Source organism: Molossus molossus, unplaced genomic scaffold, assembly GCF_014108415.1.
Source record: "Molossus molossus isolate mMolMol1 unplaced genomic scaffold, mMolMol1.p scaffold_m16_p_3, whole genome shotgun sequence".
Lineage (NCBI taxonomy): Eukaryota > Metazoa > Chordata > Mammalia > Chiroptera > Molossidae > Molossus > Molossus molossus.
Window position 1 is genome coordinate 40,113,839 of NW_023425366.1, and position 121,896 is coordinate 40,235,734.

The following is a 121,896-nucleotide window of genomic DNA, read 5'->3' on the forward strand; positions in this document are numbered from 1 at the left end:
TTTAGGCAAGAACTAGGTTGCTTTTTCCTTGTGCACCACGGAGCCTAGTCGGGAAAAATACTGCAATAGGCATGAGAGATGTTCTCCCCTGGGTTCCCGTATTGTGCCACTAGTACTGATTAGAACTGTGTGTTTGTGTGTGAGTGTGTGTTGTGTGCAAGTCAGCCCCACCTCCTCCCCCATGATGTGGGCAAGGACTTCATTTTGCTCGTCTCTGGATCCCCACACCAGGTGCCTGGCACATCGAAGGTATTCCATAAATGCTTGGGAATGAAGCAGTCAGTCAATATCATGAAAAACTTGCTGAGGGTTTAACACACTAAATTTAGAACTACAAATGATATGGTTCCTGTCCTCAGGTAAAATAGATGAAAAATGTAAGACCTGAACTGTGAACCATGACCCGGTCTTAGATGGGTCATTATCAAAGAAAAACAACTCTGCAACCAAGAAGTAATTTCAAAACAACAAATTCTCTTTTTCCATTTCTCAAACATTGTGAAGGGGAAGCTTAGTCCTCAGCAACAATGCATAAAGCCCTCTTCTCTTCATATGGTCACTTCACATCACTCCAGCTCTTTCCATGTACCCTCTCCTGTAGATTCTCCCACTAAAGCACCTCTTCCAGACCCAGTCCTCAGTCTCAGTCCTTCTAGTCCTCCTTGTCCCTTGATTCTGCATCACAAAAGCCCAAAAGAACTGCTCTGGCAATATTAAACCATGCATGAACTGTAGACAGAAAAAAAAAATGAATAAGCAAGACCAGAATCATTCTTTGTAAGCAGTGAAAGAAGTTTGTCTCACAATTATCGTACACAAATTACAGCCTGTTCATATACAGGTACAATTTAAGGATGCCAAAGTAACTCTCTGGTCCATGGGCTGACACTCTAACTGCTGAGCCAAACCAGCCAGGCCGCTTAAATTTTTTAAGCATCCATAATGTTTAAAAGACTTATGATAGACATTCTGCCACCTAATATTAAACTATACTATAATCCTATAGTAATCAGAAGAGCATGGTACTGGAATAAAAAACAGACAAATAAATCGATGGACTAGAGAACCCAGAAATAAAACTACACCTATATGGTCAATTAATCTATGGCAAAGGAGGCAAGAATATACAATAGGGTAAAGACAGTCTCTTCAGTAAATGGTGCGGAGAAAATTGGATAGACACATGCAGAAAAGTAAAACTGATTACTTTCTTACACTATATATATGAGTAAACTCAAAGGAATCAAAGACTTAAATGTAAGGCTCGAAACCATAGAACTCCTAGAACAAAACATAGGCATAAACTCTTTGACATCACTCTTAGTAATATTTTTGGACATGCCTACCTGGGCAAGGGGAAAAAAAAAAATAAACAAATATAACTATATCAAACTAGAGAGTTTTTTCACAGTGAAGGAAACCATCAACAAAATGAAAAAGCAACCTGCAGAATGGGAGAAGATATTCACCAATGATACTCTTGAGGAGGGGTTAACGTCCAAAATATATAAGAAACTCATATAACTTAAAACAAACAAACAAACAAACAAACAATTTGATTTCAAAATGGGCACAAAACCTAAACAGACATTTCTCCAAAGAGGACATACAGATGGCCAATAGACATATGAAAACCTGCTCAACATCACTCATCAGTAGGTAAACACAAATTGAAACCACAATGAGATATCACTTCACACCTGTCAGAGTGGCTATCATCAATAAATCAATAAATAAGTTTATTATTTACAATATCCAAAAGATGGAAGCAACCTAAGTCCATCAATAGACAAATGGATAAATAATATGTAGTACATATATACAATGGAATATAACTCAGTCATAAAAATAAATGAAATCTTCCCATTTGCAACAACTTGAGTGAACCTAAAGGGTTATATGCTAAGTAAAATAAGTCAGACAGAGAAAAACAAATACCATATGATTTTGCTTATATATAAAATCTAAAAAACAAAATAAGTGAAAAGATAAAACAGAAACATCATAGATACAGAGAACAGACTGATGGTTGCCAGATAGGAGGGGGCTTTGCATCATGGGTAAAAATGAGAAGGAATTAAGAATTACAAATTGCCAGTTATAAAAACAGTCACAGGGATGTAAATTACCTCATAGGGAATATAGTCAATAATATTATAATAACTATGTATGATGTCAGATGGGTAGCAGAATTTTCAAGGTGATCATTTCATAAGTTATATAAATGTCTAATCACTATGTTGTACACTTGAAACTAATATAATATTGTCTCTCAACTGTAATTAAAAAATAAAAAATATATATTTTTAAAAAGCAACGAGACAATCATAATATATTTATTGAGCACCTACTGTAAGAATTGTTTTAGAAAGGATACTGTGTCAGGATACCCACGACCACCACCACATTTGGATATTCTCTAGAAGAGCTCACGGAACTAACATTCCAGTTGTCTTTGCAGCTAAGATTTCTCACAGCAATGTAATAAAGATGCACAACTAGATCATGAGGGAGAAGTCTAGAGGATTCCATATATAGACTCCTGATGCTTTCTCTCTCTCCTGAGAGATCACTCAGAGAACACATCCTCCAGTAACAAAAATGCAGCAACAGGTAGGTGATGAATGAGCCTCGTGAAGCCCCTTAGAGACTCAGTGCTCAAGGATTATATTGGGAGTTGGTATATAGGCACTCTCTGCCTGGATCATAAAAAATGTTAAACTCCCAGAGGGAAGCAAATGTTCAAGAATAAACTATATTGCTTGCACAAAACTCTAGGCACAGTGAACCACGCTTATCAGTTACCTGTTGACTGAGAGCACTCTAAGAACCAAATTCCTAAATGTCAGCCAAGGGCCAACCTTGCTAACTGGACTTTCTAAGGGTGGCAGCTTCAGGCCTGCTATGTTAACTCTTTTCTGAACAAAGATCAACGTCTTACCCTGGAGACAATTAAATGTAAAGAAATAAAATGTATACAGAAAACATGCAATGCATACAGTCAGTATACCCTGCTGGTTAACACTAAATCAACATTTCCCAAAATACCCTCTAGACAGACTTTATCAGAATCACCAGGGGGGTTTGTCAACCTACTGGCTACAACTCAAAGCATCCTAAGAAGTAGAAGAATTGGGCATCAGGCAAAGACACATGTTCCGTGGAGATTATAGAAGACCTTGAATACCATAATGAAGAATTCTAATTTGATTGCCTATTGATGGGAAACCAGTGAAGGTTTTCTTTTTTTCTTCACCAGCTAATAATAAGATCAAAACAGTACTGTATATAGATGACTCCGACCAGCTTACTAGACCATATAAGGTAAAAATAGAAGGCCAGGAAACCTGAACCTCGGGGGAAAATGATCATAACTAACACCCAGAGACCACTCACTGGGACTTAGGCACTACTGTCCAACGTGATTTACACGATTCTTATGTCAACCTTCTAAAGCAGGTGCTCCTGTCCCATTTATTGAAAAGCTTGCCCAAAGTCACACAAAGAATTCAAACCTCGATAGTGTGTTTCCAGAACTCATGTACTTATTCGCTGTTCAACAGACCTGCGAAATAGAAAGTCGGAACAGTAGAAAAAGAAACAAGCGGTAGGCCAGTGCCTGTGGAAAGGAGAAGGAACTGGGGTAACTCCCACACTATTTGTCTTTCCTCCCTGTACGCACTTTATTCTAAGATGACCGGCAGAAAATCATATTCCAAACATGGTCGAAGATCAGAACAGAGAACAAAACCCAGAAATTGTCCATTTTTTCTGAATGAGATAAGAGAGGTGAAGAATAAATAGGAGTCACAGCTTCTGCTTGACCCAGATAGAGAGTAAGGAAAAAGCACCATGCTGCATCTCAATTTAAAGAGAGGAATGGATAACTGATGGCATCCTTTTACCTTTAGTATCTCAGAAATTTATACTATTAATAATCGTCCTTCCTGTGTATTTCCCTCTGACATAATACAACCCAAAAATCGCTTAATAATTGAGCTACTCTTGCGACTGTAATTCTTAAGACAGCTAAAGTTAACAGTCCAGAATCATCACAGATAATGTTTATTGATCACTAGTTTGCATAAGAAATTTTGGAGATGTTAGAGTAAGACAATAAACCTGAGGGCTTTAGAGGACACAGCACAGTAATTTGCTCAACTAATAAATACCTATCTTGGTACTTCATAAACCCCAGAATTAAGATCTGGCAAACCACTATTTACAGGGCATCAATCTGTTGCCTCAATGGGCATTAAGCAGGAGGCCAAAGGCCATTAAAACAAGTTGAAATTAATGTAGAATATAACTTCATCCTAGGGTGCTGATCTTATTATGTAAAAAATGACTCTGAAATATTAGCCATTAACATAACCTGTAAGCGATCTGTCTATATCTCTCCTACTCAAAAAACCCTGTCAGCCAATTCAAGCACTCAGAAGTATGGCCAAGAAATGACAAAGAGGAACAACTTGAACAAAATCTTCAAAACCTTTGACACTACACGGATGGCCTGTGGAATGTACCCTGTTAATGGGGAAACTTCATTCGGATTCAAATATCCAGCTGAGTTACAGCTTGCTTGGGAATTCTTTTCCCCTAAGAGGTAATGTCAGTAAAGTTATTTGCTCTTTTATGGTTACAGCACTCTGACCTGGGATAAAAAAAAAAATGAAAGGAAACCTGTCTTCCAGAAATCTCATGAGAAAGATGAAACAGACAGATAAAAATAATATGAATACACGCAGATAAATATTTATGAATGGTGGTAAACCTTTGCATCGTGGACGTCGAATGGCCAAGGTTTGAACCCTGGCTCCACCAGTCACCATCTTCAGCAAGCTTTACAACCCTCTCTAAGCCTCAGTTTCCCCTTCTGAAAACTGAGTTAATAATAAAACCCACCTCTTAGGTTGTTGTGAAGAGTTAGTAACGTAATGAGCATAGAATGTTTAGCACACAAAAGTTCAATAAATGTGAGCTGCTATTGTTTTCCTAAAATTACATTCTGTTTCCAGTACTATTACTACAGCCCCTACCATCTCTGTTTTGCCCATACCTTGAAGACAAGGAGGCTCCTCCCAGGCTGCATGAAGGGGTCCTGTGCAGATGGAATAATTCCTCTCAGCAGGGAAGTTAAGAGTCTCATGGTTTGTTAGAAATGTCAAAGAAGAACATTTCAGATGGAGGAGATGGCTGTTAAAGGGAGGAAGCGCAGCCTAGATAAAGCAGATAATTCCGTTTGCTCTAAACAGCTTCCTGAGCTGAGGAAGCGCACATGTTCACAGGTCATATGATTTTCAGAGTTGGAAAGTGCCTTAGAAATCCTTAAGTTAGGCAAAAAAAAAAAAAAAAAAAAGGGAAAAAGCCCCCAAAACGGTATTTGTGGCATTTTGGATAGCCACAAAAATCGTATGCCTTCCTCTAGTGTTTTTTGATACTGAAATAAATTCAGTATCAAGGGGAAAAAACAGATGGATGCAATGGTATTTTTGGAAAAAATAATTTATATTTGATCTTGAAAGATACATATTTCCTCCTTCGATCATGTGGCAACAATGTGAGCACAGAATCTGCTTGCTCACCAGCAGCTTTTCATTTCTAAGTCCTGGGGAAAGCAGAGCCCGGTGCATATTCCTCTCAATGTCAAACTCATCTGCTGCTTCATCTTCAAATGTCCTAGGACACCATCACCCCAACCCTGGTACTCCCCTCATGGGATCAGGACAAAGGGATCCTAAGACGCAAGTGACTGGTTTTTTTTTTTTTAATCCTCACCCGAGGACATTTTTGCATTTATCTTCAAATAGAGCGGGGGGGGGGGGGGCGGGGGGCATCGACGTGAGAGAGACACATCGACTGGTTGCCACCCACACGATCCCAACCGGGCCGGGGATAAACTGCAACAGAGGTACATGCCCTTAGCGGGAACCGAACCCAGGTCTCTCTGGTTCACAGGCCGACGCTCGAACCACTGAGCCAAACAGGCCAGGGCAAGTGACTGCTCTTAGACGTAGGACTAGTTGGCAAAGAAAAGAAACAAGTCCTGCTGATGAAGAGGAAATTCAGAGGAGGAAACAGAAATGACAGCAAGGGCCTAGAATAACGTGCTACGGAAAATCAAATGATGTGGGCAGCTGATTAGGTTTGAGCAAGAAAGCGACTTAAGCAAAATGATTTTTTAGGAAAAACGTTCTTGCTGCTGTATACAGAGCACGGTAAATGAACCGTGTCAGAGTCCTTATCTCCACGGGACCTAGAACGGAAAATCAACAAAATATATTTAAAGGGAAAATCCAGTTGTAAATGTTTTCATTTGAGGAAGTTTTTCTATTTACAATCCATGCTTAACCCATTTTAGAAATGAAGTTAAAATGGTTTTTGTTTTTCTCAGTTGAATATAACACACTTAAAGGCTAAGTGGCCAAAATTCTGTTTTCTTTTTTTTTTTTTTTAAAGACAAACTAAGCAAGCAGAGGTTCAGACTTTTGGGGGGCATTTCCCAAGTCAAAAGTCGGGTTTTAGTCCTGCTTCCCCTAGAAACATCCTTGTGCTCGGGCAACCTGAGGGTACTGCATTCCCCTCAGCTCAGATTTTCAATCTAGGGAACTGGAGTCAGAGCATTTTCCCCAGAGTCCTCATATTTTGAATCTTTCTTTCCTTCCCAGGGCAACTGTGTGCATATTGACCTAGTACAGACCTGTGTTACTGGTAGAGTCTCAGCAAATGTTTAATGATGACCCTGGCCTTCAAGCCTCAGCCACCACCCTTAGCTTTCATAGCCTTTTCTCAAAGGGGATACAATGAAAAAAGAACTTTAACACTAGAGTTAATTCTCCTTAGCCACTGCCCCTACTAGTCATCAAAGACTTTGCCCGTGGGAATACTCCTAGAGGGCAACATAAACACACCCATGTTTGAGTTGCCATCAGAAACTGAAGTCAAATAACTTAGAGCATTCCACGCGCTGATGAATGGATTGCAGTGTTTTCTCCGAAGGGAGGATGTCCCTTTGGTCTTGGAGATGTGGGAAACAGGCAGAGATTAGAGCAGGAAGCGACCCAGGAGAGGAACCTAGGGGACTTGGCTTAAAGCTGTGTTTGCAAGCACCCTGCTAATATGTGCAAAGTTGGCTTATTGGACAACTTCTTGGGTTTTATCAGGAAAGGAGCTTTAGCTGATGGAGCTGATGGTTAAGACCCTACATCCAAGACATCCCCTGGCCTCCCACTGGCGGGTGAATGAAGAGGTGAAAGGCCAGAGTGGGGAAAATCTTGGCAAATGAAAATCTGCCTTCAGTGCATCTACTCTGGTATTAGTCTCTGATGTCTCTCAAGCTGTTTCATTCCTGGGACGCTAACCCACCCAGGCAGTTTAGTAGTTCAGAGCCCTTATTGGGGTGATATGAGCAAATCCTTCCATACCCATCATCAGCACATTTTACCTGACTCATGTCCTGTGTTGGGTTTGACAAAAAAATAAATTATTTTTTTGAAGAGATCATACCATAAATGGTACAAAATTCAAAAGGTATCTAAGAAAATACTGTGAAATAGAGCATCCGTCCCCAGCTCTATCACTCAGCTACTGAACAACTGTTGTAGTTGCTTTGAATATATTTCCAAAGCTGTTCTCTACATATATATATACAAGCATACACATACATGTATTTTTTTTTTTTTATCCTCATCCGAGGACATTTTTCCATTTTTTGTACAGATAGAGTGGGAGGGAGAGAGAGGAAGAGAGAGAGAGGGAAACATCGATGTGAAAGGGACACATCGAGTGGCTGCCACCCACACGACCAACCAGGGCCGGGGACAAACCGCAACCGAGATACATGCCCTTAGCGGGAACCGAACCCGGGTCTCTCCGGACCGCAGGCGGAGGCTCTAACCGCTGAGCCAAACTGGCCAGGGCCACATCCATGTATTTTTATGGAAAATTTACATGGGACATATATAGAAGACTGGTTTTCAAATGTTTTCACGGTGATCCACAAAAAGAAGGTCTTTCTCTTCCGCTCCATTGATGCAGTGATCTGCGCCCCCATAACGGAGTGCTTTCATCATTTACATTTGTAATGTGTGTTCAGCAGAGCATTTGTGCTTCTCATTGCTCTTCTGGTTCGAGATATTTCCTGGCAATTCTTGCTCTTTCGTTTTTTCCATATAAACTTCAGAATCAGCTTCTCTGGGCAGATATGGTCCTTTTTTGCTTTTATTTTGGTGCCAATTGTTATTGTCTTCTAAATATTCTCCAATTTCAGAAAGTGGAACATCTGTAATACTTTCAACAATAAAGATTTTTAAAAAATAAAATAATTATTTAAAGAATGTAAGTTCCAGGAGGTAAGGCTTTTTTTCTATCTTTATTTTTAATTTCTGATTTTATTGCATTGTCATCAGAGTATTCTGTCTACTTTTATTGGGGAGAATCTGTTGCAGTTTTCTCCGTGGTTTAATATAGTTAATTTGTGTGACTGCTCCACTGTTACTTACAAGGAAAGAGTAATGTTTTGAGAGCATGAAGTTTTAGAGATGCCTTATCAATTGTGTCATTGAGACAGTCTATATCCTGCCTTGCTTTCTTTTTTTTTTTTTTTTAATCCTCACCTGAGGGCATTTTTCCATTTTTTGTACAGATAGAATGGGAGGTAGAGAGAGGAAGGGAGAGAGAGAGAGAAACATCGATGTGAAGGGACACATCGAGTGGCTGCCACCCGCACGACCAACCAGGGCCGGGGACAAACTGCAACCGAAGTACGTGCCCTTAGCGGGAACCGAACCCGGGCCTCTCCGGACCGCAGGTCGACGCTCTAACCGCTGAGCAAAACCGGTCAGGGCACTACCTTGCTTTCTTTTTAACTTTGTGTGTCAGTAGTTAAGAGACAAAAATTAAAGTTTTCTGTTATTAAAGCATTTCTGTCCATTCCTATGTTTCCTGTAATTTTGACACCATTTTCCATGAGAATTTATTCATCACATTAAATTACACCATCAGTCACGTCCTTTACTGTTATCCAGTGCCCGTGTCACGTAAGTTAATGCTTTTTGTTCTGAATACAACAGCAGAGAGGGAGGGAGCAGTAATCCTCTCTCTCTCTCTCTCTCTCTCTCTCTCTCTCTCTCTCGCTTTGCAGTCTATGTCAGTGAACTTAAGCTGCCCTAGCAAATACCATAAACTGGGTGGCTTACACAACAAAAATTAATGTTCTCACAGTTCCAGAGGCTGGAAACTGCAAGGTGCCAGCTTGCCCAGGTTCTGGTGAGCGCCCCCTTTCGGACTTGCAGAAGGCCACCTTCTCCGTGTCCTCACGTGGCAAAGAGGAAGGTCTAGTGTCTCTTCCTCTTCTTGTAAGGACACAGTTCTATCCAATCAGGGCCCCGCCTTCATGACTTCATTTAATCTTAGTCACCTGAACCTGTCTCCAATACAGGATCACACGGGGGGACTTGGGGTTCCAGCCATGAATGGGAGCGGTGCCCAGCTCAGCCTATAGCCATGTCTTGGCCCAACTCTCTTTTCAGCCTTTCTGGGCTTCATTGTTTTAAATGCTCCTCAGATATGACACATAATTGGACTTCACTCTCTTCATAAGCTTGAGAGTCTTTTTTCATAGGTGAGTTAGACAGTTTTAATGTGTTGCTATGTATGTTTGATTAAAACTCGGTACTCACATTTTATGTTCTGACTCTCTTACTTTCAATATTCCACCATGTATTCTGCTTATTTAGGATGCCAGCTTGATTTCTTTTAACTTGTAATCGTTTGATTTTTGTTTGGATAGAACAATTTTTCTTTGTCTTTGAGGACCAGTGATTTTACTCGGCTGCATGTCAGCGTTGATCATTTTGTACCAGGTTTTCATGCCTGCCCTTTCCATTTGTCAATTCAGTGTTATTTTAGTCTCTAAAGCATGTTACTGAAAAATATCCCCAAGGCTTCTTCTTACAGGAAATAAATATAGTATATGTTGCCATTCTTTTGTCTTCCAAATTGTGCCCATTCTCTGTCATTTGTTCTGACTTTGTTCATTTCTCGTTTATTCTGCTTGCTGTTCTTAGTCCTGCCATTCCTCGCGGATGTCAGTGGCGTCTGTGCTCCTTGTGTCTGTTCCACGGAGCCTGCATTTCCATGGTGACTCTTTCTCTTCTGCTTCCTTCCTGGGATCTAGAGGTTCTTGTAGCCTCTCCTGTGGCATTCCCATTCCTTTCTCCATCGTCCCCTGAGCCTCTGTACTGTTTCACTAATTGTTTCTATTAGTCCGTCACCATTTATTTGGTCATCATTTTCAACAGCTTGGTGGCACTTGTTACTGTGAGCATTCCTTTCTGCCACATATACCCCGTCCCTTCCTCTTCTGTCATGGACTCTCCTTGCGCAGAACCTGTGCGGGATGCCCGTAAGTTCTTTTCTGTGAGCGAAATGCACTCTTCCTGGGCTTTGGAGGTGGTTGGTGTACGAAGAGGGTGGTGAGCAGAGCGAGGCCAGCAGGAACTGTCCTGGTTCAGGGAGAAACCCACTGTGACAAGGCCATGCATGTGCCTTATTTTAGCTTTTTCTGCTCTCCAGCCAACAGACACTGGCACGGGACTCAATTCAACTCTATCCTCCACCTGCCTCACCAGGGGACAGAACAAACGTGACATTACTCTATGTATTTTTTTTTAATTCCGCTCTGTTTTCTCCATTTTTCTGTGGAGTCTAATAGGGTCCAGGGATTCTCCAGCAACCAACCCCCTTCTACACACACACACACACACACACATATACTATTCCTATGATTGCAAAGAAAGGATCATTGATTGTATCCCTCAGGGTGTCTTCTATGTAAGAAAATGGTTTCCTGCCAGCTTCATTGAGATCCGTACCCTCAAACACCCCCTCTGAGACTCTCAGCACCCACAGATGGCCTTTACTGCATCGGCATCCCTCCCCAAATATTATCTTTTGGGTATTAGTCTTTAAGTTTTATGAAAGGTGAAATTCATATTTCTGTTCTTTTTTATTCTGACAAATTCTGAGAAGAATGAAAAACATTTCTTTAATCTGTCCTTTTAAAAGGAAACCCCAGTATTTACAAAAGGTAAAAGAAAGTGTAAAAGAAACTTAAAGAGATATCTTAAAGGGGGGGGGGGTGTCCTGGCAGGGGACACATATCCTGAGGACTGAACACGGTAGGCAGGGGAGCAACGACATACCAGCGCCTCGGAGCCTCCGTGGGGACCAGAAGACCAACGTGTCAACTATGTGTATTCTGGCCCCTCCCTAGAACGCTGCCCCTGCACCCACTGCTCTGCCTTATCCTCTCCCTTTAGAGTCCTTGGCATCCAATATGTGGTCCATGGACCTGAAGCGTCAGCACCACGTGGAGCTGATTAGCGATGCAGAATCGCAGGCCCCTCCCCAGACCCCAGACCCAGAACAGGAATCTGCACTTTAACAAGATCCCCAGGTGAGTCCAATGCCTACTTGGGCAGCACCACTGTACAGTGAGCCCTCACTCAGCATTGTCAGTAGGTTCTTGGAAACTGCGACCTTAAGTGAAACGACATATATGGAAACCAATTCTACCACAGGCTAATTCACATAAGCAAAAACTATGTTCCTACAGCATATTTCTGGTTACAAAAACATCACCCAAACTTCTAAATAAACACCCAAACTCCTCTAATATTAGACATTGAAATAAATGGGAGCTATATACACATTTAAGAAAATGAATTAAAACAACTAAGAGAATGTGTTTCCAACCTGCTTATTCCAGTTCAAGGTCACAGGTGGTTGGAGCCCATCCTGGCAGCTCAGGGCACAACGAGCCCCCCACCCCACCCCACCCCCAGGACCCTTTCCATTGCAGGGCCACTCACACCCACCCACCCACACCCACTCGTGTCCGAACAGTGTAGACAAGCCAATGCATTTCACGTGCACCTTTGGGGTGTGGGAGGAAACCACAGTCCCCAGAGAAAACCCACGCAGACGTGGAAAACACGTGAAAACTCCACACTGCCAGTGGCCTCGGCTGAGAATTGATTTTTTTTCTCATCAACATTGTAAGAAAACCACATTTTTAAAGGCTCTGCTATAGATCTCAGCTCAAGCATCACTTCCCTTTGCTAACCCTGTCACCTCGAGCTTCTTTGTAAACACTCATAAAATGTGCCTTTTCTTTGGAACTCTCACTCTGTAATTACACATTAGGACAATACTTTTCATTCTCCAGTATCGCCCCAACTAAACTAATGCCAGGGTCCGTGACTCTCCAACAACCAGTCAGTACATATTTGCTGCATGAGCAAATGAACGGGCACGATATTATATTTGTGTCTCAGAGAATGTTTAGTCCCAGTTGGCTGACACCTGCCCATTCGGCCGCCAGCGGCCTCCCTGCACCGAACTCATCCACCGTGCATTGAGCTCCTCTACCCCTGCATCAGCCTGCAGCTCCTCAAGCCAACCCGCCGACTGGCCCAGCGCAGGCCCCCGGCGTGGCTCTGGAGGAGGCCCCGCCAGAGGAGTGAGTGAGGAAAGCGAGGAATAAACAGCATTGCTGAAAAAATCCAAGAAACCCCGGTACGCAGAGCCCGGTTCCCCAACATGGTACCTACTTGTAAATGGGACAGAGAGATCCTGCTACCTGAGTGTTATTTTGGAAAATCTGATCCCCATATCTGTGTGGGACGGGAAGCCAGTCCCCACCCTTCGGAGCAGACACCAGCCCCACTGCTCCGCCCACAGAGGGTGTGTGCAGCAGCAAGGTCCCAGGGGACAGGGGTGGGCGGATGCGGGGACAGGCGTCCCCTGCGGCTGGGCTCACACCGAACTCCAGCAGCCCAACGGAACGTTTTCTCTACGTTTTCTGTCCGTTGCTCTCACCAGGTGGAGCTGAAATTGCCATCTCAGCTGCGGGGGCTGTTTTGATGAGCAAGGAATGAAAGGTGACAGCTTGAAACAAGTTTCCCTACTTGGATAATTAAACCTTCACTAAATATAGTAGGTTTAAATGAATGATCACAACATTGAAACAGAACATGTAATTCTAAAAATATAGACTCCCTTGCTGCTCGAGTCCTCTCGGGAAAAGCGGACACCGAAGCAGAACGATGATTTCATCCCTCCTGCCCACCACCCAATCCAGTGAGCCAGTTTCTTCCAGGACCAGGTCACCACAAGGCAGGGAGAAGCCAGGGCTGTTACCAGACATTCCAGGAAACTGATGGTAGAAAGTCAAGGGAGGAAAGATTATAGGGCTGAATTGCTCTCTTTGTGGGATACTGCCTGGCACCAAGTCAAGCCAAGCAGCGCTTGTTTTATATATATATATATATACACACACACACACACACACACACACACACACACTCAGTGTATGCAAAACTCAAGTTCCTGGTGGAAGGAATTTTCATTAGGTTGCTTTGCATTGTACTCTAAAGTCCTTTGTTAGCAAAGAGAGACATTCAAATGAGAGATTTCCTTTGAAGATAGTATAAATTTTCGAGGAAGCTGCTTTCCTGAATAATTAAATAAAAAATTACCTTGACTCTCCATGGCCTCAAAAGCAATCACACTCAGCTCAAAGAAGGCTGTTCCCAGGTGGTAAACTTCTCCTTCAAAATTCACCTGGTATAATAAATGATCAATAAAGCTCCTTGGGAAAGTTGAATTCACTTGGTCTCCACTTCTAAGCCTGTTTTCTTTTGAACACACTCCAACCACGGAAAAGGTTTGTACTAAAGTCATTATGTCCCTCGTGTTTCTCAATCCAGTGGTCAGTCCCCAGTCACGTGAGCAGCATGTGACATGACCGCTCACTCCCTTCTTAAAAATCTTACGTTTCATTCATTTGGCTCTCAGCCCACCATTTACCTTGGTTCTCCTAGGACCTCAGTGAGGACATCTTAGCTGGAACAGAAATTCAGATTCTTATGTGTGACCTCATCCCCAGTACCCATGCATTCTATTTTTAAAAGGCTTGAAATATCAGTTATCTTTATAGCAAAACTGTGTACGTGGATATGACAGAATAACAGCCTCTTTTCTCCCAAGATGACATGTGCATCTTCAATCCTTTGTACAGGCAAGGGCTCTTTTCCCTTCATTTTCTAAAAATAGTCATTATCCCTGAGATGTTTGTTGCTGTAAGATATTCTCTAAAGCATTTTCTCTTAAGTTTCTTTTTTTCAAAGAAAATAAAATATGGTCCCATTCATGGCTTTTGAAAAACAAAAGAAAATCATGGCTCCATGAAAGGCCCTTTAGTAGGTTCAGACATCACAGCAAACCCCTCACCTGGTCTCCTGGGACATCCTCCTCTGTCCAGCACCCAAGTACACCAACACCAACATGACTAACTGATGGCAGAGTGTTTACATAAACTTCTCCATCTTCTGGCTACGAGTTATACATAACAAGCAATAGATTCTATAGAGCTGAAACCCTCAAACTCCCTTTTTTGGCTCTTAACTGATTCTTCTTTAGTGAATATGGAAACCTCTGGACCAGATGCAAATACACATAAATTATACCTATAATTCAGTGTAGGACAAAGGTTACATGGTGAAATATGTGACTGCTCTTGAGTTTTAAAGATCTTAGGACTTGAAGAAGGACCTAAGCCAATGTCCTGAGTTTTAATGGGAGAATGAAGGCTCAGCGAGGTACATGATTTTGCCCAAGGGCTCAGTGGTCAGTGCAGGGCCAGACCAGATTCTCCCATCAGTGGGACTGAGCTCTTTCCTCTGATCCTCCTCTCCGACAGGCAACTTGCCGAGGCTTTACAGAGTTCTGTCGACCTCCGGGGAATGCACTGCACAGAGCCCCCCACTATTCTGCTCTTGGTCTCTTGGTGTTGGAATGACATTTGCAGATAATTCTTAAACACCATAGTCTCTGTTTTACATCTGGTTCATTGGCTCTCTCTCTATCTGTGCTCCTGCCTAGACTTCTCCAAAAGCAATCTGTTCATTAACAAAACTTTCAGGGGAAAAAAAAATGTCTCTGGGATTTTTAGAAGTGTATAATTAAATCTAAAGGTGGGGGGGGGGTTGACATGGAGGCTTGAAGAATAGTGTGGGTTGTTGAATTGTGTGAGCTGTTAAATTTATTTTTTTCATTTGAAGAGAATCAGAGAATTATTTATTCCATCTTCCTGGGAAAGACTGGCATTCATTTGTTTCTCTAGCATAGAGCATTTTAACGCTCTCAACCAGTATCAGTTGATTCCGGGTATGAACTACAGATCTGACTTTCCTCAAAGAAGACCTCAAGATTTCTGATTTCACTTTCTTCCTGAGGTAATTTATATGTTTTTCTTCAAGTTATGATCTCCTGTTTTTTTCTCAGAGTAATATGTTAGCAAATCCTGTGAGCTTCAGAAGATCAGTCTCATCTGTATCTAAGTCTCCATATCTTCATGAAAAATAATCTTGCTCACTCCTTGCCTACTAACTGCTTTTTACATGACAGTGTTTTATAACGAGGAAACTATATTACAGATTAACACATATAAGACTTCTGTCCATTTCCTTCCGATTCCCTGGGCCTAAACATGCCCCCCCACCCCCGAAACATGACCAAACACTGGTGTCATTTGTACTGCTTTTGAAGCTGGACCTCCCAACCCCAGCCCTGGCCACATCCATCATACAAACGTTTTAATGGTGTTATTAATACATTATAGATTTAATTTGTAAGTTCTTTAGATTTTTCCTGCTTTCTCAAGGGCAGATATCACATTTGCCCCTCATACTCATAGTTCCTAGCAGGTAGTACCTTCCTGACTAACAGAGTAGTTAGTAAGAATTTACTATGTTAAATTGTTGACTTTTTTTTAACTCTGTAGAACTTAATCTTCTGGCCCAAGAGGGAATCTGACTGGTTCTTGCCTTGGTTATATGTGTGAAGTAGATAAAGGGAGAAGGCAGGATCTACTATTTATGCTTTTAAAACAAATGCAATGGGTATGGATTGGTCCACAACCCCAGGTCTACAAAATGCCACATTTGTTTACCTTCCCAAATCTAATTCTAACTGGATGGCCTTCCACTAGGATGGAGAGAAAAATCCAATCTCAGTCATGTTCAACTCGCCATGTATCTTACCCACCAACATGAGAATGCTGGGGCCTTTGTGATCCATTTGGGGAAGGGCCTCTGGTCTGCTCCTCTGACTATCTTGGTGGCAGAATTTTGAAGCATATTGTCCAACTCAAGTGGCTCATGGTGGCATCTCTGTTATTGACAGGATCCACCCCACCGCTGGAATCCTTGGCTTGCTTCTGAAAGCCACAGTGCCCCTTATTCAGTTAGCAGGCACCACCTCCAGGTTCCTCCGCATGCCAACACCCTCGGGGTTCAGCCTCTCCTCTGAACTTCCTAGTCTTGCCTCAGCATCAACACAAGTGCAACAGCTCCAGGAGCTTAACTCCCTCTGGAGAAAGGGACACTCAGACTTCCACACACACCTTCTAGCCACCCTCAGCTAATAGCAATGGAAAATGAGGATAGGGGAAAACATTAGAAAAGACCGATATTTTCTCAATCATTTCATTCCACCATAACATAAGTTATCTGCAGTTTATCACATCGCATCGTGCTTAAAGATTTGATAAATACAACTATAAAATAATTCCAGAAGAAAAGATAGGAAGGGGGTTTTTTGTTTTCTTTTTAAAGAATTGGGGGCAGCCCAGGCTGGTTTGGCTCAGCAGTTAGAGCATCAGCCTGCAGTCCAGAGAGACCTGGGTTTGGTTCCCACTAAGGGCATGGACCTTGGTTGCAGTTTGTCCCCAGCCCTGGTTGGGTCGTGTGGGTGGCAACCACTTGATGTGTCCCTTTCACATGTCTGTCTCTCTGTCTCTCTGTCTCTCTGTCTCTCTGTCTCTCTCTCTCTCTCTCTCCCCCTCCCACTCTATCGGAACAAGAAATGGAAAAATGTCCTCAGGTGAGGATTAAAAAAAAAAAAGAAAAGAATTGGGGGCAAGTGATGAGGGAGATGTGGGGTCAGGAAAATTCTGTTTCAGAAGTAAGAAAGACTTGTCTGCTTCTCCTACTCCACAGTAATCAAAATAACATAAGCTATCATTTATTTTAAATGGTAAAAGGCAATGTTCATAATAAGCTCACTTCGTTTCCTCCTGTATCTGCATTTGTTATATCTTAACTTCTCTTCCAACTCAACATAATCAAACCAGACTGATTGGGAAATTTGAATAATTTGGCATACTCTGAAAAGTCTTCCTGAGTGATATTTAAAGATTTCAGATATATTACTCAGGGAGTTAGACTTGAAAGGAGGAAACTGGTTGTTTCAAGAAGCCTTTCACCTTGGTGTGTGAATTCTTTAATCTCCCAATTGTTCTGCTGCCATCTCCAATGACAAGAACTCATTTATAATCTACAAGTTTATATAACTCAGGAATGTTTTTAGCATAAGTTACATAAAGCACATTCTTAACGTCTAAAATGCGATGGGTGTTCTATGCTTTGTTTGCTTTTTCCATGGGAGCCGAGAAAGAACCCTGGCGAGTCTGACACTTCTCAGAGTAGTGCTGCTTCTCTGCTCTGCATCCGACTCAGAAGTCGAGCATTCAAGAGAACATGCTTAAAAGGAAGTGGTTACGATGTATATCTACGCCACAGATAATAACATTTATAATATGTGCAGTATATTATATATAAATATATAATTTATAATTGCTAGAATTTAATTACTTGGTAAACTTTCAAATAGGCAGCTATATTTGGGATCTATTTATTTATTAAAAGGTGGAAAAAGAGTTGCAAGATATTGTATTTGTTTTTTTTTTTTTTTTACTCCCCCTTTAAAGCAGAATGTCAGCTCTTTGTTCATTGTTTTAGAGAAAAGGTAAACTGAGGCAGGAAGCAGATGCAGCCTATGGAATTTCCTAGCATTGATTCCTGAGGAGGAGTGTGAGAATTAAACCCGTAAGGCTAAGAAAAGAAATTACAAAGTGTCTGAGACAAACAAGAAAGGAAAATAATTTCCCGCCTCACCCTTCCACCAGCTCAGAAGAAAAAGGTCTCCCTGGCCTAGAGGAGAGCGGAGGCTAGGAAAAGGGATGCCCTACAGAGAGGATCCCTGGCTAACAGGTGTCAAGGAACAGTGGCTGCCCCTGTGCAGGGATTCCGGCTCCCCCAGCTGTGATGCCACAGCGCCTTGAAGCACAGCACGCAGTGGGATGAGCCATCAGAAGTGAACGTGCTGTGCAGACAGGTACCAAGCATGACTCGACAGCAACCCACGAGGCCCAAGGACCCAGGATTACGTAGGAGCACAGTCACAAACAACTGCGTAGGACCTGCTGAGTCATCTCCAACATTAGCAACTTGGCCTAGAACCTGGGCTCCAAGTGCACAGCGAGAGGAACGGTGGCCTCAGGCCTGGCCAAGATTGTTTGCACTGCACTAGTATGCTAATGGGGATTGTTAACAGGAATTAAGGTGGGTTGTAGGAAAAACACCGATATCTGTAGACTGAGATTCATACCCACTATGAGGGTAATATTTAATCTTCTATATAGTAAGCTTTTCAACTAAGCAGAGAGACATTTATGATCTTCATTGCATTGAGTTTAATCTGTTTTTATTGCATTATAAAACAGTGCATTGTGAGGAAGTTTAAAATCTACAAATGTTTCTGTAATCATAGTGCCCTCCACTTGGAGGTCAGGAGGAAAAGTTTATTATGTTGTAGATAAAAACACCAAGACATAAAAATAAAAACAGAGCAGGTTAACGATAGAACTGAATGTAGTTTTGTTTCTTTTTTTTTTTTTATCCTCACCCGAGGACATTTTTTCCATTTTTTGTTCAAATAGAGTGGGAGGAAGAAAGAGAGAGAGAGAAACATCAACATGAAAGGGACACATCGAGTGTCTCCCACCCGCATGACCCAGTCAGGGCCGGGGACAAACTGCAACCGAGGTATGTGCCTTTAGCGGGAACTGAACCCGGGTCCCTCTGGACCGCAGGCCAACACTCTAACTGCTGAGCCAAACCGGCCAGGGCTTTGTTTCATTTTTTTAATGGATTCTGCGGTCCTCAGAAAGTATTCTATCCACTAAACCATAATGTTAATAAGACATCATATGTTAATAATACATCATAATGGCAAAATAAGTATTATTTAACCATACAGTATCAGAAAGCCCAGAGACAGTTGCTTCCTTATCCTAGCCTCAGGGCTGATATTGGTAAAATTCCAACACAAAATTTAACAGTGCCAGTTGTTAAATATTCAACATCAGATGAATTCACAAGCTCACCAAGTTTCTCAGGTGAAAGTAAGAGTACTAATTTGGAAATAATGGAGCCCTAAAATGTGGAATGAGGACATCTGGTTGTATTGAAACGAATGAGGCTGACAATCCTGAAACCCCAAAGTCACCCCAAATCTTCCTCACCCTGGGGAGTAGTCTGAGGACACTAGCCTTTCTTTGATAACATCACCTAGGAAAGGAGATGACCATTATTCTCAAGACCCACCACGACTACAACCACTTCTGTGGCTACCTGCCCCATAACTAGGGCTAATTCTCAGCACGCTCTACAGAGTCACACACACACTACAGTGTAGAAGGAAGTAGCTCACTCTCAAAAAGTATTGCCAGATTTGCTAAATATATTGGCATGAACCTGGGGAATTATGCGGAAGTAGATTCTAAGGATGATAGAATAAGGACGGAATATAATATTCGACTGGGCCAAATTCATTGATATGAGTATACTTACTAGACACTCTGGATTTAACATGTTAGATTGTGCAGCAAGAAGTGGCTCTAACAATTTATGTGGATCATTGACTGAAACTTAGTCTCAACAGTGGTCTACATTTAATGAGGCTGAGATGTCAGGAAATACAAACACTTAGGGAAATTGGAGTATTGGAAACAATTTATTATGTATGACCTGCACACCCACATCCCAATTTTATTCTCCAAGAAGGTCCAGAATATACTCCCTTCACTGCGGCATTGATACATACATAATTGGGCGGAGCACCTGTAACCTTGAAAAGCTCTGTGGTTGCTCACTTGGTAAGTCAAGTATGACCATGAAAGGAGTTTCCATTGAAATGTGACCCCTGATTTCAATGGGATGATGGGATTCCAGAGGAACAAAAGCCATGGGACAGCAATTTATCACCAAAGACAACCAGATGGACACATTTACCATGAAGGACACCAGGGATGTAATGGTGATCTGAAAATAGGATTTAATAGGAAAGGGAACTCTAGGTCAGTGGCCAAATGTATTTACTTAAGTTGTAACAAAGAATGGGAAGAGGTATTTGATAGAATTCTTGGAATGAACATTATAGAGATATTTGTGTTGAATGTGAATGCTTACCAAAGAGCATCCACTACAGAAGAGGCTCTTTAAAATCATGTTTTCTCTCTTTTTTTTTTAAATATGTTTTTATTGATTTTTAGGGAGAGAGAGAATGAGCGAGCGAGCGAGAGACATCGATGTGAAAGAAACATCAATCGGCTGCCTCCTACATACCCTCTACTGGAGATCCAGCCCCCAGCTTGGGCATGTGTCCTGACCAGGAATTAAACCAGCAACTTCTTGGTGCATAGGACAACGCTCAAACAACTGAGCCACACCAGCCAGGGCTAACATCATGTTTTCTGATGTCAGTCATACTCTTTCCCCAGCTACTCCCATGCTACACAAAGGAACAATGAGTAAAGTGGCCAGAGAGTCAGGATAGAGGCTCTCATAGGCTCAACAAAACAGATTCGTCCTTAATGAGGCTTTCCTGGCTATCACTGCGGCTGACTTTCTAATTGGCCAACAGCAGACACCAACTTCGAGTCTGTGACATGGCACCATTTACCAGGGGAGCTAGCTAGCGCCTGGTAGTTTGATTACGCTGGCCCTCTTCCATTACAGAGGGGATGGCAATTTGTCTTCACTGTACTACACACAATCTCTAGTTGCAGATTAGTCTTTCTGCCCATAATGCTTCTGTCAGAACCACCATTAAGGGACTCAAAGAATGCCTCATCCACCATCATGGTATTTCACAGAGAATTGATTTCACAGCAAATGAAGTACAGCAATGAGCTTATGCTCAACTAATTAACTGATTTTATCATGTCTCACCCAGAAGCAACTGGGCTGATTGAAATGTTGAATGACTAACTAGAAAGTCAGTTACAGCACCAGTAGAGAGATGATACTCTGAAAGGATGGGGTTCTATTTTATGGAATAGAATAAGTATATGCCTCGAATCAGAGATTTTATATGGTGCTATCTCCCCCACAGCCAGAAAATATGGATCTGGGAGTCAAAGGATGGAAATAAAAGTGGCTCATCCTGGCCAGTTGGGCTCAGCGGTTAGAGCATCAGCCTGCGGACCAGAGAGTCCCAGGTTCGGTTCCCACTAAAGGCATGTACCTTGGATGCGGTTTGTCCCTGGCCCTGGTTGGGGTCATGTGGGTGGCAGCCACTCGATGTGTTTCTCTCCCATGGATGTTTCTCTCTCTTTTCCTCCCTTTCTCCCTTCCACTCTATCTGAAGATAAATGCAAAAAAATGTCCTCAGGTAAGGATTAAAAAAAAAAAAAAGTGGTTCTTCTTACTATACAGGGTGAGTACAAAAAACACAGTTTATTCTTGCATTATTATTTATAATTATTGGATTATTTTCCATATGAACAACTGTAAACCTACTTTGTTCTATGCTGTATAAATAATAATCCATTTGGAGAATTTTTGCTTCCCTTCCCAGCAACGTTGACCTCTGCTGGTTCAGAAGTCTAGGTTATCAAGGGGGCCATGCTTCCACCAAGGGACACAAGAATGATTCCACTGAGCCCTGGCCGAGTGGCTCAGTTGATTGGTGTGTCGTCCCATACACCAAAAGGTTGTGGGTTCGATTCCCAGACAGGATTTGATCCCTGGTTGGGGCGAGTATGGGAGGCAACCAATCCATGTCTCTCTCACATAGATGTTCTCTCTCTCTCTCTCTCTCTCTCTCACACACTCTCTCTCTCTCTCTCCCTCTCTCTCTTGCCCTCCCTTTCTCTCCCTCTAAAAATATCAATAAAAACATATCCTCGGTGAGATTTTTTTTTTTTTTGCTTAAAGAATGGTTACATTGCCCAGCTGGTGTGGCTCAGTGGATTGAGCATCGTCCCATGGACTGAGAGGTCCAGGTTTGATTCCCAGTCAGACCACACGCCCAAGTTGTGGGCTCAGTCCCAGTGGGGGGCGTGCAGGAGGCAGCACAGTCGATGTTTCTCTCTCACACTGATGTTTCTACCTCTCTCTCCCTCCCTCTTTCTCTTAAAAAAAAAATAAAAACACTTTAAAAATTAAATTAAATTTAAAAAATCAATAAAAACATATATTTTAAGAAAAGAATGATTCCATTGAATTGTGGAATGAGAACGCCACCAGGCCATTTTGCTCTCCTTATGCCACTGAACCAACAGATAGAAAAGAGTAACTCTCCTGGCTGGAGTGATTGAGTCTGGTAACCAGGGGAAATGAGGGTGCAGCTACCCAGTGGAGGAAGGAAGGCTGGGTCTGCAGTGCAGGGGACTCTCTGGAGGCACCAACAGCAGATGTTAATGGAAATGGGGATTCTCAAAAAATTAAAAGTAGAACTACCAGATGATCCAGCAATTCTTCTTCTGGATATTTACTCAAAAAATATGAAAACACTTATTTGTAAAGTTCCATGTACCCTTATTTATGTTCATTGCAGCATTATTAACAAGAGCCAAGACATGGAAACACCCTTAGTGCCCACTGGCAGATAACTGGATAAAGAAGATGTAGATACAGTGGAGTCGCTTTGGAAAATAGTGTAGCACTCAGTTCCTCAAAATGGTAAACATATGATCCAGCAATTCCAGGGAAATAAAAACATATGCCACATAAAACCTTGTTCACGAATGTTTGTAGCAGCATTATTCTTAATAGCCAAAAAGTGGAAACCATCCAAAATATTCATCAACTGATCAATGGATAATAAAATGTGATAGATGTATACAATGGAATATTTAGCCATAAAAGGGAATGATGTGTTTCTATATGCTATAACATAGATGAACCTTGACAGTGTTATCCTAAGTGAAGGAAACCAGAGTCAGTCATAAAAGACCACATATGGTATGATTCCATTTGTATGAAATGTCTAGAACAGACAGATCTATACAGACAGAGAGTTCATTATTGGATGCCTTGGGCTGGGGCTAGGGGAATGGGCAGGAATGGAGAATGACTGCTAATAGAAATGGGATTTCTTTGGGGGTTGATGAAAATGTTCTAAAATTAGATTGTAGTGGCCCTGGCCCTGGCCGGTTTGGCTCAGCAATTAGAGCGTCGGCCTGCGGTCCAGAGAGACCCGGGTTCGGTTCCCGCTAAGGGCATGTACCTCGGTTGCAGTTTGTCCCCGGCCCTGGTTGGGTCGTGCGGGTGGCAGCCACTCTGTGTGTCCCTTTCACATCGATGTTTCTCCCTCTCTCCCCCTTTCTCTCTCTCCCTCTCACTCTATCTGAACAAAGAAATGGGAAAAAAAAAATAGATTGTGGTGATATTTACACAGCTCCGTGAATATGATAAAAACAGTGAACTATACACTTTAAGTAGATAAATTTAAATGTATATGAATTATATCTTAATAAAGCTGTTTTGAAAATTTCTTTTTAAATGTGGCTTTAGTTCTGCCACTATAGTTCATGAAATATATCAAAGTGAGGCTACAATAAAACCAAGAATTAAACCCAGTAAATCACAAAATTTTTACTTTAAGAAGTTTATCTGGCTCTTTCTTGCTGTTTCATTTTATTTGCTTTCAATAAAAATTGTTTTGAGAACCATCTGAGAGGATAGTGGACGATTTTTCTCAGATGTTTTATAATAGGCTGTTTCATCAGACTGCCTGAAGGGTATGCTTTTTGTGTGTGATTTAAAGTAACACGATTCTAAATTGATGTTAAAGACCAGCTCATAAGAGATAATAAGCAGGAAAGTGTAGTGGGAAATGCCAGGGGGTGTCCTTCTAGTTTCACCTCTACAAACAGAAGCTGAAGATTCTAAAGGAGCCTTCAGCTCTGTGGGCCTCTCTTCTAATGTGTAAAACGAGGGTGTTGGAAAGAGATGGTCACTGAGGATCTCTCTGTCTCTCATTTCTGTGGGTCTGAGATTCTGCTCTGTACATTTCATGTTCTTTTATCAATGAGAGAAGGCAAAGGTAGGTGTGGGTGAGATCTAAGCAAATTTTGCAAATGGAAGTAACATTTTTATGTTAAATTCCGAAGAGTGATGGTCAACACGACCATCAAATTTGCCTAGAAACAGTCTGTCCGAAGTCATCATGTTTCTTTAGGGAATGGAACTGAAAATCAGAGACTAGAATGGGATAAAAAATTAACCTGACTCTTCACAATGAGGACCTTTGAATGAGATTAGAAAGTTATTTATTATGGTTATTTGCTATATTTATTGCCATTTTCCTTAGGAAAAGTAATCATTTCTTCTTTTTTAAAAAAAATTATAGTTTCTGTAGTTATTCCTGATTGAAAAATAAAATTGGGCAATTTTGAAATAATTAAATCCTCTCTATAGTTTCCTTTCACATTATTAATCTATCCTCCTGCTCTCTGAGGATCTTGCAAAGCAATGCACCTCAGGAAAAATACAGGAAAATGCAATTCCTTTTTTTTTTCTTGTATTTTTTTGTGTGTGTGTGCAATAAAACAGTCCCCATAAGATCGTTTCATCATAACATCAAATGTACAAGTTAAATCTAATTCTAATTGCTACTTACATGAGCTAATCTCAGTTTAAATCATGTTGATGACATTTTATCAAGGCTTTGAAAACAGCTTAAGCAATTTCTGTTTACTTGAATGAATTATAAGCTAGATGTTGCTCAAGGATTTTTAAAATTTAATTTTACTCCCTCAAATTTTACCTCATTTAATTTACTAAGTATGTAGAATGGTCAGATATTCAGTGAATGAGACTCTTCTACCCACAAAATACAAAGAAAACTACAGACTTAGCCTCTACTAAGTGATATAAAATATAAATTAATATGAAGTAAACAAAATTATAAAATATAAATGTCCTTATAAAAATATGAAATGAGTATAGAATATATAGAATATTGATACAGAATACTATGTACTATTAAGAGCATATACAGTATTAGATACAAAGTATATATTTAAAATAAAAAAATTATAACAATTTATAAGCTTTTAAAAATAATAAAGATCACAAATGTTACAAAATCTAGAAAAAAAAATTTTTATTTATTAGCTGCCTAACACATTTGTAGAATACTTTTATCTCTACAATGTTAGCTGAATACTCTCTGGTTGTCTTGTCATATGAAAAAATTTTTTTTAATATCTAATGAAGAAGCATCTCTTTTGTCCATTGTATGTTCTGTTTGGTTCTCTGTAAATATTATGAGATCATGATTCTGAAAAAGTTATTAAACACTGTTAAAAAAATATTGCTTAAGTAACAAGTGATAACAAAAGATGTCTATTTATCTAAATCAATGACCTAGTCATAATGCAGCCATTCCTGACCTTTGAGTCCTTCTGTTGACTGTACAAATTGAGTTTTTCTTTACTGTCATTTTCATCTTCCTTCTGCTTTTTCACTTCCTGCTTTAGAAGGTCCTGGCTCTCATGAACATCATTATGTCTTCTGTCTTCATTTTTATTAACCGTGATTCTTGGTTACCTTGATTCTTTCCCTTAGCTTCATGATTTTGAGCATTAGAGCGGCATTTGTTTGTATTATCACACAATGAGGGTTTTTAATGTGTTTGAAACTTCTGCTAGCCTTCTTTCTTTTGATCTTGTTTTCTATTTCCCCTAGGGATACTTCTTTCATATTCATATTTTTGTGTAGTGAATAATTCTTCAATAACTCATACAATATATAATTACATGCAATATGTCATATATAATTTACACAACATAATTTATCTGACATCGAGGCATACACAAGGGTAGAAGCTGGCAAATTTTTTGGTAAAGGGTCAGATGTAAATACTTGTGGTATTGGGGGACTTACAGTCTGTCTCAACTATAGAACTCTGCTTCTATAGCACTAAAATAGCTGTGGGCAATATGTAAATAAATGGGAATGACTGCATTTCAGTAAAACTTATTTACAAATAATAGGTAGCTGGATTTGGTCCCCAGGCCAGAGTTTGCCAACCCTGCCCAAGAACAATTCAAATATGTTTTCAAAGTGCTGCAGGAGTAGAGTAAGCTACACAATTACTCATGCTACTTGCTCTTATAACAACTTTTATACTACATCCATTAATTTATTAGTGACTGTTAGGAGCTCAGCCACTTGAACCTGTCCTTCTTCGGGCCGTTTTCCCAGACGAACTTCCGGTTCTCTACACTTCAAACCTTCCTACACGACATCCATGCTTCCGTTGCTAGACACCATGTGATGCACTCAGATCTTGACAAATCCCTGTCCCCGCTCTGCTGGGGGACTGACACAGTGGGCAGCAGGAATACTCCCGGAAGCCATCCCAACAGCAGCAGAGCCAGCAATAACTCTGCTATCTGCATTTGCTTCCTGTGGCTGCCGTAACAAAGACCAGACACTTGGTGGCTTAAAACAAGACACCTTTACTCTCTTCCAGTCCTGGAGATCGGAAATGTGGCATCAGTTTCACTGGGCTGAAATCAAGATGTCAGCAGGGCCCCTTCCCTCTGGAGGCCACAGAGGAGAAACCGTTTCCTTGGTTTTGTCAGCAGGGACCTCTCCTCGTCGCCGAAGCCAGCAACGTGGCATCTTGCTCCAGTGGTCACTTTGCGCTCTTTTTTGAGTCAAATCTCCCTGTGTCTCCCTCTTATTAAGATACTTCTGATAAATTTAAGGAATATGCAGATAATCTAGGATAATCTCCCCATCACAAGATTCTTATTAATAATATATGCAGTCTCCATGGCCACATAAGGAGACATTCACAGGTTCCAGGGACTAGGACCTGGGTATCAGTGGGGACCATTATACAGCCTATCACAGTATCTCAGTTATAAATAGAACCTAAACTAAATGTATGTCCCACTTACCCCAACCCCACTCCCGCCATCAGCTGGATTCCACAAATGCCTGTGGCCACTTTACCACCATAGCCCAAAGGGAAAAAGACACAGAAGTCAGAGTGGAATGAGCAGTCTTAACTAACTGAAGTTAGAATATATTACTTTTGTAAATTTTACAAAATCTAGGACTCTGCTATATTAACTCAATTGATCCTCACAACTCTATTAGGTATTACGGATGAAGTACCTTAGTTGCAAAGTCATTGCAAGGGCCCCCAAAATTAACTTAAAATGGGGTCATGCATATGAGGAACCTTCCAACTAAAACTTTGCTAGTTTCAGGCAAATCCTTCTCTAACCCATTACTTACTTCTCGTAGGGTTTTTGTTTTCATTTGCTTTGTAGTAAATGGGAAAGACTGACTTTGTGGTCAAAGGCTTCTCTACACAGACTTTCAGTACTATTGCCTTTGGTTTGTTTTGTTTTTGTTAATTGAGGTCAATTCACACAACCATCATTCAACAGGCGGCCTTTTGTGTTTGTTTTTTCACTTAGCACATATTCAAGTTTCATCCCTGTTGTTGCAGGTAGCAGTGCCTCGTTCCTTTTCATGGCTGAATAATATTCCATTGTGTGGATATAACACTTTTTGTTTATCCATTTATCAGACTTGATTTTGGAAAACAGATTATTGTACCAAACAACTCCCCCAAAATATTTGAGTGAAGTTGCACCAACCAGACAAAGTCCTTGCTTGTAGTTGGTGGTACTGGGACAGACTGCACTGGCCTATGTGTAACACAGTGAACCCTCGATTTTGCAGACCTTGGTTTAATGGACTTCGGATTTCATGGACAAATTTCTGGTCAACATCTCATATGTGAAAATTAACCCCTAGTTAATTTTAAAATGCTTTTAACCAAGATTTGTTTATAATTAAATTAACAGGTTATTTTCTGTTATTAATTCACTATTATTTTTAACAAATTTTAGCAAATAGGCCATATGTTGGAAAAAACATCGTCATAATTTCGCAAACATAAATAAGTATTGCATATCTACAACTGTAGTCTCCATTTTTAAATCCAAGAGTCACCACTCCTAAACAATGTTCAACAAATGGTCAGCACGTAGTGGTAACTGGTTCTGTCATCTCCTGGCTGACTTCCTGCAGCAGTTTCAACACCAGCGGATGTTCTGACCTGCGCTAAGCCATGCCCCAGCCATTTTCTCGCAGTGACTGGTGAATGCATGCATTTACTAGACCTATGCAGTATAAATTTAAATTTATTGTAATATATAGGAAACTTTTCTGTGAAATTAAACTTTTTATACATACTTAATTTTAATTACACATTAAGTCAAAACAGGTAAACTAATTTGTCAATACATAATTTAACATATGCATTTGGAACACCTATTTTATTATATAATGGACTCTTTGCTTTAATGTACACACCCTCACCTGAATTACACTTCAAACTGACTTATAATAAAAAAAATAATACACATCAAAACTCATTGAATGCTACTAAAGCTGTGCTTAGAGGACAATTTATAGACTCATGCATATATTAGAAAAGACAAAATTCTGATAATCAATAATCTAAGTTTTCATCTCACACAAAGTTCAAAGAAAAACAGCAAATTAAAGTCAAAGAAATAGAATGAAGAACATAAGGTAAGGGAACAGAAAATAGATATACAGGAGAGAAGTCAACAGCTGAGGATTCGTTCATCACAGAGGATACATAATTTGCCCAAAGGTCAGGGCTGAGATAACCCAAAGCTCTTTGGCTCCCTAAACCAAACTCAGGCTGCGGCCTAAAACGCTACTCATAACCTACACCTGGTCCAGAGGCTCCTGAGGTGCATAATCTTAATAAAAGCAACCATTTATGGAAGACAGGACCAAAGTGTAAACAAAGTCTGCTTTTACAAATGGATTTCAACAGTGAAATCGTTTTTGGTGTTGTAACATATTTGCAAAGTTTTTTTGAAGCCCACATCTTTTCTATTTTAAAAAAACTCTCTCAAATTATTTTGTAGTGAAAAAGCCTGAAAAAAAAAAAGGTCAATTGCTGCTTATGTGAAATAATTTTGCATTCATATATTGAACAAGAAACTATTAGATTATTATTTCAAACAAAAGGGGGGCATTTAAATAACATTCTCTATGGGATTATCCAATTACTTAGAAAACCAAGACGCTGTTTTGTTTTATAGTTAATATTAAGATCCTAGGTAGCAGGAATGGTATACACTTACCTAAAACAGTTCCCAAATGCCTCACATAATACTCTGCACTCTGTGATATTTAACAAATATTAATTCAACATCTCACTGCACCAGTTTCTCTATTTTATTTAGGGTGTTTATATACCTGTTGCAGCTAAAAATCCCAGTGGCTCTGGACATGGTCACGGCACCAGCAGCATCTGGGAACTGGTTAGATATGCAAATTCTCAGGCTACATCTCACACCGTCCTCTCGAAATGGAGCCCAGAAAGCTGTGACTTAACAAGCCCTCCAGGCGGTTGTAATACACACTGAAGTCTGGGAACCACTGCTCTGCGGTAAGTTGAGAAACTCTTCCAGAAGCATCTCAAAATGTCATCTGCAGGCAGCTACAGGGAGCTGCCAGGGCTCTGCACATCCACACGTGTGGGCAGCTAGTGCAGTTGCCAAGGGCTCTGAGTAAGACAGGAGACTAATCATCGAAGAGGAGCGTCCATGGCTCTCATAGAAGACAGGCTCTAACTGCAAGAAAAGACAAGTTTAATGAGCTTACAAAACCAAGTCACACCAGCCTGAACATTTGATCATTCACCGGGGTACAGTTGTCCCTCCCCTAAAAAGAACATTTATAGGAAAATAGAAGTGAATGAGCAAAAGGAACAAAATAGCCAATTAGAAAATGGCCTGATAGAATAAAAATGACGCATCAGCACTTTATCACCAATTATCTTCAGGTGACAATGACCATATTTACTCATCTGTACTTCCCTTTGCCTTATTCCTCCCTATGTTTTGAGAAGGAAAATGTGTCCTCTCCGCTTCCCTAGGCTCACACTTTTTTAACTAACAGTGGGCGCACAGCCTGGAGAGGCTCCTAGAGAGTTTCTCTTAACAAAGCAGAGCGGGCACTTGCCTTAGCAGCTTTGTTTTTTGTTGCTGTCGTTTTGTTTTGATCACTTTGAGAGCACTTTCTCCTTTCCAAATCAGACAAGAGATTAAACTGAAGATCTGAGTGGAGCTCTAGTGATGATTGACCAGAGAAAAGGAACGTATGCACATTTCATTACAATTTCTTTTTCCGTTTTACCTGATTTCTCCCACCAACTCAGTGTCCAAGTTCTTGCACCAAGTCTCCTGCTGGGAGACTGGGGAGCAGTGAGCTGGGGGTGCAGCAGCCTGGAACTTGAAAGAAAAACGGCTCTCTCTTTTTTTATAATGATTCTGTGGTCTACTTTTAAATTACAAAAGTAATTCATGCTCATTTTAACAAATGGAAATACTCCAAAGTTGCATCTATAATATCAACGTTTAATGTAAACAACGTTGTGATGGACAGTTGTGGGGAAATCTTCTATTGTATAAATCTGGGTGGGAAACTGTTCTGCTTCCTAAAGGATTCACACATCCTCACTCACTGGTGCCTGGTGCCAGGCACATCAGCTCATTTTGCACCAACACTCACACCTCTGCATCTAAAGGAAGTGATACAAGACTCCATGGCCAACTGGTACCAGTGAGGGTAAGTCTCATGGTGGCCATGCTAGTAGGGACATCCTAAACCACACTGCTTTGTGGTGTGACCCCCACTGTGTTTCTGTCCTCTACTGCCAAGTTCCTGTGAAATTCCTGAGCCTAGTTCTTCTTTAGTCTTTATCCTCCAACCAGTCTGTGAGCCCCATTCAGCCAATTCTTTAGAATATTCTCAACAGTGGTGATTTTTTTTCCTTTAAGGGTGTATTTGAATTTTGAAACAACCAAAAGGCATTTGGAAACAAGTGATGATACTAGTCAATACTGTGTGTGGACACACACACAAATGAGATGTGATGGTAAAGTCGGGACATTTTCCTGCCTGAAAAAAGACAAAGAAAATGGTGCCAAAAATGTCTTGAACAATGGAAACATTCTTCATTAAGATGACTGGATTTTAACATTTCTTAATCTCACTCTTTGAAGGATGAAATTAATTTGAATTAAAATTTGCAAATTAAAATCAGTCTCATTACTGCCTACCTAGTGCGTAGCTTATGAGCCCAGGCAAAATATGAGCCAGAGGCCCTAGGAATACTTAAAATTGATAAGAAAAACTTAAGCTTACAGATCCATAATTGAATGAAATACGTAGTAGAGATTATTGAATCCTAAGAAGCAAAAATTAACTGATTATTTAAAATTATAATGGAGATACCAAAAAAAAAAAAAAGGCTACAAAAGTCATAAATAGAAACGAGAACTTCTGGAATAATCAAAAAGAAATATTTTCAAATACAGAAATTACTACAGAAAAATATCACAAGGATGTAGGGTTTTGAAAAAAGTATTAAATGCTCCCAAAATGTCACAATATTCATGTGGTTCGGTTATGAAAAGAGAAAGCATATACAACTGAAATCACAGAAATGACATGAATACCTGCCGAGGTTAATGAACAATCAAAATCGTTGGCACAAGAGCAAAATGACTGGTTCAGGAGACTCAGAAACACACTGCACTGCTGGGAAAGATATTTTCTGAGATATTTTATAGCACATGCTATAAAAGCAATAAATAATATAAACAGCAGTACAAGTCCTGCCAATTATATCTATATCTGCAGACTGGTGACATGCATAGTTATAGAAAAAAATTATCTTGTAAAAAAATATAAATGAAATATTTTTAAAAATAAGAATTTACAAACCATATCATTCTAGACTCTGTTAAAATAAATCAAGCTAGCAGAAAGCCACAGCATTTAAATTTGACCAGTGGTAACCGCTTATAACTCAATCCCTATTTAAATCTACTAGGGGCTATACATTTTTATAAAATCAGACTTATGAAAATATTCAGCACTGGTAATGGGAGTATTTTTCATCCTTTGTGCATAAAAGGGCTATCAATCAAAAACATTTTAATGAAATGAGAAATAATTTAAAGATGCTTGTTTAATGTTCTCATTTTATACTGGGTTAATTAAGAAAGAAAAAAAAAAAAACAGATAACCTAGGTCTTGACTGAGTTATAAACTTGAAACCAGGCATCATGAGTTGAAGCTTTGTGCCAGCTCTAACACCCAGCTTCCCCAGCTACTGAAAATTACCATGAACATTAATAACAATATGAAAAGGGAGTCTGAGTTATATAAACGCAAGTCAATAGTAATAGGGAAAAGGCCATTTATTGTGATGGATGTGTTCACTGAATGCAAAAAGCAAATTATTGAAGATGGAGTGGAAGGGGGAAATCTATAAATATCGAGGCTCCCTGCCGTAGAAGGGGATTAACCGCACGGAAATTAAAGAAAAGCTGAAGGAAAACACTGAGTTCACATGTGGAGAAAATATTAAAAGCATCTCACTTCAGGCAACGAGATTAAGGCAATGCATTTGCAGAGCCAGTTCTAACATTCATTAAATGTCATGAAATGAAACAGTATAGGCCCAGAGGCATGGAATTAGCATGCTGTTGATGGAAAAATAGAAGCAGGCAAAAAGATCACTCTTTTCAATAAAGCACAAGGAAGGTTCATCAACACCAACAAATTTTTGCAAGCTTTGTAAATGTATTGGTACAAACGAACACTGGCATGCTTTGTGAAAACCTGGAAATAGAAACCATTAGTAACCGAAAAAGGATCCAAAAGTTAATTCCAAAATGCACTTGGATCTGGACCCGCTGAGCTGGAATAAAAGAAAGCCACCTTGGAGCTGTTGTTCGAGAAATGCTATAAAACTTTTTAGTTGAAATAATTCCCTGCCTGCCCTGCCACAGCCCATGAAATCCCCTGAACACTCTCTCCTTTAGATAAGGCCATGTAAGACTCCATATTAAAATGCAAGTATTAACTGGACAATAGGAATGAAATGATTTCTAACTGCCACTACTCGAGCCTTATTTCACGCTGGTCCTGCTGAGGAAATGCCTTTTGCCCAGCCTCCCTCGCTGGCAGCCCTACTCTTCAGGGCTCAGCTTAAGGGCTCGGTGACTCCTTCTATATCCTTCCACCTGCCCTGGAAAATTTTCCTTTCTCTCCTCTGAGTCCCCTGTGCTCTAAACTGTGGCTAATGGCCCTTGGGAGTTAGAACTGTCTTTCCTCCCCCATCATTGCCCAGCCTAGAGCCTGACATAATAAGGCTCAAAAAATAAAATGAATGAGTGAAAGAGATCTGACTGTTTGGGTAGCTAGCTGGTCTTCGTGAAGAGAAATGTAGGCGGCCTGGATAAATCATGCTGAGGGCAAAGGTGGGCATCACAGGGGTGGTCCCGAAACAAGAGGACAAGTCCACGAGGGTGCAGGGCTCTCTTGCCAGCTCTTCAAAGTTGTCTCATCAAAAACAATAGATACATGAGCAGAGCTGAGGAGGTGGGGGTGAAGTGAAAAGACCCCATAAGAAAGAAGGGGCACAAAAGGAGGATACTGGGAAAGAAAAATAAACCCCTCTACAGAGATCTGCTTGGATGAAGCCACATACCCGCCTGAGTGTGGACTTGGTGGGGAGAAGTGAAGGTCACCAGGTCGTCAGAGAGGAGGCCAGAGTTGAAGTTCTGCATGTGTAACTGAGTACCTCTCTGAATCTCAGGATTAAGTCAGAAAATATACGTGAAATCACTGTACAAAGTCTCCTAGGAAAAAAAAGTATTATTTGTTTTGGCCTAACCAATAAGACAATGAAGGTAAAAAGCCACCTGCTAGTGAAAATAAGCATATCATATGTAAGGAGATTAAAGGTTGGCTCTAGCAATTTAGATTGGCACAATGACTACCAAAAATTCTTGAGTATTTTATCAGCAACTTTGATGAAACAGGTATAGACATATAACACACAAGTATTAACAGTAATGAGGGAAAATTTCAGTTAGCTATTGTGCATTACACCTACTGGCATAATGATATAAGAGACAAATGCTAATTGAAGTTAAGTTAGGCACATTATGACAAGCCCTAGGAGGAGGAGAAAATTTCTTTCAGAAAGAACGCATTTTACGATGCATTAGCTTTGACTTTAAATGTGCCCTGATCAGCTTTCTTCTATCTGATACAGAACTGAACTTGCTGATACAAGTGTTTCCCTCAGAAGCAGAGGAGAAAAGATGCAGGTAAGAAAATAAGTCCAAGGCACTAAGGGGCCAAGTGTGCAAAATGGTTAAAAAAACTCACGGAACATTAGCACTGGAAGTGACCTTACGAATCATCTAATCCAAAGATCGACATCCACACGGGGCACTTCACATATTTTCAGATCAAATACTTTTGTTATAGGACCTACACGCTCCACTGGCCCCACTACTCTCAGCAACCACCACTTCCTGTTCCTGGAAGGTGGGCTTTGTGACTCCGAAATCCAATTCCTTCGCTTTGCTCAGGAGGAAACCCAAGCCCAGACAGGTTGTGACTTGGTCAAGGCCACCTGCCAAACTCTTTACCGGCAGGTAGAGCTACAACTTAACATACAAATAGTCTGACTTCTAGCCAAAACTGGTGCTACAAATTCTAGTAGGAAGGACCCTTGGATAAGGACCCTTTTGGATAATAAGTTAGTTGGGAAGAAGGGGCTAGGAGTCTTGCCTTGAGGTTACATTTGAATAGCAAATGCATGGTGTTTACAGAACCGTGTGTTTAAGGTGCGGGAGAAGAAAGCTCCCCAGTTTATCCAGTGGCATCTCTGCTGTTGCTAACACACTGCCCTTTGCAAGGCACTGTCCACCTCCGGTGAAGTCACTTATCCCAGTAACCTTACAGTGTTTTCTGGGCTTTGCTTATTTGGCTGCCTATAGTATGTTGATGACTATAAGTCAACAAGGCCAAAGGCATTATTTGTTAAATTCATTTTTTATCGTATTTCCATCTCTGCGTTTATTATAAAGTGCTTGGTTAAGAGAGCGAAAGATTAGCTTAGTCTGAGGAATCAGAGTGAAACGTTTATTTTAAGGAAAGAGAGCAGGCAGTTAGTTACCCCACAGTGCAGAACACAGCTAAGGCATGGGGCTGATTTGCACAAAATTATCTTACCTGGTTTTTCTCCCCTCAAATTGAATTTTGCAGGCAATATTTTTCGCTTTAAAACCTAATAATATGACATTTAGCCCAAATCATATACAACTAAATTTAGATAATTGCTCATTTTTACCATTTATAGCCCACTTTTTGAGAGTATTTAGCAAGCAATTCAGCCTTCTGAGGCTTTGGGGAACAACACAATAGAGGAGCCAAAATATTGCCCAGTTACTTCTGTTACAATAATCATTGATATTAAGTTTATTCTTCCACAATTAATGGCAAATTATATAAAACATACTGAACTTCTAAATAAAATCCTGTTTTTCCGTTATGGTACAGTAATTACCAACACAAGACTAACCCCTCCTGGGAACATCTGTCCTTATTAGATGAATCATGACTTGTGAAAAGTCAGATAGCCTAAACCAGACGCCTCCTAGATCCTTAACAGATCATTTAATTCTCTGTGAAAAGGTAAGAGGAACTTTCTGAAATCAGAGCCTTCATCACCTTTAAGCAGTAATTGTGTCTAATTATACTTGGTATTTTGATAAGTAGGAAAATTTAATAAATTTACAAATGATGTCACTATGTTTTAAATGTTAATTATTGCTTCGGATGAGTTAAAACACTGAAACAGTATTATCCAATCAAATATGGCCACTCTGTACATACGTATCAAAAAGTTATTTTAAGATTGGAATCTTCAGAACAAACTTGCATATGGACAAAAACCTGGTTTAATAAAACATTATGCAGAACCTATTAGGCAAATGACTGAATTCAGTTGTTTTCCTCTGTGACTCATATTAGGGTCTGATTTAAGATCTTGTGTGAAGTCGATTTCAGCCGTATTCAAAATAGTTTTCCTGTTTGACTTTGTTTTTAATAGTGACGTCTAAAACACACCTGATTTTCAAATATCAGCATAAATATCAGTAACTAGAGATAAACTGGAATCATGAAATTCAGAGGTTGCATTTTATCCTAGCATAACTATCTTTAGCAGCAAACCTCTATGACCTCTTGGTAAATTATCACTGAAGTGTTTGTTGCCAGGACTCTTCAAAAGGTCACGAATTCTTAGTGGAAACTGAGCAAAAAGCCTCTTTCATTCCCATGTTGGATTAGCCCACAACTAATGAAAACAAAAGGACTTCAATTTTAAATATCAATTGTAGTTGACTCATTTTTTTTCATGAAAATAAAATACTCTTTAGTCCTCTAATGGTTTTAGTTTAGTTTAGTTTAGTTTTGTTATAATGATGCTGCATTTGTTTCACTAGAATACTCAGGAAGACTACCTTGGAGCGACTATTGGAGAGTTGCTGAGAGCAATGTGAAAGAAGGGGCTGGAAGAAGGAAGAATAGCGTTTGTTATATACACATAGAAAAGGCTTTGGATACGGTGAGTGTTCTGTTTAGACAGAAGAGGCCCCCAAAGGCGATATTACAGAGTGAGCAGACCTAGCCAAATGCATATATTATTTTTGTTTTGAAATAGGCATGGTTCATGGAAAACATAATTTATTCTAGGTCCTCAAATGAAGCAAGCAATTCACTTAATTCTCCAGGGTAGAATTGGCAAAAACTGTACATTTTTAATTAAGCCTATAATTCATTAGGAAATTATAAAACTTATATAGCAACACAAATATGCACAAAAAACTGAACGTGACATTTTTAAAAACCAGGCCAGTACCTTATTTTCCCATTTTATTTCCTCAAATTGAAAACTTGAATATTAAGGTAACTAGACCGTGAAACACCAAAAAATCCATCAGAAGTTACTCATTATACCATTAGAGAATATATCCTCAAACAAGATGATGTTTCCTCAAAAAATTAAAAATTAAATTGCCATTTGACCCAGTGATCCCACTTCTAGGGATATATTCTAAGAAGCCTGAAACACCAATCAGAAAAAATATTTGTACCCCTATGTTCATAGCAGCACTATTTACAATAGCTAAGATCTGGAAACAGCCCAAGTGTCCATCAGTAGATGAGTGGATAAAAAAGCTGTGGTACAGCCCTGGCCAGTTTGGCTCAGCGTTTAGAGCGTAGTCCCGCAGACCAGAAAGTCCTGGGTTCAGTTCCCACCAGGGGCACGTACCTCGGTTGCAGTTTGTCCCCCTCCCAGTTGGGGTTGTGTGGGTGGCGGCCACTCAATGTGTCTTTCTCTAATCAATGTTTCTCTCTCTCTTCCTCCCTCTCTCCCTCCCGCTCTATCTGAAGATGAATGCAAAGGTGTCCTTGGGTGAGGATAAAAAAAAAAAGCTGTAGTATATATAAACAATGGGACAATATGCAGCTGTAAGAAAGAGAGATCTCTTATCCTTTGAGATGACATGGAGGGATCTGAAGAGCATTATGCTAAGCAAAATAAGCCAATCAGAGAAAGAAAAATACCACATGATCTCACTTATCTGTGGAATATAATAAACAAAATAAGCTGATGAACAAAATAGACCCAGAGACATAGAAAGAAGTACAGTTCAGACTGACAAACCACAGAAGAGGGAGTAAGGGGGAGGGATGAGATAAACCAAAGAACTTATATGCACATATGCATAACCAATGGACATAGACAACAATGCGGGGGCGGGGGGGTGAAGAAGGTGTCTGGGGGGAAAAGGAGAAACACCTGTAACAAAAATAAATTAATTTTTTTTAAAAAAAGAATATATCCTTTACTTATCCCAGGCAGTACATCTGTTCTATGAAATTAAGTGATAAGTGCATTTCCAAGTTTACACAAATAAGCAAATTCTCTGTTTACTAATGTGGTCCCAGATCCCAACTTTCAATTCACTTGGGTACCTAGGAGCAAATAATTTCTTAAAGACCCAATAGTTATACTTTATGTAGTAGAGCAATTTGTTTGCCTGTAAGACCCAATATACAATGATGTCAAGGTATTATACTTTTTTGCAGGTTATGTTGTCTTAAGTAAGGAAACACAAGAATGATTCCAGTGCCCTAAGATTAGAATTTCTGATGTCTCACTCTGAAGTGAGTACTTCAAATTTAGGCAAATACTACTGATGGATAGAAATAGTTGAATTGCCTCTTAATATAGAGCCATGTAAGTAGTAGTCTTACTTTACTCTAGGCCTTTAATGTTTAAGGGTGATGTTCTTGAGGATGTAAGTAAAGATATAATTTAATAAAGCCACACCCATATAATAAAGAGCCATTTTAACTGATTCCTCTCTTAATCATAATAAAAGATTTTTATGACATTTCAAACATAGGAATATTCAGTTTTCTCTTCTTGTACATAAGCAATTCACAAATATTGGCTGTTTCAAGTCACGTTTCTTATAAAAATGTACAGAAACTCTATTCTAGATGTAAGAATAAGAATCAAGCTTCTGCCCTGGCCAGTTTGGCTCAGCGGTTAGAGAGTCCACCTGCGGTCCGGAGAGACCCGGGTTCGGTTCCCGCTAAGGGCACGTACCTCGGTTGCAGTTTGTCCCCAGCCCTGGCAGCCACTCGATGTGTCCCTTTCACATCAATGTTTCCCTCTCTCTCTCTTCCTCTCTCTCCCTCCCACTCTGTCTGTACAAAAAATGGAAAAATGTCCTCGGATGAGGATAAAAAAAAAAAAAAAGAATCAAGCTTCTGGATAAAACAAATTCTCAGTCATGACCCATATGTCTATTACATTTGCTAGACCCCAGACATGATTCCCAGAAGGTAGATCCGGGAGATGTGTGAGAAGTCAGAATGACAAATGGCTGAATTCCACCATCCCACTCACACATGAGGTATCTCAACCTTAAAAATGTGCTGTAGTACTCAAATTTTCTGTGCAGAACACTCATTTGGTAAATTTCTTATTATAGTTTGTGAGATCAATGATAATTGCTATGGCATTTTTTTACTTATCATACCTAAAAATAAACAATTATATATAAAGATAAAAATAATTTTAAAATCATACCTACAAAAAAACACCAAATACATGATTGCATTCAGAGCTCCAAATGAACATTTTGTTTTCATCATTGTTGCAGTATTTTTGAGTGTGGGAATTTATGGGAAACTTAGTGAAAAATTATCAGCAGGTATTTTTAGAAAGTGACCAAAAGAAACTGGAAATAAATTTAGCAAAGATAGATTAGGACAATTAAGACACTACAAATCCAAAAGAAATTTGAGATCTCAAGTTTTAGAAAGCATAGGCTGAAAAAATATCATGTGAGCTTATGTGTCACTATATAAAAAGTGTTCATAAACTAGTGTTCACTAGGAGATAAGACACGTTAGTCAGGAGCCTGGGTTCTGTAGTCAGACAGAGCTGGTCATGACTGCCTACTATGTTACTTATAAGCTGGGTAATTTTAAAGAAGTTATCCAACCTCACCAAGTCTGTTTCCAGAGCTGTAAAATGGATACAAATTCATAATAGTGAGTACAGGAATTTAACTGGAGACTAAACATACCTGAAGAAAGAAGTGCTGAAATGAACAAAATGCAGCACAGAAAGACAGCTGCATGAGAGAATAAGAGACAGAAGATAGAGTAAGAAGATCTAAGATACGTTTATTCAAAGCAGAGACTGTAACAGTGACAATATTTAAGGTGATGAAAGACTTAAAACCTCTCATTTAAAAAGCCCCACAAGTCCCAAGCTGAATAATTGTTTTAAAAATATATCATGTAGACTGAAGACTACCAAAGACACAGAGGAAATCCTAAAAAGCAACCTGCAAGAAAGACATGTCTATAAATAAATGACAATTAGAGTGGCAGCTAACTTCTCAATAGTAACAATAAAGGTCAACTAACAAAAAAATGGTAACTGCAGTGTACTGGAAAAAATAGCAACCAGCCCAGAATTCCATATACAGTGGAAATATCTTTAAAGGACGAGGATGATCTTTACACTTAAAAATGATTAAAATGGTAAATTTTATGTTATGTGTATTTTACAACTTTAAAAAATTAAAGCTGTAATATACCAAAAACCATCAAATTATACACTTTAAATGGGTTAATTGTGTGGCATGTTAATTATATTTCAATAAAGCTGTTAGAAAAAGAATAAAGGCAAGGACTTCCGGTCAAAATGGTGGGTAGGTAAACGCGGTATCGCGTCCTCCCACAACCACATCAAAGTTACAACTAAACTACAGAACAACCATCATTCAAAACCTGAAATCAAGCTGAATGGAAGTCCTACAACTACGGAATTAAAGCAGCAGCCACATCCAGACTGTTAGGACAAGCAGCGGCACGAAGGGGGGCGGCGGCGCATCAGCGGCGCGAGGCCGGCGGCAAGACGGGCTGGTCCCACACCCACGTGTGGTGGATAAAAATCAGGAGGCTCCCGCGGCTGGGAAGGTCCTCCTTGAGGACTGAGGGGTCCCCGTCCCACACCAGGTGCCCCGCTTAGGGTTCCAGTGCCAGGAAGAGAATCCCCATAACTTCTGGCTGGAAAAACCAGCAGGAATTGAGGCTCAGGGAGGCTGAAGCGGCTGGAGCCCCAGGCAGCTCCTTAAAGGGCCCGCGCACGGACTTGTCGAACTCTCTCCCTCTAAGCTCGGAGGGGAGGCAGCTCGAGGGGCGCCAGAGACATACAGGGAAGAACTGAGCTGTTTGGCACTGGAGCGAGGGCTGGAGAGGGGGCTTCCTCGGGGACAAACGTGCTGTCAGAGGCCTTTGTTCCTTTGGTGAGCCCTTCCCGGGGGCGGCAGACAGAAGCCATATCTGGGACTCCAGCAACCTGGCTCACACTGGTAGCCCCGCCCTGCTGACTCCCTGAGGCCCTGCCCCGCCCAACTTTCAAGCCCACCCAAGCTGTTGCCACTTGCTTAACCATAGGATTGGCCGGTCTTGGATCCTGCTTCAGGTTTTTCCTAAATTCTTTCAAACGAGCAGCATCTGGTCTCAGCGAGCCCCATACCTCTCATTAAGTAATACACAGAAACAAACACAGGGAGGCAGCCAAAATGAGGATACAAAGAAACAGGTCCCAAATGAAAGAACAGAACAAAACCCCAATAAAAGAACTAAGCGAAAGGGAGATAAGCAACCTAACAGATACTGAGTTCAAAATACTGCTTATAAGGATGCTCAATGAACTTAGTGAGAACCTCAGTGAACTTAGGGAGGGCCTCAAGAGCATAAAAAAGGACCAGTTAGAAATCATGGATACACAGTTAGAATTGAAGGAGGCATTAACTAAAATAAAGAATAATCTACACAGCTTCAATAATAGAGTATGTAAATCCAAGGAGCAAACCATCGATTTGGAATATAAGGGAGCAGAAAATCCCCAATCAGAACAGCAAAAAGAAAAAAGAATCCAAAAAAATGAGGATAGTGTAAGGAGCCTCTGGGACAACTTCAAGCGTGCCAACATTCGCATCTTGGGGGTGCCCGAAGGAGAAGAGAGAGAACAAGAAATCGAAAACCTGTTTGAAACAATAATGGCAGAAAACTTTCCTAACTTGGTGAAGGAAACAGATATACAAGTCCAGGAAGCACAGAGAGTCCCAAACAAGATGAACCCCAAGAGGCCCACACCAAGACACATCATCATCAAAATGCAAAAGGTTCAAGACAAAGAGAGAATCTTAAAAGCAGCAAGAGAAAGGCAGCTAGTTACCTACAAGGGAGTTCCCATTAGGCTGTCAGCTGAGTTCTCAAAAGAAACTTTGCAGGTCAGAAGGGAGTGGCAAGAAATATTCAGAGTGATGAAAACCAAGAACCTACAACCAAAATTACTCTATCCTGCAAAGCTGTCATTTAGAATTGATGGACATATAAAAACTTTCCCAGACAAGAAAAAGTTAAAGGAGTTCATCACTACCAAACCGTTATTATATGAAATGATGAAGGGTCTTTTTGAAGAAAAAGATAAAATGTATGAACAAACAAAATGGCAATGAATACATATCGATCAACAATGGAATCTACAAACAAAATGAACAGGAAGAACAGAAACATTCTCATAGATACAGAGAACATTTTGTTGGTTGCCAGTTGGGAAGGGGGTTGGGGGAATGGGTGAAAAAGGTGAAGGGATTAAGAAGCACAAATTCATTGCTAGACTGACAAACCTCAAAGGGAAAGGGGTTGGGGGGATGGGAAGAAATAAACCAAAGAACTTATATGCATAACCAATGGACACAGACAATAGTGTGGGAAAAGTTGGGAGGGGGGCGGGAGTGGGGAGGAGGGGGTCAATGGGGGAAAAATGTGGAACATCTGTAATACATTTTACATCCAACAATAAAGATTTGGGAAAAAAAAAAAAAAGAGTTTCCCAGACAAGAAAAAGCTAAAGGAGCTCATCACCACCAAACCAGTATTATATGAAACGTTGAAGGGTCTTTTTGAAGAACAAAAATATGAACAATAAAATGGCAATTAATACAAAAAAAAAAAGAATAAAGGCAAAATGAAAATAAGTTTTCAGACAAAAACCAAACCCTTACTAAAGATAAATTCTAAAGAATGTACTTTCAGAAGAAAAAAGTGGTAAAATATGTGGATAAGTCTAATAGATAAGGGTTATATATAATAACATTATAGTATGGAGTTTAAAATATAAAATTAAAATACATTACAACAATAATATCTAATTTGGAAGGTGTTCTTAGTGCTTTATAAGGTCCCTGAATAGTTTGAGAGGAGTAAAAGGTACTAACTTTCAACTTTGATAAATTAGTATGCCAGATATAATTTCTAGGGACCCAATAAAATTAGAAAGAGTGCTTAAGTTTCAAATTAGTAGAAGACATGAAATTATTTTTTAAATCTGAACAAAGGCAAGAAAGTAAAGACAAAGAGCAAGCATCAATAAAGATTTGTACCAAAATATAGTTTAATTATATTAAATATAATTTGTCTAAATGTTAAAAATTGTCAAGTTAGCTTCTTAAAAAATAAATAATCCAACTACACACTGTTATAAGGGACACAACTAAAATATAAGTATACAGAAAGATAGCACATGGATACATTACTTGAGATAGTGACACTTCATGGTAAAAAATAAAACAAAATAAAGGTGGGAGGGAGGAGGAAGGAATAAGAATTGGAAAGTATATCATATCTATTGCTTCATAACAAATTACGCCAGAATTGAGTGGCTCAAAACAACAAATATTTATTATCTCATCGTTTCTGTGGGTCTGAAATCCAGGCACAGCTTAGTTGAATCCTCGGGCTTAGGGCCTCTCATAGGCTGCAATCAAGGTGTCTGCTAACGCTGCCGTTATCTGAAGGCTCCACTAAAGGAGATGCAGCCAAGATCACTCACATGGCTGCTGGCAAGCCTCAGAAGCTCCACCTACAGGGTCACTCATGCAGCTGTTGGCAGGCCTCCTGTCTTCACTGGCTATTTGGGAGAGACATCAATTCCTCTCCACAGAGCAGCTCCCAACAGAAGCTGGCTTTCCTCTGAGCAGCCAGGGAGACACTAAGAGAGAGGGCAAGCAAGATGGAAACCAGAGCCTTTTGTAATCCATTCAAAATTGATGGGAGAAGTGATATCCCATCAATTTTGCCATATTCAATTTGTTACAAGTGTCTCATTAAATCTAACTCACATTCAAGGAGAGATTACACAAGGTCATAAGTACCAAGAGGCAGGGATCTCGAGGACATTTTAGATGCTGTCAACCACAGAAAATAAAACCAATAAGTCTTTGTCTGCTTATACACAGTGAATGTAGAAAACTCAAAAGAAATACACTAGATGTTTAGAATAGAAATTTGTCAAGGTTGTTGGATACAAAAATCAGTACACAAAATACACTAAAGAACACACACACACGTACACACTATATAAGCAACAAACAGAAAATGGAAATTTTAAAATAACCCCATTTATTACAGAATTAAATATCAAGGCACCTGTTAGTTAAACAATAATTTTTAAGCTAGAGATAGGTACTATTATGTTTACTTTTACATATATTTGAATATTTTAGTACTTACATTTTTTTTTTTTTTTTATCCTCACCCGAGGACATTTTCCATTTTTTGCACAGATAGAGTGGGAGGGAGAGAGAGGAAGAGAGAGAGAGAGAGAAACATCGACGTGAAAGAGACACATCGAGTGGCTGCCACCCGCACGACCAACCAGGGCCGGGGACAAACTGCAACCAAGGTACATGCCCTTAGCGGGAACCGAACCCAGACCGCAGGCCAATGCTCTAACCACTGAGCCAAACCGGCCAGGGCAGTACTTACATTTTTTAAATATATCAAATACTTAGAAATAAATCTAACAACATATTTGCAAAACTTTACAAAAAATTTTAAATGTTTTTCTGATTTATTATAAAGGTATAAACTATATTTATGAACTAGAAGACTTAATACTGTAAAGATAGCAATTCTCTCCAAATTGACTTATAAATTCAATACAACACAAATGAAAGTCTCAACTCTGTGTGTATGGGTGTGTTGAGTTTGATAACCTGATATTAAAATTTGAACAGAAGTGGAAAAAGTCAAAAAAATATTTGGAGCCCTGGCTGGTATGGCTCAATTCCTTGGGCATTGTCCCATGCACCAGAAGGTTGCTGGTTTGATTTCTTTTCAGAGATCATGGCCGGGTTGTTGGCTTGATCCCCAAGTGGGGGCAGGCAGGAGAGGCAGTTGATTGATGTTCCACACTCACATCAGTGTTTATCTTTCTCTCTCTTCCTCTCTCTCTAAAAATCAATAAAAATATTTTAAATATATATATACCATCATACACCCACACTGACATTTTAAACTCTGACAAAAACAAGTTTTGGTGAGAACCTTAAGCAAAAGGAACTCATACACTGCTGATGGAAGTGTGAATTGATAAAACCACTTTGAAAATGGTATTATCGATTCGATAAAAATGGCGGCGGAGTGAATGGAGCTACACAGACCATCTCCCAGGACCAAACTGGATTTACAATGGAAATAAAGACAAATCGTCAGGAAGGGGCAACCAAAAGGCAGCTTGGAGGACCACATAACCAGGGACACCGACTCAATCCTGGTAGGCTTGCGAGGACGCGAGAGGGGGCCGGAGCCCACGGTCCGCAGCAGCCTGGGCTGGGACCAGCGAACTCGGCTGGTAGCTGTGCCCTTGGCTGGGACCCACGGCCGCCTCAGCTGGGTCCTGCGACCTTGGCTGGGTGCTGCCCCAGGCTGGGCCACCCTTAGCTGGGAGCAGCGCCCTTGGGTTAAAGTCCCAGGTGGCTCCCTGGCACAGAGCCGGGACAGAGGCTAAATTGGCAGCAGCCACTCACCTTGGGTTCTGGCAGAGGGAGGGCAGACTGGACTGGAACTGTGTGGGGACACTCAGGATTTGGAGGGTGCTCGGAGCTTTTGCTGAGTGCAGCCACGCAGGACTGTGGTCATCTTACTCCTTCCCAGGACCCTGAGGAGAGGCAGCGACCCCTCCCTCGGAGATTCAACCCCACCCGTGGCCATTGAAATGCTAATTGAGGCCCATTAACACCCAGCATCTGCCCCACCCTCTGGAAATCCTCTTACACTGAGCACCTGAGGGAGTTTTTCAGTCAACACAGAAACCAAGATTCTTCAGGTGACACTACTAATAGCCTCCAGGCAAAAATACTAGAGGATAACTACCATTCCCTGGGCTAGCGACTCTCATGAGGAAAGTTAAGACTTGACAGTGGTGTTTAAAGCGGGTCTTCCCTGCCTCATCCAAACCCAGGAAAGAGAGCCACACACAGCAGAACACCAACACCCACAGAGAAAAAATGGCAGCCTCCAAAGCCTACTGTCATAGCCAAAATGGTGAAAAACAGAAACAAAATCCATATGAAAGAACAAGAGACCTCTACCAAAGATGAGATAAATGAGGTGCAGTTAAGCAAGTTAACAGAACTAGAATTCAGAGCCATGATCTTGAGGAAGCTCAACAGCATGTGTAAGGACATGAGCACCATGAGTAAAGACATAGAAATGTTGAAAAACAACCAGTTGGAAATTAAAAACCAACAAGAAGAAATTAAAAACCACCAAGAAGAAATGAAGAATGACATATCAGAAATAAAAAACACATTGGAAAGTCTAAATAGCAGAGTAGAGGAAGCTGAGGACCGGATCAGTGAATTAGAAGATAGGGTAGAAACAATCAACCAATCAGAAAACCAAAAGAAAAAAATAATTAAAAAACAGGAAAACAGCTTAAGGGAACAGTGGGACAACTGGAAACCTAATAACATTTGTATCAAAGAAGTCCCAAAAGAAGAAGAAAATGAGCAAGGGTTAGAGAATATATTTGAAGAAATAGTGACAGAAAACTTCCCTAATTTGGTGAAGGAAGAAGGTATTTAAGTTCAAGAAGCACAGAGAGCCCCAAGTAAGAAGAACCCAAACAAGCTCACACCAAGACACATAGCAATCAAAATGCCAAAAATTAAAGACAAAGAGAGAATCCTAAAGGCAGCAAGAGAGAAACAACAGGTTACCTACAAAGTAACCCCCATAAGACTCTCAGCTGACTTCTCAACAGAAACACTACAGGCCAGAAGGGAATGGCATGAGGTAATCAAGGTCATGAAAAACAAGAATCTGAATCCAAGACTACTCTACCCAGCAAGGCTATCATTCAAAATAGAAGGTCAAATAAAGAGCTTCTCAGACAAAAAAAAAAGACTAAGGGAATACATTAGCACCAAACCAACACTGCAAGAAATGTTAAAAGGACTGCTGTAATTAGCATGAGAAATAGGAAGAAAAATGTAACCACACTAAACAAAGATGGCAATAAATAAGTACATATTAATAATCACCTTAAATGTAAATGGATTGAATGCTCCCATAAAAAGACACAGAGTAGCTGATTGGATAGGAAAGCATGACTCATGTATATGTTGTTTACAAGAGACCCACCTCACAACAAAAGACTCACATAGGTTGAAAGTGAAGGGATGGAAAAAAATCTTTCAAGCAAACGGAAAGGGAAAACAAGCTGGGGTAGCAATACTCATATCTGATAAAATAGATTTCAAAATGAAGGCCATAACTAGAGACAAAGAAGGCCACTACATAATATTGAAAGGATCTATCCAACAGGAAGATATAACCTTGATAAACGTATATGCACCCAATATAGGAGCACCAAAATACATTAAAAATCTTCTGCAGGACTTCAAATGAGAAATTGACAGCAGTACAATCATAGCATGGGACTTCAACACCCCGTTGACATCACTGGATAGATCCTCTAGACAAAAAAATTAGCAAGGAAACAGAGACTCTAAATGAAGCACTGGACCAAATGGATTTAATAGATATCTACAGAGAATTACACCCCAAAACTACAGAATTCACATTCTTCTCAAGTGCACATGGGACATTCTCAAAGATAGACCACATGTTAGGGCACAAACTAAGTCTCTACAAGTTCAAGAAGACTGAAATCATATCAAGCATCTTCTCAGATCACAATGGCATGAAACTAGAAATCAATTGCAAGAAGAACATACAAAGATATTTGAACACATGGAAGCTAAATAGCATGGTATTAAACAATGAATGGGCACCGAGGAGATCAAGGAAGAAATCAAAAACTTCCTGGAAACCAATGAAAATGAAGACACAACAACATAAAATCTATGGGATGCAGCGAAAGCAGTTCTGAGAGGGAAGTTCATAGCACTACAGGCCTACCTCAAAAAACAAGAAAAATCTTTAATAGACTATCTAACCTCACAAGTTGAAGAACTAGAGAGCAAACAAAAAGAAAACCCCAGAGCGAGTAGAAGGAAGGAAATAGTAAAGATCAGAGCAGAAATAAATGACATAGAGTCTAAAAAAACAATTCAAAGAATTAATGAAACAGCTGGTTTTTTGAAAAGATTAACAAGATTGATGGACCCTTAGCTAGACTCACCAAGAAACAAAGAGAGAGAACCCAAATACACAAAATCAGAAATGAAAGAGGAGAGGTAACAACTGACACCACAGAAATACAAAAGATCGTTAACAACTACTATGAACAATTACATGGCAACAAATTCGACAATCTAAGCGAAATGGACAAATTTGTAGAAACACACAGTATCCCAAAACTGGACCGGGAAGAGATAGAAAGCTTGAACAGACCAATAACAACAGAAGAAATTGAAGATGTAATCAAGACTCTCCAGGCAAACAAAATCCCAGGCCCAGATGGCTTCACAGGGGAATTTTACCGAACATTCAAAGAAGAACTAACACCCATTCTCCTCAAACTATTTCAAAAAATTCAAGAAGGAAGGCTTCCAAACTCGTTTTATGAAGCCAGCATAATTCTAATTCCCAAACCAGAAAAAGACACTACAAAGAAAGAAAAATAAAGGCCAATATCCCTGATGAACATAGATGCCAAAATCCTGAACAAAATACTAGCAAATCGGATCCAGCAATACACCAAAAAAATTATCCACCATGACCAAGTGGGATTCATCCCAGGGATGCAAGGCTGGTACAATATATGCAAATCAATAAACATGATACACCACATACATAAAATGAAGAATAAAAACCACATGATCATATCAATAGATGCTGAAAAAGCCTTCGACAAAATCCAGCATCCATTTCTTTTTTTTTTTTTTTTTAGTCCTCACCTGAGGACATTTTTTGATATTTTGTTCAGATGGAGTAGGAGGGAGGGAGAGAGAGAGAGAGAGAAACATCGATGTGAAAGGGACACATCGAGTGGCTGCCACCCACACGACCCAACCAGGGCCGGGGACAAACTGCAACCGAGGTACATGCCCTTAGCGGGAACCGAACCCGGGTTTCTCCGGACCACAGGCCAACACTCTAACCGCTGAGCCAAACTGGCCAGGGCCAGGATCCATTTCTGATAAAAACACTCAGCAATGTGGGAATAGAGGGATCATATCTTGACATAATAAAGGCCATATATGAAAGACCTAGAGCCAACATCATACTTAATGGGCAAAAACTAAAAGCATTTTCCTTAAGAACAGGAACAATGCAAGGATGCCCACTTTCGCCACTCTTATTTAACATAGTACTGGAAGTCTTAGCCACAGCATTCAGACAGGAAGAAAAAATAAAAGGGATCCAAATTGAAAAGGAGGAAGTGAAAACTATCATTATTTGCAGATGACATGATACTATACATGGAAAACCCCAAAGACTCCATCAAAAATTTACTAGACATAATAAATGAATTTGGCAAAGTAGCAGAATACAAAATTAACGTCAAGAAATCGATGGCATTCTTATACACCAATGATAAACTCACAAAAAGAGAATCTAAGAAAACAATCCCATTTTCTATTGCGGCAAAAAAATTAAGATACCTAGGAATAAACTTAACCAAAGAAATAAAGGACCTATTCACAGAAAACTACAGGTCATTGAAAAAAGAAATAGAGGAAGTTATAAAAAAGTGGAAGCACACACCCTGTTCATGGATTGGAAGAATTAACATCATTAAAATGTCCATATTACCAAAAGCAATCTATAGATTCAATGCAATCTCCATCAAAATACCAACGGCTTACTTCACAGAATTAGAACAAATACTTCAAAAGTTCATATGAAACCAAAAAAGACCTTGAATAGCCACAGTAAGCTTGAAAAAAAAAAAAAAAGAACAAAGTTGGAGGGATCACATTACCAGATTTCAGGTTATACTACAAAGCCACTGTAATCAAAACAACCTGGTACTAGCACAAGAACAGGCATATAGACCAGTGGAACAGAACAGAGAACCCAGAAATGGACCCAAGGCAATATGCTCAATTAATATTTGACAAAGGTAGCAAGAGCATACAGTGGAGTAAGGACAGCCTCTTTAATAAATGGTGTTGGGAAAATTGGACAGCTACATGCAGAAAAATGAAACTAGACCATTAACTTACACCCTACACAAGAATAAACTCAAAATGGATAAAAGCCTTAAATGTGACTCATGAATCCATAAAAATCCTAGAAGAAACTGTAGGCAACAAAATTTCAGACATCATACGCAGCAAAATTTTCACTGATACGTCACCTAAGGCAATAGAAACAAAGGAGAAAATGAACCCATAGGACTACATCAAACTCAAAAGCTTCTGCACAGCAAAAGGTACAATCATTCAAAACGAAAAGGCTACCCACTGTACGGGAGAGCATAATTGCCAGTGATATATCAGATAAGGGGTTAATTTCCAATATATATAGAGTGCTCATACAACTCAACAAAAGGAAGACAAACAACACAATTAAAAAATGGGCAGAGGAACTAAAGAGACACCTCTCCGAACAGGACATACAAATGGCTAAGAGACATATGAAGAAATGCTCAACATCACTAATCATCAGAGAGATGCAAATTAAAACAACAATGAGGTATCACCTCACACCTGTCAGAATGGCTGCCATCAACAAATCATCAAACAAGTGTTGGCGAGGGTGTGGAGAAAAGGGGACTCTAGTACACTGCTGGTGGGAATGCAGACTGGTGCAGCCACTATGGAAAACAATATGGTGTTACCTGAGAAAATTAAAAATTAAACTTCCATTTGACCCAATGATCCCACTTCTAGGAATATACCCTAAGAAGCCTGAAACACCAATCAGAAAGAATATATGTACCCCCATGTTCATAGCAGCACTATTTACAATAGCTAAGATCTGGAAACAGCCCAAGTGTCCATCAGTAGACGAATGCATAAAAAAGCAGTGGTACATATACACAATGGAGTACTACACAGCGGTAAGAAAGAAAGATTTCTTATCATTTGAGACTACATGGAGGGAAGTGGAAAGTATCATCCTAAGTGAAACAAGCCAAACAGAGAAAGACAAGTATCATATGATCTCACTTATTTGTGGAATATAATGAACATAACAGTCTGAGGAATGGGGTAGTCCCAGAGACGTGGAAGTGGGGTACAGACTGACAATCCACAAAAGAGGGGGTGGTGGGGGAGAGATGAACCAGAGAACTTATATGCATGTATGCATGAACAATGGACATGGACAACAAAGCTGGAGACAGGGCAGGGAGGGAGCGGGAAGGGGGAATCAGTGGAGGAGAAAGGAGAAACATCTGTAACAAAAATTAATTAATAAAAAATACAATACCAAAAAAAAAAAATAAGAAAATGGTATTATTTATTCATCAATTTCACATTTAGGTGATGCTGATTTTTTTCCAAACTAAAACTCATTAATTAATTAATTATTGAAAATATTAAGATGTCCCCCCTTTTTCCCCATTGACCCCCTCATCTCCGTTCCCACTCCCCTCCTGCTTTACCCATCCTAATATATGTGTCCGTTGGTTGTGAATATATGCATATAAATTCTTTGGTTTATCTCTTCCCTGTTGTATACTCTTGCCTCCTTTGTCGAATATTAATTGTGCAGACTGTCTTATGATGATTTCTGGATTCTCTGTTCTGTTCCATTGATCTATATGCCTGTTCTTGTGCCAGTACCAGGCTGTTTTGATTACAATGGCTTTGTAGTATAACTTGATATCTGGTATTGTGATCCCTCCCCCTTTGTCCTTCTCTTTCAAGACTGCTGTGGTTATTAAGGGTCTTTTATGGTTCCATATTAACTTTTGGAGTATTTGTTCTAGATCTGTGAAATATGTCATTGGTACTTTAATAGGGATTGCACTGAATCTGTAGATTGCTTCGGGTAGAATGGACATGTTAATGATGTTGATTTTTCCAATCCATGAACATGAACATATATTTCCACTTTTTTATATCTTCCTCTATTTCTTTCCTCAATGTCCTGTAGTTTTCTGAGAACAGGTCTTCTACCTCCTTGGTTAAGTTTATTCCAAGGTATTTTATTTTTCTGTTGCAATAATAAAAGGGATTGTTTTTTTAGTTTCCCTTTCTGTTATTTTATTAGTGGTGTATAAGAATGCCATCAATTTCTAGATGTTCATTTTGTATCCTGATACTTTTCCAGATTCATTTATTAATCTAATATATTTTTTATGGAGTCTTTAGAGTTTTCTATTGTATTATATGTCCTCTGCGAATAATGAGTTTCACTTCCTGCTTTCCAATTTGGATCCCTTTTAATTTTTCTTCTTGTCTCATTGCTGTGGCTAATACTTTCAATACTATGTTAAATAAGAGTGGTGAAAGTGGGCGTCCCTGTATTTTTCCTGTTTCTTAAGGGAAATACTTTTAGTTTTTGCCCATTGAGTAGGATGTTGGCTGTAGATTTTACATACATGGCCTTTGTTATGTTGATATATGATCCCTCCATTCCCACTTTGCTGAGCATTTTTTATCAGAAATGGGTGCAGGATTTTGTCAAATGCTTTTTTGGTGTCTATTGATATGATCATATGGTTTGTATCTTTCATTTTGTTTATATGGTGTATCATATTTATTGATTCGTCAATACTGTACCAGCCTTGCTTCCCTGGGATGAATCCCACTTGGTCATGGTGAATAATTTTTTTAATATATTGCTAGATCTGATTTTGTAATATTTTGTTGAGGATTTTGGCATCTATGTTCATCAGGGATATTGGCCTGTAGTTTTCTTTCTTTGTAGGGCCTTTATCTGGTTTTGGAATTAGAATTATGCTGGCCTCATAAAAAGAGCTTTGAAGTATTCCTCTTGAATTTTTTGGCATAGTTTGAGGAGAATGGGCATTAGTTCTTTGAATGTTCAGTAAAACTCCCCTGTGAATCTGTCCAGACCGGGCCATGGTCTGCTGAGAGTTTCTTGATTACATCTTCAATTTCCTTAGTTGTTATTGATCTGTTCACTTTCTGACTCTTCCTGGTTCAATTTTGGGAGACTGTGTGATTCTAGAAATTTGTCCATTTCACCCAGTTTGTCCAATTTGTTGGTGTATAATTGTTCATAGCATTTTCTAACAATCCTTTGTATTTCTATGGTGTCAGTTGTTACTTCTCTTTGGTTTCTGATTTTGTTTATTTGGGTCCTCTCTTTTCATTTCTTGCTAAATCTGGTTAAAGGTTCATCAATCTTTTCATCTTTTCAAAGAACCAGCTCTTTGTTCCTTTATCTTTTGAATTATTTTTTTAGTCTCTATGTTATTTATTTTCACTCTGACCTTTACTATTTCTTTCCTTCTACTTGCTCTTGGTTTTTCTTTGTTTTCTCTCTAGTTCTTTAAATTGTAGTGTTAGATAGTCTATTAGAAATTTTTCTTGTTTCTTGAGGTAGGCCTACAGTGCTATGAACTTCCCTCTAGGATTGCTTTCACTGTGTCCCATCGATTTTGTGTTTTTGTGTGTTCATTTTCATTGGTTTCCAGGAATTTTTCAATTTCTTCCTTGATCTCCTTGATAACCCAAACATGTTATTTAACCTCCATGTGTGTTAATGTTTTTGAGAGGTTTTATTGTCATTGATTTCTAGTTTTATGCCATTGTGATCTGAGAAGATGCTTGATATGATTTCAATATACTTGAACTTGTTGAGACTTAGTTTGTGTCCTAACATGTGGTCTGTCTTTGAGAATGCCCCATGTGCACTTGAGAAGAATGTGAATTCTGTAGTTTTGGGGTGTAATTCTCTGTAGATATCTATTAAATCTATTTGATCTAGTGCATCATTTAGAGTCTCTGTTTCCTTGCTAATTTTTTGTCCAGAGGATCTATTCAGTGATGTCAGTGGGGTGTTGAAGTCCCTTGCTATGATTGTATTGCTGTCAATTTCTCCTTTGAAGTCCTCCAGAAGTTTTTAAATGTATTTTGGTGCTCCTATACTGGGTGCATATATGTTTATCAAGGTTATATCTTCCTGTTCGATAGATCCTTTCAATATTATGCAGTGGCTTTCTTTGTCTCTTGGTATGGCCTTCATTTTGAAATCTATTTTATCAGATATGAGTATCGCTATCCTAGCTTTTTCTTCCTTTCCATTTGCTTGTAAAATGTTTTTCCATCCCTTCACTTTAAACCTGTGTGTGTCTTTTGTTGTGAGGCAGGTCTCTTATAAACAGCATATATATGAGTCATACTTTCTTATCCATTCAGCTACTCGGTGTCTTTTGATTGGAGCATTTAATCCATTTACATTTAAGGTGATTATTGATATGTACTTATTTATTGCCATTTTTATTTATTATGGCTATTTTCCACTATATGTCTTCTGCTTATTACAGCAGTCCTTTTACTATTTCTTGCAGTGCTGGTTTGGTGCTAATATAGTCCCTTAGCCTTTTAATTTTTTATTTTTTTTCCTCTGTCTGGGAAGCTCTTTATTTCACCTTCTAGTTTGAATGATACCCTTGCTGGATAAAGTAGTCTTGGATTCAAATCCTTGTTTTTCATTACCTTGAATACTTCATGTCATTCCCTTTTAGATGGTAGTGTTTCTGTTGAGAAATCAGCTAATAGCTTTATGGGGGCTCCTTTGTAGGTAACCTGTTGCTTTTTTCTTGCTGCCTTTAAGATTCTCTCTTTTCTTTACTTTTTGGCATTTTAATTATGATGTGTCTTGGTGTGGGCTTCTTGTAGCTTTTCTTACTGGGGGCTCTCTGTGCTTCCTGAACATGTATACTTTTTCCTTCACCAAGTTAGGGAAAGTTTCTGCCCCGTTTCTTCAAATATATTCTCTAACCCATGCTCACTTTCTTTTTCTTCTGGTACTCCTATGATGTGGATGTTGTTACATTTCATATCGTCCCACAGCTCTCTTAAACTGTCCTGATTTTTAATCTTAGGGGGTTTTTTTTGTTGTTGTTGTTTTTTGTTGTTGTTGTTCTCTGATTTTTTTCCTGCCTTGTCTTTTTTTATCCTCACTCAAGGACATTTTTTCATTTCTTGTTCAGATCAAGTAGAAGAGAGAGAGGAAAAGAGAGAGAGCAAGAAACATTGATGTGAAAGGGACACATTGAGTGGCTGTCACCCACACAACCCAACCAGGATCGGGGACAAACTGCAACCGAAGTATGCGCCCTTAGTTGAAACTGAACCCGGGTCTCTCTGGACTGCAGGCCAATGCTCTAACCGCTGAGCCAAACCAGCCAGGGCTCTATCCTGTCTTTTTATTAGCTGATCCAATATTCGGCTTCCTCTAATTGTCTATTCCTTCCAAAGTGTTCTTTATTTCTGCTACATCATTTCTCATTTCCACTTGGTGGTTTTTCATTTCCAACTACTTGATTTTCATTGTTTCTATAGCTTCCTTCATGCTGTTGAGCTCTTTACTCATGCTGTTGAACTTCCTCATAATCATTACTTTGAACACTACCTCTGATCACTTGCTTAACTCCATTTCATTTAGCCCTTCTTCTGTATAATTCCATTATGCTTTCATTTGGGATTTGTTTCTTTGTTTCACCATTCTGGCTGTCTCAGCAATGTCTGAAGCCTGCCAAATTTTCTGTTAGAGTTGAGGTCCTGCTGATGGTGGCTTCCTCTGCTGGGTTTGGATGAGTATGGAAGGGACCACACTGAACACCAATGTCTAGTCTTACTTTCTTGGGTAGAATCACAAGCCAAGCAAAGATTCAATTATCCCAGAGCTTTTGCTTGTAGGCTATTAGTCTCAGTTACTTAATGAGCCTCTGGTTGTAGCTCTCAGCTGAAGGAAAAATCCCTCAGGTGGGCAAGGTAAGAGGATTTCCAGCAGGTGGGGCAATTGCTTTCCCCTATGCTAAAGTTACTTTGAGAACAAAATGGTTTCTGCAGTGTGGGTTAATAGTTCAGTGCAGGGACCCAGGCCTCAGCCTTCACAGCTCAGTTCCCAGAGCCATGACACCCAACATTGAGATTCAGGCCCAAGGCTCAAAGCCTTCAGAAGCTCTTCTCTGCCTACTGGCTGGCAGGTAGTCTCTGGCTGTTAATGAGCCTCAGGTTGCACTTCTACAGGCTAGGAGCTGTCAAATTCCCAAGGGAGAAGCAGTTGCTTCTCCCCTAGGCTAAAGCTATTCTGATGTGAAGGGACTTCTTGAGGAAGGTGGCTACTGCCATGCAGGGGACTGATTCAGCACAGAGTTCCTGATGCCTTCTTCCCAGCTCTCTCCCCAGTGCCACAAACCCCCGACTCTCCTCACAGTCCAGTCTAGTCCACCCTCTCTCTGCTGGAACCCAAGGTAACTGTATCTGTAATTTAGTGTACTGGTCCTTCAGAGCTGTTGGTGTTCTTTGCACCTCTCCCTGCTGAACAGAACCTTTGCTCTGGTGATTTTCTCAGCCAGGTGTTATGTGGGCACCTTTCCCTGTTCTGCCACTCTGTGCTGGGGAGCTTGCTTGGGGTTTAAACCCCCGACTTCTCAGAGGGAACTTCCTCAGCTAAGATAGCCCTCAGTTGCTGCCTGTGGGGACCCAGCCAGACCTCTCGCACCTCCACACCTCCTGCCAGTCTTGATTTAGGGTCCTCTTTACATTTCTGGTTATAAGGATTCTCTCTAGCTGCTCTTCAGTTGGTTTTACCAGATGACTTGCCTTTATTTTAGTTGTAATTCCAAATTTGGTCCTGAGAGACAGTCTGTGTAGCTTTCATTCACTCTGTTGCAATTCTCACTCCCGGCATGGTGATGTTTTATGATGTCTCCATAAGTACATCACACTTAAAAGAAAAGTAATATTAAGAGGGGGATTAAAAAAAAAAAAAAAAAAGACAACATATATTTTAAAAGATAAGCAATAGGAGAGGAGACTGGAAAGCAAACTCTACTTTGGAGAGCAAATTGAGTAAAAAGTAGCCTTATTCTTTGCATTCCAAGGTTTGAGGATTTATCTGAAACACCAAAATTTCCCATTACTTTATATATTTGCAAAGTAAGATGATCCTCAAACCAGTACGAATACTTTTATCCATTTAAATAAGCAAAATCTTAGTCAATTGTTGGAGGCATTCTGCTACAAAAGAACTAGGGCAGCCCTGACTGGTGTGGTTCAGTGGTTAGAGTGTTGTCCCACCCACTAAAGGGTCATAGATTTGATTCCTGGTCAAAGGAAGGTTGCAGGTTCAATCCCCAGTCCTAGTCAGGGTGCATGCGGAAAGCAACTAATAGATGTGTCTTGCTCACATTGATGTTTCTCTCTCTCTGTCTCTCCCTTCCTTCTCTCTGTTCTCCCTCCCTCCCTTCCACTCTGTCTAAAAATCAATAGAAAAAATATCCTCAGTGAGGATTAACAAAACAAACAAAAAAAGAGAACTTGGGCAGATGTTGAAACATCAAAACAAAGAGCAGAGCATGCCCATTAGTACTCTAATGTTTGGGGTAGTTGCTCTCAGAGCCTTCCAGATTCTCCATAATCCAAGTGTACCACTATTTATAAGAGCATAAAGTAAGCAAAAGAAATGGACAAAGCACCCTCCTATAGGCTAGTTCAAAAGCCCAAATCTCACTTCTTAGTTTATCATAAAAATAAGTGACTAATATGAGAGCAGTGGCCAAGGCAATGTTAAGCATTTGAGAATACTTAAATAAATGCACCCCCCCCCAAAGAAAGACCATGTACAATATTTTAAAAAACCAAAATACTGCATTTATTTGCATTTCAAAAGAACAAGGAAGCTGGGGGAAATATATTTACAAAGAAGGTAGTCTCATTTTGCTTAATCCATTTGTGCTTTTCATAAAACAACAAAGATTTGACTTAGAATCACATGTGTAAAGGGAATGAAATAATTTACCTGTTCAGTTCTCCATCTCTGGCCATGACTGAAATTAATACCACTGCAATCAAACGAAAACCTACTCTGCTTATAGGTAAATACCAACTAATATATATGTTATAAAAGAACCAGCTTTTGTAAAATCCATCACAGTATCCAACAAACACACACTAAAAGACACATACATCATAACAGGACATTTAAGAATCTTTGTGCAACAATGAAAAACAATTTATACAGGATATACCATAATTGGCCATTAAGTCAACAGCATCACAGTAACAGTACCCAGTGTCTTTCTTATTCAAGTATATACACTATTTCTAAGACTTGGTTATAACAAAGACAATAGTAACTAGGATGTACACACAATTATTTCATAAACACCATTTAAAAATGACAAAAATATCCTTAAATTTTCTAATAATTATAAACATGTTAACAGTATAACTGTGCATTTCATAATGTTTAACTAATTTACACACTTTTAAAAAGCATTGAATTTTAGAGAAATACTGATAATGGCTAAACATTTTTTGAAATCAGGTCATATTTATATTTCAGTAGTCTGTATTTTCCGCTCTTCTTTCTTCCACCACCATACTCTATAACCACCCATTTACTCAAAACAACATCAGAGCTCTCCACCGGCTATGCAAGTATTACATCCGAAAACTTCGAGTTCTTTGAAATGGTTGAAAAGGGTTTTTTAGTGCCCACATTAGCAACTGTGGTTTAGGTTTTGGTTTTTCAGGAAATAGAAGTGCTTCACTTTCTGGGGTAGGAAATCGTTCTTGGTAGACTTCAGGATAGGATTTTTGAAACTAAAAAAAAAAGATCCACAGTGAGTCCAAAAAACAGGTAAGAGCCAATAAAATTGGTCAATCTAATTTAAAATAAGAGTTTATGACCCCCATACTTTTTTCCTGTGTTTGTTTTATTGTTTATTATTTTCCATCAGAGAACAAAGACGAAAACAGATCACAGTCAAATTTACTTCAACACACATCTATTTCTTTGTTAAATCATCTGATTACACTTTCTGAATATCTAATCTTTAATTTGATCCAATCTTCAAATAAACTTCTCATTTAAATCACATTTCTTCAAATTTCCCCCATTGTCAACTGTAAATAAACTTTACTTTAAAAATATTCACAAGTAACTCTGACTTGAACATGTTCTTAAACAAAGAAAATGTTGGTCCAACTACATTTCACTATTTCCCTGCATCTCCAATTCGACCCCACCTGCTTCTGCCAAATAGAAAGCATTCTAGTGTGTGTTATTTTATGAAAAGCTTAAAGGGAGGCAATAAGTTTTTCCTTTTTCCTTACCACTGAACTCTTCTCCAAAATTACTGAGAAAAATATGACTGGGAATCTAGAACTCTGGTGCTGTCCATAATCCTACATGTATGTTGTGATCAGGAATCAAGCTATGCAGGATTCAGTCTTTAAAAATAAAAACCATTCAGCCCTGGCCGGTTTGGCTCAGCGGTTGGAGCGCCGGCCTGCGGTACAGAGAGACCCGGGTTCGGTTCCAGCTAAGGGCACGTGCCTCGGTTGCAGTTTGTCCCCGGCCCTGGTTGGTCGTGCGGGTGGCAGCCACTCGATGTGTCCCTTCACATCGATGTTTCTCTCTCTCTCTCTTCCTCTCTCTCCCTCCCGGTCTATCTGAACAAAAAATGGAAAAATGTCCTGGGGTGAGGATAAATAAATAAATAAATAAATAAATAAAAAATAAAAACCATTCATTTAACCTTGGATCAATATTTTAAGAATGGGTTAAACCTATTTTGAGTTGAAAACTATTGTCTGAAACCCTACGCCATGTTGTCTAACAGGAACTAAAATCTTAGTGATGCCTGAGACAAGAAACCAATTTGATACGGGCTATCTAAAATCAAAGGCTTTTAATTTCTAGACATTTTATATTTGCAAATTCAGTCTGATTTGCCTTTCAAAGAAATCTATCCTCATTTAATAGCTTCTCTAAATTTAAGGTAACTGCTCCAGTAACTCATGTCATATGGCACATATCAAAATAAAAGACAGATATTAGAGAATAAGTGAGGAGTTCAATAATGGTAAAAGATCTGTATTGGAGAATAAAGATGCGGGAAATTGACCACAACCGTGTAAATCAGTAAGACTTCTGCAATACACGAACTAAACAATATACTTTCAAAACTGCTATCGCAGAAGATGAGATTCATATAAACCTATTAAAATAAAGAATAAAAAATATATAAGAGCAGTTGGGAGAAAAAGAAATGACTCATAAGAACATCCTTTTTACCTGCTTCAATTTTTTCTTCTTCTCTTTGCGGGAGAGTTTGGTATCTGTTATGACTTCTTCCAACAAAGCTGCCAGAGGTTCCTGAGAGCCATATGCTCGTTGGTATTCAAATTCCTCTGGGCTAATCTGACGACAAAATGATGGGGCAGATAAAGTAATATCCATGTCAGCTCCTGGGTATTTTATCTGAAACAAAAGGATTGGAGAAAGACAAAAGTGTATTTTCAAGTAAATTACAAAAATTTGTTCAGATCAAACACAGTACATCTCCTCCTAGGAATGCCATGCCATTCTTCAATTTAATTGGGGAAAATTCTGTATTAAAAATTAGTGTTTCAAGAACTTCAAAATAAAAAAAATCACTTAAAGCCACAGTTTTAAATGAGATTTTTTTACCTTTCTAAACCCAAGAGCCATTTTAATAAACAAAATGCCCTTTTAATTAAGGTCTGAAATTGAAACATAAACTGAATACGTTGACTATAAAACAATTCAAAACAAAAAATGATGCTGGACACACATAGTGAATTACCCAGATTCCTTCCCCTATCTGAAGAGTCTGGTCCTCCCTCCCTTGGGGATGGACAGAGGCACACCTTTAGCTCAGTTGTCATGTAGAGAAAAGGCCTACAACCATCTCCAAACATGAATAATGAGAATCAAGTGAAAACAATGCATGTGCAGACACTGCACAGGGCAAAGGGAGAGATAAAAAGAAAGATGATACCCAGACCTGTGAATAATGAGCATCCATTAAAAATATTTAACTTTCGAGTCTAAGAGGGTCATCTTCTCAAAAATATACCATTTATAGTTCTTCTGCAGTGGATAAAATTGCTACTATTACATTCACTTCTTTGGCTTTAGCCTTTTTTTTCCAGAAGCCACAGTTAAAAATAAGTGTTGCCAAGAAGAGTTATTACGTTAAGTATACATTCCATGCCTCAATATCAGTTTCCCAGACTAGATTGAGACAACCTGAGAGAGAGAGAGACCAGAACCATAAGGGAAAGGGGTATACATAGGATACTTCCTTGTTTATTTGAAGCAAGGCCAGAAAAGCAGGAAAGGGCCAGAATAAAGGGTGTCCTAGGTAACAGGTGACAGACAGCCTAGGATGTGAGAAAAACACCAGATACCTATGATTAAAGGGCCAAGAGGAAGACAGGTGCAAACAAGGTTGATTGAAGGTTAGTGTGAAAAACAATGCCTACCCCACAACTGCTCTATCTCAGGGCCAGTTCCAAACAGCCCAGAACAATTCACCAGAAGAGCCCAGGAAACTGTTCATTTTAAATGTGTTATGATGTAGGTGCTAAGTAGTCTATGTGAGAGAACAGAGATCTATAGGAGCTAAGTGCTAAAACAAACAGCTCTTCGGCAATTCTACTGACTAATTCTAAGAAAGAAAATGTAATTAGAAAGTTGAGTAGTTACTGATTGTATTCAGTGCCATCACAGTTAATCATCACAGATCAGCTGTCTGATCTTCAACTTACAGCAAAGGGCTCACAGGTATAGGTTGCTGCAATACATGCCTGTGCTAGGTGAAAATACAAACCTAGCAGTATACAGAGCAACACAGTTCTTGCAATCACTTTCCTTGCAGAAATACAGTAAAGTATTTCTTTTCTTTCTTTCTTCTTTTTTTAATTTGGCTCAGAAAAATATTGAATGGAGGTAGGGAAATTAAACTAAAACAGCAGTAAGATTACACTTTTCACCTATGAATGTCAAAGGTATGTATTTTAATGATAACACCCAAAGTAGGCAAGGGTGCAAAGAAATGAACACTGTCTTATACCACTAACGGGAATAAAAATTGGATTCTAAAGGAAAATTTGGCAATATGCAACCAACGCTTAAAATACATTCATGGCCTTTGACCATGCAAAGGTGCTGCTAGGAATTTATTCTTAGAAAATAATCATAGATCAACCAAAAAAAAATCTAGCTATAAAAATATTTATTGTTATATTGCTCAAGGCCAAAAAAAAGTAGAAACAATCTAAATATCAACCAAAGTAAATCATTTAAATAAATTATGGTATAACCATATTGTGGAATACTGTGTTCCCAATAATAATGACATTGTGGAATAATGTAACAATAGTGATGATAAAGCTACCAACTGAGAGCTTACTATGTGATATACATTATTCTAAGCACTTAACATTTTAAGCCATTCAATCCTCAAAACAACCTTAGGAAGTAGATATTACTATTATTATCTCATTTTACAGATGAAGAAAGAGAGATGTTGGGGCAGATGCTGAAGCAAAGACATGTTACCTAACATGCCCAAGGTCACACAGCTAATTAAGGCACGCCAGGAATTCAAACACTATTTAGCTCCAGAGTTTGTGCTGTTAGCCACTCTAATGTCAATCAAGAATATTTAATGATGTGGGAAAGTTTTCTTCTTGTATTGTTAAGAGAAAGTAAGTTATGAAAGAGGAAAGGGAAGGAAGAGAATAGAGAAGAAAGGGAGGGAGGAGAAAGAAGGAAAGATAACAGAAAAATACCTGAAAGACTGTAATACTGACAGAACATTTGGTGTTACTGGTATCTTTTTGGTGTGTATTTTCTATATTTTCCAAATTCCTTTGATGTATTAGGTCATAATAATTATCAAAATAAAAGATATTTTTATTTTAACTTTAAATTGCTCACTGGAAACAGCTAAACAGTTATTTACTTTAATAATACATTGCAAGGTAGCAGTTCACTGGGCCTTAATTGAAGAACCTCAAAAAGTGTTTATATGAAAAAGAGGTCCAATCATTCAGAAGGAACCAAGCAGAATTTCTGCCAAAAGACTTCTTACCAAAAGTTTCTGTTCCCACAGACTGACATACAAACCCCACTTGGAGGTCCACATAATATTACTTTTATTTTTGCATCATTTTAACATAACAATAATAACACTCCCTTTCAAAGAGTACCTGCATGTGTCAGACATCTGTGCAAGGGGTTTTGAGTTATCCAGTTTAGTACTGTACTGTGGAACACTTCACCACCTCTTTATACAGCACCTAAGGCCCATGTTAACAAGTACAGAAACTAAAATCCAAAGAAGGTAAGGCACGTGCCCAGAGTCATACAACCAGGGAAGGGGGAGCCAGGAGTTAGACCAGGTCTTCGTGGCTCTTGTTCTCCCATCACACCACGTTTTAAAGTGAGGCAGCATGCATGGTAGTTAAGAGTACTGATTTCATCACTTTGAATCCTGGCTCTGTGACCTTGGATGAGTTGCTTAAGTTGTCTGTGCCACAGCTTTCTCGTGCAAAAAATAAAAATATTAACAGTATCTAGGTTATAAGGCTATTAAGAATCAAAGTATATATTTCACATAAATCATTTCCATCAGGAAGTATATGTAGACTCTGAACAGATTCACTTAAGGAATTTACAATCAAAAGTATGCGCCTTTGACTGACATAACAAAACCAAGTAGGCAATCCACAAATTTTCAGGGCTAACAATCTTGTAGTGCGTACTATGTGCCAAGCCTTGTTGTAAGCTCTTTTGTATGTATTAATTCACTTAATCCTCATAACATAAAGTACCGATAAACCTACCAAGCTTAAACAACTTTCTGCTGACAATTTCAACAGAATTTGATAATATCCCTTCCTTTACCTGCACTCTTCGTAGGTGAGCCACACGTTCCTCTATGGAGGTCTGCAAGGCCAAAGGGACTTTCAGAATCTCTTGGGAATTGTCCATCAGAAACGTCACCAACTTAGCAGCTAATAACTCATCCAAATCCACTTCATCCTTGGAACACAAGATGCAATGGGAAAATGTCTGAATCATCTGGAAAAAAAAAAAGTAGGGGGTATTTTTAGATAAATACCAATAATTTTTTTTTCCTACTCTGAATTGATTGCAATCTCATCTGCAAAAAGCAAGCGTGACTAGTTGGTGAGAAATGGCCCCGAGCACAGGGTGCACATCCCACCTGGCACCCGGCCACACGCTGTCATCTCTCAGTCAGCACGAGCAGAATGCGCATCTCACCTCACAGAGACGCAGCAGAGATGCTTGTCTGAAAAGCTTTAAACCCCTTTCACAGATGGTTTTCGATAAAGTTCATGTACTTTATAGCCATTTAGTCTGATAATATTCTAATTTCATTATTGATTTTTTAAAATTTACTAACAGTTTGTGTGCCTCAACCTGCTATATATTTTCCTATTTAACTGTCATTTTCTCCAGGATTTTGGATGTACTTTTGACAGTGACCCTTGAAGAAAACCCAAAGACTTTACAAGAAGTTCATTAAGTGAAGAGACTTATGGTAAACAGAAATATAAAAAATATTATAGCAGCTGCTACCACAGAATTCATATTAACTACTTCATTCTTATTGCTATCCTCTGAATGGACTTTCTTTTTCCTTTATTTTCTTGCTGACAATCTTACTTCAAAACCTATAAGCATGTAATTCTGTTTAATAAGACATCACTTCATCAACACTACAGATACTTTATATTCACTCACATTTATGTGTACAGAGATTCTTTCTGGGAGACTGCGGACCCCATGGAATCCATGAATACCTTGAAATTGTATGCAGACTTTTACACATGTATTCTTCTGGAGAATAAATGCCAACTTTTCTTCAGCTTTTCAGAAAGCTAATCCACTCACCCACCCCCTTCCCAAATAGGTCAAGAATCACTACCCATCTACTCACCCACCCCTTCCCAAAAAGGTCAAGAATCACTCCACTGGCACCGAGTGCTCCTCTGACCTCACCCCATACTTCTAAAGCTGGGCCGGTGGACCCCTAGAGGTACACGGGGGTTTACCAGGATACGGAAATAACATACGCATACCAATGATGCATCAATTTCACTCCAAGACTTTTTTTGAGAGAAATTTAGCTAATAAGCAATTCTAATCATAAACCCTATTTTAAAATACATGCTGACATTTATAAAGTAGAATTCAAAATTACCCAATTTTAAGCAAAACTGAGCATAATTTAAGAAAACCCCTCACTCATGGACCCTTGGATCACAGCCCAGGAGATGTAAGTTCTCTTTCTCCTTCCCAGTTGTCTGGTCCAACTCTATCTTTTACTTCTTCCCTCTCTGAGCCCTGTACATGGTGCATCTCTCTTCTCGATGACAGTAGCAATGGCTCTGCAACCCTTCTGACTGGAGGAGAGAGTGCCGTTTTCTTGGGAGATCACTTATCCTTTCTGTCCACCCTACCTTCTCTTTGTGTTGACAGTAGGCAGGATACAGCAGGATACAGTAGAGACTAACTCTATTCACTCTTTGCTCTTATTATGTTCTTTAAGACACTAAAACCAAAAGCACAATACTAGTCTGGGTGAATTCCAAGCCATGGCTCCTCAAGCAAGCCTGCCATGTTCCTTCCTCTGACGCCAAGCTGGTCAACTTTACTCAGGTGAATTTTATTCCAAAAACACAAATCACGTTAGATGTTAGAACTCAACCTACCAGTGTTCGGGTGCCAAGACCATCACAAAGTGGTGGCATCTCCTTATTTAAGCAAATCCTTGCCATCATCCTCATCAACAGCTGTAATTTTCTCCTATTTTCCGGTGGCAGGAGGAGGCAGCAAACCTGAAATGCTTCAATGGCCATTTTCTCTTCCTGTAACAAACCTGATTTAGAAAGGAAGTTTTTAATCTTTAAAAACCTAGAGCCTACTTGACTCTACTATGTTTAATTCATACTTTTACAAAATATATTGCTAAAAATATATACAACGTATTTACATATTCAACTATACTGGGTCAATTGATTATAGATCCACTGTCACTCACAAATCAGCACAGAAAACTAGTGTTGACAAATATATAGAACACACACTGTCATTTTCCCCTCCACACCCTGGACAGATACAATTTAATTTTCATAGCATTCTTTCCCACTGAACCAAGAGCAGTCAGGTTGAGCCTTACCTAACCCTTAACACTCATACTGTTAATAGGTCCAAGATAACATGAATGTGTCATCGCCGCCCTGAATTCTCCCCCTTGTATTATTTCCTCATGATGAACAAATCACCATCTTCCATGATTCTCACAGACTAAATAATAAAACTAATGCTCCTATGGTCAATCCACGGCCAAATGGCTCTGCTTCTTTCTAATAACACCTATCCAATAAGCCTTCCTCCCACTTAAGCTATTTTTTTCTAATTAAGGGGGCTGATTCAACTGTGCTACATGCCATCTCTTCTTACCCGGTACGATTCTGCTAGAAATTAGGGTATTCTAATATTATACACTCTTCTTCCCTATTGGTTCCTTGACACAGCCATTCCAAACCCACTAAAGAGATAAAACTGCTTTCACCGATTTACTGGTCCAGATTCATCCTTTTCAAGTTTCTAGTCTCTGACTTCAGGGCAAACCATTTTTTACATTCCACAAATATTTTCCGACCATGTATGATATGCCAGGAACTATGCTAGGTCTCGAAATTACAAACATATGCCAGGTCCCTTCCTTTCAAGAGCATACGCCCTGTGAAAAGGAGACCCAGAAAAAATAATTGACAAAATGTATATGTAAGAGATCCTGCAAGAGACATCTGCAAGGGGCATATTAAGGGAACAATAGTCACTCAGTAGGAATGTAGCATAAGATGTGAGGGTAAGGGCTCGGTATAGAAGTGAACTAAAAATGTCAGCAGAGATTGGATCTTCGAAGCCTTGAATACCAGATTAGGGAGCTTGGGTTTGATCCCAAGGGCAATGCATGTGCTTGGGAGAGAAAGGGATCAGAAGGAAGGAGCTCTAATATACCAAGTTCAGATCCTAATGTTCACCAGAAATATTTCTGCTGACTATCATTATTACCTACATAGATCTGCTTTTAATTCTATATAATCAAATCCATGAAAAGAAAAAAGGTTTATGATCATATTTTAATTCTTTCTTTCATTTATCTAATAAATATTTACTTAAGCCCTGGCTTTTCCAGAAACTGGTTTGGAAAAGATACAGTGGGGAATAAAATAAAATCCTGTCTGATCTCGTGGAGCTTCCTTCCAGCAGATAATAAGCAAAAAGATATATAAATATGATGTGAGGTGGAAACTGCCATGAAGAAAAATAAAGACGGAAAGGAGCTGGGGAATGATGGAAAACACTACTAGTGTTTCGGGAAAGGTCTTTTTCTGAGGAGGTGACATCTGAGCAGTCATCTGAAGGAATAACAGTAAGCCAGGGAAATATCAAAGAGGCAAATTTTCAAGGCAGAGGAAATATCAATGATAAGGATTTTAATGTGGGAGTATGTTTGAGTGTTTGAGGAACAGCAATAAGGCCAGTGTATAATGAATATGCAAATCAGAAGTGAGGTTAGAGAGGAAACCAAGAGACACACAGAACCTTATCGACTATCATTAATGACTTCAGGTTTTATTATAAGTGACCTGAGAAGCCACTGGAGGATTCTGGGTAATAGAAGGGTGGGGTAAAAGTAGGTTTACAGTTTTTGGTACACTGTATTATTCTTGTATTATTATTTATTAATTACTGTATTATTTTCCACACAAACTTTAAACCTACTTTTCCCCCACCCTGTATGTACATGAAATATAATAAGATATGGTGAAATCTAACTCTCTTTATAATTAGAAAAACAAAGGATCTGTAAGGTAATGTGATGGAAGGCTTCATGGAAAAAGTGGAAAGCTTTGTGGAGAAAATAAATCTAGAATTTATTTCATTCTTACCACTTCCAACTGCTACTTTGCCTGAACCTTGCATCTTCCTTCCTCCTTGTTACCCACTTACAATCTAGTCTCTATACAGCTGCCAGAGTAAAAAGTAATTCAGAAATGACAAAGGAATAAGCAGAAAAATGTTACATATTCATAGGTATCCTATGTTCACATATTTAAAAGAAATATGAACACAGTGAAAGAGAAATGTAAAATATAAAAGAGAACCAAATGGATCCTCTAGAGATGAAAAATACTAAGCCTCAAACATTCACTAGATGAGAACCATTACAGATTAAATACTGCAAAAAAAAAAAAAAATCAAGAAACTTAAATACACAGTAATATAAACTAGCCAAAATAGAAGTAGAGAGAGCAAAAAGTAGGGGGAGGGTAACAGAACTGCAGCAATATGTGAGAAAATATCAAGTGATCTAACATATATGTAATTAGAAAAGTGGAAGGAGGTACAGAAAAAATATTTGAAGAAATAATGGCTCAAAAGTTTCCAAAGTTGCCCTGGCTGGTTTGGCTCAGTGGTTAGAGCGTGGGCCTGAGGTCCAGAGAGACCCGGGTTCAGTTCCCGCTAAGGGCATGTACCTCGGTTGCAGTTTGTCCCCGGCCCCTGGTTGGTCATGCAGGTGGTGGCCACTCGATGTGTCCCTTTTACGTCGATGTTTCTCTCTCTCTCTCTCTCTTTCTCTCTCTCTCCCTCCCTCCCTCCCACTCTAGCTCAACAAAAAATAAAAAAACATCCTCAGGTAAGGATGAAAAATAAATAAATAAATAAAAAGTTTCCAAAGTTGATGACATCTATAAATGAACAGATCAAAGAAAGCCATCAAATCAAAGCACAATAAACACAAAGAAAACCACATACATGAAGGCACAGTGTAATTAAATTCCTAAAACTCATAGAAATCATGATAGAGAAAACCTCAAAAGCAGAGGGGAAAAAAAGACACATTATATACAGAGGAACAAAAATAAGGAATTACTATAGACTTTTCATCAGAAACTATTTAAAGCAGAAAACAAGGGATTGACACCTTTAAATATTGAAAGAACAAAAACTTTAAACTTAGAATTCTATATCCATTGAAAGTACCTTTCAGAAATAAGTCAAAACAAAGACTTTTCAGGGCCCCTTGCCCGCTCCTCCAAAAAGCAGAGAATTTTTTTTCCAATAGACTTATACTCTAAAAAATATTAAGGACACTTTTAAAGCAAAAGGAAAATGATACCAGATGAAAACCTGGATTTACACAAGGAATGAAGAATATCAGAAAAGATTAATATGTGGGTAGATAAAACTTGTTTTATATTTCTTTATTTATTTGAAAAAAAAATTGTTTAGCCCTGCTGGTGTGGCTCAGTGGTTGAGTGTTGACCCATGCACCAAGAGGTCTCCAGTTCAATTCCTGGTCAGGGCACATGCCCAGGTTGTGGGCCCAATGCCCCGTGGGGGACATGCAGCAAGCAACCAACTGATGTTCTTTCTCATAGATGTTTCTATCTCTCTTCCTCTCCCTTGCTCTCTCTCTAAAATCAGTAAAGAAAAAAAAATGTAGGACTAAAATGTATGAAACAATAGCAATTTAAAATAAACAAATTAAGACAACTTAGAGACCTAAACTTGCCATAAAACCTTAAAAATCTTAGAAGTACAGAATCTTTGTGACAGATTTCATGAGACACATATTAATTTGACCAAAGTAAAACACAAAAGCTCTTTACCTTGTGATTAAAATCAAAGATAAGCTCCTTCATGTTGTAAGACTGAGTAAGATAACTGAATGCCTTCTAGTCCCTGGTTACTATATATTAAGCAATTTTATCTATTCATATTGAATCATTTTGACTGTAATATAAAGAAGGAAATACTGCCCCATTTGACAGACAAGAAACCAAAGCTCAAGGTAGTTAAAACTTGACCGAGGAATTCAGCTGGTATTCATATCGATGTGCTATCCCTTCCTATACACAGTTGTGTTCTTTACTTATCCTGCCCGAAGAGAATAGCTTTTGGAAAAAACCATTAGCAACCTCCTCTTAATAAACTCTACTTGGCTTTTATTTGGTGCTAAAACTGAATAGTCAGCAATTATTAATTATCAGTGAAAACATTATACTCTCTATTTAATAGCATACTCTATATACAAAGGCATACTTTTTTGGGCTACTATGTGTGTCCTAGAAAAAAATCATTTTAATTTTGGACTGTGTTTTAAAAGTTCAACTATCAGCTACCTATCATCGTTACATTATGACAGAAGTAAAATTTTGGCAAAATCTCCAGGAACCTGAAAAAAATAAACTTTGAGGCTCTAGTAGCCATTAAGCAAGTATATATTTTATTTTTTATTGTTGAAAGCATTACAGATGTCCTCCTTTTTTCCCCAATGACCCCCTCCTTCCCTCCTCCTGCCTTCCCCAGCCTAGTGTATAAATACATATATATTTTTTTAAAGAGATTAAAACCAGAGTATAAAGCAGACATGAATTAATAGCATTTCTGAACCACATTAAGGGTATAATTTGAAATCACAGAAATATTAGTTATTAGAAAATTTACAAAACTGACAAGGAAATACTTGATAATTTTTTTAATGTTTTTGAATGTTTAAAGAGGCAACAGTGTAAAAGTTACAATCCTAGAATTCCGTCAGTGTTAGAAACACAGATGCTAAAGACAAGAAAAGAAGCTGAGTCATAAGAACATTTAGCTGTGCCCCAGTTTATCACATCATTATACATATCACATAAAAGGAGAACAGCCCAACCAGTGTGGCTTAGTGGTTGAGCGTCGACCCATGCACCAAGAGGTTGCCGGTTCGACTCCCGGTCAGTGCACATGCTCAGGTTGTGGGCCCAATCCCAAGTGGGGGGCATGCAGGAGGCAGCCAATTGATGTTCTCTTATCCATGTTTCTCTCTCTCTCTCTCTCTCCCTCTCCCTTCCTCTCTTTCTAAATATCAATAAAGAAAAAAAAATTTTTTTAAGTAGAACAGATTACAAATAAAAAATGCTACCTATTTTCATCATTATACATTAATTTCGTCATTATAAATGTTAGCTGCTATTATTAGTTCTAATTTTTAAAAAAAGAAAAATAAGCTCCAAAACCACTATCAAACTTTTAAAATTCTTTTCTGCTGTAGTGAAAGTTCTGAAGTATTTTGTGAAATTCATGTTCTTACCTGTAGTAGGACAATTTGCTCCTATCAAGATTAAGAGCATAGAAGTTTATTACATTTATTATGTACCTAAAAGTGTGCTAAACCGTTAATATATTTTATTTAGTCTTTATAACAATCTCTGAGGTAGATATCATATTTCCATTTACAGTTTTTAAAAAGTGAGGCTTAAAGAGATTAAGTCATTTGACCAAACCCACAGCTAGTTAGTGGTAGGTGGGATTTGAACCCACACAGTCTAGGGAATGTACTCCTAAACACCATGCTGAATTACCTACTTTTTCCATGTGGTCAATTATCTCCTAAAGATACGTTCCTAGAAGTAGAAATGCTGGTTCAAAGAGTGTCACAAACATTTAATAAGCGGATAGATGGTCAAAGAAAATACCATTTTACATTCTTCAACTTGGGGGCAAGGAGTAGAAACAGTAAAAAGAACAGAGAATTTCTGAATGTAACAGAACCTAAGCTAGCTCTTTTATACTAAGGAGAGCAATACAAAACCATTTTCTTGAGAGTTCAAAAATAAAGGCCAGGTGATAACTACTGCTAGTTTCCCTCTCATAAAGTAAAAACTAGAATGTAGTTTATTCCTGAAGAAACTCAAACCACTTTAAAATACTAATTCCACAACACACAGGAATAAAAATCTGATTATAACTCTATAAAATATGAGCCACAGGTAAAAGGTATTTTTAATCTACGTGGAAAGAACAAACCATGTGTTGTTTTATCTAAGTATAAAGGACAAACCATGCACAATATAAGCATTTGTGACAATGAACTATTATTACTATAGTAATATTTGAGCAATATTATACTTTCTGAGATACCTTCATATTCATTAAATCCTCACAATCACCTTGCGATGTAGATAGGCAGGGATAAAATTTAGGGCAGGTTTTTTGTTCTGTTTTTTTAAGTTTTTTTACAACTAAAATGAATAATATATTTTACATCGTAACAATGCATATGTATATTCACAGTATTTAAAACAAAAACGTTTATAAAAATACCTACTCTTACTATAGACAATGCACTCAGATATTTTATATATTATTCTATGTCTTTTTAACGTTTTTTAATGCTGTTCTAGTACATAGAATTCACATCCAACTCACAGTTTCTGAAACAATGGCTTACAGACTACTGAGTTTGAACTGAGGCTCTTGTATAACTAACATCTAGGAATGCACAGCCAGAAGTCAGACAGATACTCTGGTCTTGATTTCAGGAGATAGATCTGAGATGAGGATAACAAATGAAAATACTCAGCATGTGAGTGATTCATGAAGTGGTATGGACGTGATCAAAGAGAAGATAAAAGGGCTGAGGTTTGACGTATCTATAATTTATGTCCTTCCTGGCAACCAGTCCCAAGGATGTTATTTTTCAATCTCTTCAAATGTCAAAGCTGGACTCGCTTTTAGTTCTGCCTTTGAATCTTGGAGCACTATGCCTTGCTTTCCTCATTTCAAATACATGTAGGAATGCTTAGAGTCTCAAAAATAGTTTAATCTGAGCTCTATTTTTGTTTCCAAATTTCCTTCTCATTGCTGACCATTACCTAATCCCCCACCCCCACATCCCACCCCCTTCAATAACAGCTTAATAACAAAAACACACTGTAGGATTCAGCAAAAAATGATTGCAAGAGACCATATAGCTGTAAAATACAGTTGAACTCGAGACATCTTCAGCAAGTATTTTCAGGTTCTTCAAGATCATAAAGTATTAGTGATTTTAAAGAGTGTCTTGGAATTTTTAGGTTCCATTTTAAGAACTTCTGAAGGACATTAGCATTCTTATCTCATTTTATAGCCAATGAGTTTTACTGTTGTAACTATTTTATTATTTGGATTCATTTCACTTTGCTAAAACAGAAGCTAAAAGAATAACTTTTACATGTTCCATCATTTCTACAATCTCAGTGTCATCATAGAAATACTCAATCTTCCTTCTCTTGAGAAAACGACAAGAGCCTTCTGTAGCCCCAGAGGTTATCTTGTTTCCTTTTCAGAATGATATAACAGTGCTTATCCTAATCATAGATTGTAGAGATCTATCACAAGTAGTTTTACATAGAAAATCTTCCTGCCATTTGAGAGAAGAAATGACTAGATAGCAACATACGATTTTCCTATCTTAGTTTATGCCCTGCTCCAATTTTTGTAGTGTTCAAAACAAAAAGAAAAGATACTTAGCAGGAAAATGTTACCCATTGCTCTAAGTTTTATGTTTTCATATCTATTAGTATGACAGGCATTCCTGCCACTTATCAATGAGAAAACGGGGGCCCAGAAAGGCAGAGCAATTTATCAAAGTTGATATAACTAGCTCAACAAACCAAGTTGCCTGAGCTTGGTAATCTTTCCACTGGTAAAATAAGAATAAACTAATGAAAAGATAATTTTTTAAATCCACCAAATCATCTGTGAATTTTTCCAATCATGAAAATATTTCGTGATTTAGCTGGATTAAGGAACAATAAGAAAATAAATAATTTAATACTCAAAGATATACAACTGTTCCTTAGATAGAAGTAATAAAAATCAGCCTGGCCAGTGTGGCTCAGTGGATTGAGCGCTGTCCCATGGACCAAGAGGTCCTGGTTCTATTCCCAGTCAGGGCACATGCCCAGGTTGTAGGCTTGATCCCCAGTAGGGGGCGTGCAGGAGGTGGCTGATGGATGTTTCTCACATTGATGTTTCTATCTCTCTCTCACTCCCTCTCTCTCTAAAAAATTCAATAAAAACATATTTAAAAAACAAAAAGAAAACTCCATGCTCAAGTACCTTTACTGGAGCATTCCACCAAGCTTAAATAAATTTTAAAAATCAATAAAAATGTAAATAGTCTATATTAGTAGAGGTTAGGTGACACTTTGGCCATAATGACCTTCCTTTGTTGACCTCGCTCTCACTCCCCAATGGTTACATCAGATTTCTATTTTTAAATCATTTTCATTTTTGCAAAGAAGACCTAATTATTCCACTAACGTGTAATGTTAACAATAAGCGATTCCTTATAGGAGCTTCAAAAAAGGAGTGAAATATGAAGACTTTTGAGAGGGCCCGGGGTTCCCAGAAGGGCCACTGGGACCATGTCTGTTCAACCAGAGAACAAGAGATTCAAGAAGGGTTTGTTGCAGAGTTTGAACAAACAAGGGAATAAAAAATACATGTCACTGTTTCATTTTCACTGAAAAAAGGTATAAAAAGGAAAAGGTTTATACTAAGCCAAAAGAACTCAGACTACATATCAATTGGTAATAACATCCTGCCTAAAGAAAAACACAGCAAGACAGACTATTTCTCTAGAGGCTTTTAAAGAAAGGCAAACAAGATGTCTTTGTGATTTGCTTAACAGTAGATACAGATTCACCCACGAACAAGATGATGCCCTTTCTTACATGAAGAGCCCCAGTGCTTTAGCCTATTTATGACTTCTTTTGCTTTTATGCTTAGAAAGTCCTTCACTTACCCCAACACCAGATAAGTATCAACTATATTTTAGAATTTACACTTTTTACATTTAATTCTCTAACCCAGCTAGAATTTATTGCGCTCAGTGGTGGGAGAAAAGTATTGAATTTTTTCCCAAAAGTTTTTTCAATCATCCTAGTGATTACCAGTATGCTTATAAATAGTTTATATACTTAGTTATAGCCAGGGAATACCTACGCATTTCCCTAAAATTCCACCTTTAAGGAGTACCTAACACCACTTTTGCTAACAATCTTTATGTAACAGTAGTCAATACATTTGGAGGGACTCAATAATCTTACCTTGGCTCACCTGCATCTTTTTTTTTTCCTCACTCAAGGATATTTTTCTATCTATCTTCAGGTAGAGAGAGAGGGAGGAAAAGGGAGAGAGAGAGGGACACATTGACTGTTTTCCCTTCAGAATAACAAAGGGATAAGGACCCCAAGATAACTTGACAACATAAGTGCAAAGAGGTAGCAAGGCAAAGATGGCACACATCTCTAGAGGATTTCCTAGAAGTCACTGGAGTCTAGACAAAAGAACCAAAGAATAGAAAAACCTAACCTTATGGATATTTCTAGGTTAAAAACACAGGAGGAGATCTCAACCCATTGAGTCAGATGATCCAGTGTACAATCAGTCTAGTGAATTTCAACGGCATTTTCTAAACATTTAGGAAGAAGGGAATAGCAAAGAGCTACTGTCTCAGACTTCCAGCCTACTAGCAAATAGACCAGAGGTCTTGGGCTCAACTGCCTATAGGAACACATAAATGAAATAAATGAGCAAAGGGATCAAGTGAATTGGGCTTTGGCGTCTGAAAAGCAAGGGGAGCACTGGAGACTTTGCAAATTGAATTCATGTCCCTGAAACACTTGCTCCTTCTAGTGGCCATACTACACAGCTGCAGCAGTTTATGCCACTGAAAATTCAAGCCAAGAATTGCCACATCTTCCAGTTTTCCTGAAGCTAAAATTATAAATTTTTATATAAATTTCTTGTTTCTTAGAGTTTGGCAATTAATTAAATTTCTTTTGAAAATACAGAGGTCACACCAGATGTACTTATGAGCCAGATTTGGCCCACAGAGCCCTAGTGTGGGATCTCAGATCATAACACACACAACCCACAAGTCACCCAATTTTCAAAAGTACTCTCCCCTGCCCCCATGCCCTGTTGTGCTTCCTGTCTGCTGCCCCTTTTCTCAATCTGCCAAGTTACTGCAAGCTACACAGAGTCCAGGGTGTGTGTGGAGCGTGAGTAAAGGATGCTACACTACCTCATTCAACTCATTCAAGAGTCAGATAACTCTGATCTTAATATAAGGCACTGCCATTTTGAAAATTAAGTTTAACTATTGTGAACAGTTATAGTAGGTCAGACTACTGAGCCAAATTAATTCCTTTTTTTTTTTTAATTGTAAGTAAAGAATAAGTCTTACATCTCAAAAAATGTCTCCTTTTTTTCTTTAAGAGCTCTTAGATGTCCTGTTTCATATATCAAAAATGACTAACTGCTCTCAGGGTCACAGCTTTGGCATCGACTAGCATTATTTCATGCTAGAGGTAAAATAATAGACTTCAGAAGAAATTCATTAACAGAACTGAAAGTCATTTCCATTGAAAATGCTGTAGGATTTTTAGCTTCTACACACAACTGACTGATTACCTACTTTAAAATATTTTTACCCAATGGCATCCTATTCCAATCAAAGGAAGTTAAAGGTTTAAGAAATGAGTTAACCCTACTGGGATTCAACCTACACATCTAGTTTGTAGATACATAGTTTCTAGATCTCTTTTCCCACAGGCTGTAACAGGATTTCTATATTAGATAATCTTCCATAATCTAGAAGACTTTCTTCTTTCACTACATAAGGATGTGGTTTTCACTGCAGGGTGTCTCAAATATAGTCACTTAAGGAGGACTGGATCAGGGAAAGTTAATATATCATGACGTCCACACACATTAGTCTAGTCTTGCTGCTACCCAAGTGCAATAAATCCTCCTTTCTATCTATCCTTCTCCACACTAAACCCTCTAATAGATGATGTTTTAGAGGGTGGCTGACTCTGACAACAATTTGGAAATAATCAGCTGTAATTGCTAGGTGAGTTCAAAATGAACAATTGTGGTAGAATAGACCAGAGACATCATAAACATAACTGATTCAAATTAGAATTCATTTTTTTTAGCTCCACGTTCTTTTGTTTCTAAATCAAATAATTTTACAGTAGACATTATAAAAATGGAAAAAGAGGGGAAAAAATTTAAGTAGTGATTTTTAATCCAGTCTTTAGAATTCTTCTTTTACCAGTAGAATAATGGCAGTTAAGTGGCTATAATGAGAATCTACTCCATCAGTCCATACCCATATTCAGCAATAGGAAGTATTCATCATTAGACATGATACTCATAAGTACATAAGCCCCTAGTCCTTCTTGGTTAAAAACAAAATACCAAGAAGACCCAGTGGCCTCAAAACTCAGTAATAGGACTAATCCCTTCATTTTTTCCCTAATACTGGCCTCTCTGAAAACAAACTCACTCTTATGTACACGATTTATAATTGTTTGTTTGTTTTTACTATCAGAAAACCTATAAAATCTTAAAATATAAAGTACTGTGCTATGAGATCAGGTAAATTATTCACATATTGTTGGTAATACTTTATTTTGTTAGAATGCTATGACAGCATCCATACTTTCCAAGAAGACTGAAAGCAGGAAAAAGAGAAGGGAAAGATTGCTAACCCCACAATACTCAAATACAACAGTATGCTCATTCCTACAAATTTACATAAGAGTATGAAACCCACCTAGTTATCTCCCAGTTATCTGGTGATTAAAGCAAACCTTTTGACAAAAAAACAACAGTACTTATTGAACAATCTTAACAGCAGAGAGGAAAATCTGATTTCTTAGAAAAAGAAAAGTATCAGAAAGACCTATAGCAAATGTTGATTTTTTTTCCTTTTTACCATGTTTTTTTGATGGTACAAATTCTGAAATATAAATCTACATGAGGAATAGCAACAAATTTTAGAGAATGAGAAAGTTACCATATTTTACATGTCACAAATAACAAATAGCTCCATAAAATTCTGTTCCTTTCATCAGAAGAAATTAGATCTCTCAATGAAAATATATCTCCCATTCTTGACTGTTTATGACATCACATCCAGAGTAGCAGATTTACTCATGAACAGTAAACATCAAATTTACATTCTTCTCTAACAACAGCCATACATTTTGCATAAAAATGACATACGACATATTATTTTTTCTTAAGAAATAATTAGTGGCCCTTGCTTTGAGCTTCATAATAGAGCAGGACACCAACTAGGCCAAGTACCCTATTCATTTTTTTTTTTTTTCCCAAAAATGCTATGGAAGTTTGGCTAATGGCATCTCACGATAGTAAAAATGAAATGATTCAATGTCAATAATGCAGATAAATGCTCATTATAATCCAACTTACCTAAAACACTGACAAATGCATCAAAAAGATGAAATGTAAGCAAAGGTTCTTTCAAGTGACCATAGTAATCTGCTATGGTTTTAAAGACATCTCTCTCAAATCCTAAGTACATAGGCTGCTTCAAATCCGAACAATTCGGCCCTATTAAAAAAAGAGAATGAGACAGAGAAACATTAACAGGACAACTACTAAGTATTAGTCTCTGTGCATTGTATTCAAAATCAGAAAGGTTTTCATGGGGAAAATCGACATTAAATAAATTGACATTATATATTTTGCTTACACAAATATGATTTATGTCTATATTTAAATCTATTATAAAACAAGAAAAATCACTGGCTTACTTCCATTTTAAAAGAAATCCACTCTTTCTTTTATGTCCTTCTGAAAGGCATATCAATTAAATGTAAACCATGATAATTTTCTTTGAAATATTCAATATTTTCCTAGTCTTGATATAGTTGACCCTGATAGCAATTAACTCACATGTGTAACAGACAAGTTATAAAGCAATTTTAAAGCTTTTCATTATTTCATTACTATAATATTCTTGAGTCAGAGTTGAATGAAATAATCAATTTCTGCCTCTAAACTATTTTATACTGATAAGAATTTATACCTTTTTCCTTTTTTTTTATCCTCACCCAAGGACTTTTTTTTTTTTTTTTTTGCATTTATCTTCAGATAGAGTAGGAGGGCGAAACAGGAAGAGAGAGAGAGGAAAACATCAACGTGAGAGAGACACATCGAGTGGTTGCCACCCACACAACCCCAACCGGGCCGAGGACAAACTGCAACCAAGTACGTGCCCTTAGTGGGAACCAAACCCGGGACTCTACTGTCCGCAGGCCAACACTCTAACCGCTGAACCAAACCGGCCAGGGCATATACCTTTTCTCTTAAAGATATTCTGAAAAGGAGACTTTACATTGTGTCTTATAATCCATTCTGATTATAAAACTCTTTATTTAATCCCCAACCAACCATCAAAAGATAGTTTATCAGAGAGAGTCATATTGCAAAGTTGGAAGCCTGGAACAACCTGGTCCCAGCCCTATCCTATGCCAGCAGCAAGGCAAAGATCCACCTATATCTGGGACCAGAGAGAAACAACAAATGCTTAGCTTTCTACAGAGTTGGCAGCAAATGCCCTCAAAAATCCATACAAAGACCACAGAGTTACAGTGCCAAGTGGAGAAACAAACTGGAGCTGCCCACGCCTCGAGGGAAATGGCAAGTAGTCCCATGAGGAAAAGGTTAGCCAGCCTTCTCTATTTCCATCACAGCATGGAAGAAAGGAGTTCAACTGCACTGGCCAGTCTGGGCCAGCAAAACACAAGACTAAACAACTGTACGCAAATAGACCTCTACCCTCAGGAGAACGAAAGACGAAGCCAGTAAAAACTGAAAGGAAATTCTAACTACTTAATTACTGTAGCTAAAGAGAAAGGATCAAACTAAAAAAGACAAGTATTCTGGGCCCTCACATTTCAAAACCACTTGGACACTGAATATGGCTTTTTGTTAGTCTATCTAAATATTCTTCTTACCTTTTAATATCTTGTACACTTCTTATAAAATAACTTAATTTGATTGACTAAAATAATAAAAATTTTGAAAGATCTATATGTGTTGGTACCACATTAACCTAGCAGCAAACACAGCCACCATTTTTGCTTGTTTCCTCCTCTAAAATACTGCAGACTTAGTCAACTGGAATGCTGTCATTAGTTAGACATATCTCAGCAATCAATACACATTACCCCTTTACCCCCAGGATAAGTACGCAGTTCATTCTAAGCAACTGTACCCGTCTGTGAACATTTCATCATTCTTGTTAAAAATACGCACACAAAAAAGAGTTTCCCTAAAAATACCAATGCATAATGAGCTCTATGAGAAGAGACTATATTTCTAAGATCTTTTATTTCTTAATCATCTTGAACTTCAGAATATTTTTTTTAAACTAGTGTTTTATAAATGTTATTCCTGACAGATTTTGGAAAAGAGTTGCTTGTATCCATTTCTGACTGAATTTTTGTAATCTACATGCACAAAGACGGAAAAAACAGTTAACCTGGTTTTGTATTTATTTGGCATTAGTCCTTTACTCTGTGGTCAGCCACAAGCCTGGCCAACAACAGTACTCAGGCCCACGTGCATATGGTCTCCTACAAATGCTGACGGACTTAAAGGAAAGAGGGGAGCGGCAGATTTACAAAAAAGAAGACACGAGGCCTTCAAAATATCATATAATCAATCAATCCTTTTGTTCCCTTTAGTTAGTTAGTTAGTTAGTTAGTTAATCCTCACCTGAGGATATTTCTCCATTGATTCTTAGAGAGAGTGAAAGGACAGGGGCGGAGAGAGAAAGAGAGAGAGAAACATCAATATGAGAAAGACATATCGATTGGCTGCCTCCTGCATGTGCCCCAACCAGGGCCTGATCCCTTTTGACTATAATGGGAATCTAGACTCATTAAAAATAAAAGAAGTAAGAAATAGGTCATAACTTTAACAGACTCAAAATAAACTTTGGGGAGCAATGAGAAATTTGGAAAAAATTAATTATTTTATAAAACTATTCAAAGGACTGACCTTGCCCTTTGACCACCTTTTTTTCTTTGACATGCAAACAAGCATCTTTATGAATATGCCAACCATCCACTGCACTTGGTACATGTGAGACATGTTCCTGTCCAAAGAATTTCCACCTAACACCACCACCACACATGGAGAACATTACTGAGTCACTCCTCACATCTTTCCTCTCCATTGATGAGAAATTCCAGTTATTCTAACCTTTCTGCATAAGTTGGTGGTTTTATGTACATATCCTCCTTTTCACGGTTTTTGATCATCACTGAAAATTCAACATCATAGCCACACCTTAATATACACTTTACAACATATTATATCCTAGATTTGTTCTTCTGTCTTCCTCTGTCAATTCCCAGCTGATCAACCTCCAAATCCTAAATTTGCCAGGAATTCAGAAATGAGTAATTTAACCCATTTACACCTTCTATCTTGTCACTACCAACTCTGACCAAAGATATAATTTAAACTTAATTGATTTCAAATGATTGAGCAAGAAGACTAAAAATCACTCTCCCAAGGTAAAACCACAGAACTCTACATCTCAGAAGTCCCAAATTATTAACCAAAAAGACAATGATAATTTTAATAGTTAAACACAGAGAACTTTGGGCTTCACACAAACTAATATTGCTATTCACATTCAGAATGATAGTATAGCATCATTTTCTGTATATTCCACTGAGATCACCCACAGTAATCTGAATAATTATTTTAGTTTCACTCTATAATCAAACAAAACTAACTTAGGTTAAATAAGTAACTCAAGAGTCTATTAATTCAAGAATGTATACACCTATATCTGTACATACTAGTCTCACCCAAAAGAGAAGAAAGAAACTACCACTCTGCAGTGATCTGTGAGACCTCAAAAGGCCTTGGAGAATAAATATCACCACTACCAGTCAAGTAAAATAACTAGATTTCTTCTCATTAAAATCATTTGAGTTAACCCATTAACCATTAGAATCCCCTTCTTTGGGTTAAGCCTTCTGAACCCCCCCCCAAAATAGTAGTGTTAAGTGATATACCATAATTACTCATTGCTTCACAGTGCCTATCATATCCAATAAAGAGGCTATCACAGGCCTATGAAATGGATTTCATATGCCTAAGAAAAATCTCAGAGGAATCACCCTGATTCAAGCGCCTTCATCGTACATCCAAATTACTGAAACAGTCTTTCTTGTTTCTCTGTATGAGGGTTCTTCTCCTTCAAAAACATCCTACATACCAGTTAGATTAACCTTCTAAAACATTTCTCTCCTACTTAAACTATTGCCCTGTAAAAAGCCAACAGTAGATAGGATCTGATGAGCAAACTGATGATGTAAATATAGGGTATACTTAGGAATACATGTTTTAGGAATAAAAATCATCCACTAAACAATGGAAGCACAAATTCCTTTCTATAACTGAGCCCTTTCACCAAGTCACAAATTTATCACTAAAAGTACAGTAACCACAAAACTATAAATTGCCAGCTTACAGGTGTCAAATCAATATTCAAGCCACTGAGCAATAATATATTCTAATTTGGGGCGCTAATTTCTGTTAATTTCATAAAACTGACAGACAGTTAGTACTTACAATTTGCTAAACACTTCATTGCTGACAGTACCCAATGAGGAAGTTCTTCTGCAGAAAAATAAAAATAAAAAGATATTTTATTCAACAGCATATAACTCTAGAAATTACATATATAGTTGGTATCAGAAGAATGTAGTATTTGCCCAAGTAATATGAAACCTATCTGCTGATCACAAATCACCTACTTACGTATCAGAACATTTAAAGATGGAAATTTTTCCTTACAAGCAGTGGTACATGTGCTCGCATAAATCATGCCTGCAAAACTTTCTAAGGACAAGATGAACTTTTTAAAGCTTTAATGACAAAAACATAAATTGGCAGTTTGTTCCAGGGAAACAAACAAATCAATTATCCTAATCATTATATTGGGCAAAGAAAAAAAAAGAGGAAAAGCAAAACTTTTAGTCACAAAATGCATTTGTGAAACCAGTTCACCAAACACCTAAAAAACCAAAGATGAATTCTGTATGTCCAAGATACAATATAAGTATCATTTTACATGTTTCAATTTTCAAAACGTTTTAAGGCAAACCAAGTTCTACTGACATATTAATACAGGCTATTCATATCAGAACATCCTTAAAATGATAATGGTTAACAATGCTATAAAAAACCCTAGATGAGCCATTTGGTAGAGTCTCTTCGTCCTTCCTGGTCCTGCCACAGCATCTGATGAGATGGGCTTGCACTCATGCTTCTGCTTCTTCATTTTCTCCCCTTTCGGTAAAACTGCAAAGACGCTAGTTAAATTGTTAGGCCTAATGAACCTGAGTCTGCGAGTGCTCTCTTCTTTCTGAAGAACTTACTTAATAAGACAAAAAAATCACTCGCCATTCAACTGGTAGCTAAAAGTATTAATGTTTGCTATACTCAGAGAACGTAAAAGGATTTCAGATGTATTTCAAAGGCAACACCCTCCTCATTCTATGTAACTTAATTTTACATGTTGGTATTAATAAGACAACTCATGAATTCACAAATCCATTTCTGATTCCTGGTGTCCTCCGTTCCTGATACAGGGGCTATAAAAGGGGAGCATTTCAGGTTTCAAAGACATATACTGTTCCTCTCAGGAAACCTAGCCTTGAGCAACCTCCTCCCTTCCCATCACTGCTTGGGCTCCTTCTGGTACAGCTCTGTCTGTCTAGCCTCAACTCTAATAAATTAAAAAACCCAAAACTACAGTACACCACCTTCCCACATCCAAAGGTCATTCTAGTTCCAGCTAATTCCCAGGTTTAAGGGTTTGAAATGAAGAAAGAACCAAGCAAAGAGCCCATTCGATTCTAGTCCATCCCTTATCCAAGGGAAGGAAGTTAAAAAATCAGTTTGGAGATTCTGGCCGACCCCATGTACCATGACTGCATTTTTCCAAATCAAAAACCAGAATACATAGCTGCTAAATGTCTTTTTTTCTGATTTATAAACTGGCTTGAAAAAAAAAAAAGATATAAAAAGCGGAAACACCATCAACCTTTAAAAAGCTACCTTTATAAAAAGAAAAAAGAAAAATGGCATAAATCAAAAAGTACCCCAGAAAACCTGGCACAGAGATACCACAACAAAAAGGTCAATGAGAACCTAAAATCGATCAGACCCCAAGATCCACCTGAAAACTGACTCAAGCTCTAAGGTAGGTCCTTAAACCTATTCACTTTTCAGGGATTTTCCAGGGATAATACAGAACTACTTAATGCCCTGGGTTGTGAACAATGAATTAGCCTCAGGATGGATTTTGCTTAGGTTTTCACTCCTGATTATTCATAATTTTATGACATTAATATGGTGAAGGCCTGGGATGGGGTAAGGGTTGGATTAAGGGGGGCAAAAGGGAAGAAAATGAGGGACATCTATAATACTGTCAACAATAAAAATACATATTAAAAAAATAAATGAAGTCACCTAATTAAATACTTTCTTTAAAAGGGGGGGTATCAGGACATGAGAGGAAGCTAGGTGTAATGAGGGGGTAAGTTTATTAAGGGTTTAGAGAAGCGTCAACTAGAAAGTGATAGACCTGTGCAACCAACATATTGGATCAACAGGAAACAAAATGGTTTTCATGCACTTACTTGACTTGTCATCAAGGATAACAACTCCCTGCTTGCTCACACTATATACATTATGTATGATGTATTTGGACTTCACAAGTTTAATATCTAAAACTTCTTCTAAGGAATCTAGGCGAAGGATTTTCTGTAAACTAAAAAGATAGATAATTACATTAATTAGTTACTTTTTAAAAAATCATTATTTACCCAAAAACCCAGCACTGTAAAAGATCAATCTTTAAAATGTGTTGTTTTCATGCATTTCAACCAATTTTTATGGGGCAAAAAGGCTAGAAATTGAATATGATAGAACATACTTGAAAAATATCCTTTTGCCATTAACATATTTCTTTACTAATTTAATAATGTAACATCTTGAATGCCAAGAAAATGATTTCATAAGATATTATTAAACAAAAATCAGTTTATCCAATGATGAGAAACTGCTACAAGTACATCTTTGTGAGAGGAAAAAAAAATGTTATATCATCATTAACTTTAATTACCTATATAGTATTGTCATATATCTAAAACACCAAATTTTTCATTGTGTTTCATTAAGAGTTTAGTGTTACTAGAAAATTTAAGAACTTTCAAATGCCTATTCTTAACTACTACATAAATGACATAGAAAATACCCAGAATTCAGTTAAATTATATTTGATAAGCAGCATAGCTACAAATAATACAAAGTTGAAATTTTTATACATAATTTCAGAAAATTAAACATGCAGAGAATAGTGAAGAAACAAATTAGAAAAGAAAACTAAAGAGTCTCATTAATATCAAAAGCACATACTATGACAATGTCATAGACTTCCATATCTCTTCCACGTTGGCCTCGGTCAGCTGCCGGCGGTACACAAGCCGGCAAGCTGGCACCTCTCCGATAGCAATACTGTGCCGCTTGTACCACATCTCAGAATTCTAATGGTGGGGAGGGGAGTAGAAAGAAAGAGAATAAACATTTCAGTAGACCGTAATATGGTTTTATGACAAATTCTTTAATTTGGTTATTTGTAATTTGATTTAAAGTAATAACAAGAAATATAAACTAACTTTCTTTGCATGGACTACAGAAAAATAAAGTATAACTCTTAAAGATTAGGTCATATTATAAATAAATATTCAAGAATTGCAAAAGAGCTATTATGATAAGCATGACATTTCCTGTGGGAATTCCAAATAATCAGTGAAGTAGCAATGAAATAAAATTTTATTATTTCAATATTAATTAAAGGAATACCTACCCAAGTTCACTCACTGTCCAAATTGAATGACTGTTTAAAATAAATTTATTTTATATTCGAGAGTTCTCTATTCTTTATAAGCAAAGATTAAATAAGTACAGTGATGAATAGCGGCCCTCAGATCATAGGCATGTGCGAAAGGCAGGTAAGACGAGAGCTCCACAAGGACGGTTGGAGATGGCAAGGAGAACTAATACACAACAAAAATGTTAATAGTAATCCTCTCTGGATGATATTAAGGGTAATTTTTTTTCTTTTGTCTCTGCCTCTAAACAATTCTACTTTAATAGAAATAGTCCTGGCTCGTGTGACTCAGTAGGTTGAGCATTGTCCCATGTACCAGGAGGTCACTGGTTTGATTCCCAATCAGGGCACAGGCTGGGTTGCGGGCTGGATCCCCAGTAGGGAGTATGCAAGAGGCAGCTGATAGATGTGATGTTTCTTTTTCTCTCTCCTTCTCCCTTCCTCTCTCTCCAAAATCATTTTTAAAATAACATATTTTTTTAAAAGTAATAGAAGCCCTGGCAGGTTTGGCTTGGCAATAGAGCGTCAGCCCACGGACCAGTGAGTTGCAGGTTTGATTCCAGCCAAGAGCACGTACCTTGGTTGCAGTACATCCCCGGCCCTGGTCGAAGTCATGCAGGAGGCAACCAGTCAATGTATACCTCTCACATAGATGTTTCTCTCTCTTTCCCTCCCACTCTATCTGAAGACAAATCGAAAAATATCCTAGGGTAAGGATTAAAAATAAATAAAAAGTAATAGAAATAGCAGTTAAGTTACTGAGCACCTGTGTGAACTCACTTGATTCTCACAACACCCTATCCTAAATGGGTATTAATTATCCCAGTCCTACCAAAAAGAAAACTGAGACAGAAACACAGTGAATGAAACAGAAACAAGCCCAAAGAGCTAGTACATGGAGGAGCCAAGATTCAAGTCCAGCAGTCTGGCTCCATAGCCCACACTCATACTTTCCACGTTATACTACCCCCTCAGCAAACACAAGAAATCATTTTATGTATTGCATTTTATTTGATATAATGTCTAGACAAGAGAGAAGATAGGACAAAACAGAAACAAAAACCATTAAGCAAAGTGGAGGCAGAGACAGAAAGAGGGAAAGTAAGAAAGAAGAAATGAATAATGAGCTCAAGTTCTTTAAGATGAACTGTTTCTCCATTGACTAATTTCATCATTCTAAAACCTATATCAAGGGAAACAGATCCTGCTCTGCCATTCCTTCTTTGGACAATTCTCAAGAAGCAGCAGTCTAGGCTTTAGTGGAATCATAACAAGCAGGAGCTTTCAAACTTCTACCACTTCATTTAAGGGGGAAGTATGAGAAAAGGCAAGACAAAAATTATCAAAACAAATGTAGATTCAGATGACCAGGAAAATGATACACTGCGGGTGGGATGGGGAAGCAGTGGATGAATCGAGACACTGGTATACCACTTCAGGGCTCCTGAAAAATTTGAAACTGAAAATGGAAGATAGAAGTTACTATCATTGGTGCATTCAAGTATGCTAACGAGCAGCTGGTTTTCCTCAGGAATTTTACAACTTTGAAGAACAAAATAGAACAGAAAAGGGAAGTTATTATATGGATGACATAAATACACATTAATTTAATATGAGATTCTATCTCTTGTGTATAAACATCACTGGGTGACCTTATAATAAACAAATGTCTGTTGAAGAACAACTCTACTGCTGGGGTCATATTAGATGTTTAAATATGAAATGTGCAAAATAATATACCTTATCTCATAGAGCTTATATTTTCATTTTCTCTAAGATAGGGGCTATCAAGTAGACCTTAAGTACTCCTCACTGGGAATTAAATAGTCCTCAAATACCCTTTGTGTTCACTCTTTCAGAATAGTTCCACTAAGTTTCTAACAGTCTATGTTTGTATTTATGCTTCACTAGACTATGAGTCCTTTTAGAGCAAAACTATATCACATATAACTGTATCTCTAAAGCCTAGCACAATGCATGGCACCCAGTAGACACTCAATAAATCTTTGTTGAGTGAATAAATTAATGACTTCCAAACATGACCTCTCCTCTAAGTTCCAGCGCCATTATCTCCATCTACCTATTAGACACTTCATTTAATACATCCCAACTTTAGCATCAAACATATTTAAAACCAAATTCATCACTGTCCCTGACATACCTGCAAGGTCCTATGAAGTCCCCATTTCTGTCACTAGTATAACTTTCTCTTGCATTTTCTTTGATAAAGGCTAAGCTGCTTAACTATTCTCCAAACTAAGATATTATACAACTTCTCCAGATAATTTTTTCTTTTCATTATATTTCCAAAAAGTGTTTACATCAAATCTTTGCAAACAAAAGTATGAATTGGACATCAAGTCCTATAAGACTAGATTAACTTAAAATATTGGTGTTACTACAATTCTTAAAAACTGCCATACAAAATTTCTTTCTGTATTTTATTTTTTAAGCATTATTTCAATTTTGGTAGTCTTTACTGGGGATATTTTTTAAGAAAAAGTATGTCCCTCAAAAAGGAGTTCATTGCATAATGAGCTTAGATTTTTCAAGACAAGCAGATTCTACCTTTGTCCATATTTTGTGTAGGGCTCATTCTACAAAACTCAATACCCCAACCTTCTCACTCTCAGCTGGTAATAAAGTTCAGGAGGAAAAGACCAAGAGGGAAAAAAGCAAATTATAGAACAGAAAGGAAAATAATATAAGAGAGTTTTAACTGAAAACTGCTTGGTCTGAACATATGAAAGCAGCTACCATATATTCAGTCAAAATGTCAACAGGCAAGAGTGGGAAAAAATGCAAAATCCAGTCTTTCTTTGTTATTGGTCTCTCAGCTATTGATAAGTAAGGTATTGTTTTAAAGTACTTTCAGACCATAGTTCAAAAGGGACTGACAGAGGAACTGAATTAAGCCTGGTGGTCCATAGACTACTACTTACTCTGCCTGCTGCTAGTCCTCAGCCTTTCAGTAATGGCACTTACCATCACAACTGGCCTCACTGGGATGTTCTCTTGTGAAGTGCCTGGTTGGGGGTCATTCCATTCTGGAAATTTAATAACATCCTTTTGGTACGGGGGCCTCTTTGGATATGGTTTCAGGGGTGAGGAAGGAGGAAATCTAGAAACCAATATGAAAATCATTATTGTAGTCAGAGGAAGACAGATATTTTAACAATAGTCATTTCTTATATCCTTGAGAATTTATATAACAGTAAACGTCATATAATAAAGACCTCATACCTAATTACATGGGTAATTATACCCAATAATATGATTTTAAAAACATTCATTCAGCCCTGGCCGTTATGGCTCAGCAGTAGAGCATCGGCCCATGAAGCAAAGAGTCCCAGGTTCAATTCCAGCCAAGGGCATGTACTTCGGTTGTGGTTCATCCCTGGCCCCAGCTGGGGTTGTGCGGGTGGCAACCAATCTATGTGTCTCTCTCACATCGGTGTTTCTCTCTCTCTCTCTCTCACTCTCTCTCTCTCTCCCTCCCTCCCTACCTCCTTCCCTCTCTTCATTCCACTCTCTCTGAAGATAAATGTAAAAATATCCTTGGGTGAGGATTAAAAAAAAATTCATTCAGCCCTGGCCAATGTGGCTCAGTTGTCTGAGCATTCTCCCACGTACTAAAAAGTCGCCAGTTCTGTTCAATTCTCTGTCGGGGCACATGCTCAATTGCAGGCTTGATCCCCAGTCAGGGTGTGTGAGGAAGGCAGCCAATCAATGTTTCTCTCTCATTTGATGTTTCTCTCTCTCTCTTGAAGGTCAATGAAAATATATTCAAAAAAATATTCATTCATCATGCCCATCAGATAGCATTTATAAAGGAAAGCAGGTATCAAGCATGTGATATAATTTTAAATTAACAGAATTTGTTCTCTTATCATTTGGCTTTCATAATTAAATATGTTCTTAATGGAATGTTCAAGCAAACCATTTCTTTCACCTAACTCAAAATCCTTACTGCCTCATAACTCCAACTGAAATTTGTTGATGATAGGTATGCAAACAGAAATTATTAATAGGTAAATCCTCAGTAATACTTGCTAAGAAAGCATATATTAGAACAAAACTCATCTGATCTAATATTTGTTTTTTTAGAGAGAGAAAAAAACATTAATGTGAGAGTGAAACACTGATCAGCCACCTCCCACATGCACCCTACTGGGAATGGAACCCGCAAGCCAGGCATGTGCCCTGACCAGGAATCAAACCAGCGACCTTCTGGTGCACAGGACGACATGCAACCAACTAAGTCACACCAGCCAGGGTAATATTCATTCTTTTAACTACTAATAAAGATTAGTCCTCCTTCCCTGGAATATTCAACTCTTCACACTGAGATTGAAGCTTCAGTCTAGAAATCCATCTCAAAGGAGGTAAAAGCTGCCCAATGTCCTTATTCTGCCTTTTAATAATCCTCTGTGCCCATCTCTCCTAGGTATCAACAGCATCACTCCTGAACTAACACATACAAGCCTAAATACAATCTAACTCTCTTTAAACTGGTCTAGACCATACCCAATAAACAACAACAGAAATGTAATTAATACATATTTTACTTAGAGGATCTTTTTCTGTTAGCTTGTTAGAAAACAATACACTGCACTGCACTGTACTGTAAGAACTCTAGTTCTTAATGTTGACATAGAAGTCAGTAGGCAATTAATTTTTTTTTAATCCTCATCTGCAGACATGCTTAGAAAGAAGGGAGACAAAGAGAAACATCAATATGAGAGAGAAATATCAATTGGTTGCCCTCTATACCAAGGACCAAACCCACAACCCAGGTATGTGCCCTGACCAGGGATCGAACGGGCAACCTTTCGGTGCACAGCACAACACTAAACAAACTGAGCCACTCCGGCCGGGCAGCAGTTAACTTTCTAGTTCGACTTTTTATTTATTTAAACCAAAATAAAGATTTAAAATTCTGTCCATGATATCCATAGGAAAAATAATTCAAATAATTATAAAGCTCTTATTCTTAAGACAAATGCAGAAATAAATAATTTTAAAATGTCTATAGTTTACAAGGAAAGTTTTATCGAGGTGAATCAGGAGAATCACAAAGAGTATTATGAAGAAACATTACAAAAGCAGTCACAGCAGACTTGAAAAAAGATGACTGACAGAGAGAAGCTAATTTCATCTTCTCTGGAAAGAATATCCAATAACTGCAATTTATTTGAAAGGTCAGTTTTGAGTCAGTAAGAAAAAAAAATGAGGACCGTAAATCATTAAATCAAGTTAAAGATAAATAAACCGAAAGATAGCTTAAATTTTTGGTATTAAGTTACCAAGGCTGTTTGTTATTTCCAAATGATTCCAAAATACAAATTAAATTGAACTCTAAAGCCAGTGAAAGTTACCCTACTTCGTAAGTAGAGCATGGCTTGTAGAAGTCCAATCCTCTTCCTTAGATGCCAACAATCACAACAAAAATCCTATTTCCAGCCAACGTATATTATGTATGCACATATATACACTCACACAAGTACACTCTTACATTCACACAAAATACTGAATATAACTGCAGCAACAATGTAAGGATAGCAACTAACCCTAAGACCACCCTGCCACAAGAAGCACAACCCATGTAGAGAAGCCCTACAGCAGCGGTTCTCAACCTTCCTAATGTTGCGACCCTTTAAAACACTTCCTCATGTTTTGGTGACCCCCAACCATAAAATTATTTTTGTTGCTACTTCATAACTGTAATTTTGCTACTGTTATGTCTTAGGGGACCCCTACGAAAGGGTCATTCGACCCCCAAATAGGTCACAATCCACAGGTTGAGAACCGATGCCCTAGAGGATGAAACCTCATGTGGAAAGAGAGGGGCCAAGAAGCACAAAGGCATCATGTTTTGAGCAGAGAAAGAAGCCATCTTGGAAGTGAATAATCTAGCCCAACTGATGGTTTATGGGTAAGGGCCAAACAGCCAGATAAACCTATTCTAAACTTTTGACAAAAAAAACCATGAGCAAAATAAAGCACTTTAAGCCATCAAAATGACATCACAAGGAGACAGCATTTCACTTACCAGATTGGCAACAATTTAAAACAGTCAATATTGAATATTTTCTACTACTGGAATAAAAATGAGCATACTCACTATAGAAAACAGTTTGGCATTACCTAGTAAAGTTGAACATATATATCTCCTCTAAATGAATTCCACTCCAAGGCAACTCAGTATACTAAAGAAACTCCCACATGTACATGAGAACATTGTTTATATTAGCAAAAAATGGAAAAAAAAAATCACCACTAACAGAAGAACAGATATATTGGTATAACAAAATAGAATATACATCAGAAAATCCTATGAACTATAATTAAACATATCAACATGGATGAATCTCAAAATCATGAGAAATAAAAAAGCAAGTCAGGGAAGAAAACACACTCTTTTATACATTTTATATAAAGTTCAAAACAGAAAAATATTTCAGAAATAAATCAATATATATTGTTTAAGAATACAAGGTTAAGTATTAAAACAATAAAGAGAAGTGAACGCATGATTAAGAAAGAACTCAAGCCCTGGCCGGTTTGGCTCAGCGGTTAGAGTGTCGGCCTGCGGTCCTGAGAGACCCGGGTTCGGTTCCCGCTAAGGGCATGTACCTCGGTTGCAGTTTGTCCCCGGCCCTGGTTGGTTGTGCGGGTGGCAGCCACTCGATGTGTCCCTTTCACATCGATGTTTCTCTCTCTCTCTCTCTGTTCCTCTCTCTCCCCCCCAACTCTACCTGAACAAAAAAAAAAAAAAAGAAAGAACTCAAGGATATTGATGACCCTGAGGAAAATATGCAAATTTGGGGTAAACAAGTATTCGTTTTCTCATTATTTTATAAATTGTTCAGCTACAGTTTAAAAGATTTATTTTTCAATAATCTACCCAGGAAAGTAAAACTTGACAGTGGTGTTTAATGTGGTCCTCCCAAGCTCATCCAAACCAAGTAGAGGGAGGCACAAAGAACAGAACACCAACACCCACAGGGAAAATTTGGCAGGCTCCAAAACCCAGAGATAGCCAAAATGGTGAAACAAAGAAACAAATCCCAAATGAAAGAACAAGACACTCTACCAAAGATGAGATAAATGAAATGCAGTTAAGCAAGTTATCAGAGGTAGAATTCAGAGCCATGATCTTGAGGAAGCTCAATAGCATGAGTAAGAATATCAACACCATGAGTCAAGACACAGAAACATGGAATATCAACCAATTGGAAATGAAAAACCACCAAGAAGAAATGAAGAATGACACAGCAGACATAAAGAACACATTGGAAGGACTAAACAGCAGACTAGAAGAAGCTGAGGACTGGATCAGTGAATTAGAAGACAGGGTAGAAAAAAGTCAACCAATCAGAAAACCAAAAGGAAAAAAAACAATTTAAAAACAAGACAATATATTAAAAGAACTATGGGACAACTGGAAATGTAATAATATTCGAATCACAGGAGTCCCCAAAGAAGAAGAAAATGAGCAAGGGTTAGAGAATATATTTGAAGAAATAGTGACAGAAAACTTCCCTAATTTGGTGAAGGAAGAAGGCATTCAAGTTCAAGAAGGACAGAGAGCCTCAAGTGAGAACCCAAACAGGCCCACACGAAAACACATAGTAATTAAAATGCCAAAAATTAAAGACAAAGAGAGAATCCTAAAGGCAGCAAGAGAGAAACAACAGGTTACCTACAAAGGAACCCCCATAAGGCTCTCAGCAGACATCTCAACAGAAACACTACAGGTCAGAAGGGAATGACATGAAGTAATCAAGGTCACAAAAAACAAGGATCTGAATCCAAGATTACTCTATCCAGCAAGGCTATCATTCAAAACAGAAGGTCAAATAAAGAGCTTCCCGGACAAAAAAAAAAAGGCTAAGGGAATACATTAGCACCAAACCAGCACTGCAAGAAATGTTAAAAGGACTGCTGTAATTAGTAGAAGGAATAGGAAGAAAAATATAACCACACTAAACAAAAATGGCAATAATCACCTTAAATGTAAATGGATTGAATGCTCCCATAAAAAGACACAGAGTAGCTGATTGGATAAGAAAGCATGACTCATATATATGTTGTTTACAAGAGACCCACCTCACAACAAAAGACTCACAGAGTTTGAAAGTGAAAGGATAGAAAAAAATCTTCCAAGCAAAAGGAAAGAAAAAAAAGCTGGGGTACCAATACTCATAACTGATAAAATACATTTCAAAATGAGGGCCATAACTAGACACAAAGAAGGCCACTACATAATGTTGAAGGGATCTATCCTACAGGAAGATATAAGCTTGATAAACATATGCACCCAATATAGGAGCACCAAAATACATTTAAAATCTTCTGGAGGACTTCAAAGGAGAAATCAACAGTAATACAATCATAGCAGGGGACTTCAACACCCCACTGACATCACTGGATAGAGCCTCTGGACAAAAAATTAACAAGTAAACAGAGACTCTAAATGAAGCACTATATCAAATGGACTTAACAGTTCTCTAGAGAATTACACACCAAAACTGCAGAACTCACATGCTTCTCAAGTGCACATGGGACATTCTCAAAGATAGACCACATGATAGAACACAAACTAAGTCTCTACAAGCTCAAGAAGACTGAAATCATATCAAGCATCTTCTCAGATCACAATGGCATGAAACTAGAAATCAATTGCAACAAGAACATGCAAAAACATTTGAACACATGGAGGCTAAATAGCATGTTATTGAACAATGAATGGATTACCAAAGAGATCAAGGAAGAGATTAAAAACTTACTGGAAACCAATGAAAATGAATTCACAACAACACAAAATCTATGGGATGCAGCAAAAGCAGTTCTGAGAAGGAAGTTCATAGCACTACAGGCCTACCTCAAGAAACAAGAAAAATTTCTAATCGACTATCTAACCCCACAACTTAAGGAACTAGAAAGCACACAAGAAGAAAACCTCGAAGCAAGTAGTGGGAAGGAAATAGTAAAGATCAGAGGAGAAATAAATGACATGGAGACCAAAAAAACAATTCAAAAAATCAATGAAACAAAGAGCTGCTTTTTTGAAAAAAAACAAACAAACAAAAAAAAACAAGATTGATGGACCCTTAGTTAGACTCACCAAGAAACAAAGAGAGAGAACCCAAATACACAAAATCAGAAATGAAAGAGGAGAGGTAACAACTGACACCACAGAAAAACAAAGGATTGTTAACAAATACTATGAACAATTATATGGCAACAAATTCGACAATCTAAGCAAAATGGACAAATTTCTAGAAACACACAGTCTCCCAAAACTGGACCAGAAGAGATAGAAAACTTGAACAGACCAATAACAACTAAGGAAATTGAAGATGTAATCAAGACTCTCCCAGCAAACAAAAGCCCAGGCCTGGAGGACTTCATGGGGGAGTTTTACCGAACATTCAAAGAAGAACTAATACCCATTCTCCTCAAACTATTTCAAAAAACTCAAGAAGAAGGAAGACTCCCAAACTTGTTTTATGAGGCTAGCATAATTCTAATTCCAAAACCAGAAAAAGACACTACAAAGAAAAAAAACTACAGGCCAATATCCCTGATGAACATAGATGCCAAAATCCTGAACAAAATACTAGCAAATTGGAGCCAGCAATACATCAAAAAAATTATTCACCATGACCAAGTGGGATTCATCCCAGGGATGCAAGGCTGATACAATATTCGCAAATCAATAAATGTGATACACCACATAAACAAAATGAAAGATAAAAACCACATGATCATATCAATAGATGCAAAAAAGCATTTGACAAAATCCAGCTCAGTAATGTGGGAATAGAGGGATCATATCTTGACATAATAAAGGCCATATATGAAAGATCTACAGGATTTCCGGTCAAGATGGTGGCGTAGGTAAACGCAGTATCGCGTCCTCCCACAACCACATCAAAGTTACAACTAAACTACAGAACAACCATCATTCAAAACCGCCTGAAATCAAGCTGAATGGAAGTCCTACAACTACGGAATTAAAGCAGCAGCCACATCCAGACTGGTAGGAGGGGCGGAGGCGGACAGGCTGGTCCCACACCCACATGTGGTGGATAAAAATCAGGAGGACACCTCGGCTGGGAAGGTCCTTCCTGAGGACTGAGGGGTCCCCGTCCCACACCAGGTGCCCCGCTCAGGGTTCCAGTGCCAGGAAGAGAAGTCCCCATAACTTCTGGCTGGAAAAACCAGCAGGAACTGAAGCTCAGGGAAGCTGACACGGCTGGAGCCCCAGGCAGTTCCTTAAAGGTCCAGTGCAGGAACTTATCGGACTCTCTCCCTCTAAGCTCAGAGGGGAGGCAGCTTGAGGGGCACCAGAGACATGCAGGGAAGAACTGAGCTGTTTGGCACTAAAGCAAGGGCTGGAGAGGGGGCTTTCTCCCGGACAAACATGCTGTCACGTTTCCTTTGTTCCTTTGATGAGCCCTTCCCTGGGGCGGCACACAGCCACCATATCTGGGACTCCAGCAACCTGGCTCACACTGGTAGCCCCGCCCTGGTGACTCCCTGAGGCCCCGCCCTACCCAACTTTCAGGCCCACCCAAGCTGTTGCCACTTGCTTAACCATAGGATTGTCCTGTCTTGGATCCTGCTTCAGATTTTTCTAAATTCTTTCAAACAAGCAGCATCTGATCTCAGCTAGCCCCATACCTCTCGAAATAATACACAGAAACAAACACAGGGAGGCAGCCAAAATGAGGAGACAAAGAAACAGGTCCCAAATGAAAGAGCAGAACAAAACCCCAAGAAAAGAACTAAGCAAAATGGAGATAAGCAACCTAACAGATGCTGAGTTCAAAATACTGCTTATAAGGATGCTCAATGAACTTAGTGAGGGCCTCAAGAGCATAAAAAGGACCAGTCAGAAATGACGGAGGCGCAGTCAGAAAAGAAGGAGGCATTAACTGAAATAAAGAATAATTTATACAGATTCAATAGTAGAGTACGTAAATCCAAGAAGCAAACCATTGATTTGGAATATAAAGAAGCAAAAAAAATGCCCAATCAGAACAGCAAAAAGAAAAAAAGAATCCAAAAAAATGAGAATAGTGTAAGGAGCCTCTGGGACAACTTCGAGCATGCCAACATTCACATCTTGGGGGTGCCAGAAGGAGAAGAGTGAGAACAAGAAATTGAAAACCTGTTTGAAACAATAATAGCAGAAAACTTGTCTAACTTGGTGAAGGAAACAGACATAGAAGTCCAGGGAGCACAGAGAGTCCCAAATAAGATGAACTCCAAGAGGCCCACACCAAAACACATCATCATCAAATCGTAAAAGGTTAAAGACAGAGAGAGAATCTTAAAAGCAGCAAGAGAAAGGCAGCTAGTTACCTACAAGGGAGTTCCCATTAGGCTGTCAGCTGATTTCTCAAAAGAAACTTTGCAGGCCAGAAGGGAGTGGCAAGAAATATTTAGAGTGATGAAAAGCAAGAACCGACAACCAAGATTACTCTATCCTGCAAAGCTGTCATTTAGAATCGATGGCCATATAAAGAGTTTCCCAGACAAGAAAAAGTTAAAGGAGTTCATCACCACCAAACCGTTATTATATGAAATGATTAGGTTCTTTTTGAAGAAAAAGATAAAATATATGAACAAACAAAATGGCAGTGAATACATATCAACAATGGAATCTACAAACAAAATGAACAGGTAGAACAGAAACATTCTCATAGAAACAAAGAACATTTTGTTGGTTACCAAATGAAAGGGGGGTTGGGGGAATGAGTAAAAAAGGTAAAGGGGTTAAGAAATACAAATTCATTGCTAGACTGACAAACCTCAAAGGGAAAGGGGTTGGGGGGTGGGAGGAAATAAACCAAAGAACTTATACACATAACCAATGGACATAGACAATAGTGTGGGGAAAGGCGGGAGGGGGTGGGAGTGGGGAGGAGGGGTCAATGGGGGAATAATGAGGAACATCTGTAATACATTCTGCATTCAACAATAAAGATTTAAAATTTAAAAAAAAAGAAGACCTACAGCCAACATCATACTCAATGGGCAAAAACTAATAGCATTTCCCTTAAGAACAGGAACAAGACAGGGATGCCCACTTTCACCACTCTTATTTAACACAGTACTGGAAGTCTTAGCACAGCAATCAGACATGAAGAAAAAGTAAAAGGGATCCAAATTGGAAAGGAGGAAGTGAAACTGTCATTATTCACAGATGACATGATATTATACATAGAAAACCCTAACCCTCTCCCAAAGCTATCAATAGATTCAATACAATCCCCATCAAAATACCAATGACATATTTCACAGAACTAGAACAAATACTTCAAAAGTTCATATAGAACCAAAAAAAGACCCCGAATAGCCACAGCAATCTTGAAAAAGAAGGAAAATGTAGATGGGATCACAATACCAGATATCAGGTTATACTACAAAGCTACTGTAATCAAAACAGCCTGGTACTGGCATAGGAACAGGCATATAGACCAGTGGAACAGAACAGAGAACCCAGAAATAGACTCAAGACATTATGCTCAATTAATTTTTGACAAAGGAGGCAAGAGCATACAGTGGAGTAAAGACAGCCTCTTTAATAAATGGTTTGGGGAAAATTGGACAGCTACATGCAAAACAATGAAACTAGACCATCAACTTACACCATATACAAAAATAAACTCAAAATGGATAACAGACTTAAATGTGACTCATGAATCCATAAAAATCCTAGAAGAAAATGTAGGCAACAATATTTTGGACATCATACTCAGCAGAATTTTCACTGATACATCACCTAAGGCAACAGAAACAAAGGAATAAAATGAACACATGGGACTATAGCAGACTCAAAAGCTTCTGCAGAGCAAAAGAAACAACCACTAAAATGGAAAGGCAATCCAGTGTATGGGAGAGCATAATTACCAATGATATATCAGATAAGGGGTTAATTTCCAAAATAGAGTACTCATACAACTCAACAAAAGGAAGACAAAGAACCCAATTAAAAAATGGGCAGAGGAGCTAAATAGACACCTCTCCAAACAGGACATACAAATAGCCAAGAGACATATGAAGAAATGCTCAACATCGCTAATCATCAAAGAGATGCAAATTAAAACAACAATGAGGTATCACCTCACACCTGTCAGAATGGCCGCCATCAACAAATCATCAAACAACAAGTGTTGGCGAGGGTGTGGAGAAAAGGGGACTCTAGTACACTGCTGGTGGGAATGCAGACTGGTGCAGCCACTATGGAAAACAATATGGTGTTACCTCAAAAAATTTAAAATTGAATTGCCATTTGACCCAGTGATCCCACTTCCAGAAATATACCCTAAGAAGCCTGAAACACCAATCAGAAAGAATATATGTACCCCCATGTTCATAGCAGCCATATTTACAATAGCTAAGATCTGGAAATAGCCCAAGTGTCTATCAGTAGACAAATGGATAAAAAAGTGGTGGTACATATACACAATGGAGTACTATGCAGCTATAAGAAAGAAAGATGTCTTATCCTTTGAGAGGACATGAAGGGACCTGGAAAGTATTATCCTAAGCGAAACAAGCCAAGCAGAAAAGGACAAATTCCACATGATCTCACTTATTTGTGGAATATAATTAACGTAACAGTCTGAGGAATAGGGTAGACCCAGAGACGAGGAAGTAGGGTACAGACTAACAACTCTCAGAAGAGAGGGAGTTGGGGGGAGGGAAGAGATAAACCACAGAACTTACATGCATGTATGCATAACCAATGGACATGGACAACAAAGCCAGGGGCGGGGTAGGGGGCATGGGGAGGAGGGTGTCAATGGGGAAAAAAAAGGAAAAACATCTGTAACCAAAATAAAATAAAATAATAATAATAATAATAATAAAAAGAAAGAAAGAAAAATCTATTTTTCAATAAAATTGAGAACGTTAAAAAATAACAGAGCTCCCTCTAGTGGGCTCTGTACTCATTCAACATATTTTTCTAGCCCAGTAATGCTATGTAATACGGTGTCATTTAAATGCTGAAAAACTGCTAATGATTACATTTCACAATACTACCTGAAGGTATATCAGGAACATAAAGTGTTCAAGGGAAGAAGAATGAGAGAGGAAGAAAAATAATTAGTTGTCAAAATAAGAAAGCTTTTTGAGCTCCCAGCTCGGAAATCCTTCCTTATTCCATGTGAATAAAGATTCCATTATGAGTAAAGGATCAAATAGGTATTTTTAAGGAGAAGAGAGATGTGATCCAATCTAAAAGCCACTTCTACTTTAGATTAGCAATAACTATTTAAAAAACAAATTTCGTTTGCAATGGAAGAAACTATATAAACTACCTAGGACTTCTAAGAAGTGTACAAGATTTACAGGGAAAACTACCACCCTTTACAATAGCACCAAAAACCAGGAACTACTTAAATATAAATCTAACAAAACTTGTGTACAGTCTGTATACTTAAAGCTACAAACTACTGCTGAGAGATTAAAAACCTAAATAAACTGAGAGATATACCATGTTCATGATTTGAAAGACTCAATTTTGTTAACTTATCAAATCTCTGCAAACTGATATACAGATTCACACAATTTCACTCAAAAGCTTAACAGAAATTTTGTAGAAATAAATAAGTTGATTCTAAACTTTCACTGAAAAGGCAAAAGAATTAGAATAGCCAAAAGAATTTTGAAAAAGAATAAAGTTGGAGAACACACTATCAGATTTCAAGATTTATTATAAACCTACTGTAATCAAGACAGTGTTGTACTGGAGACAAGCTGGCCTATAGGAGTCTGTATGGTGCTGTGTCCCATATGCATACGAACATATGGCCAAGAACCCTGGGAGGGAAGCAGGAACAGCCTTCCTCACCACCCATCGCAGTGACCCATTCCAACTGAAGGTCCTGCTCCCTTAGGAGTGAGTACTTCTGCCAGAAACACAGGGCACTTTGGGCTCCTTGTGGCAGGGAGCAGCACGCAAGACAAGGAATCCCTAACATGGCAGAGGTAACTGATCCTGAGCAGCAGAAAGAAGGCAGGCTGCTCTAACCCTGTTGAGGCAGGAACACCTGTGGCAGCTCTTGATGCTACCGTATACCACCATAACTGTGAATGGGCATGTACAGACACCAGCTGAGACGTGCATGCTTTTCAAGGGTTCCAACTCTCAGAAATGAACGTTTGGGTCACACTACCAGGTAAGCCAGCCAAAGCCTGCCAAGGAGATACGTGAGGATGAGAAAATTTACAATGGAGGGTGGAGAGGGAGAGGATGAACACCAGTTGTAGCCATGAGACCAGCAGCAACAATAGGGGCTGTATTCTTCCTGGTAATTCCCATTTCCCAGACTTTGCCTCAGGAAGAAAGACCCATGAACGTGTGCAAAGGTGCAGATCTGAGCAGCACAAGAAATGATCTGTGCTGGCCATGGAAGTCACAGCCTGTATCTCCCTTCAAGAACCCAACAGACTACAATCTCTAGCTACTGTACCTTTCATGCTTCTCCCAAGAAGCTTCCAGCACATGCATAAGCACAGTAGGGGTTCTGGAGCCAGGCCAATCCTAACAGAAGACACAGAACTCCTCTAGCAGGCAACCTCTGCCCAAGGACTCCCCATCAGCCTCCCCAAAGGCCAGGACTTTCTCAGAACTGTACCCTGTGCTCTGAGGCTCTTCCTACCCAATTCTTCCCCTCTCTAGTTCACAGAAGTCAGACCTGCATCACAATCTGAGGGCTCACCCCAATTCCTGTTCCTTTTCCCTATATCCTTTCCAGGTGCCCCAGAACCCTGGTAATAAATCACTTGCATTATCTAGGTCCATCTTGGCATCTCCATCTCGTCTCAGAGGGACTGAACTAACAGAATCTTCTAGTAATTTGTGCTCATCTATGAAAGATGATTTCACATCACTTCAAACAATGTAAGCACCTACTATGTATCAGATACCACTAGGTAACAGGGTACAATAATTAATACCAGTTCTTGCCTTCAAGAAACCTCTAGGGCAGGAGTAAGCAACCGTGGCCTGCAGGCCAAATCCCACCACTTGCTTTCATAAGTAAAGTTTTACTGGAACAATCATGCCCAATCCCTTACATGTGCTCTGTGGCTGCTTTCACCCTACAGCAGCAGTCAAGTAGTTGTACTGAGGTTGTCTGACCCATAAATATTTATTTATTAACTAGCCCTTTACAGAACAAGTTTGCTGAGCCCTGGTCTAGTGAGACCAGAGATACCCTCAAGACAGAATGTTATCATTCTTACTTTTTAGATGAAGACACAGAGATTCAAAGTGTAAGCAATTTGCCTAAGATCACATGGGTAACAGTAATTCAGAGCTGGGATTCGAACCCAGGCCTGCCTCATTCCAAACCCTGTGTTTGCTATAGCCCTTCCACTACTGAACTGGTGTTATACTTAACCACAGCTCATTTGATGTGGGGAATAACTGAACCACTTAACTCAGGAATAGAGATGGGGTGATTACTGCTTAACTCCTTCCAGTATAAAGGAACCTCTTCACTTACTAATCTTTTGAATTTCTTTCTCAATAAATACAAGGCATTATGCTAGGTTTGGGGGACACAAATAAAAGCAAATTCTTTCACAACCTTATATACCACCACCCCCTACACAGTGACAGGCAACATGTTCTTACATACACCAGTCTTACTCATGATGAGATAATGATGGCTTTTTCTTTTTTAAATTTTTTTCTTTATTGGTTTTAGAGAGGAAGGGAGAGAGAGATAGAAATATCAATGAGAGAGAACATTGACTGGCAGCCTCCTGCATGCCCCCCCCGGGGGGGGGGAGATTTGGCCCACAACCTGGGCATATGCCCTGACCAGGAATCGAACTGGCGACCTCTTGGTACATGGACTGACATTCAACCACTAAGCCACACCGGCCAGGCGATGATGGCTTTTATAAGCAAGTTCCTTTACCTTGATTGACCTCTCCCCCTTGCTCGCCTGGCAAGCACTTATTGATGCATCAATACTCAACCCAAGTGTCACCTCTGAAGCAAAATACTCTCTGATTTACTCAAGTGGAGTTGATTCCTCCAACTTCACCTCCTTCTAATGGCATTTGTGACAATGAATTCTGATTTATCTGTCTTCCTATCTTAATTTTAACTCTTAAGATAGGGTCATGCATCCAAAGTGTTTAGCAGTGAGAAAGGAAAAGGAGTCAGGAAGGGAGGAGGATGGGGAGCAGCATATGTGCGGATCTACTTAACAATGACCCCCCCAAAACACTGAAAGTTCTAAGAAAAGACCAGAACTTAAGTATTAATCAAACAACTGGTGAAATGTGGACTGGACATCAGCTGTATAAAAATACTTAAATAGACTATGCTTTCCGATACTCACATAAAACATTTGCCTGGCCTCTCCCACTTCTGCTTTGCAAGCTTATGAACTCCTCACATCCAGAGAATGGTATCCTCTAACCTTTCAAGGACTTTTATAAATCTTGTCTTATAACCTGCTTATCTCAAGGCAAATTCCCATTCCTCTCAGCAAGTTATGGTTTAGGATTAACTGAGAAAAACTGATTGATACCTATATAATCTTAATTATTTTGTTTCAAGGTTAACAGTGTTTAAGAAGTACTCCTGTTCAATCCACTTTCTCGTCTGTAATGGGAGCCTACAGTGAGCTATGCTCCTCTGATTTTTCTGGCTTCCACTGCTCCATTCCCTATTAACAATAATAACTAGGCATCAGGAATTCAGAGAAAAGAAACCTAGGTAAGGATTTTAAAAAAAAGGATTTTCAAGGGCAAGTTGGCAAAGACCAAGTGGATAAAACAAATAAATATTAAAGGGAAGGGATACAGAAACCAAACCAGAGAGCATGAAACACAGGAACTAAGACCACAAATGAAAGGCCAGGATAAAAAGATAAATCATGGGTTTGAAATTTTTATAAATAATGAAAAAGCCTTAAAAAAGGTTACAAAAGTTCATCAGTAACCAGGAACTGCTTTTTCTGAGTTGAGAGAGTCTACTTCAATGCATTATTTAACACACCTACATGTACAGACATCTTCTGCATCAAAGATGGCAGTGGTGATATAACCTCAGAACTGGTTGGACTTAACAGCCCAATATAGAACCTTCAGTCCAGGGGCCAAGTGTAAGCAACCAGCCTACTACTTCCTCCGGTGAACTCGCTCCTGTGCCTCCGGGACGACCAGGATCCTCAGCTGGAATACGTCCCTGTGTCTCTGATTGCTACAGTCCAGTCTGATCTGTTGCTTAGCTTTCTGGCAGTCCCTATAAGCACAAACATCCTGGGCACTATTTCCTAGGCCCCGAAAGCTGTCCCAGTTTTGCTCCTTCTACCGGCATAGCTTGTTATATCAGTCTCAGTGAGTTCTGGGTGGCAGAAACCAATTCTGGCTAATTTAACCAGAAACTTTGAAACATCCAAATAAATCACAAAATCAACAGGAGAGCTGGAGAACCAGGATTAGAAAAAAAAGGGGAAAAGCTGGGGCAAGGAGGGAAAAGGAGGCCACGGCAGCAGGCACAGCAGGAACCACACGTGACTGTCTAGTGTGAAAGCCACTGCTGGCATCATGGTCTCTGGACACCTCTGCCTCTCCGTACTTCTGTCCTTGCTCCCGCAGGCCACCACTGCTGTCACAAGAATTCTAAGCTGTCCCCTCCTCTTTGCATCCCTCACCTAAGATTCAAAGGCCTAGGTAGGAACGTACCAACTGCCAAGGGTAGGTAGGACCTCGTCTATTCTAGGACACAGACTTTCTTTCTACTCAAAACACTAACCTTGACTACTTTGTCTTTTTAAAATAAGTCTACTCCTAGCCAGGTATTTAATAAACTCCATCAAATGTATCCCTATGACGTCCTGACCCAAAACTTCTGCAACCAGGCCAGTCTCTTGCTTCTTCTCCCAGTAAGGCTGACATGCATTTCTGAGAGCCTCAGTCTTGCCACTTTTGTCATCCGAAACATCATCTCCCTTTCCGTTTCTTATTATTCAGATCCTACCCCACTCTCAGGACCCAGGTTAAAGTCCTCCACCTCCTCCTTTAGGTCTCAAAACACTCCAGTGCACAATGAGTAGGTCACAAACACAATCCCTGCACTGGCCAAACAGACAGTCTGGTGTGATGCAGGGAAATGGTGGGAAGTGTGGCAACCAGAATGGGTTTGCCCCATCTAAAGACTTTCAGATTCAGAATTTTTAAGACACTGTGTTGGAAGCTAATAGCATTAGGTGCCTCTGGGAAGGGAACTGTGCAGCTGGGAAGAGAGGTGAAAGGGAGACTTTTTACTGTATATACTCTTTTGTACTTTGTAAATTTTGAACCACAAGTAAGTATTACCTTCACAAAATACGCAAAATGAGAAGTAAAAATCAGATAGACAAAATTTTAATGACCAAAACACTACACCAGTCAAACAAAATATATGTGCCATCCCAAGGACGGCCAGTGTAGCACCTCTAGTTTATTCTTTGTTACAGGTTCGTTTGGGTTAATTAATTAAATAGCCTTGATTCTGCTACTTATCTTTTCCATATATGTATACTCTATCACAAGAGCCTGAAAAATTAGGGAGGAAAATAATCATGTTATATTTCTTTTTTATCTCCTTCACTGCCTTGGATTGAGAAACACATGATTATGTACTCAATATCTGAAATCATACAAGTTTGGAATTTAAAAAGTTCTTAAAGGTCTAGTTCATCTCTGTAATTTTATAGATGAAAAAACTGATGCCTAGTATGACTAAAGAACTTATCTATTACAGGACAAGAATCTAAGATTTGATGAATAAAAACTAAAGAAAAATCACAGGCACACATTCTGAGCGTTACTATTAAAACAAAGGATGGCCCTGGCCGGTTTGGCTCAGCGGTTAGAGCGTCGGCCTGCGGTCTGGAGAGACCCGGGTTCGGTTCCCGCTAAGGGCACGTACTTCGGTTGCAGTTTGTCCCCGGCCCTGGTTGGTCGTGCGGGTGGCAGCCACTCGATGTGTCCCTTCACGTCGATGTTTCTCTCTCTCTCTCCCTCCCACTCTATCTGTACAAAAAATGGAAAAATACCCTTGGGTGAGGATAAAAAAAAAAAACAACAACAACAAAAAAAAACAAAGGATGTCCACTAGAGGGAGCTAGTTGTCCATTAACTTAAAGGTGAGGATCCTAAAACAGTTCCCTTCAAAAGATCTTTGGGGTAGTAATGAAAAAATTTCCCATACCACTGAAAATGACTAAAGGACCACATACCTAAAACAATGTAAATTCAGATTTCTTTCACTAGAGGTACAAATAGAGACTTTTCAAATCTCTAGCATTAAAAAAATGTTATTAAAAAAATGTAAAACTGATTTTTTTTTTTTTTAGTTTACAGTTCTATGAATTTTAGCACATTTGTATAACTACCACAATCAGGAAACAGAACAAAGAACAATTCCAGTATCCCCCCCCCCCCAAAAAACCTCCCTCCTGCTACACCCCACCATCCACATTCCATGGTATAGATACATATTTATCCACTCATCCATTTGGGTTGTTTTCACCTATTGGTGATTATTAATAGAGCTGCTATAAATATTAATATGCAAGTTTTTGTGTAAACATAAGTTTTCATTTTTCTAGGGTAAATACCCAGGAGCAGGAATACTGAATCATAGCATAAATATACTAACTTTAAAAAACAACAACAACAACTGCCCAACTGCTTTGTAAAGTGACTACCAAGCTAGGCTTCTCACCAGCAATAAATGAGATTTCCAACTGCTCTGCATCCTCACTAGCTCTTGATAGTGTCAATATTTTTATTTTAGCCATTCTAATAGATATGTAGTGGTATTTTGTCATGGTTTTAATTTGCAGTTCCATAATGTTAACTATGTTAAACATTTTCTCAAGGTTTATCTGCTATTTGGTTATCTTTGTCTGATCAAGTATTCTGTTCTTTTTTTCTATCCTCACCTGAGGATACTTTTACATTTATCTTCAGATAGAGCAGGAGGGAGAGAAGACGGGAAAGAGAGAGAAAATCGATGTGAGAGAGACACATTGACTAGTTGACATCCACAATGACCCCAACCTGGGCTGGGGACCAACTGCAACCGAGGTACGTGTCCTTGGCCAGAATCGAACCCGGGACTCTGGTACACAGCCAATGCTCTAACCGGCCAGGGCTGTTCTGATCATTTTTTAATTGGGTTGTTTTCTTACTGTTGAGTTTTGTGAATTCTTTATATATTCTTGATACCAGTCCATTGTCGTTTATGTGGTTTACAAGTATTTTCTCCCATCTGTAGCTTGTCTTCTCAGCCTCTTAACAGTTTCTTTCATAGAGCAAAAGTTTTTAATTTTGATAAAGTCCAATTTATCATGATTTCTTTCTCTTATAAATCTCATTTTGGCATCATGGTTAAGAATTCTTTGCCTAGCACTGGCCGGTTTTGCTGAGAAGTTAGAGCGTTGGCCTGCAGACCAAAGAGTCGCGGGTTCGATTCCAGTCAAGGGTACGTATTTCTCTCCCTCTCTCCCACTCAATCTGAAGATAAATGGAAAAATATCCTCAGGTAAGGATTAAAAAAAAAAAAAAAGAATTATTTGCCTAACCCCAGGGCATAAAGATTTTCTCTTGTTTAAATAAAATTTTTGCATTTTTACATTTAAATCTATGACCCACTTTGAACTTTTTGTATAAAGTATGGGGTTTAGGTTGAGGTTCATTTTGTTGCATATAGAGGATAGATATCCAGTTGTTCCAGCACTACTGAAAAGACTACTCTTTTTCCTTTAAATTATTTTTACCTTTGTCAAAAATCAATTGGTCATATTTGTATATGTTTCTGAACTCTACTGTTTCATTGATCTATATCTATCTCTTCGCCAACATCACAGTCTTCAGTACTGTGGCTTTATATACAGTAAGTCTTAAAACTGGGTAGCATGAACCTTTGTTTTTTAAGTTAAGAACTGTGAAGGTAACAACATTCAATAAAGTTGGCAGTATCTACACAAAATTTTTTAGTTTCAAATTAAAATCAATGTTTTGGAAATAGACCAGGGGAAAAAAAAGCAAATAAGAGGGAAAAGGAACAGAAAGAAAGAGAGAAAAATGAAGTAGGAGAAAAAGAGAAGGAAAAAGAAGAGGACACAAGAGTAACACACCTGACGAGGCAGAAACAGAAAAAGAGGAGGAGAATAAAAAGAAAATGGTTCCCTACATATTAGTTCTAAACCACTACAGGTGAGGCAGTGACTGCCCCTCTGTAAACCATGAACACCTGCGGGGTTATCCGTACCCACTGGAGCCAGCACAGTAGTGAGAGAAGGTCAATGGCCAGGTGTAGGCTCCAGACCAGGGCCCCGCAGCATGCTAAAGATCTACACTAGGCCAAACATTTTCCTCATTAAATAGTCAAAACAAGCAATTACCATATTACACACTTCTATTTTTATATAGCTCATTACATTAGGTTTAAACAATCCTACATAACCATCTGTTCACATAGATAAATGGGGAGATTGTATGATTAGTATATTTCTCTAACTAGAACATGCCTGGTATTTTATTCAGATGTTTCAAAGAGAAAAGTGCCTGGTTCCCTGAGGATGAAATACTCACCTTGTTCACCTCACAGGGTTGTCATGAAGATAAAATGAGATCATGGAAGGGAAACTACTTCACAAATTGAAATTTCTTATAAAAATACAAAGTAGTGTGACTAGCTCTCCTCATCAGAAGTCTAGGCCCATGAAGTTTTGTTACACACTGATGACAGCATCTGACTCAACTCTGAGCAGCCGTTGATGAAGTCTAAAATTGTCTTCACTTGAAGCAAATCCAGAATTCTTTCTAGTCATCAGTATTAGTAACAGGAAAGAAGTGGTTCAGGAAATAACTCTGGGAACTTCCCTGAAACATCTCTTCTGATCAAGAATGTCAGATATTAGGATCTTGCTTTCCTTTCTCACTAAAATTTACTATTTCCTTCTATCTTCTATACTTATATCTTTGATTCTTGAGAAAAAGAATCAGGGTTAACAAATATAAATGCAGTCACAGAACAAACAAGACATACATTTTTTTAAAACTAGAAATAAAATTTGACACATTCCAAAATAAAAGTTTAACTCATGATCATTGTTATAAAATGTGTGTATATAATCTGTCTTTAAACATACTATAATAGCCTTTATATTTCAGGTAGCTTTCTCAACTATGCCCTTCTGTAATTCACAGACCCAGGAAACAACCCATCCCCTGCAATATTTATATAAATATTTAGGCTAACTACGTTTACCTTACCTTTTTTATTTGAGAGCTTCTTGAAGAACACAGCTGATCATTTAATACATATTACACAGTACTTAATACATTACTAGGATTCTACAACTATATAAGCAAGTGTGGACCACAGCAAATGTTTGTTTATTATTCTATGTGTTTACTCATTCACTGATTTATTTAAAAAGCAAGTCAACCTCATGCTGTGAAAATAGAAGCAGTCTGGTGAATTACAACACAGGTTTCAGAAAAAGAGACCTAAATTCAAATCCTGACTCTACCACTACTAGCTGCGTGACTTTGGAGAAGTTAATAACTTTGGCCTTATTAATTTCCTAATTTTAAAAATTAGGATACCACATACATCTACAGGTGTCCAGTTAAATGCCAATTATACAGCAAGTCTGGCACATCATAGGTGCTCTAGAATTTTTGTTCCTTTCCTCCTACAAGAACTCTTAGATGTTCATTCCAATCTTCTTGATACAATTTATAAAGGCTCCTCTTCCTAAAGCCTGATTTAGAAGCATGTTCTGGAACACCTTCACCTTACTGTCTCTCCATCTATTCTCCAATCTAATCTGCATCTAGCTCCTAATCTCCCTTGCCTACTTGTATTATGATATGACTGTAGTACTATTTATTCATCTGCGAGCAGCACTGGAAATAGAGCAGGTAGGCAGCCAGCCCCAGTCTTCCCTGGAGTACTGGCATGTGACAGCGGTGATCCTGAGCACTAGTCCCAGAAACTGAATGTGTGCAACAGCTGCTTTCACATGCATCAGCTTACTCTCCATTCAACGCACATGCTCCTTAACAAGTGATTTACATGTCTACATAGATTTCACCCCCGATTAACCTGAGAACATCAAATATCAGGGGTTAATTTATAGAACTTCCACTCAAGAAAAAGGAAGGCTATGAGTTTTCAGGTGGTAAATAATCAAAGAAAATACTGCTCCCTTTATGATTCACAAGTATTCTGTAAGAAAAATTGGGAGGTTGGGGGATCATTATTTCATGGGTGAATTTAATTTGTGTGTGCACTCTTTTTTAAAGGGAAACATGAGAAGTCTTCGTATTGAAGGCGCATACTCTCACAGTCAGTGCTGGCTGGCTGGCTCTTAGAGCACGATCCTGTTTCACAGTCTGATGACTCTCAGAGCCCCGTGGGACTCAATGAGAGGTACCCATTTTAAGGTGACAATTGAACAGATTAGAAGTTGCTCATCCAGAGAATCTTTTAGCAGTGTGCTGGCTAAATGTTGGTGGGGTACAAGCAATGAGAGTTTCCCAAGAGAAATAATCACTGAAGAACACCCAGTGAAGTGTGGCATGTGGAACCAGGGCTGGAGTTTCAACTGCCTGAGGCTAATAAGCACTATGGTCTTGGAATAGGCCAACATCACACACGATCCTAATTAAAAGTTGGATCAGCAAGTTAGAAATAACTGCCAAATGGAGAAACGACTAATTGGCCAGATAATAACTTGAATCTAGAAGCTGAAGACTGCTGATGAAACTCTGTAAGGAAATTAAATTCTAAATGTACAGCAATATCTGGTCTAGGCCTTGGCACCCTCTCCTTGCTCTGTAGCCTTTCTCGGGAGCTAGTCTTGAAGAAGCCAAAGAAACGGTTGAGGTTGGAAAAAGTCGTTTACTCAAAGCCAGGTATCCCAGTGGCCCCCAACTGCCCTCACAAAATGTGTTGTAAGAGGATTTCTTATTTTTCTGGGGTCAGGCTGCCCTACCTGCTCTATTTCCAGTGCAGCTCACAGTTGAATAGATCGTACCACAGCCATATTATAATAAAAACAGACAAAGGAGATCAGGAGCTAGAGGCAGATTAGGTTTGCAAATAGATGGAGAATCAATTCCTTATTTTTCTGGAGTAAAATAAAGCAAATAATAACAATCCATATTCTCCGCTTCTTTTTTAATCCCTCTCAGTTTCTTACCACTTTGGGAGGCCTCCGCGTAGATAACTCAACAATTCCTCTTTTCTGAACTCATGTGACTTCATTCCTCTTCATCTTCTCCCACTCCCTGAATCTTAGGCAGGGCCTTTCCACCTCTAGCAATAACAGCTAAGCAAGCAGTGGGCAAGGAAATCCAAGCACAGTGACATCCATTTCCCTCAGATTATCTGGTGTAAGTGTCCAATCATAAAAAAAGCACCGAAACATAAGCAAAAATAAAAATTTAAGGAAAAGCAGACATGCATTGTTGCCAAGGTTACTCTGAGGCACCAGGGAATTCTAGTGTAATTCTTCATATAAGCCCTGAGTTCTGCTTAATGATCACACCCACTCTGCCACTAGCCCCCTTGAACACACTTCTCATTGTTCACAAAGGCCAATCCAGAGCTACTGTTTAACCCTATTCAGATTCTCCAGGACAAGTACTAAGCTATGGCCGCCTGCCTGCCAGGTATGCAAAAGCCATGAAAAGATTTCCTTACTGAAAAGTCACTGCAACAAAAGACGGGTGTGGGGTGCTCTGTGGGGTCAAGAAACAGTGCAATTGGTTTTATTGTAACAACACATTCAGTTCTCCACCCAACAAATCACAGGAGAAGCATTCTCCAAGGGACAAGGCAAACTGTTTCACAGACTCTGACAGATGCACTGGTCCTCCCCATGCTCCCCGCCTTCAGAGTTTACTGGTTGCTGTTACCTGTACAAGTGACCATTGTCTTCAAAATCTTCCTGACCCCATTTTCCCTTGACGTCTTCAATAACATGATTCTTCAGGAATTTTTTCAGCAGCTGCACCGTTTGTTTGCGGGTCACTTCAGGGCCAAAGTTTTGATTGCACCTCAGCAGATCATGTAGCCAGTCCACAGCTTCCGCCGCCGAGAAGCACTGTTCATAACTTTTGAAACGACAGCGGTGCTTCCGTAATGGCATCCTAGCACGAAAAAGCTCCACTGTTTCATTCCACTAGGAGGAAAAAGAGAGAAAGGCATTTAGTCATCAGTTGATATTTTTAAAGGTTACTGCATCCAAAATATTTAAGACAACAAATGCAATTTTTCCATTTAGAAGGCTGCCTTAATAGCAGACAGAGCTTTGAAATTTATGTATTTACAAGTTTCACACTCTTAAAAAAAAGTAATTTTTAAAAATGAATTTATTCATTCAATAAATATTTACTGGCCATATTGTCATTAAGATGTCCTATTATGTGAACTTAATGATTTTTTTTACGTTAATGAGAAACATCTGATCAAAAAAGAATAGTAAACTGAGCCCAATATGCTTAATTCACTTCCTGAAACCCTATGTTTAATATTATTTTACCTCACTCAGCAATTTTTTACTGTTTATTCCATGTAAAGCATTATATGGGGAGAGGAAAAAAGAGAAACAGTGCCTGATGTCAAAATATGTTTTAAAACTCTGCAGAACATTTTCCTATTTAAAAATAAATCTAGGGGGCAATAAAAGATAAATGGGGCCAAATATATAGTGAAGGAAGATAATTTGACTTTGGGCAGTGGGCACATAATGCAATATACAGATCATGTATCACAGAAATGTACACTTGAAACCTATATGATCTTATTAACCAATGTCACTCTAATAAATTTAATTTTAAAAAAGAAAATAAATAAATAAATCTAGACATCCACACCTTCATCAGCCATCACTAGAATAAATTAAATGTTTACCTACGGTGTTCTTCCTACATAATTAATCCAATGTCTTTAAGACCCTGGGTTTCCCACCCATCCTCCTCCTAAAAGTCCTGCAAACTCAGTCTTACTCTCATACCCATTTTCTCTCCTCTCACTCTTCTCTTTCAAGCATATCATTTCCCAAGCTGTGAATTTTATTTTCCATCTCCCTTCCTACTGAAATCAGATTTTCTGATTTTGCTTTTTTCTTCCAACTATAGTTTTGATCTCAGCATGTTCTGATTTCAGTATATTCTTTTGTTTTGCCCAACAATGGTTCCTTGTTTTCTCTTCTGATCAGGCCTTTTCTTCCAGGTTTCTCTTCATACTCTCTACTGCCCAACCAGCTCTGCAACTATTGTCCCATTTCTCTTCTAGCTTTGATCACTTTCTCAGCCACAGTAATAATTCCTGAGTCTACATCAGGTGCTTAAGGGGCAGAAGTAGGCAAGGTCTGCGCAAGCATGTGTTGGGGAAGGTCATCAAGAAGACATGAGCACTGGTTGGACCCATAAGCTGGACCTGAGCAATTGGAAGGCTCCCCATACCCTCCCCAAGTTTGGAATATATGTTCCCACTTGCCTTCCCTGCTCCCAGAAGCTGCTCCAAGGACACAGCCTTGAGAGAGAAATGTAGTGATGAGACTACCTGGACTGTGTACATGACTAAACCCGGTTAGGGCTTCAATATAAACTTTTAAGATTTGGTGGGTGGGTATGAAAAACTTACTCATCTTGCTGCCACCCAAGACAATTCACATATGTAAGTTTCCTCGCTTATTAAACCCGCCATCGACAAATCTTGAGTGATCTGCCTTTTCCTTTTGACTCTCCCTGCCCGCCCTGTACAGAAGCCACTTTCAGATTATACCTAGGAAGCTCCCAAAGAGGTTGCAACCCAACAGCATGCAACCTGGACATGTAGCACAGTGCACAGCACACAGTACAAATACTTAATTGATCTCACTTTTTCTGCTTTTTAAAAACCACCTTCTAACTTTTTGACATTAAATTCCACTCTGACTCCCACTCATGTCTTCCTCCTGGCCAAATTCAAATATCTTTTTGCCTTATGCATATTAATTTTCCTACTTCATTTGACACTGTTAAAAGCAATTGCCCTGGATAGCTTGGCTAAGTGATTAGTGTCAGCCCACGGACCAAAGAGTCACGGGTTCAATTTCGGTCAAGGGCACATACCTCGGTTGCGGTTCAGTCCCCGGCCCTGGTCAGGGTTGTATGGGAGGCAACCAGTGGATGTGCCTCTCTCACATTGATGTTTCTCTCTGTCTCTCCGACTCTATCTGAAGATTAATGAGAAAAAAAAAAAAATATATATATATATATATATATATCTCCCCTCAGGCGAGGACTTAAAAAAAGTAATGCTCTAAATTAAGTTGGTCCAGATTTTAAAGTGTTTTTTTTTTTTTTTTTAATTTCTTAAAAACACATACAGAAACAAGGCAAGCCATAGAGTAGGATAACATATAACCAAAATTTCTAAAACAAAACAAAACAAAAAATTCAAAGCAAGAACAAAAGACAGACACTCCAATAGAAAAATATAAAAAACAAGCAGGCACTTCACATAAAAGGATCTCCAAATTCATCATAGCATATGCAAAGATATTCAATTTCATTGATTATCAGTGAAATGCAAAAGAAATCCACAATGTAATACTACTACATACCTACAAAATGGCTAAGATGAAAAAGATAGGCAACATTAAGTGCTGGTAAGAATGTGGAGTAACTAGAAATCTCATACATTGCTGGGGAAAATAAATCAGCACAATCACTTTGGAAAACAGGTTGGCAGTATCTATAGCACACCTTATAACACAGCAATTCCATTCCTAAGTATATAGCCAACAGAAATGTGTATATATGTTCACCAAAAAACACACTGTTCATAGTAGCAATATTCTTGACAGACAAAAACAACCCAAATGTCCATCAGCATAAGAACAGAAAAATAAACTGTGATTTATTCATGCAATGGAATGCTAGAACAGCAATGAAAACTATTGCAACATGCAATAACATAGATAACACAGATAATATGTAATGTTGGTATAAGACCAGATATAAAAAGTAAACACTATGATTCCATTTACATAGAGTTAAAAAGAAAAATGAATCCATGGTATTAGAAATCATAAGAATAGTCGTGGTTAATATGTTTGGAGGTGGATAATGGGAGGGGGCAGGGGACTTCAGCAATGCTGATAATTCTACATTTCTTGATCTGGGGGTTGATTACATGGGATGCTAACTGTGAAAATTCATTGAGTTCTACACTTAAATTTTTTGAACTTTTCTATACATATTATGCTTTATAAAAAACTAAAACAAAACACACACACATACACACACCCATATATATGCACACAAATACTCATTTATTAAAATCCTCATTAAGAGCAATCTACAATTTTAGATTACCAACTGTAAGTTGGTAAATATGAACTGGCTCGTTGTGGAGGGAGGTTGGAGAGGAAATCGAGCGAGTTGAGGAAAGAGGGACTGAATGTAAACAGAGGGAAAGCAGGGCAAAATGGCTAGAACTACACAAAGAACAATAGAAAGAGAACCCATGAAGAGTCCATAAACACTGATATAACTTTATCTGCCTACCTACCTTACCTGGTAATTGTGAAATCAAATGAAATCATTGCTACGAAAGCCCTTTGTAAAAGATAAAGGATTCCTCACATACAAGGATAATACATAAAATTTTCAGGATAACCTCTTAAAACAAATTAGGGGATTCAATCCATTCTAGAGCTAAAGAGAAACTTTGAGGCAAAATCAAGACTCAAGGAAGACTCTGAAATTGGTACGTAGTATTCTGGTACTTAGTATCAGAATAAGATCTGAAATCATGTTCTATGGTCTCTTCCTCAAGTACCTATGAACATTAACATGATTTTAAATAATGTCCATGCATTAACAATTTTTTTTAGTTCTCTGCTGACACCTAGCTTTCATTTTAGTCCTGATCAAGTATGTTGGAAGGTGGCGAGGAAAGGTTACTAAAAAAGATTTTCAGCCCTGGCCAGTTTGGCTCAGCGGTTAGAGCGTCGCCCTGCGGTCCGGAGAGACCCAGGTTCGGTTCCCGCTAAGGGCACGTACTTTGGTTGCAGTTTGTCCCCGGCACTGGTTGGTCGTGCGGGTGGCAGCCACTCGATGTGTCCCTTCACGTCGATGTTTCTCTCTCTCTCTCCCTCCCACTCTATCTGTACAAAAAATGGAAAAATATCCTCGGGTTGAGGATTAAAAAAAAAAAAAAAAGATTTTCATTTATTTTATGTTGACTGAATTATCATAATCATTATCAACTAAACTTAATTCATAATACTTTATGTATTACACAAATATAATAAAGACATGCTCTCTGGGACCCAATATTTTGAAATATAAATAAATTTCAATAAATAAAATGTATTAAATAAATGAAGTCTATTAATTTAATCAAGATGGTTAGCAGTTCCTCTACTTATTTTAATTACAGAATGCACATTTTAACAAATTAAATGCGAAAGTATATACAAGAGTCTGCCCTGTCTCTCTCCAATGCTATAAATCTATCAAACATATACACACATATATAGAACTTTCCCCTTTGCTGTTTATTTGCTTCCTTTATAAAGAAACGAGATCAATCATCTGTACACATTAACCTACAATTTGCTTTTGCATTTAACATACCATGGATATCTTTCTATGTCAATACCTGTAGATCTCGCCCATTCTTAGAATATAGTCATTCCTTGCCACTTCACACTTCGACTTTCGCGGCTTCACTCTATCGTGTTTTTTTCAAATATATTCACTAAAAAGTTGATCGAGACAGTGAAAATGATACAGCGTGTGTTCAGTTGTCTAAGTCAATTATACACCCCTGTATTACAATTAAAATTAAAATTACTGTACGTATGGACTGTAGGCCTATGTATTTGAGCACCCCAGGAAGCCTTCAACACCAGGTGCACCCGCTAGAGTCTGGAACTGATTAACCGCAATAAACGAGGGATGACTATACATGAGTTTCATAATACGTTTGATCATTTTCTAACTGATGGGCACATAACTATCATAATTTAAATCAGTTTAGCAATTCACACTCCTAGCAACAATGAATAATCCCACTGCTTTATCTTTGGCCATACCCAGATGTTATCATTCTGTCAACCATGTACAAGAATTGTTATCTCTATGCTTTGGCTGCATTTTCCTATCTTCATCTTTAATCACTTTTATTTCTTGATCTGAGACTTACCATTTTTTCTATTGGATTATTTTTCTTTTTAATCAACTTTAAGAACCGTTTAAATCTAAGTGCGCATAAATCAGAAAAGCTAGACTGTTTTGCTTAGCTCAGTATCCCCACCACCAAGGATCGTGTCTGACATACAGTAGGCATATTCAATAAATATATATTGAGTGAAGAAATATGGACTATTAACCCTTCATTAATATTTTTAGATATGTTTCTCCTGTCTTTTCAATTTGTTTATGTGATCTCTAGCTTTGGGAAGGTTTTGTTGTTAATGATGATGTTGTTTTAAGGAAACAAATATAATTGTATTCTTTGTAGCTTCAAGGTTTACTCTTTTAAGAACGTTTCCCCAGCCCTGGCCAGTTTGGCTCAGCAGTTGGAGCGGCAGCCCGCGGACCAAAGAGACCCGGGTTCAATTCCAGCTAAGGGCACATACCTCAGTTGCAGTTTGTCCCCAGACCTGGTTGGGGTTGTGCAGGTGGCAACCAGTCAATATCTCTCTCTCACATCACACTGATGTTTCTCTTTTTTTCTCTCTCTCCCTCCCACTCTGTCTGAAGATAAATGTAAAAATATCCTCAGGTGAGGATTGAAAAAAAAATGAAAGAAAGTTTCCCCATTCTGCTCTGGCCAGTTAGGCTCAGCGGTTAGGGCATCAACTCCAAGAACTGAAGGGTCGAAGGTCCGATCCCCAGTCAGGGTAGTGCAGGAGGCAACCAATCAACCAATCAATGTCTCTCTATCACATCAATGTTCCTCTCTCTCTTTCTCTTTTACTGAAAATTGTTTAAATCTACTGATCCTTTATTTAAACTTAATTCTGAGTTATCTGTATCATCTGATGAAACTGGTGAACTTGAAAAGACTTACAGCCATTATTGAATCTGAAAGCAAGAATGTACGCCAAAGATTGTCTAGTCCAATTCCCTCTTTGATTGAGGCTTAAAAGGTGAAGTGACTTGATCAAGTTTGCACTGCTAGTATGTGGCAAGTATAACTAGATCTAAAAATTTGTTCTTTCTGAATTCCATGCCCAGGTGCTATATTATTATAGCACCACGATCATAATATTTTTGGTAATAAAGGAAGGAAATGGAAAAAATATTCTGGAATAAAGAACAGGAAGCACATTTTTATTAATTATTCACATAATTTAATTTTCTGCTTAACTTCATCAATTTTGGCTAAACTAGGCTTGAATATCACTTCTTAGGGACTGCAGATTTCTACAGTAGAAAGCACTTTTCTTTATTAAGTTCCTTTGATAATATATTTTTATAAGGGAAAGTTTATTTAGAAAGTTACAGAGGTCACAGAAGGGCCCTTGGAGCTTAGGAGAAAGAGATATACATGCCTTGAGGGATGAAAGGGGGAGGAGAGGCATGCTCCAGGAAAGACAGAGCAGGCCCTGGGGAAAGATGGGGATGGGGAGAGGCTCCAGGGTAGGCTCCACAGAGAGCTGCCTCCTTTGATAACATTTTAATGTGACTCAGAATCAGGCACTGTCTAATTCATAGCACTCTGCATCTATAAAAAGTGGCACTTCACTCATTTCTATGAATATGAAACTAAAAAAAAAAAAAAAACAGCTCCAATTATGATGTAATTTATTTATTTTTATTTTAAAGCAGGCAGAATGAGAACAAGTTGTGCCAATATCCAGAGCCTCTCTCTGTTTCCTTTGCATAAGTGATGTGAATATATTGGGGGAGAGAGGAGGATGTGTTATTTTCCTTCCCCAAAGAGAGTCAAGTTTTTGCAAGACACTGATAAAGCACAATCTCTAGTTCATCCCTGATATTGGACCTACCAGATGGTTTCAAATGGTAAAGACAATTGTGAAGCAGAAGCAGATATGAAAACATTATTTTTAAAACACTCTATTTGTTCCCTACCACACCATCCATCATACCTCTTAGAGGCTAGCCGAAGAGAAAACTTAAGTTTGTATTTGTTGATTTTTTTTTTTAATGACTCATTCTGGGTGTCTATAGTAGACTGTTTGCAAAGATGAATGCAATCATTCCTCTCATCCTCTTCACAGGTACCTTTGTGATGTGACTACAATCCTGTCCATAAAGAAGTGGAAGTGAGTAGGGAATCTAGTCAATAATACTGTAATAACTAGTATGGTGTCAGGTGGGTACTAGATTTTTGGGAGGGGGGAATCACCTCATAAGTTATATAAATGTCTAACCACTCTGCTCTACACCTGAAATATTAAATGTCAACTGTAATTGAAAAAAAAATTTATTTAACAAAAAGGAAAGTGGAGCTGAATTTCTACAATCTGGAATTAGCTGTTTGACTTGCTCTGACCAGTGAGAGGTAAACAAGTTATTAGCAGAAACCTTCTTTTGGTTATGTTGGAACTGCTATAGCTTATGTGAAGATAGCTGGCCCAGCTAACAGCCAGAACTAAGTCAAAGGGCCATCATAAACCATCCTATCCTAGTCAAGTCATCAGATGACCGAGGCATATGAGTGGCCCCAACAGAAGAACCACTGACATAAGCCAACCAAGCCCAGATTGCTGGCCCACATAATCGTGGGCAAGTAACGGTTAAGCCAAATGAAACACACAGATTTCACAGGTCCCCTGAAATCACACATATAATTTCATGAGTATGTGGCATGTGCACTATTCCATAAAGAGGAGATTATAAGATTCTCAAAGTGGTCTATGAGCCAAATGAAAAATTAAACAACCATCTGCCCCAACCATAATTTCTCCTAGGAGCTGGCTTTCTTAGCTCTGGCTTCACCCCATGGCTTCACCCCACTGGTCATCTGACACTGGCTCTAGAAAGAAAAGGAAACCCTAGTTATATCCCCCATTGTCCCACAATCCTAATTTTTTCCACATAAACGAATCTAGTTGAATGAGAGTTTGGCACTTAATTCCCATCTTTTCCTGAATATCCGTTAGGGTGCATAGAACAAGGAGACTAATTCCCAAGTTAAGATGTGACCAGAAGTAGTGACAGACCAAGGAGATAAGTCCCTTCCTCCCAAATTACCATTAGGCTTTCTTTCGTAGAAAGCTGTCTAAAAACCTGCCATGGACATACCAAACTGTCACCTTATTCCTTTACGGTAATCCTTGGAAACAGAAATCACTAAAATTATTTCCTCCAGGTCATAAAGAAATCAAGTAAATACTCCTTAGAACCATAAATACCAAAACTCTTCTCCCAGGATAAAAGACAGCACCCTGAACCATCAGGGCAGGGCCTGCCAAGGCTCCTTCGGACCAATCAACCAGGCCAAGCCCTCCTTTGGGTCAGTGATGAAAAAGTCAGCAACGCCAGGCACCGGAAATGTGGTCAGGACGGTCGGTTCTGGGCACCGTTAGAACGAACCTCAAGTGTCACCACAAGTGACAGGACGGAGACACGCCCTGCCCGACTGCAGGAGGGGGTGGCCCCAAGATGAACTAGGTTTCCTCTCCGGGCCGCAGGCCTAGGATTAACTCAGGACAAAGAGGCTGGGGACCGGGAGGGGGGCACCTGCTCTTCCCCATTCTTCAAATTGGGAGGTGGCATTGATTGCCAAGAACACCGCCAAGGTCTCGGGAACAAAGCTGCGACCCCGACAGCCTGGGCTCCAGGCCCCGCTATCCTTTCTTCCAGCAATGTCCGGAGAACGGCCGCCCTGGCCCAAACACGTCCCGCTCCAAACCGGCGGCCTGCCCTCGAGGGGCGAAGACTGACCAGTCGGAGGGAAGCCGGGGAACGGCGGGGCTGGAGGCATGGCCCAGGCCCCCTCCTGCCCACTTACCAGCTTGGTAGCCCGGTACGGCCCGGGCCCCACGATGCGGTGCTCCATGGTTCGCGAACGGCGGCGGCGGCCACGGCAGGCTTATTATCTCCACGAACACTCGGAGCTGCAGTTTGAATCGCGAGCCCCGGTGCAGCGGGCGCTGATTGGGCGGCGCTGCGGCACGTGACGGGAACTGCTGGGCGGGGCCGCCGGGACCCACGGGGTGGGGGCGGGGCCGCTGTTTCCAGGGAGTCCCGCTGCAGACAGAGCTAAGGAGGAACTTGCAACCGGCACCAGCTGGGCTACCGACCCTCGCCCCACTTTGCGCACATTCCCGGGCGGGTGTGAACCGGCCGTGCAGGGGTGTCCCCGCCACGCCGTGGGGCGAAGGTGGCTGGAGTCCCCCTCAGACTGCTTCACAGCCTGTCCACCCCGCATACACAAGCTTTCACTGCAAAAACGTCGATGAAAGTCTGTAACTCAGTGACCGAAACCGGCGGGACTGGATAGACAAATCCCTGTCCGCCCTTCCCAGTGCGCCGAGAACCTGGAGGTGCTGCCAAGATTGGAAGAAGGTAGTGAAATGAAGCGAGCGGACAGCGTCTACAAGTGGAGGGACATTTAAAAACTAGATAAGAACACTTAGCCGCAAGGAGTGTCGACAGCGTGTAAGAGCAACAAAGAGCTGGCAAAGAGCCCCGATTCAGCTTTTCTGTGTGTTCTTTTGGCAGAGTAGGCTTTCCCTTAAATTTAATATATAGATATAGATGATATAGATATAGATATAGATATAGATATAGATATATAGATATAGATATAGATATAGATATATAGATATATCCTCACCTGAGGACATTCTTTTGGTTTTTGTTCAGATAGAGTGGGAAGGAGAGAGAGAAATATCTATGCAAAAGGGACACATCGAGTGGCCACCACCCAACCAAGGCCAGGGACAAACTGCAACCAGGTACACGCCCCGGGCGGGAACTGAACCCAGGTCTCTCTGGAACCAAACCCAGGTCTCTCTGGACCTAAGGCCAACGCTCTAACCGCTGAGACAAACCAGCCAGGGCTTCTATATTTTGTATCAGACTGAATTTTTAAGTCCTTTGCCAGAGGGCTGTGAGTTATTTTTTTACTGCTCAGGATTTTCCCCACCTAGGAATTGGTCTGATGTTCAATTTTTCAAAAGGACTAATGACACCCTAGATGGTTTGGCTCAAAGGTTAGAGCATTCATTGGCCCACAGACCAACGAGTCCGGGGTTTGGTTCCCGGTAGGGGTACATACCTGGGTTGCGGGTC

General features: G+C 38.8%; 1 protein-coding gene across 4 annotated transcripts; it reads right to left on the reverse strand.

Moving 5' to 3' along the window:
- Window positions 1-58,283: 58,283 nt before the first annotated feature.
- On the reverse strand, window positions 58,284-120,702 carry DEPDC1B (DEP domain containing 1B). Of its 4 annotated transcripts, none has more exons than XM_036279317.1 (12): window positions 118,743-118,860; window positions 116,260-116,383; window positions 111,544-111,809; window positions 88,555-88,690; window positions 85,095-85,222; window positions 84,317-84,447; window positions 82,242-82,289; window positions 78,054-78,194; window positions 65,651-65,817; window positions 63,816-63,992; window positions 60,174-60,359; window positions 58,284-58,696 (listed from the first exon to the last, which is right to left on the reverse strand). In XM_036279317.1, the coding sequence occupies exons 2-12, from the start codon at window positions 116,260-116,262 to the stop codon at window positions 58,535-58,537; spliced, it is 1,545 nt and encodes a 514-aa protein (XP_036135210.1). In that variant the 5' UTR covers window positions 116,263-116,383; window positions 118,743-118,860; the 3' UTR covers window positions 58,284-58,534. The 4 variants fall into 4 exon arrangements, with proteins under 4 accessions (XP_036135210.1, XP_036135211.1, XP_036135209.1 ...); XM_036279318.1 differs by having other exon boundaries at window positions 116,285-116,383; window positions 118,743-118,859; XM_036279316.1 differs by lacking the exons at window positions 116,260-116,383; window positions 118,743-118,860 and adding an exon at window positions 120,611-120,702.
- Between the last annotated feature and the right edge of the window lie 1,194 nt (window positions 120,703-121,896).

Bases quoted from the DNA above. Each gene is read 5' to 3' on its own strand.
- DEPDC1B (XM_036279316.1), bottom strand. From the start codon at position 120,658: ATGGAGCACCGCATCGTGGGGCCCGGGCCGTACCGGGCTACCAAGCTG. The intron at 82,290-84,316 runs GTAAGTGCATGA...ATTTTTCTGCAG, and splicing joins TATCCTTGATGACAAGTCAA to AAGAACTTCCTCATTGGGTA. The intron at 58,697-60,173 runs GTAAAAAGGATG...TTTTTTTTTTAG, and splicing joins AGAAGAAAAAATTGAAGCAG to TTTCAAAAATCCTATCCTGA.